Source organism: Littorina saxatilis, linkage group LG4 (genome assembly GCF_037325665.1).
Source record: "Littorina saxatilis isolate snail1 linkage group LG4, US_GU_Lsax_2.0, whole genome shotgun sequence".
Lineage (NCBI taxonomy): Eukaryota > Metazoa > Mollusca > Gastropoda > Littorinimorpha > Littorinidae > Littorina > Littorina saxatilis.
The window spans coordinates 63,434,271-63,567,071 of record NC_090248.1 but is presented as its reverse complement, the minus strand read 5'-3'; the positions used below and the strand labels follow the sequence as shown (position 1 = coordinate 63,567,071).

General features: G+C 41.2%; 5 protein-coding genes, 2 long non-coding RNA genes and 1 other non-coding gene across 13 annotated transcripts; 3 read left to right on the top strand and 5 right to left on the bottom strand.

The window, feature by feature from the left end:
* Positions 1 to 20,447: 20,447 nt before the first annotated feature.
* Positions 20,448 to 26,029, bottom strand: LOC138965349 (uncharacterized). Of its 2 annotated transcripts, XR_011455422.1 has the most exons (3): positions 25,843 to 26,029; positions 21,976 to 23,387; positions 20,448 to 21,055 (listed from the first exon to the last, which is right to left on the bottom strand). XR_011455422.1 is itself a non-coding variant. In XM_070337488.1 (2 exons), exons 1-2 carry the CDS (start codon positions 25,927 to 25,929, stop codon positions 22,455 to 22,457), a joined length of 1,020 nt encoding a protein of 339 aa, XP_070193589.1. In that variant the 5' UTR covers positions 25,930 to 26,029; the 3' UTR covers positions 20,448 to 22,454. The 2 variants fall into 2 exon arrangements, 1 of the variants encoding a protein (XP_070193589.1); XM_070337488.1 differs by having other exon boundaries at positions 20,448 to 23,387.
* On the top strand, positions 25,134 to 25,224 carry Trnay-gua (transfer RNA tyrosine (anticodon GUA)). The gene is given in 2 exon segments: positions 25,134 to 25,170; positions 25,189 to 25,224. It is a non-coding gene; the product is annotated as a tRNA-Tyr (tRNA).
* A 2,251-nt stretch (positions 26,030 to 28,280) lies between the features above and the next one.
* LOC138965348 (uncharacterized) lies at positions 28,281 to 29,519 on the bottom strand. Its single transcript, XR_011455421.1, has 2 exons — positions 28,454 to 29,519; positions 28,281 to 28,395 (listed from the first exon to the last, which is right to left on the bottom strand). It is a non-coding gene; the product is annotated as an uncharacterized lncRNA (long non-coding RNA).
* A 9,915-nt stretch (positions 29,520 to 39,434) lies between these two features.
* On the top strand, positions 39,435 to 45,867 carry LOC138965347 (uncharacterized). Its single transcript, XR_011455420.1, has 4 exons — positions 39,435 to 41,126; positions 41,928 to 42,157; positions 43,072 to 43,236; positions 45,011 to 45,867. It is a non-coding gene; the product is annotated as an uncharacterized lncRNA (long non-coding RNA).
* Positions 45,868 to 49,833: 3,966 nt separating this feature from the next.
* LOC138965351 (uncharacterized) lies at positions 49,834 to 72,223 on the bottom strand. The gene is made up of 5 exons (XM_070337491.1): positions 71,954 to 72,223; positions 55,664 to 55,793; positions 54,561 to 54,706; positions 53,501 to 53,630; positions 49,834 to 52,026 (listed from the first exon to the last, which is right to left on the bottom strand). Exons 1-5 carry the CDS (start codon positions 72,003 to 72,005, stop codon positions 51,699 to 51,701), a joined length of 786 nt encoding a protein of 261 aa, XP_070193592.1. The 5' UTR covers positions 72,006 to 72,223; the 3' UTR covers positions 49,834 to 51,698.
* LOC138965346 (uncharacterized) lies at positions 65,552 to 70,550 on the bottom strand. Its single transcript, XM_070337487.1, has 2 exons — positions 69,070 to 70,550; positions 65,552 to 68,093 (listed from the first exon to the last, which is right to left on the bottom strand). Exons 1-2 carry the CDS (start codon positions 70,058 to 70,060, stop codon positions 67,147 to 67,149), a joined length of 1,938 nt encoding a protein of 645 aa, XP_070193588.1. The 5' UTR covers positions 70,061 to 70,550; the 3' UTR covers positions 65,552 to 67,146.
* A 7,430-nt stretch (positions 72,224 to 79,653) lies between the features above and the next one.
* Positions 79,654 to 117,347, bottom strand: LOC138965344 (DCC-interacting protein 13-alpha-like). Of its 5 annotated transcripts, none has more exons than XM_070337484.1 (24): positions 117,166 to 117,347; positions 115,912 to 116,010; positions 115,201 to 115,260; positions 114,107 to 114,178; positions 112,404 to 112,491; positions 111,901 to 111,942; positions 111,340 to 111,449; positions 109,661 to 109,839; positions 109,138 to 109,302; positions 107,772 to 107,856; positions 101,454 to 101,563; positions 100,138 to 100,158; positions 98,732 to 98,774; positions 96,917 to 96,988; positions 95,934 to 95,992; positions 92,927 to 93,061; positions 90,798 to 90,919; positions 90,054 to 90,162; positions 88,672 to 88,758; positions 87,973 to 88,093; positions 87,453 to 87,503; positions 86,685 to 86,706; positions 80,960 to 81,028; positions 79,850 to 79,987 (listed from the first exon to the last, which is right to left on the bottom strand). In XM_070337484.1, exons 1-23 carry the CDS (start codon positions 117,217 to 117,219, stop codon positions 80,964 to 80,966), a joined length of 1,971 nt encoding a protein of 656 aa, XP_070193585.1. In that variant the 5' UTR covers positions 117,220 to 117,347; the 3' UTR covers positions 79,850 to 79,987; positions 80,960 to 80,963. The 5 variants fall into 5 exon arrangements, with proteins under 5 accessions (XP_070193582.1, XP_070193584.1, XP_070193583.1 ...); XM_070337485.1 differs by having other exon boundaries at positions 86,685 to 86,703; XM_070337481.1 differs by lacking the exon at positions 86,685 to 86,706 and having other exon boundaries at positions 79,654 to 79,987.
* Positions 117,348 to 125,206: 7,859 nt separating this feature from the next.
* Positions 125,207 to 130,834, top strand: LOC138965684 (very low-density lipoprotein receptor-like). Its single transcript, XM_070337860.1, has 4 exons — positions 125,207 to 125,349; positions 129,399 to 129,521; positions 130,530 to 130,656; positions 130,831 to 130,834. The coding sequence occupies exons 1-4, from the start codon at positions 125,256 to 125,258 to the stop codon at positions 130,832 to 130,834; spliced, it is 348 nt and encodes a 115-aa protein (XP_070193961.1). The 5' UTR covers positions 125,207 to 125,255.
* The last annotated feature ends 1,967 nt before the right edge of the window (positions 130,835 to 132,801 follow it).

The following is a 132,801-nucleotide window of genomic DNA, read 5'->3' as shown; positions in this document are numbered from 1 at the left end:
CAGGTACAAAGGAATAGTTATCCTACATACGTGAGAGAGACACCCGTGAGATAATAATCGTTCAAATCACACGTGTGTATAACAAGTAAATGAGGTCATGTCAAGCAAGTCTGGCAGGGACCTGTTTTTCCACTGCTTATGATGCCAAAATCACCGAGACAAACGTCATTATAGAAACAGAAATTGCGCTCGCTAATTACCCTCGATTAATCTTTAGAACTAACACGTCACGCCACACTTTCAGAGTGACGTTTCTTTGCTTTGACGTAATAGATTGCACGAGGCTTTAGAAGAGATCGAGGTTCTAAAACAAGCGTCTTCAATGTAGCTGCCTCGAATGCAGGACATTTTCAGTAAAATACACGTAAGTACAGTATGTAGGATAAACATAATACTACATGGCTTGCTGTTCCGTACCAGATTTACACTCGTTGCTTTTTCAAATAGTGAACAGCTCGCTTTCGCTCGCAGTTCAATATTTAAAAAAACAACTCGTGTAAATCTGGTACGACACAGCAAGCCATGTAGTATTCTCTATTTACAGGATATCAGCGGGTAGATCGCGCTGTCTTACTTTTCAAAAGCCTGCGAATCTTGCTTTTGAGATGAAGAGACACCTGTGGTTTTGAATTTATATCGGCGCATTTTTTTTTACAAAAAACACACACACCAAAAAAAGCATTTTGAAAGAAGGCAAAGACTGCAGGCGTTCCGCACGAAATGCGACACACAGAACAATAAAATACCCCTACAAAACATGATTAATCCTATCTGGCGAAGCATCGACAGTCATAACAGGCCGATCAGCGGGGACTCTATTCATCTTCTTCAGACAGGTTGAATGTCTTGGGTGCTGATAACAAGTTGTCGTCTGCTTCTTGTGAGTTGTTTCCCACGTTGGGAGAGAACGGGGGAAGGGGGTGTGAGGGGAGGGAGGGTGAAGGTAAAAAGGTTATAAGGACACTGACGGTCTTTGTTAACAAAGCCATTTCTATTTCGGCGACAAATTACCTTAACCGGTCTTTTCATTCGTGCACCTGTAACCACTTTTTGGCTCACGTAAGTGTAGCCTATGCGATCGTAACTTTGTCTGTCTGTGCGTGCGTGCGTATGTGCGTGCGTGCGTGCGTGCGTGCGTGCGTGCGTGCGTGTGTATGTCTGTGGTAGAAACTCTAACATTTGAAGACGTCACATTACATTGACGTCACATTATGACGTAAGAGGGTTAGACGTCACGCGAAGGAAGTACTGAAAGTCTCGGTCATTATTATTTTGAGCGGGCCGAGACTAGTTGGCAGTCGTGTCCCTGTAAGTAGGCTACATGCAGACAGACAGATCTGGATCTAGTGTCTCGCTTTCTTGCACAGTTTCACCTATGCTCTTTATGTGTGTGTGTGTGTGTGTGTGTGTGTGTGTGTGTGTGTGTGTGTGTGTGTGTGTGTGTGTGTGTGTGTGTGTGTGTGTTACTGTTTGTCGATTTCTTACGTGAGCCTTGATGGCTTCGCCTCTTGTTGGCTCACGTAAGTGTAGCCTATGCGATGCTAACTTTTGTCTGTCTGTGCGTGCGTGTGTGTGTGTGTGTGTGATAGAAACTTTAACATTTCCGAGTCTATGGATGACGTCATGATGCATTAATTGACGTCAAACACTTTTGACCGAGACGTAATCTTCTTATGCGAGCTTTATCCATAGGTGTTTGACGTCAATTAATGCATCATGACGTCCTGCCTCCCTGTAGTCTTTCTCTCGCGCGCGGTGTGTGTGTGTGTGTTCATTTTGTGCACATGTGTTATTGTTACTGTTTGTGTATGTGTACTCGCGTGTGTGTAAGAGACAGAGAGTGTGTGTGTATATGTGTTTGTGGGTGTGTGTGTGTGTGTGCATGAGTTTGTGTGTATGTTTTGTGTGTGTGTGTGTGTCCGTCTGTCTATGTGCGTATGAGTGTGTGTTTTGTATGTATGACGGAGTGATTGAGTTTGTGTTACTGTTTGTCGATTTCTGACGGGAGCCTTGAAGGCTTCGCCTCTTGTTTATATTTAGTCAAGTTTTGACTAAATATTTTAACATCGAGGGGGAATCGAAACGAGGGTCGTGGTGTATGTGCGTGTGTCTGTCTGTCTGTCTGTCTGTCTGTGTGTGTGTGTGTAGAGCGATTCAGACTAAACTACTGGACCGATCTTTATGAAATTTGACATGAGAGTTCCTGGGTATGAAATCCCCGAACGTTTTTTTCATTTTTATGATAAATGTCTTTGATGACGTCATATCCGGCTTTTCGTGAAAGTTGAGGCGGCACTGTCACGCCCTCATTTTTCAACCAAATTGGTTGAAATTTTGGTCAAGTAATCTTCGACGAAGCCCGGACTTCGGTATTGCATTTCAGCTTGGTGGCTTAAAAATTAATTAATGACTTTGGTCATTAAAAATCTGAAAATTGTAAAAAAAAAATTTTTTTTATAAAACGATCCAAATTTACGTTCATCTTATTCTCCATCATTTTCTGATTCCAAAAACATATAAATATGTTATATTTGGATTAAAAACAAGCTCTGAAAATTAAATATATAAAAATTATTATCAAAATTAAATTGTCGAAATCAATTTAAAAATACTTTCATCTTATTCCTTGTCGGTTCCTGATTCCAAAAACATATAGATATGATATGTTTGGATTAAAAACACGCTCAGAAAGTTAAAACAAAGAGAGGTTCAGAAACGCGTGCTATCCTTCTTAGCGCAACTACTACCCCGCTCTTCTTGTCAATTTCACTGCCTTTGCCATGAGCGGTGGACTGACGATGCTACGAGTATACGGTCTTGCTGAAAAATGGCATTGCGTTCAGTTTCATTCTGTGAGTTCGACAGCTACTTGACTAAATATTGTATTTTCGCCTTACGCGACTTGTTTTATATTTAGTCAAGTTTTGACTAAATATTTTAACATCGAGGGGGAATCGAAACGTGGTGTATGTGTGTGCGTGTGTGTGTCTGTGTGTGTGTGTAGAGCGATTCAGACTAAACTACTGGACCGATCTTTATGAAATTTGACATGCGAGTTCCTGGGTATGAAATCCCCATATGTTTTTTTCATTTTTTTGATAAATGTCTTTGATGACGTCATATCCGGCTTTTCGTGAAAGTTGAGGCGGCACTGTCACGCCCTCATTTTTCAACCAAATTGGTTGAAATTTTGGTCAAGTAATCTTCGACGAAGCCCGGACTTCGGTATTGCATTTCAGCTTGGCGGCTTAAAAATTAATTAATGACTTTGGTCATTAAAAATCGGAAAATTGTAAAAAAAAAATAAAAATGTATAAAACGATCCAAATTTACGTTTATTTTATTCTCCATCATTTGCTGATTCCAAAAACATATAAATATGTTATATTTGGATTAAAAACAAGCTCTCAAAATTAAATATATACAAATTATTATCAAAATTAAATTGTCCAAATCAATTTAAAAACACTTTCATCTTATTCCTTGTCGGTTCCTGATTCCAAAAACATATAGATATGATATGTTTGGATTAAAAACACGCTCAGAACGTTAAAACAAAGAGAGGTACAGAAACGCGTGCTATCCTTCTTAGCGCAACTACTACCCCGCTCTTCTTGTCAATTTCACTGCCTTTGCCATGAGCGGTGGACTGACGATGCTACGAGTATACGGTCTTGCTGAAAAATGGCATTGCGTTCAGTTTCATTCTGTGAGTTCGACAGCTACTTGACTAAATATTGTATTTACGCCTTACGCGACTTGTTAATAATTTTTTTTTTTAAATGTTACCTATAAAAGCCTTTTCAACAGCGATCTTTAAATTGAATGGCCCTATTATTTACTCGTGGTGTGGAATGTAGAAAGGGAGTCATGTTTCGAGAAAGTCAGACGGGGACGGGGACGGGCGTAAGGTGAATAGAAGGTCGTAAGAACGAATTCCTCTCCATAATCACAGTATGAAAGCCATGCAGATCGCGTTCGGTCGCTGTCTACAATGACAAAGCTTGGAAGATCCGGCTTCTGTTATGAAGTCAGGTGTTACTATACTGTTGAATCTTTTTTTTACAGCACGGGACTCTCTCTCTCTCTCTCTCTCTCTCTCTCTCTCTCTCTCTCTCTCTCTCTCTCTCTCTCTCTCTCTCTCTGTCTCTCTCTCTCTCTCTTTAACGATTATTTTTTGTCCGTTGCTGAATCACTGGTAGATTCTCACTCAAAATCTCCAGGTACAGAACCACATTCCTGTTGTGAACGCTTGCAGATGTTCTGTGATGAAAAATTAGGAAACACGGATGCGTTTGTTATTCCGATAATGGCCATCCATGAAGTTGGCCAGTACATAGCAAGGTTAGAAAATAAAAAATCTTCCGGACTTGATGAAATAAGTAATAAATTATTAAAATTGTCTACTCCTTATATAGTAGAGTCTCTGACTTATGTTTATAATTTATGTATTCAACACAATGTTTTTCCAAAAGAATTTAAAAAAGCGAAAGTCATACCTTTGCCAAAGAAAAAAGGTTCTCAAGACTTAAATGATTTTAGACCTATATCTTTGTTATCTGTATTATCTAAGCCTCTTGAAAGGCATGTTCAAAAACATCTGGTTACTTATTTGGAGGACCACAATCTCTTGCATCAACTTCAGTCTGGTTTTCGCTCTCAACATTCATGTAACACTGCCCTTGCCAGATTAACTGATTCATGGTACTCATCCATTAATAGGTTAGACATTTCTGGTGATGTTTTCTTGGACCTAAAAAAAGCTTTTGACCTCGTGGATCATGAGATCCTTCTACAGAAATTAAAATGTTATTTGAAAAGTTCTAGCACTGTCGCTTTTTTTTAACTCTTATCTTAGAGAGAGGGTTCAATCTGTATACGTACACGATACGTACTCTTCTCAGGGCACTGTGAAATGTGGAGTGCCACAGGGGTCTGTTTTGGGACCTGTATTATTTTGCATGTATATAAATGATTTGCCCTTGTACCTACAGTCTGAATCTGTTGAGTGTCATATGTTAGCAGATGATACTACCTTACATGCAACAGGGAAAAGCCCTGCACAAATTCAAGACAAATTACAACAGAGCCTAAACGATGTTTCTGAGTGGTGTTCTGCAAATCGTATGCTTATTAATCCAGATAAAACAAAGTCTATGATAATCAGCACTCGCCAAAAACATCAACTTTCAGAAATGACTCTGAGTCTGTCCCTAAATGAGCACTCCATTGAGCAAGTAGCTGAGCACCGTTTACTGGGACTTACTGTTGATAATAATCTCAAATGGCAGACTCACATCAATGGAACCTGCAAAAAAATTGCTAAAAACCTGTTTCTTTTGTCAAAGTTACAAAGCATTATTAATCTAGACACAAGAAAACTATTTTACAATGCCCACATAAAACCCCATATTGATTATGCTTCCATAGTATGGGACGGGTGTAGTGAAGTTCACTTGAAGAAGCTGAACTCGCTCCAGCGTAGAGCTGCTAAACTAGTTCTGCCCAGTCCATCTCTTTCTACAAAGGAAAAGATGAAAAGTATTGGGATGTTAAGCTTAAAAAAGCAACTTTTGTATAATAAATGTTCATTTATGTATAAAGTCGTCTATAAGGACGCCCCAACATATCTTATACAACTCTTCAAATCATCTCCGTCATATTATTCAAACACTCGAAATAATCTTGCCTTGTCAAGGCCCCGCATCGATTTGTTTAAAACGAGTTTTTCTTATTCTGGTGCGTTCCTTTGGAATTCACTACCTGTAAATATCAAGTCATGTCTGTCATTATCTTCTTTTAAAAGACAGCTCCGAAAGCACCTCTCTAACGACTAAGTCGGTGTACAGTTTGTGCGAATGTGTGTGAGGATGTGTGAAAGAGAAAGTGTATAGTATGCTTCCATTAACAAGCACACTTTTGAATTTTTTTTAATATTTTTACTTTGTTATACTTTTCCCTACATAATTTTGTTTTATTTGATTTTTTGTGTGTGATTTATTTTTTATTTTTTATTCTTCAATGTGTTCTTTGTTTCATGTGTGTATCATAGTAGGGACTAGCTGTAAGAAAGGACCATATGGACCTAATGCTATCATCCCTCGGTAATAAAGTTTTCGAGTTCGAGTTCGAGTTCTGTCTCTCTCTGTCTCTCTGTCTCTCTCTCTCTCTCTCTGTCTCTCTCTCTCTCTCTCTCTCTCTCTCTCTCTCTCTGTCTCCTCTCTCTGTCTCCTCTCTCTCTCTCTCTCCTCTCTCTCTCTGTCTCTCTGTCTCTGTCTCTGTCTGTCTCTCTCTCTCTCTCTCTCTCTCTCTCTCTCTCTCTCTCTCTCTCTCTCTCTCTCCTAGGGCGGGACGTAGCTCAGTTGGTAGCGCGTTGGCTTTGTAGCCAGTTGGTCGCTATCAGCGTGGGTTCGATCCCCACGTTCGGTGAGAGATTTATTTCTCGGAGTCAACTTTGTGCAGACTCTCTTCGGTGTCCGAACACCCCCGTGTGCACACATGCGCACGAAAAAGATCCCACGTTCACAGCGAAAGTCTCAGGGCTTGGAAAACACGAAGACACGCATGCATCATCTCTCGTCTCCAATTATCATGATCGTATTTCGATACTTTGACGAGACAAACCCAATGCTGGTGTGTCGAAGAAGACAGCCACAGCGGGCTTGTTCGAATCAAAGTATCACACCATATCTTCAACGTATTACCAATACCTGTCCCAATATAGACCAGTTGGTCTAAGAGGACGTTAAACCCTAATAGTCAGTCTCTCTCCTCTCTCTCTCTCTCTCTCTCTCTCTCTCTCTCTCTCTCTCTCTCTCTCTCTGTCAGTCAGTCAGTCAGTCAGTCAGTCAGTCAGTCAGTCAGTCAGTCAGTCAATCAGTCAGTTTCTTTCTTTCTTTATTTGGTGTTTAACGTCGTTTTCAACCACGAAGGTTATATCGCGACGAGGAAAAGGGGGGAGATGGGATTGGGGAAAGGGGGGAGATGGGATAGAGCCACTTGTTAAGTGTTTCTTGATCACAAAAGCACTAATCAACAAATTGCTCCAGGGGCTTGCAACGTAGTACAATATATGACTTTACTGGGAGAATGCAAGTTTCCAGTACAAAGGACTAAACATTTCTTACATACTGCTTGACTAAAATCTGTACAAACATTGACTATATTCTATACAAGAACCACTCAACAAGGGTAAAAAGTGAAGAATTTTATGGGTGAGCAAAGGAAAGTAAAAGGACTTTGGGGAGGCAGAAATAGAGAAGAAACAAGAAAAAGATCCTAATTAGGTTCACGGCATCGAGAGTGATGCGACCTTCTCTCAGAAGTTAGTAGAGAAGGCTCCCCCATCCACCACCCGGGGGACGCGCCTCTACGGCAATTAGGGGGCGCGAGGAGTCAGTCAGTCAGTCAGTCAGTCTGTCTGTCTGTCTGTCTGTCTGTCTGTCTCTCTCTCAGTCTCTCTCACTGTCGCTCTCCGTCTCTCTCTCTCTCTCTCTCTCTCTCTCTCTCTCTCTCTCTCTCTCTTGTAATTGATGAACAAACGTGTTTGGATATGGTCTTGTTTGACTAACCTATCTTGTGCCAGATTTTTTTTGTGGTACTTGATAGTTTTCAAGTTGATTGCTTGAACTTGCATTATTCTTTGAAACTTTTTCAAATTTTTTCTCTAAACTTGGGTATTTTTTGGGTGTGATTTTGAGAGTTAAAAACTTGCACAATGGAGAACGAAGATGATTATGATGCGTTGTTTGACAAGTTTGTTAAACAGGCAGAGACTTTGGGTCTTGCTGCAGATAAACGTGAGAAATACGTGAAAGAAAGTTTTGATCGTTTGGAGAGAAAACGAGAAAAAGATGAAAGGCAAAAAGAAAAAGAAATGGAAGAAAGTCGAAGACAAAAAGAATTGGAAGAGAAACAAAAAGATAGGGAAGAAAGACAAAAAGAATCAGATAGACAAAAAGAAAGGGAAGAAAGACAAATGCAAAAAGAAAGGGAAGATGCACAAATTGAAGAGAGACGAAGAGAAAGAGAAATGGAACACCAGTTGAAACAAAGAGAACTTGATCTAAAACAGGCTGAAATTAATGCTGGGCCGCGTACACCGCAAAATGGTAGGGACTCATACCCAAATGTTGGTGCTCGTCCTGTTTATCCCAGGCTCCCTGCATTCAGAGAACAACAAAATGATATAGATTCATACTTGTTCAGGTTTGAAACTCATGCAAAATCTCTGGGATGGGAAGAGACAAGGTGGATCACGTACTTGTCTGCTCTCTTAGAGGGTAATGCATTAAACCTATACCATAGCCTTGCTGCTGCTGGTGAACTAACATACCAATGTTTGAAAGAAAACTTGCTGAAGAAATTTCAGTGCACGTCTGAAACATTCAGACAAAAACTCCGAAATATCCGTCCAAGTGAAAAGGAACCGTTCCAAACTTTTGGAATTGAGTTGCGACGATTGTTTGATCGTTGGGTTGCGCTATCTGAGATAACCACAGATGTTGATGGGTTAATAAACTTGATTCTGGGAGAACAATTCCTTGAAAGTGTATCAGCCGACTTAGCAACTTTCATTCGAGAACGAGGTCTAGTTACTCTGGATGAAATGGTCAAAGCTGCCGAAAGCTACCGCTTAGCGAGACCGGGAAAAAACTTGTCACGAAAGTCTGGACCCACCATTTTTTCTGCAGGTTCTTGTAGTCACGAAGAGTACGCTGCAGCTGCTTTTTCACAGAGCAATAATCGTAGAGGTGGTCCGCAGTCGCGGAGGTTTGGTTCTAGTTTTGCTGGTCGTGGACAAGGTAACTGGAGCTATGGAAGAGGATCTTCTGACGCTCAGGCACATTCACAAGGTGATACATACTATCCTCGTGGAAGTAGACGCAGTCGTACTGGTGGTCGTAGAGGTGGTTTGTCCCGGAGCGGAGATATTTGTCTGTTATGTCATGGGAAAGGACATTGGTCAGTTCAGTGTCCCCTACGGACACACCCTCAGAACCCTTGTCTGATTTGTGGTGTTGGAGGCCATGACAGGAGGTCTTGTCCGTTCTATCTGATTGAATCAGGTATAGGAAACAAGCAGAACGAGTCAGGAAATGCTGTTGTTCCAGACATTGGTTGTTCGGGAAATTCAGCTGTTGCAGAAGTCGTTTCACCAATTACGCAGGTAGTTGGGTGTTTGAAGTTGGAACATGGTAGTGTCAACGAGAGTGAATGTACAGTACTTCGAGACACGGGTTCTACGATTTCTGGAGTGCGTAGTGGATTGGTGTCAAAAGACCAGTTGGTCAGTGGTAACGTCACTTGTAAGACATTTGGTGGGGAGGTCCTTACTTATCCTCAGGCGAAAGTTATGGTAGAGACACCTTATATTTCGGGTGAAATGGTTTGTTGCGTCCTGAATGATCCTGTGGCTGATTTGATCATAGGCAACATTCCGGGGATTTCAGGGAGTGCAGAATGTTTTCCTGATGTTGAGGGGGTTACGACTATGGCTAATCGTGCGCAGGCAAAGAGAAGAAACCCTCCTGATAGACCTTTGGTTCTGACTCCAGATCAGAAGGTTGCGTGTTCGAATGAGGACTTGGAAGTTGTACGAAAACAACTCAGTCAGTTGCAGGCAGATATGAACAGATTAAAGTCCAGGTTAATTGAGACTACTGCTGCTGTAAGCCATGGTGGCACTCGCAGAAAGAGGTCAAGAAAATGGTTTGCATGATTTTGACTACTTGTCGGTTTAGCATCAGAAACATGAGTCGTAGTACTATGTTGGAAGAGTCGTGGACTCAAGATAAGAAAACTGATGATGCTAAAGAAAGACTTTGTAGGGTTGAGCTAGAAAGCAACATGACTGGAAATTGTGAGTTAAATGAAAACTCAGTGGAATCTTCCTAGAGAAGGAAGAAGTACTTTATCAGATATAAAGTAGTGTTGTTACACATATGGGATCAGTGGATCAGAAAGTTAGTCTCTTATGTCAGCTACGACAGTTTTGTTCCGTAGTGGAATGCGATATTGAAATTGTATGGCAGTGAAGTAGTTACCCTCTTTTACCTGTTATCCTAAAGAAAAAATAACCTCGGTCGGTCATTTTTTTCTGGGAGGAGGGGGTAATGTGACAAATGGATTTGTACATAATTTTGTATTGGAGTTATGTGACGCAGGTGTATAAAATTTCATGGGCCACAAACTTTGAGTAGGCACCGCACAGTAAAATATCACTCGTGCAGTGCAGTGCTGTCATGTGTGAGATGTGACCAATCAGAGAAGAGTATTAACTGAGGTCGCGTTTTATAGACCGTAGACAAGCAGAGCTTTACAGACCGTTGAAGGGAGAAGACGGGTCTCTTTTTGGTAAAGTTTCTCACCGGGCGCTGGAGGTCGGTTGGTACGACTCGTGCCGCGGAATTGAATCGTAGGATTCAACTGCTGTGTTTACAGGTATTTATTGAATTGTATTTTGCTCGGAGATATTATTTTGCTCGGAAATATTGACTTGAGAAATGACCGGGAGAGTCATGTGTGAATTGGCTGAAAAGCGTGCGCTGATGTCAGCCATTGTTGAAAAGAGAATGTTTACATGTTTTTCGGAAATGAAGTCGCTTATGAGTAAGCGGGTGTATATACTGTAACCGCATAAGTTAGTTGACGGTAGTGATAAAGAATGTCCGTATTATTGAGTAGAAAAGTTTATTCAGGTATGGAGACTTATGGTAGTTTAAACTTTTGTATTTTAGCATCCCGGGCCGAGTGGGTCGCGGAAGTGGGGAGACGAGACGGGAGGTTCCGCCTTTGCGTCCTGAGCCGTGAGTTTCGGGGGCGCAGGAGGGAGTCAGCGTGAAGCGCTGAAGAACGGGGACCCCGTCCCATTCCACCACGCGAAGACAGTTTGCGTGGGTGGTGTGGACCAGGGCGTATCACTGTATTTGTGTGAGTACGACTGGAAAGACGTAACCGGCGAGAGAGCTGTGTGGAGATAAGTTCCCCAAGTTAACAAACACGAGACGTAGAGCGTTCGTGACTTTTTATCTGTGTGTAACAGAAATGACAACTGACAGAAGTATTGCCTGAGACAATGACTTCGTGTGTAGTGAGACAGACAGGCTCCCACGGAACAAAGCTTGAAGTGTTCTACGTGTGTGCACGTGATTTATAGACTGCATGAGAAAGTAACATGTGTGTATTTCTGTGCAGCTAGATTTCTGTATATTGACAGAAATAGAAACTTTTATGTTGAGCGAGAGTGATTTGTAGAATGCATGGGAAATAATATGTTGATGTTGTGTTGATTGAATATTTCAATAGAGGTGCAGGGGCAAAGGGCCGTAACCGTGTTCTTGTCTTTGTGCCTGGTTGGAGTGTTGTGTGTGTGTGGGAAGGCTAGGTAGTAAACAGAGAGAAGCACGCACAATTTCTGATAGGAGTAAATATACATACATACAGACATACACACGAAAATTCCAGCCGTAACAACGACCCTCGCTTCGATTCCCCCTCGATGTTAAAATATTTAGTCAAAACTTGACTAAATATAACAAGTCGCGTAAGGCGAAAATACAACATTTAGTCAAGTAGCTGTCGAACTCACAGAATGAAACTGAATGCAATGCCATTTTTCAGCAAGACCGTATACTCGTAGCATCGTCAGTCCACCGCTCATGGCAAAGGCAGTGAAATTGACAAGAAGAGCGGGGTAGTAGTTGTGCTAAGAAGGATAGCACGCTTTTCTGTACCTCTCTTTGTTTTAACTTTCTGAGCGTGTTTTTAATCCAAACATATCATATCTATATGTTTTTGGAATCAGGAACCGACAAGGAATAAGATGAAAGTGTTTTTAAATTGATTTGGACAATTTAATTTTGATAATAATTTTTATATATTTAATTTTCAGAGCTTGTTTTTAATCCAAATATAACATATTTATATGTTTTTGGAATCAGCAAATGATGGAGAATAAGATGAACGTAAATTTGGATCGTTTTATAAATTTTTTTTAATTTTTTTTTTTACAATTTTCCGATTTTTAATGACCAAAGTCATTAATTAATTTTTAAGCCACCAAGCTGAAATGCAATACCGAAGTCCGGGCTTTGTCGAAGATTACTTGACCAAAATTTCAACCAATTTGGTTGAAAAATGAGAGCGTGACAGTGCCGCCTCAACTTTCACGAAAAGCCGGATATGACGTCATCAAAGACATTTATCAAAAAAATGAAAAAAATGTTCGGGGATATCAATCCCAGGAACTCTCATGTAAAATTTCATAAAGATCGGTCCAGTAGTTTGGTCTGAATCGCTCTACACACACACACAGACAGACAGACACACACACACATACCTAAAGTGTGGATGGTTACCTAAGAGGCGGCACTGGGTGTAGTGCCTTTCTAGTGCACTTGCACTACAACAGCACTGGGTGCAGTACTCGCTCCGGCATCGAAGAATTTTGCACTAAAAAATGCACAAAATTTGACCTATTTCGTCGCCTATAGAGGACGGAAAGAATGTCATTTTGAACATTGTTATGACATTCTTTCCGTCAAAAAAGTCAATTTAACGGTGTTAAATGAAGCGACCATCCACACAATTAGGTTGCCATCCAGAGTTTAGGTTGCCATCCACGTGTGGATGGTTGCCTTATGGTGATTTAGGCAACCAAACCTGTGGAAACATGGGTACACACACACACACACACACACACACACACACACACACACACACACACACACACACATACACCACGACCCTCGTCTCGATTCCCCCCTCTACGTTAAAATATTTAGTCAAAACTTGACTAAATATAAAAATGGAAGAAAAAGAATGTACATTGTAGAGTATTAAGTAAACAACAGATTGGTGGTCTGTTCCCATAATATTCTTAATGATTTAGGTTTTAATGATGTGTTTGATGCTTTTTTTAATTTTTTTACGAGTTTATATGATGATTATGCAACTGGGAGGAATAATCCGTGTGTGAGCGCGAGTGCGGGGGCGCTTCAATGCGTGTGCGTGTGTGTGTGTGTGGCAGAAAGAGAGAGAGAGAGAGAGAGAGAGTGAGAAAGAGAGAGAGAGTGTGTGTGTGTGTGTGTGTGTGTGTACGGTTGTGTTTGCAGAAATGGTTATGTTTATTTCTTCTGCAAATTATATTCCCTTGTCTAAAGGGCTTTAAAAGCTGAGGACAATAAACTCTCAAAGCATCAAAGCAAAGTGTCTCTTTCTCTGTCCCTCTCTCTCTCTCTCTCTCTCTCCCCCTCTCTGTCCCCCTCTCTCTCTCCCTCTGTCCCTCTCTCTGTCCCTCTCTCTGCATCTGCGCCTCTCTCTCTCTCTCTCTCTCTCTCTCTCTCTCTCTCTCTCTCTCTCCGTACATGTGTACCTACTCGAATACAGTTGTGTTGTGTTGTAAAGTTTTTTTGGTCTTGGACGATAGCCTATAGGAGTGGAGGGGGTAAAGTTGGTTCGAAGGTCATTGGATTTTGTTGGTCTCCATTCAGGTTATTTGAATGCCTAAAATGTGACATATGATCTTCTTACGGAGCTGGCGTCACGATGTCTGTAACAACAAAGGATGTAACACACAGCTTTTGACATTAATACGCGTGTGATTTCACAGTTAAAATGACATAAAAGCGCTTGTGTGTGTGTGTGTCTCTCTCTCTCTCTCTCTCTCTCTCTCTCTCTCTCTCTCTCTCTCTCTCTCTCTCTCTCTCTCTCTCTCTCTCTCTCTCTCTCTCTCTCTCTCTCTCTCTCTCTCTCTCTCTCTCTCTCACTAACTTAAATACAAAGGGAAAGAAAGAAACAAAACAGATTTACAAGGAAATGAAATATGTTCAAGGTTTGCTGTCGTTCTTGTTTTTTTTAATAAAAAGCACACTGATACCATGATATAGGATACGTTAAATGTAAATGATAATTATAATGCTCAATATTTTAACGTCGACCAAAAAAGATGCTTTTTTTTAACAGCGCCGTTAAAAATCTTAAACTTTTCTTGGTTACAAAATCAAATGAACCTTAGAAGTCGATTGTTTAATACATGTGTCACTTTATTAGAGGTTGTTTGACTCAGTTGCTGACTTCTCCGCTTTATTTCAGTTTTCTCTTCACACTCTTCGTTTTCATGTGTTACACTTTTCCCGGCCTCGCACATGAGGGAGAGCATTCATTGGAGCGATACGTTTTAAACAAAATTGTTTTTTATGCTTCGCTATTATCGACCCTTGCGTGACCCTGCTTCCGGGCTTTTCTTTTTTCAAACTTTCACAACTTCGAATTGTACTGATCTTGTCTTGATGAAAAAAGAATTCTGTTATGATTAAAGAATGTTTGTGTAACAACCCAGTCAGCACATCAACATTGCCCCAATATTGAGGCAACATTGCCGGTCACAGTGGCTCAATATTGAAAGTCAATATTGGATCAACATTGGAAGTGCAAATTTTTTCAATATTGAGGCAATGTTGGATTTCAATGTTGGATCAATGTTGGATTTCAATGTTGGATCAATGTTGGATTTCAATGTTGGATCAATGTTGGATTTCAATGTTGGAACAATGTTGGATTTCAATGTTGAGACAATGTTGGGGCAATATGGTGATAGCGTTGACAGTATTTGTTTTCATTGACATGCTCACAATTAAGCCTGTGAAAAAAGTTCATTCTATTTTGTTCTTTCAAAAATGAACTTTTTTCACAGGATTAATTGTGAGCATGTTAATGAAAACAAATACTATCAGCACTATCACAACATTGCACCAATATTACCCCTAGCATTTTATATAACTTTTAAAACCTATTCACATACTCTTTAAGATTAAAACTATTTCAAATGTGTTGCATTTGCATCCGGCATTTGAAAAGTTGAATGTGTGTGTCAAGAATTCATTCATACTATGGACAACACGTGGTGAAAAATATAACAAATAATTGACAGGGAAGGCGTCAGTACTTTAGCGACGTTCACACACACACACACACCAACACACAAACCCGTACATACTCACGAGGCCTCACACATGCACGCATATAACCACAAGCATGTAACATTTCAAATACACATACAATATTCTAGAAAACACACCTTCAAATATACTATCAAGCACACACGCAAGTCTCACTCAATTTTTAAGAACCGTATTCAGATCAATGAGCAGTATAATTTTAATAGCCTTCTTAAATTTATATAATTTCGTGTATGTAGAAAGAGTCGATTTTGAAGGTTCAATTTAATTCAGGAATGGGAAAGCTACAGACACCCCCGACCCAATCACACACACACACTGTGTGTTCAGAAAAATTGTAGGATCCAGGTCTACACGGCCTCCGTCCAGCGGCGTCGCGGCGCCCGTGCCGGTCGTTGACCTCTGCAATAACTCGTCGAGGGACGTTGCTGCCGTAGTCGCTGTCGTCGCCGGTGATGTCGCCGCTGCCTGCTCTCTTGACAGTGGCCCATCGTCGCCCTGAAGTTCACGTATCAGAGCCAAAGTAGCAACATGGTGGCCCGGCTTTAGTTTGAGTTCAGTCACACTGGCCCTCGTGGCATTTACCAGTGCGATGTGCGTGTCACTTTGAAAACCGGCCTCCACCAAAACTTCTGCCACCGTAGAAGGGAGCTGTTTTACCCACTTGTCAAACTTGAATTTGGAACTGTCTCTGTCAGTCATTTTGCACTGCTGCGTATACAATTTTTGAAGTAAAAAGAACTGAGTAAAAATGTCCAAGTCAGCTTTGCTGGCAAAAAAACTTTGCTGCTGCTGCGCCGGTGTACAAAAGCTGACTGACTACACTGAATGCAAAAGCTAACAATCACATATCTAGGCGTAGGAATATTTTACTCAATAGGCCCTACACACACAACTGCCACACGATACAGGACCCCTCTCACGTGCAGCCCGACCCATCCGCCGAACACGCTACTCCAAGGTGTAACCCATCCCGCAGAAGGGACCGACTGCACGAGAGATTGGCGATTTCCTTGGTTGGCGCATGCGTCAAAAGTCGTCTGACATCACAATCTTGCGCGAGCCCGCAATTCGCTGTGAGCCAACGTTTACTATCTCGATCGAGCAACACTCGGTGACAGCTGCGCCCGCGGCGCAGCAAGAGATTGCCGATCGCGGTGTGGCGATGGAAGAAACACCGTTTGTGAGAGTGACCTTGATATCCAACAATAAACCAATGTTGAGACAACATTGCCTCAATACTCCGTGCTGACTGGGAAGCTGTCAATTTGTTATTTAGATTTTAAAAGTTAGGTCTAGCGCAAAAACGCACCACGGTCCAAAAACATTCTGATAATCATCGATCCACGGCAATCGCCAGTTTACATCGATAGAATGAGACCCGAAGGGAAGTAACTCATTTTTGACCTGAGTTCGAGACAATCTGCAAAATTAATTCTTTAAAAATTGCTCGCTCTTTACGTAGGGCACCTAGGATGTTCCCGTTTGGTGAGCGTTCAAATGGAAGGGTGTTTGTACTGTGTGTAAAAGCCTGTGATGGTTTACGGGAGGCTTACTGTCCGGGCGTGATTTCCGGTATTGAATATTCATAACAGCCGTCCAGCACCAAAACGAGGCGCCATTGTTGTAGAGGACCAAGTCCACGAAAATAAATTCTTTGAAAATTTCTCACGCTCGACAGAAAGACACTTTTGCCAACAACCCCTAAGACCAGGGACCTACCTGAAACTCCAAGAGACTGCCGACGCTCCTGCAAAAACTGGGTAATGGAGCCGAGCAGGTCGAAGGTTTTCACAAATTCAAGCATGGCTGCACCGCGATGCAACTCTGTAAAGATCCTCACAATCTCATCTGTGAAAGATTTCGAGTTCGAATCCGGCAGACGACTTGTTTTGGTCGAGTGTGCAGTCACGTGCCTTGTAACGTTTTGGAGTGGTGTCCCTTGAACTGGCACAGGCACCCGATATTGGTGTGCGTTTCGATGCGTAGAGATACCGTTAGACAAAACAGACACACGCACGGACCAGGGCCGGACCCAGGGGGGGGGGGGGGTTCCATGGGTTCCGAAACCCCACCCCTGGAAAAAGCATGTACCTTGCTTTGAGTGTTTTTGTTTTTTTTACTAGTTTTAGCACCAAAACAATGCTGCTCTTAACCCTCAAAACAAGGCCCAGAATGCACCAGATTGCACAGATTTTAACCGTTTTTCAAAAATTTTCCGGGGGAACATGCCCCCGGACCCCCCTAGTTCAGCAGGCGCGCGCTTGTGGCTTCGCCACTTCGCTGATTTGCCCCCCCAAAAAAGGAGGAACCCCCCCCCCCTTACAACTCATTTGGTCCGGCCCTGCGGACCAGTGTGCAGGGGGCCCCGGTAGCTCAGTTGGTAGAGCACTGGACTTGTGATCGAAAGGTCGCAGGTTCGAATTCGGGCCGGGACGGACACGGGTCAACTTTATGTGCAGACCCAGAGACGGAAGCCATGTCCAACCCCCGTGTCATCACAATGGCACGTAAAAGACCTTGGTCATTCTGCCATAAGTGCAGGTGGCTGAATACACCTAAACACGCAGACACTTGGGTAGCGCGACTCCGTTGCTGCTAGCTTTCCACTGGGAGGAAGCGACCCGAATTTCCCAGCGATGGGACAATAAAGTAATGAAAATGAAATGAAATGAAAAATATATTCTATTGCTTTTGTAAAGAAGAACTACTTTCGTAAGTCATCAAAGGCAAGTCTTCCATCGATGTCAATTTATGTAAAGTTGAGTCAGTGGTCGGTTGAGAAGAACTCAAGGTAATCTACATCTTTATGTTTATGCACAATGGATGCTAGTCCTGGGATTTCGGCTAAACGTAATTGTTGTTGTTGTAGCTGTTGTTTTTATAATCGTTGTTGTTGTTATAATCGTTGTTGTTGTTGTTGTTGTTGTTGGTGGTGGTGGTGGTGTTGCTGTTGTTGTTGTAGTTGTTATTGTTGTCGTCATCTGTTTAGGGGTATTCGTTTTAGACCTATTTGTTATTTTTCTTCATGTTTGAATATTTAATGTGTTGTTTTGTTTGTTTGTTTATCGGTTGTTATATTTAGTCAAGTTTTGACTAAATATTTTAACATCGAGGGGGAATCGAAACGAGGGTATGGTGTATGTGTGTGCGTGTGTGTGTGTGTGTGTGTGTGTGTGTGTGTGTGTAGAGCGATTCAGACTAAACTACTGGACCGATCTTTATGAAATTTGACATGAGAGTTCCTGGGTATGAAATCCCCGAACGTTTTTTTCATTTTTTTGATAAATGTCTTTGATGACGTCATATCCGGCTTTTCGTGAAAGTTGAGGCGGCACTGTCACGCCCTCATTTTTCAACCAAATTGGTTGAAATTTTGGTCAAGTAATCTTCGACGAAGCCCGGGGTTCGGTATTGCATTTCAGCTTGGTGGCTTAAAAATTAATTAATGACTTTGGTCATTAAAAATCGGAAAATTGTAAAAAAAATTAAAAATTTATAAAACGATCCAAATTTACGTTTATCTTATTCTCCATCATTTGCTGATTCCAAAAACATATAAATATGTTATATTCGGATTAAAAACAAGCTCTGAAAATTAAATATATAAAAATTATTATCAAATTTTTTTTTTCGAAATCGTTTTAAAAACACTTTCATCTTATTCCTTGTCGGTTCCTGATTCCAAAAACATATAGATATGATATGTTTGGATTAAAAACACGCTCAGAAAGTTAAAACGAAGAGAGGTACAGAAAAGCGTGCTATCCTTCTCAGCGCAACGAATATCCCGCTCTTCTTGTCAATTCCACGGGCACTGCCTTTGCCACGGGCGGTGGAGTGACGATGCTACGAGTATACGGTCTTGCTGCGTTGCGTTGCGTTCAGTTTCATTCTGTGAGTTCGACAGCTACTTGACTAAATATTGTATTTTCGCCTTACGCGACTTGTTTTTTCTTGCGGGGGTTGGTTGGGGGGGGGGGTATTTTTTTTTTTTTAAGTTTTTCTCCTTTTTATATTTAGTCAAGTTTTGACTAAATATTTTAACATCGAGGGGGAATCGAAACGAGGGTCGTGGTGTATGTGCGTGTGTGTGTCTGTGTGTCTGTGTGTCTGTGTGTCTGTGTGTGTGTGTGTGTAGAGCGATTCAGACTAAACTACTGGACCGATCTTTATGAAATTTGACATGAGAGTTCCTGGGTATGAAATCCCCGAACGTTTTTTTCATTTTTTTGATAAATGTCTTTGATGACGTCATATCCGGCTTTTCTTGAAAGTTGAGGCGGCACTGTCACGCCCTCATTTTTCAACCAAATTGGTTGAAATTTTGGTCAAGTAATCTTCGACGAAGCCCGGACTTCGGTATTGCATTTCAGCTTGGTGGCTTAAAAAATAATTAATGACTTTGGTCATTAAAAATCTAAAAATTGTAAAAAAAAATAAAAATTTATAAAACGATCCAAATTTACGTTTATCTTATTCTCCATCATTTGCTGATTCCAAAAACATATAAATATGTTATATTCGGATTAAAAACAAGCTCTGAAAATTAAATATATAAAAATTATTATCAAAATTAAATTTTCCAAATCAATTTATAAACACTTTCATCTTATTCCTTTTCGGTTCCTGATTCCAAAAACATATACATATGATATGTTTGGATTAAAAACACGCTCAGAAAGTTAAAACAAAGAGAGGTACAGAAAAGCGTGCTATCCTTCTTAGCGCAACTACTACCCCGCTCTTCTTGTCAATTTCACTGCCTTTGCCATGAGTGGTGGACTGACGATGCTACGAGTATACGGTCTTGCTGAAAAATGGCATTGCGTTCAGTTTCATTCTGTGAGTTCGACAGCTTCTTGACTAAATATTGTATTTTCGCCTTACGCGACTTGTTTTTGTTTCCTCTTCATTTGAATTTGCTGCTTTTATATGTTTTGTATTTGTTTGTTTGTTTGTTTGTTTGTTTGAACCGCAGTGGCTCTCAGGCTGTCCGGGTAACTGATGTATTTGGATGAAGGACAGCAAGAACACACACGTCATGCATTTGAACACACACACACACACACACGCCGCACGCACGCAGGCACGCACGCACGCACACACACGCACACCCACGCACACCGTTCCGGTATTGTATGTTTATCACTTGTCCCAAACTGATTCTTGGCCAGCGAGAACTGAGACTGATTTGTTTTGTACTTCTTCGTTTTGTTTTAATGATTTATAAGTTGAAGAAGAATGACAGTGGAAGACAGACAGAAGGAGACAGACAGACAGACAGGAGACAGACTGATACCATTGTGGGCAAAGTAACTGATGGATCCACAGACATGAAGACAGTCAGACAGACATACTGACAGCTGGCCAGCCAGCCAGCCAGCCAGCCAGACAAACAGACAGATAGGGAGACGGAGGGACACACACGCAGTCAGACTCACACGCAGACAGGGGCCAGAAATGCAAGACAATACGTTTTGTGAATTGCATTTAACGTTGTGGATTTTTATTAAAACTGATCAACACGAAAACTTTGTGCCAAAGCAACATTAACGAGTTGCATAAACAAGTCAAAACTATGATCGGACAGAGATAAACTCGAAACTGACAAACACACGATAAACTGACTAACTCAGTAGGCCCTACTCGAAGGTGTACATGAAAGAAGCCAGGGGTCAAACGAAAGATCGAGAAGAAAAAGACTTACAGAAAGGAAGGAGGAAAAGAAGGGAAAATACAACATTTCTCGGACATGTTGTCCGTGAACTGCGTTGGAACAAGTTCACAATAACACAATGATTGTCACAGAACTTATTTGTTATTAACACAACGATTGCTGAACTTATTTATAATAACACAGCGACTGTAAAACGTAATTGTAATAGCACAACGATTCTAGAATGTCTTTGTAATAACACAACGATTGCACAACTTATTTGTACTGAACACAACGATTGTAGAACATATTTATAATAACACAACGATGGGGAAACTTGTTTTTAATAATACAGCCGTGAATTGCAACTTGGAATCCCCAAAAAGAACTAGCAGACTACGACTCAGGTTTACCCACGCCGTGGATGGTGGCACGCCTAGTTTTTTCCACCGCAGGAACAACACCCAATTCGTTCCCCCGCAAGACGAACAACATGGTAGGTGTCTCCAAATTAATGCCTTAAAATAGTAGATAACCAGACTTTCTAGTATTGAAGTTTATATCATACTGTTCGGTACTTTATTTTGCATTGGATCAGCTAGTTGTCTTTCCATTTACACTCTCGTGTACTACATAAGAGAAGAAATGTCATCAAGACAAGTCAGAAATACTGTCTCCCACGTTAAAAATGATGAAATAACACAAAGCACGGTCAACAGAAGGGCTTAAATCTTTTTGCTGGTCAAAGTCAAACTACTTGTGGATACTGCTCTTCATTTTTAAGTTTAAGCTTACCTTAGTTTAGACTCACGATCGGTTCAAAGATCAACAGTAAAATTTGACGGGGTAAGATCCCCCGCAGCTTGGTCAAAAATGCGGGGGACCTTATCTGGTGTCTGCGGGGGACCTTACCCACTGAGAATCGAGTACCACAAAATAACGCTAGATTAGAGCAGCTTATCCACGATGCTGGTGCCCAAAAACGCGCATACAAGGCTGCAAGGTATCGAAGATTAAATTGTGAGTATTAAAATAGTGCTTTAAATGGTAGTTCTAGGTTAATTTGTACGAAATTGAGACCTCTCTGTATAATTTCACGGACTTCGGCAGAAAATCGAACGCCACTGTTCACGAGTACACAACAAGACATAAATTACATATTATACACATAGCCTAGGCAATTCTGCTTTAGAATATCTATACTTAATAATGTGATTTGCCACAACGTACCTTCACAGGGCAATTCCTTTGCGAGATAACAATTTTGCTTCCGCGTGCGGGGGAACGAATTGGGTGTTGTTCCTGCGGTGGACAAAACTAGGCGTGCCACCATCCACGGCGTGTTACCGTGCACACGACAGAATTTTTTTTTTTTAATACACACAAAGAGGCGAACATTGAGTGAATTTACTGAGTATCTCTTATCAAGAGCATTACGAAAGAAATCTGACAATGTGGTTGTTTTTTTACCCATTGTGCCTAGTTTAATTCGTCCCATTTATGTTTCAAATGAAGTGACGTGCCTCCTTCTCAGATTGCTGTTGTTCAAATTTCATTGTAAATCATTCTCTATCTCGTGTAAGCCTTCAGCGGTTTTAGAAATACACGTTGCCTTGTCTTAGGGCGCCTTTACTGTAGAACTTGAAAGTCTCGTGCGCTGGTTTTGTGCTCTCGGCCTCGCGGCGCGGCCGTGCCGTTGAAGCCATACATCAGTGTTCTCTGTTTCTGTGGACTGATGAAATGCCTCATTGCCTTATCAGTGTTCTCTGTTTCTGTAGATGAAATTATTGCCATTTTGAATGCAACGGGGGATTCCAAGAAACAACCATAGCAGACTACTCATTATATTCTCTATGCACACGATGGGTTTGAGCGGGGGACATTTCATCGCCAGTTTCGCGTCGGTATCTCTCGGCGAATCCAGTGGTGCGGTCACTGTGACGAAGTGCTTGATGCCTGGACATGTGATCGCCAGTTCCGCCCTGCTCGGCTTCAGCCACGGCGTGTTCAGCATCAGGTCCGCCATGCTCGGCTTCAGCCACGGCGTAGTCAGTGGTGCGGTCACTGTGACGAAGTGATTGATGCCTGGACATGTGATCGCCAGTTCCGCCCTGCTCGGCTTCAGCCACGGCGTGTTCAGCATCAGGTCCGCCATGCTCGGCTTCAGCCACGGCGTAGTCAGTGGTGCGGTCACTGTGACGAAGTGATTGATGCCTGGACATGTGATCGCCAGTTCCGCCATGCTCGGCTTCAGCCACGGCGTGTTCAGCATTAGTTCCACCATGCTCGGCTTCAGCCACGGCATGTTCAGCATTAGCTCCACCATGCTCGGCTTCAGCCACGGCGTGTCCAGCATTAGCTCCACCATGCTCGGCTTCAGCCACGGCGTGGTCATCGCCAGTTCCGCCATGCTCGGCTTCAGCCACGGCGTAGTCAGCACCAGCTCCACCATGCTCGGCTTCAGCCACGGCGAGATCTTCGCCAGGATCGCCATACGGCCGCTCGGCTTCAGCACTGACATTAGCGGGTGCCGCAGTGGCGTCTTTATAGAACTCGCGGATTTCCTCCAGTGTGCCTTGCTGGAGAATATCCTCCCCAGAGGCTTTCTCGTCGCCGTCGTCGTCCTTGTGGTATAAAACGGGAGCAGCATCCGGAGACGTCTTTCCACCTTCCTCTTTCTTGCCGCCTTCCTCTTTCTTGCCGCCTTTGTGATTCGGCCCGTGTTTGTGGACTTTCGGCTTCGTGGTGGCAGCTTTCTCTTTCCCATTCTGTTAGAGACAAGCGGATGGTCAAAGGGCTTTTCGGGACAAATATTAGGAGACATAAATTAAAAGATCAAACAATACTGTACTCACGTGTTTGATCACTGTACTGATCATGTTCGTGGTAGTAAGGACGGTACGTACTTTTCACAAACAAACGCACGCATTAACATAGAGTATTTTGGGGAAAGTGACATTTTATAGCTACGATGTAAAACAATTATAAAAAAAATACTTATAACAAAAATTTAAAAAAGGAATAATACAAAATAAATAAATACATAATAAGGGAATACAAAATAAATGAATACAATTTTTTTTAAAGACATAATACAAAAATAAATGAATACAAAATAAATTAATACAAAATCCAAAAAAATGAATAACAAATCAAATTTTAAAAACAAGTCGCGTAAGGCGAAAATACAATATTTAGTCAAGTAGCTGTCGAACTCACAGAATGAAACTGAACGCAACGCAACGCAGCAAGACCGTATACTCGTAGCATCGTCACTCCACCGCCCGTGGCAAAGGCAGTGCCCGTGGAATTGACAAGAAGAGCGGGGTATTCGTTGCGCTAAGAAGGATAGCACGCTTTTCTGTACCTCTCTTCGTTTTAACTTTCTGAGCGTGTTTTTAATCCAAACATATCATATCTATATATTTTTGGAATCAGGAACCGACAAGGAATAAGATGAAAGTGTTTTTGAATTGATTTCGAAAAAAAAAATTTGATAATAATTTTTATATATTTAATTTTCAGAGGTTGTTTTTAATCCGAATATAACATATTTATATGTTTTTGGAATCAGCAAATGATGGAGAATAAGATAAACGTAAATTTGGATCGTTTTATAAAATTTTTATTTTTTTTTACAATTTTCAGATTTTTAATGACCAAAGTCATTAATTAATTTTTAAGCCACCAAGCTGAAATGCAATACCGAACCCCGGGCTTCGTCGAAGATTACTTGACCAAAATTTCAACCAATTTGGTTGAAAAATGAGGGCGTGACAGTGCCGCCTCAACTTTCACGAAAAGCCGGATATGACGTCATCAAAGACATTTATCAAAAAAATGAAAAAAACGTTCGGGGATTTCATACCCAGGAACTCTCATGTCAAATTTCATAAAGATCGGTCCAGTAGTTTAGTCTGAATCGCTCTACACACACACACACACGCACAGACACACATACACCATACCCTCGTTTCGATTCCCCCTCGATGTTAAAATATTTAGTCAAAACTTGACTAAATATAATGAATACAAAATTTAAAAAAAAAGGAATACTAAAAAATAAATGAATATAGAATGAATGAATACAAAATAAATGAATAAAAAATGTAGACAAATAAAATATATAAAAGAAATAATACAAAATGAATACAAAATAAATAATACAAAATAAATGAATTGAAAATTCCAAAAAAATATATATAAAAGGAATAATACAAAATAAATAAATTCAAAATAGATTAATTCAAAATAAATTATTTCAACATGAATGAATACAAAATAAATTAATACAAATTTTTTTTAAATCAAAATATATAAAAGGAAAGAACGATCGCCAGAGGCGTGTTCGCACGGATGGATGCTCTTCCCAGGTAAAGACCTGGACAAGTGTCAGGTTGTGAGCTGAAATGTTTACACGGGAAGAATTGCGCCTTCAAAGGATACGTTATAAAGTTTAAATGACTTGGTGTCCTTCTCGCGTCATATTCACAAGAGTAACTAATTCCCCCTATCCCGTGATAGCTCAGTTGGTAGAGCGGAGGACTGTAGAGGAAATGAAATACGGTGATCCTTAGGTCACTGGTTCGAATCCGGTTCGCGGGAATGTTTTTGTCTTCTTCTCAAAATTGTTCTTAAAATTGTTGCGACAAAGTCAAAGTGACTTCAATCAATCAATCAATATGAGGCTTATATCGCGCGTATTCCGTGGGTACAGTTCTAAGCGCAGGGATTTTTATTTCTTATTTATTTTTTATTTTTATGCAATTTATATCGCGCACATATTCAAGGCGCAGGGATTTATTTATGCCGTGTGAGATGGAATTTTTTTACACAATACATCACGCATTCACATCGGCCAGCAGATCGCAGCCATTTCGGCGCATATTCTACTTTTCGCGGCCTATTATTCCAAGTCACACGGGTATTTTGGTGGACATTTTTATCTATGCCTATACAGGAAAGACCCTTTTGTCAATCGTGGGATCTTTAACGTGCACACCAGAAGGTAGTGTACACGAAGGGACCTCGGTTTTTCGTCTCATTCGAAAGACTAGCACTTGAACCAACAGTTTTCATCTGAGAGACTGTGCCTTTACAAGTAAAAACGGGAAACATTTTCAGTTAAAAAAAAAAAATTAAAAAAAAGAACCTAGTGGGCCAAATCATTTGCACGGGAAAAATGTCAGAAAAATCACACAAATATGAAAAGAAAGAACTTACATGCTTTGATGTGTGGTGTGAGAAAGCGACTACCAGAATCACGGCCAACACCAGGAGTGTTAGTAGCGAAGTCCTTAGTACTGCCATTGCACTGCAGTTGTCGATCACTTCGATCCAGCTGAATTTGCGTGTTCAGTGGTGCGACTTCGAACGAAGATCTTGCAGAAATGATTCCTTCAATTCAAACTTCGATGTAGTAGAGCTTTTAAAAAGCGCGAGAACGTAAGATAAGTGACGTGTATAACAGATAAAAATTGCTAAAAGAGAATACAGTTTTGGGGTTCAGAAAAACTGGGGAGCATTGAGTCTTCCTGGTAAACGTACCAGTTTCACCTTTAGTGGCAAAGTGTGTGTGTGTGTGTGTGTGTGTGTGTGTGTGTGTGTGTGTGTGTGTGTGTGTGTGTGTGTACGCGTGTGTAATTGCGCGCGTGAGTGTGTGTGTGTGTGTGTGTGTACTGATAAGCGTGTGTGTGTGTGTATGTGCCGGTGTGAGTGCGTGAGTGTGTGTGTGTGTGTGTGTGTGTGTGTGTGTGCGTGTGAGCTCTCTCTCTCTCTCTTGCCTGTCTGTCGTCTGTCTGTCTGTCTGTCTGTCTGTCTCTCTCTGTCTCTCTCTCTCTCTGTCTCTCTCTGTCTCTCTCTCTATTTCTCTCTCTCTTCATCATCATGATCATCATCATTATCATCATCATTATCATCATCATCGTCATCTTTATCATCACAAATTTAGGTTTTACGACCTTTTGTTATTAACTTTTTACATTTAGTCAAGTTTTGACTAAATGTTTTAACGTAGAGGGGGGAATCGAGACGAGGGTCGTGGTGTATGTGCGTGTGTCTGTCTGTGTGTGTGTGTGTGTAGAGCGATTGAGACTAAACTACTGGACCGATCTTTATGAAATTTGACATGAGAGTTCCTGGGTATGAAATCCCCGAACGTTTTTTTCATTTTTTTGATAAATGTCTTTGATGACGTCATATCCGGCTTTTCGTGAAAGTTGAGGCGGCACTGTCACGCCCTCATTTTTCAACCAAATTGGTTGAAATTTTGGTCAAGTAATCTTCGACAAAGCCCGGACTTCGGTATTGCATTTCAGCTTGGTGGCTTAAAAATTAATTAATGACTTTGGTCATTAAAAATCTGAAAATTGTAAAAAAAAATAAAAATTTATAAAACGATCCAAATTTACGTTTATCTTATTCTCCATCATTTGCTGATTCCAAAAACATATAAATATGTTATATTCGGATTAAAAACAAGCTCTGAAAATTAAATATATAAAAACTTTTATCAAAATCAAATTTTTGAGAAATCAATTTAAAAACACTTTCATCTTATTCCTTGTCGGTTCCTGATTCCAAAAACATATAGATATGCTATGTTTGGATTAAAAACACGCTCAGAAATTTAAAACAAAGAGAGGTACAGAAAAGCGTGCTATCCTTCTCAGCGCAACTACTACCCCGCTCTTCTTGTCAATTTCACTGCCTTTGCCATGAGCGCACTGAGCGGTGGACTGACGATGCTACGAGTATAGGCCCATTGCAGAAACTCAAGTTATCAACAGCATTTCTTATTGCACTTAAGGGAATGCGAAGTAATTCTGCTCCAGGATTGGATGGAATAACAACCAATTTCATAAAGTTCTTTTGGAGTAATATAAACAAAATGTTATTATCCTCTTTTTGGTCAGCCTTTGAAAAAGGGGAACTATCTGTATCCCAGAAGCGAGCAGCAATCACACTGATACATAAAGGAAAGGGGTTGAAACGAGAGCACCTAAATAACTGGCGTCCTATATCTGTAACGAACACCGACTATAAACTATTAGCGAAATGCCTTGCAAACAGATTAAATCAAGTCGTCAATTACTTAATAAGTGAAGATCAAGTTGGGTTTTTAAAAAAAAGAAATTCCAGCACTGTTATTAGAATGATTGATGACGTCATTGAATATATGAATAACAGTAATCAACCAGGTATTTTAATGGCGCTAGACTACAGAGCTGCTTTTGACACGATATCTAAAGAATATATGCTCTGGGCGTTCCAAAAGTTCGGATTTGGTGAACATTTTATTAGGTGGGTCGATACTTTAACAAAAAATACAGAGAGTAGTATTAATTACATGGGATGGATATCGAGTCCATTCCCATGTGATGCTGGAATAAGACAAGGATGTCCATTTTCACCATTAGCCTTTGTTCTGGCCCTCGAAGTGTTAGCAATCAAAATCCGTGCAGATCAAGATGTTAAAGGGATTAAACTGCCAAGGAATTCTGATAGACATGGTGAAATTCTTAAACTACTTATGTATGCTGACGACATTAGTTTCTTCCTACAAGATGAGAAAGACCTAAGAAACGTATTACATCTAATAACTCAGTTTTCAAAATTTTCAGGGTTAGCAATGAATGATCAAAAGACAGAAGCAATGTGGCTTGGTATAAATAAATTTTCTGCTGACCGACCATGTAATATTATTTGGAAAAAACAAATCAAAATCTTAGGTATTCATTTCAACAACTCTGTCTCAGCCTCCAACATAGAAGAAAACTGGGAACCTAAACTACATAAAGTAAATTCATTAATAGCAACATGGTCGAAAAGAAACCTAAGTATAATGGGGAAAATTTGTATAGTCAAAACATTAATGTTGTCACAGTTTACTTACGCACTGCAATCTCTATGTGCCACAGAAAACTTCCTCAATAAGCTAAATTCATCTCTATTCCGATTTATCTGGAAGAAAAAATATTCAAACAAAAGAGCTTATGAAAAAGTTAATAGAAAAGTAATGTGCCAAGAGACAAATCTTGGAGGTCTGAAAATGATTAATGTCAAAGATGTACAAACATCATTTCTAATTTCATGGATTATGAGGCTGCTGGACGGAAGTAACGCAAAGTGGCAACAGATTCCATTGGCATCCTTTTTAAATCTGGGCGAACGCTTATGCTGTCTGCGCTCAAATGTGAGTGCAGACAATTTTAAAGGACTAGGTGCCATAAAGCAATATTTCTGGAAACAAGCTTTTATCACCTGGCTAAACAATAAACACAAGATCAAAGAAATAAGCAGTAATGAACAGCAGATAAGTGTACGCAATCAAACCTTATGGAATAATACAAATATAAGGTACAGGAAGCAAACGCTATACATGAATGACTGGATAAAGGCTAAAATATGCGTTGTTAAAGATGTTTTTAACGATAACGACATGTGCTCTTTTGAGGAAATATGTGAACTAACTGGATATAAACAGTCTCGCCTATTTGAATATAATGCAATACAGACTGCCATTAAAGCTCTATTATTGCGTGATACGGGTCAGGCCCGTTCTGATCATATGCCATTTATACAATTATCTCCACGCCAAATTCGCCTAAAGATGTTAAATTATGAGATAAAGGAGCCAAGCTCAGCTGGATTTTGGTCGAACAAATTAAATATTACATTAGAAGATAAACACTGGAAATTAGCTAACGAATGCTCGACAGAAACCCGTCTTCGTCTATTGCATTGGAAAATTTTACACAATATATATCCCACCAATATTTTGCTACATAAGATGGGAATTCGTCAAACAAATCTTTGTCAGTATTGTAACGAAACCGACTTCATCGAGCACTTTTTTTGGCAGTGTAGAGCAGTGCAACCCATATGGCAGGAATGTCAAGGGTACATATTTAAATGTACAGGCAAAAATATAAAGTTAAGCTGCGAAGAGGCTCTTTTTGGGTATTTCACACGTGATATCCCCAGAGAGAAAACCTTCATAATTAATCACCTTATATTGATATCGAAAATGTGCATAAGCCAGTTTAAGTACGGAAATCCAAAAACTAACATGAAGATCTTATTTCAGAACCAAGCTCGAGTTCGAAATTTCTAGTAAAATTGAACTGTGTATAAGAATATAGATAACTAGTAGTATTGTGCTGTTAATGTAAAGTTATTTATATATGCGCTGTATGATGCTGTGCTGAAAACTGGTACTGTAATTGGTAATTTGTAAATTCTCGCCTTTGTCTATCGAGCGTTGGATTAATTAACTTGTTATGTATTGTCCCGCTGAAAATGTATTATATAACAGAATTATGGGAACAGCAACAACAACACACGCACACACACACACACACACACACACACACACACACACACACACACACACACACACACACACACACACACACACACACACACGCACATACACGCAGACATTAGTTAAATTGTAATGTAAAAGAAAACAAAATTAAAACTTCAAAGAAAAAAAGAGAAAAAAAAAAAAAAAAAAAAAAAAAAAAAACCAGCATTTCTACTCGGCGCGCGCGGTATGAGAATCACGGGTCGGAACTCTCTGGAATTGGTCATCCGCCGCCATGTTGGATGCCTTGCACGATCTCTGACAGTGCTTGAGCGTTGGGTGGCGACTCGACAAAAGTGAAAATGACACGTTGTGTGGCATAGGGGGTAAAAATCAAGGGTCTGCCAAACCCGGCAAATGCAGTAGGCAGCCCAGAGATCCCTAAGTACCTCTCCCAATTGTAGTACTTTTCGGCAATATTTACAGTTTCAAATTGCTAGGATAGCTTCTTTTTGGTTTTAGAGAGGTGTTCTGGGGAAGAAAGGTAGCCTCGTCAGGGGACAAAGGTAGCCTTGTCAGGGGACAACTATTCAAACCCATATCCTCATTATTTTGATTCTCAATTGAGAATAATCATTTATAGATGACTATTATTCATTTCCCTTTTTAGGATGTACTTGCACGTACTGGTGGTTTATTACCCAAATGTCCTCACAGTGACTGAGGCTTATATAAGGCTCGGTGATTCGTGTATTTGTTTGTTCAGCCCATTTCTTTCTTGTGTTTATTCACAAGAAGAAAAACAATAAAGATAATCATTTATGTATGATTTATCATGGTGGGATTTTTCCTCCATGGTGTGTAGGCCCTACTAGGATGTATTGTACTAAATGTACTGTGGTCGTATATTAACGGGTTATATTCCCCGTATGTGTACTATGCGGACAGGTTCATTGGAGGGAGGGTGTAATAGTTGTTTGTTTGGTTTAGCAAGGAGACAATTCATCCCTTTTTAGAAGATGAGGGTGGTCCGCCCGAGGGCAGACCGGGTTGTAGGTTCGGGACAATAGATTGACTATTGTCGTTTAGGCAGCTTAGGGATTCTGTTTCGGTTCGCTGAGTGGTCGTGTGGCCGTTTTCGCTGTTGGTTACGGCGCTCGCGCCTTTCCCTGTCTGCATACACAGTGAAATACGCAAAAAGAACAAGAGTGCAATGAAGAAAACTAACAAAAAAAGACGGCATCCAATATGGCGGCGCGAAGAGAGTATGAGCGGAGTTGTGCCCCTTAGGGCTAAAGCTAGCCGATCCATTTGATAACGTCACGCCGAGTAAGAAGAATGAATTGGACCTATAGCCGATGTCGCTTCAGTGAGAATTTGTCATGATATTGATTTGTTTAATAATCATGATTGGCGTGTCCGCAAACATGGTAGGACATTTGAGTGAAAATATCACAGTAGTATTAGGAATTTCGCAGAAATGTATTTTAAACTACTAGGGTTTAACGTCGCCTGTATATAGGCCTTTAGCTCCCACGGCTGTCGCTACGCTGAGTGAATCAGCAAGTTCACGTGCGCGTGTCGCTGTATACTCAGGCCTGTGTCCACTGCGTCAGTTCGCTGCCAAACTCACGCGAGTGCGCACACAACATTTTTATGGTAGACACTCGTCTGCCCTTCGGCGCGCGGCGATCCCCCGAGGTATTCCACGAACTTTCGCAAGCCATCCGCCACATGATGCATGCTCAAGGCCACAAGGGTGTGGTCGCCTACATGGACGATTTCCTGCTGACTGCTGAGACCTCCGAGCTGTGTCAAGCCGCGCTGAACGCCCTCATGCGTTTAGTGAGGCAGCTTGGCTTCGCCATCAACTACTCCAAGGTGGAGGGCCCTACCCAGCGTCTAACCTTCCTGGGCATCACGCTGGACACCGTCGCTATGACCATGGAGCTGCCCGACGCCAAGGTGAAGGACCTCACGCAAGTCCTGCAGGGCGTCTTCTCCAGCACCAAGGTCTCCAAACGCCAGCTCCAGAGCCTAGCTGGGAAACTAAACTGGGCTTCTCAGTGCATCTACGGGGGCCGCTTTCACCTTCGGCGGCTCCTCGATCGCATCGCTACGCTGCGATGCCCGTGGCATCGCTCCAGAGTCACCAAAGAGATGCGCCTCGACATCGACTGGTGGCTTAGGTTCTTGCGAACCTTCAACGGTACCATGCCACTAGTCGACTGCCGACCAGCCACGCCCATCAGCATCGACGCTTGCACGGAGGCGGCGGGGGCGTTCAACCAGGGCGATTGGGTCTACACGCACTGGCAGACCCACTGGCCTCGCGCCGCCTCTTTGCACATCAACTACAAGGAGGTGCTCGCCCTCGAACCGGCGGTCACTCGCTGGTCTCACCTGTGGGCGGGCAAGAAGGTGTTCGTCCACTCCGACAACCAGGCGGCGGTGGCCATCATCAACAAGGGCTCGTGCAGAGACAGCTTCGTCATGCAGTCCTTGCGCAGGGTCTTCTGGGCGTCGGCCACTTACAACTTCCGGCTGAAGGCGGTATACTACCCCGGCGCCAGGAACGTCGTTGCAGACGCAGTCTCCCGCCTTCACGAGTCGAGAGGTCACGAACGCTTACGGAAATTGCTCGTGTCTGGTAACTGAAACTGCTAGTCACCCCCCCTTTTGACAGTCATGTTTTTTACCTTGTTTTTATTTTATTTGTAGATTATTAAGTGATGTCTAGGGACTGTCTGTATGGATTGGTTGGTAGATTATTAACAGACTTTGTGTTTTTATTACAGACTCTGTGGACAACTTACTCCAAGTTTTAGATAAGGAGGTTCGGGACTATAAATCCATGACCTTTGCGCCTTCAACCAAAAAGACGTATCAGACTCATTATAGAGCGTACATTACGTTTTGTGAACATATCGGGGTCTCCCCTGTGCCTGCGTCACCGGCAACGTTGTGCCGTTATGTAGTATTCCTGGCACGCTCCCTAAAGTACACTTCCGTGCGTCAGTATCTGAACATTGTGAGACTGCTTCATTTAGAGTGGGGCCTTGACAACCCCCTAGAGAACAACTTTTCACTGGACTGTGTGTTGAAAGGCATTAGAAGAGGCCTAGGTTATTGTCCTGCTCGAAAACTGCCTATTACGCCAGAGCTGTTACAGACTATCAGATCTCAGCTGGACCTTAGCTCCCCTTTTTGACTGTTCAGTGTGGGCCGCATGCCTGGTGATGTTTTTCGGCATGCTTAGACGGTCCAATGTACTCGCGCCGTCAGCGAGCAAGTTTGACAAAACCAAACACTTGAGAAGACAAGACTGTGTGTTCTACCCAGACGCTGTGCGCATCACCATTAGTTGGTCCAAGGTTATTCAGTTCAAAAATCGCACTTTGACACTGACTTTCAGGAGGATGCCCTCTGCTCTGCTCTGCCCGGTCGCTGCGATTTTCCAAGCTTTCAGGTTTCCCCCCCTAGCCCCGCCCGACGGCCCCGCCTTCGTGGCCTCGTCCGGCAACCCCCCCTTCTCCCCCCTGACCCCCTCGTCCTTTGTGTCAAAAGTTAATCAGTGCCTGCAGCAGGCAGGTGTTGATCCCAAGCAGTACGCCGGGCAAAGTTTCCGCAGAGGGGGTGCTTCCTGGGCTTATCAAGTCGGTCTTCCGATAGAGACAATTCGCCAGATTGGAGACTGGCGCTCATACGCTTGCCTAGCTTACATTGCCATCCCTGGTAATCAGATCGCTTCCGCAATCGCACAGATGCAGTGCGCTGTCAAAACGTAAAAGGGACATTTAATCTGTGACAGCGCACTAAAGGGACTTTAAAGGTAGAGTGAGTGAAGTGGATTTGGACAATTGGGCCAAGACAGGATTATCCATCCTGCTGTTGTGAAGTATACTATGTTTTGATATTTATGCGCCACTGTGGGATGTTTATTATGCGCGCAGCAAATCCCCAGGAAAATATGTACATGTCTTTTTAATCTCATTTCAAGCGCGACATTTTGCATTATCTTATTATAGTATTTTATTGAAGCATGAATAAAGCTTCCAGTCACCCCCTCATCTGTGAGTGGTCTCCTTTTTTGTTTAATAGGAATTTCGCAGAAATGTATTTTAAACTACTAGGGTTTAACGTCGCCTGTATTTAGGCCTTTAGCTCCCACGGCTGTCGCTTCGCTGAGTGAATCAGCAAGTTCACGTGCGCGTGTCGCTGTATACTCAGGCCTGTGTCCACTGCGTCAGTTCGCTGCCAAACTCACGCGAGTGCGCACACAAAAATTGTTTCCCTCCCTCCCACCCTTTTGAGCTTAGTGTGACTGGAATGCCTTATCCATTTTAATAATTATGAAGAATTAACAGCCTCTGCACGTATTTTTTTATATGCTTATTTGTTGTATGGTGTTGGTTATGCTTATGTTACAAGAAAGAAATAATTATGTGCGTGTGTCTGAGTATTAATTGGTTGTGTGTAGTTGTTTTCTTTCCTTTGTGTGTTTTTTTTTTAGCGCGTATGTTTGTGTGGGCCAAGACAGGATTATCCATCCTGCTGTTGTGGAGTATACTATGTTTTGATATTTATGCGCCACTGTGGGATGTTTATTATGCGCGCAGCAAATCCCCAGGAAAATATGTACATGTCTTTTTAATCTCATTTCAAGCGCGACATTTTGCATTATCTTATTATAGTATTTTATTGAAGCATGAATAAAGCTTCCAGTCACCCCCTCATCTGTGAGTGGTCTCCTTTTTTGTTTGCAGCAGGGGAAGACCGCAGTCGGCAAAACATCGTCCTCCTCACTGACTCCCTGTCCGCCCTCCAGTCCCTTCTGTCTGGCCCCACTGACCTCCCCACCAGGCAACTCGACAACTGCCTCAGCACCCTGTCTCAACACAACAAGGTGGTGCTCCAGTGGATACCGGCTCATGTCGGCATTGCCGGCAATGAAGAAGCGGACAGGCTGGCAAAAGGAGGTGCGAGACTTCCCCAACCACACAACTCCACCTCGTACAAAGAAGCCAAGACTCTTCTACAACGGAAGAAGAAAGAAAACTGGAAAAAGAGAAACGGAGACTACAACCCACAGGAAGACCCCATCAACAAACTAGACCGGAGAAGCCAAACCACCATTTTCCGTCTAAGGACAGGGCACTGTGGACTGAAGAAACACCTCAAGAGACTGGGCCTTGCGGATGACGCACACTGTGAATGTGGCTCGGAAGAGCAAACTCCGGAGCACATTCTCCAGAACTGCCCCCATCTAGAGACAATACGCCAGAAGTTCTGGCAAGAAGAGACCAGTGTTGGAGCCAAACTCTGGGGTCCTGCCGACGAACTGCGCAAGACTGCGGACTTCCTGGCAGCCACTGGTCTGAGGATCTAGCACGGCCACCAACATCGAACGCAGAAGAAGAAGAAGTTTAAAATATCTTTGGAAATATTCAAAACAAGAATAATAATTATCAACACGACCACTTAGTGATGGGGAATTGTTGGCTTGTTTGTCTCTATTTGTTTGTGTTTTCTTTTATTTTTTTCATCAGCAAAAAAACCCTCATGACCACTCAGTGATTGGGATTTGTTCGCTTGTTTGTTTCTATGTCTATTTGATTGTGTTTTATTCCCTTTTTACATTTAGTCAAGTTTTGACTAAATGTTTTAACGTAGAGGGGGGAATCGAGACGAGGGTCGTGGTGTATGTGCGTGCGTGTGTGTGTGTGTGTGTGTGTGTGTGTGTGTGTGTCTGTCTGTCTGTCTGTGTGTGTGTGTAGAGCGATTCAGACTAAACTACTGGACCGATCTTTTTTGAAATTTGACATGAGAGTTCCTGGGTATGAAATCCCCGAACGTTTTTTTCATTTTTTGGATAAATGTCTTTGATGACGTCATATCCGGCTTTTTGTGAAAGTTCAGGCGGCACTGTCACGCCCTCATTTTTCAACCAAATAGGTTGAAATTTTGGTCAAGTAATCTTCGACGAAGCCCGGACTTCGGTGTTGCGTTGCATTGCGTTCAGTTTTCATTCTGTGAGTTCGACAGCTACTTGACTAAATGTTGTATTTTCGCCTTACGCGACTTGTTACATTTAGTCAAGTTTTGACTAAATGTTTTAACGTAGAGGGGGGAATCGAGACGAGGGTCGTGGTGTATGTGCGTGTGTCTGTCTGTGTGTGTGTGTGTGTGTGTAGAGCGATTCAGACTAAACTACTGGACCGATCTTTATGAAATTTGACATGAGAGTTCCTGGGTATGAAATCCCCATACGGGTTGAAATTTTGGTCAAGTAATCTTCGACGAAGCCCGGACTTCGGTGTTGCATTTCAGCTTGGTGGCTTAAAAATTAATTAATGACTGGTCATTAAAAATCTGAAAATTGTAAAAAAAAATAAAAATTTATAAAACGATCCAAATTTACGTTCATCTTATTCTCCATCATTTTCTAATTCCAAAAACATATAAATATGTTATATTTGGATTAAAAACAAGCTCTGAAAATTAAATATATAAAAATTATTTTCAAAATTAAATTTTCCAAATCAAAATCACTTTCATCTTATTTCTTGTCGGTTCCTGATTCCAAAAACATATAGATATGATATGTTTGGATTAAAAACACGCTCAGAAAGTTAAAACAAAGAGAGGTACAGAAAAGCGTGCTATCCTTCTTAGCGCAACTACTACCCCGCTCTTCTTGTCAATTTCACTGCCTTTGCCATGAGCGGTGGACTGACGATGCTACGAGTATACTCTCTCTCTCTCTCTCTCTCTCTCTCTCTCTCTCTCTCTCTCTCTCTCTCTCTCTCTCTCTCTCTTTCCCCCTGACTTCGAGGTTATCAAAAGTGTGTCCTTGTATATTTTGCCTTTCCCAACCCCGTCACAGCAACAAAGTTTACGCCAAATTCAGGAAATGAAAGTTTGCTTTTTCTTGTTCCTATTTTGATTATCTTCAAGGTGATAAATAACGCAAGTTCATCTTAAACCGTTACGTATCATTGAAAGTTGCAAATAAACGCAAAACGTTTGTTCAGCTTTTATTGTCAAAATAACATTTTGTGAAGTTTTAACTAAATGGATGAGGGATAGAGGGAGTTTGGGGTTCTTGGGATAGGTGGGCTTTAGTTTTCGAACAGCTGGAACCTGGACCCACGAGAATCATATTGAAGCAGTTATCTGGAAGCCACCAAGCTGAAATGCAATACCAAAGTCCGGCCAAACCAAGCAACAGAAATGAACAAGTCGCGTAAGGCGAAATTACTACATCTAGTCAAGCTGTGGAACTCACAGAATGAAACTGAACGCACTGCATTTTTTCACAATGACCGTAGTCCGCCGCTTGTGCAAAACGGAGTGAAACTGACGAGCCTGTTCAGCGCGGTAGTGGTTTCGCTGTGCTGCATAGCACGCTTTTCTGTACCTCTCTTCGTTTTAACTTTCTGAGCGTGTTTTTAATCCAAACATATCATATCTATATGTTTTTGGAATCAGGAACCGACAAGGAATAAGATGAAATTGTTTTTAAATCGATTTCGGAAATTTAATTTTGATCATAATTTTTATATTTTTAATTGCTCCCATGGGGTCGCCTTCACGCGGCGGGTGCGTTTAAACAGAGCTACCCCACCCCTTTACTTCTCTTCTTTTGTCTTATTTCTGCCTTACCAATCCTTTCACCTATATTTCCTTCCAAGAAAACTCTCCCTATTATTCCCTGCAGTTTTCCAATTCTTTTCTTGTTGTCTTATTTCTACCTGACTGCTGGATCCATCACCTTTATTTCACTTACCAAAAGTCTTCTTTTCCACATCCTTATTTCTCTGCACCCCGCATGTCGTTGGAGGCGACTAACGGATTCTGTTTCTCCTTTTGCCCTTGTTAAGTGGTTCTTGTATAGAGTGTGGTCAATGTTTGTGGAGATTTTGGTCAAGCGGTATGTGAGAAATGTTTGGTCCTTTGTGCTGGAAACTTGCATTCTCCCTGTAGGGTCGTATATTGTACTACGTTGCGGGCCCCTGGAGCAATTTTTTGATTGGTGCTTTTGTGAACAAGAAACACTTAACAAGTGGCTCTATCCCATCTCCCCCCTTTCCCCTATCCCATCTCCCCCCTTTCCCTCGTCGCGATATAACCTTCGTGGTTGAAAACGACGTTAAACACCAAATAAAGTTAAAGTTAAAGTTAAATATTTTTAATTTTCAGAGCTTGTTTTTAATCCAAATATAACATATTTTTTATGTTTTTGGAATTAGGAAATGATGTAGAATAAGATGAATGTAAATTTGGATCGTTTTATATATATATATATATCCCATGACCTCCCTTCTTTGTCTCTGTTACTTCAGTATGGGTATATATGTTGTATTTTTATAGCTCAATAAATACATCATGGACTCAAAAAAATATATGATAGTGCAGCTTCCGATTTGGGCGAAGAACTACTTTGCTCCCGACCTTTGACCTCGCGCCGAACAATGTGACACATTTGTATGAAGTTCCAAAATCGTATTGCACGGCTCAGAAAACCATATCAGTTGCACGCAAAAATGAATCTCAGAACTGATCTGATGTATGAGATGCAATAAGCAAACGTTTCTTTCATTATGAAAGCAATGCAGGTCGAAAAAAACGAACATTCAACTTACAAGATAACCAGATGTTAGCGAACCAAAACAAAAACACGAGTACTCTCCCTTGCTTCGTTAGCAGACGACTTTTGAGACCGTCCTTACCCAGCCAGCATGATTCTGCGTGACGCATGCGTTATTTCTGCGTTTTTCATGCGGGGATGCGTACGGCCTCGTGACACCTTCGCTTCGCGCGCGTTACTTTTCGCCAACTTTTATGCAGATTGTCGCATTCGAAACGACTTCACCACGCAGTGTTTAGCACACATGGATTCAATGAAAAGGTGATTGCAATTTTTGTTTTTCCTAATTTTATACCGTGGGTTTATGCATTTACTTCATGAAATAATTTATTATATTTTATGTTATTAAAAAATATTTACTTTTAAATTTTGGTTATGAATAGTTATTCTTCTTCAAAAACTTCTTTTTTTTTTTTTTTAGAAAAAAAATTGCATAAAAACTTTCAATCCGTTATTTTTCAGTTTATCTTAAAGGCATATGTACGCGCTCCCGTGTTTACAAAGTGTAGTTTGCCCATAATCGATGTCAAACGCACCATAAGACCATATAATGACGATATGTCACCATGCGCGGACCATAATACATGCATTACAGCTTGTTCTAGCCTCTGAAAAAGTGAGGATGTCAACAAAGCCGCGGTGTTAGCTCCCTTGCATCAACGTTACATGTGTTGCCAAATCTATAAATAGGACGATCCAGATCAAAATGAAAATTAACATATCTCAACATTGAAGGGGTCCTAGACCACAATATTTTGCAGGGAACTTAATTTAGCATGTCTCCAGCTGTTGGTAAAGCAATTAGCGTGTATAGTCATCGAGTACATATGCCTTTAAGACAGTTTCGGTTAAAAAAAAAATGCATTTAAAAGTTTAATAAAAATATTTTTATTTTATGTAATGGTTTTCCCATTTAATTTTTATTTAATCATTTTGTTATTACCAACATTTATTTGCTTAATTGTTATCCTGATTATTTTTATCTTAAAATAAATATGATTATTTTAATTTGTATTATCATTATAATTGTTTTAGCATGTAATATAATTATTGTAATGGGGATTTGGTATTGTTGTAGGAATCAGCTTTCCACAAAATAATGTCGTGGAAAAATCTAGGCAAAGCATAATAAAAATATTATATGAACAGAAAAGATAACTGAAATCTATATGAACACCCATAACCAAACGATAAAAACATTTAAAAAATTCAGATTAAACAAAAAAATGTAAACTAAAGTAACTTTGAAACTAATTATCTACTCAAAATAAAGGCTGATGTTAATGGTTACATAAAATTTGTTCTCAGCATATTTTCATTTTATTTTATTTTGCTTTGGAAGAAAATCTCTATGAAAGTTCAATTTCAGGGGAGACAGTTACCTTGACTGAAAAGAGCAATTTATTGAAGTTATTTCCCTTGTCTGTCAGACAATCTCCAACTTCCTGTTGGCAAGAAGTCTGTCAAATCCACATTGTATCGGCGTTTTTTTGCTTTTTCTTCATATTGACTTGTATTTTTGACTTGCTTATTGGATGCAAGGTAATCTTATCCTTCTCTCTGAAATGAAGATTGACTTCTTTCAAGAATAGGTAAGTTGATCAACTGAAGGAAAGATTTGGGAATTTGAATTTTTGATAGCTCGCGGCTTCGGCTTCCGAGTTTGATGGCAGAGAGAATTTCTCACACTTTCGATTTTTTTTTCGCCTAGAAGAACACTGTTCTATTCATTCATGTTTGTTTTGTCTGAAAGATGGATGAATGAACTAACTTTTCCAAAAACATAAAGTTGATTGATGCAGTGGTTTGTTTTTAAGGAGTTGTGGAAGAGTGAAAATACCATCCGAATCCCGATTCGCGGGTCGCTCACGGCACCATAAAAACTGAATTTTCGTTTATCATTTTATGTCTCATTGTCTGTTTCTTGGTGAACTTTGGTTGGTTCCTAATCTGGTCGAGTCATTGCGGCAGCAGTTGTCAGGAGCTTTAGTAGTAATACTAATAGGCTCTTCATATATCTGGTTTTTTTTTTATTTGTATCTTTTTATTTTTCCACAGATGTTCAACTTTCAGTTCCGCATACTGACATAGACTCAAAGTCATAGTGGAATATTCTGTGTCTGAGTCTCGGAAAAGAGAAAAATTACCCTTGTTCCCGAGGCATGCATAGACTAGAGAGGCAGGCAGAGGCTGTGTCAGCGTGTGCAGTGATAAAGTTGAAAAACAGATTTTTTTGAAATAAAAATAAAAAATACATCACAGAGAAAATAAATATACTAATTTAGTGAAATTGAGATGCTTATATTTAATAATTAATATTCCAGTTTTGATGTTTGTGTGTTACTGTTACTGTTAGGTTTGGGAATCAATGTGATCCTATTTAACTTCCAAGTATTTATTTTTTCAGAAAGCTTTGACTTGAGTATGACGGTGCTCACTGCTTGTTTGAACTGAAGGTGAAGAAAGCTGAGATGGACAGTGACCTTAACACCGCCACCGATGCCAGTAACGCAGACTGTCGTTCCGTCCCGGCAAGGTGAAGATGAACAGGTATGGCTCAATAGCAATGAGTGTCTCATTCAGAGTCATTGATAGTGACACTGACAGCGTCTTTTTGTTCTGTGACTTTGGCTTATTTTGTGTTTTATTCTTTTAGTTATAACCAGATGTGTCAAACAAATTCAGCTGATCTCTTTTACTGTTTTAGTGAAACAAATGTATTGTTTCCAGCAAAGGGAAAAAAAATCGGGTGGGGGCGGTTGGTCGATTTTATTTTTATATTTAAATTTTTATTTTATTTTAATAGTTTTATTGATGTTTTTTTTTAATTAACACAGGCATCTCATTGATGAGAAAGTGTGAACTGTGTCCGCGGGATGCCAGAGAAGAGTAACTTTTCATCCAAAGTCTGCAAAATTGAATTTAAAATTTAACCTTTTTGATGAATATTTTTGAATGAATACAAAAAGTTCTAGTGTTTGGAGGAAAAGTTAAGGTCAGTTCAACTTTAAACAAGGATTTTTAGTGTGTGTTTGTTCTTCTGTCTAAAAAATAAAAATAAAAAAATCTGCTTGAAGTAAATTACACACACAAATTTTCATCTCCAACTGCTGAGTCCCTACATCTTTTTACCCCATCAAATGCCACTCTGTATGCCCCTTTAAAAATTGATTGCAATATATATATTCCTCATCTTCTCCTGAATTCAAAAATATAGAGATGTCACGTTTACTTTGAACATTTGCTCAGATTGTTTTTTAGTGCTGATGGTTTCTTTTCAGGCCGACAGATTGTCTAAAATATGTATTGCTTCATGTAAATGACTTTTTGTTCTTCTTTTCTTCCATTCAGCGGACACAAGACTACGAGCAGAGCAGAGCGGCAAGATAAACATCAGTTCTTGCTGCTGGAGAAGGTTCTACAGGAGCAGATGGACCTGATGCAACTAATTTAGTAATTGGTCGCCAAAGAATCATGGTGGAGCCAGAGCCTGTGCTACTGTTCGATGGAGTCATCTTTTTACTGTTGAGTGTGGAAGATGTTGAAGGCACATGATGGATCTGTCGAAGGAGTGATCACTGGTAGGTGGCTTTGAATGCTATTGTTGAAGCAGACCAGTCATGCCTGTGCTATTTTCCCCAGATAACTGTAGCAAGATCTTGTGAGAGTGACATGTTATTGTTAGACGCTCTTTAGGCTTTAAATGTTACCTTGAGTGTGTGCTTTTTGGAGGATGCCAGATGTCATCACGGTTCACGGGTGTATCTTAACTGTTCATCAGTTCTCAGTCATGACCAGTTTCCCATTATCCTGGGAATTCATGCAAGGTTTATGCGTATTGGTCACATTTGTGAATTTAACCAACACATTTTGATCATAAAACTATGCTTATGGGTACGCACAATGATGGGCCTCTTTTTCTCATGTGGGGTGCGGAAAATGCATGCACCACTTTGTTTTCTGTGATCATTGCATCTGTGAGAAATAATGCAAATATTGCTCTGTGGCCAGAGCTGCCATCTGCTAGGTTTTCAGGGATGTAACAGAAATTGCTATGCTGTTTCCTCAAGTTCAAAATTGCAAGTGCTACACTCAAGCAAATAATCACAAACATGCAACAGTGCCTTCTTGTGAGTTCTGATTCTCACTTTGTGTAGGCATCGGATTATGGGTCAGAAAAAAATTGTCCACACTGAATAGTATCACGGTTGACGCTCTCTTCTAACTATGTTTGTGCTTTCCAAATGAAGATTTGTGAGATAGTATTGAATGATTGATGCAGGTCACCTGAGGTGTGTGATTACATTTTATGACAATGCTACACTCAATCACCATTTGCTCTTCTGAAAACTTTTTATTTTAAAGCAAGTGCGATTATTGATTTTTTGTTCCAGGTGACAGTATGATGCTTCCAGATTGAATTGTTTGTATGTGAAGAAGAGCTGTCTGAATATTTGATTTTTGGAATTCAGTTGGCTTGTTTTGTTTGTTTCAGATCCATGACCATGAGCTCGGTGTGGTTGGTGGACATGAACTAAAGACGACTACTGATGCTGTGATGACGAAGGTGTTCCATAGGCTACACGGTTGCTGACAGGGGGCTCTGGGGGAGGGCAGGGAAAGAGACCATGGTGTACGCTGCGACTAAAAGCCATCGACAGTGAGTTGTTTTTCATAATTTGTAAAATCATCCTGGTCCTTTTAGGAAGAAGATAAAATCCATGTCTACAAAACAACAAGTTATTTCTGTCTCAAATTTTGTTCTTTGGAATCAATTTTAAATTTGCCATGTTTCACATGTGAATGATAGTTGTCAAAGCTTTTACGCTTAACATTAAATTGCTAGAAGCCAAGTTCCTGAGCTCATTTGTCAGTGTCATGGATTTTCGACTACATACGAAATAAGGATGTTAGCAAACGGTATGATGTCGTCACATATGCGTCTGCACGTCACAGTACATGTATTATGAATTTCCGAAGGCCCCCAAAGAAAAAGTCATAGTAAAGGTAACTTTAACCACTTGACTGCCTTATGACGGGTATACCAGTCATGCGCTTGTGCAGCCGCAGCGCCTTAGGACGGGTAAACCCGTCTTCTCCGTTCCGGGATTTTCCAGAAATGCTACGTCACTGCTGACACACAAATAGCAGCCAATGGCTTGGTAGGATACCTCATTCTCATGAATAAACATAAATGGTGACGCGGTTTTGCGTTTGAAGGCTATTTTCGGCCTTGTCGACAGGGTATGGGAGAGAAATCTCGACTCGTCAAAATGGCTAACGGTGACTGTCGACCGGGCCCTAGTAGGGAAAAACAAAGCCGGACTGACGCTACAGGCGGTGCAAATGATTATGGATACTGACAGGGGAAGGGGGAGATCTTCTTTCGGACAATTCGTTGGAAACAGGTAGATGACAGTGATTATAATCCTTTCTTGGAGCGAGCAAAACAGCCACCTGTGTTTGATCCACAGGCACCGGAAGATGCGCCTGGCTGATTTTTGGCTCACGTAAGTGTAGCCTATGCGATCGTAACTTTGTCTGTCTGTGCGTGCGTGCGTGCGTGCGTGCGTGCGTGCGTGCGTGCGTGCGTCTGTGCGTGTGTATGTCTGTGGTAGAAACTCTAACATTTGAAGACGTCACATTACATTGACGTCACATTATGACGTAAGAGGGTTAGACGTCACGCGAAGGAAGTACTGACAGTCTCGGTCATTATTATTTTGAGCGCGCCGAGACTAGTTGGCAGTCGTGTCCTTGTAAGTAGGCTACATGCAGACAGACAGATCTAGATCTAGTGTCTCGCTTTCTTGCACAGTTTCACCTATGCTCTTTCTGTGTGTGTGTGTGTGTGTGTGTGTGTGTGTGTGTGTGTGTGTGTGTGTGTGACGGAGTGATTGAGTTTGTGTTACTGCTTGTCGATTTCTTACGTGAGCCTTGATGGCTTCGCCTCTTGTTCAAAAGTTCATATTTAAACATCATTATAAGCCAAACTAATTATCATTTCCATGATTAGACACTAAAAACAGATTCTTGGTTCAATTTCCTTTAAAAACAACATAGGTTTTACTTACCTACCTACTGCCAGTTTGAAGCTAGATTTTTTTGTGAATTATTACACCCTAAACTCCAATATTCCCTGGCAGTCAGGAATGCACATACCCAAGTTTTGATTGGCAGCGAAAGGGTTAAAACAAATATTAGGGTAGGTATTTTTTGTTACTTCTCTTCTACAAGGATTACAATGTGTTGTAATTTCCTAACTCAAGTATAGTTGGTGTGTTGTAAAAGCGTATGGTGTGTATGCAAGTTTGTGTGTCTGTATGATTTTTAGCAAGTTTACAGGCGTCAGGAAATAAACTTGAGACTTTTCTCAAATCAGTGATAGTTGTTTGATGATCTAAGTTCATGTTATTTTTTGTTTTGTCATGCAGAGGCTGTTCCGTGAAGCTGTACGGGTGCCACAGGTCAAGACCTTGAAGACGGCCGTTCAAGACTGGTTTTTGGAAGCCTGTGATAAAAGAAAGAGACAACAGGCCATGGAAGAGCCTTCATGATTTGGTTTGCAGTAATTGAACTTTGTAATCTCTGTAGGCTTATTTACAATGCTAGTTGCAAAAATTTGATGAATGTAAGATTTGACTCGCCTGAGAAATTGCTAGTGAGTAATTGTATTTCACAGTTCAGGTCTGTGTGGCTGATGGGTAATGTACAGAAGAGTCTGGGGTTTTGTTGGACATTATTTAAGCTAAGCTTTAAACTTCACACTCTTCTACAGATGATGTTCAGACATGATGTACCCTTTTAGGTTGTGTCAGAACGACAGAAGACTAAACTGGAAGTGCTCAACTACCATTACTATCAGTGGAGACGCATGGATGCATTTGAACTTTTCTTGTGGGTATCCCATACTTATGATACTAAAAATATAGAATACATGATTCTGGAAAAGCTGTTCAAGGGCACTTACACACTATATTCGATTTTTAATACACGACTCAAACCTTCAGGCTAAATTAAAATGAATAAAATACAAGTATAAAGAGTTCAGAAAAGAAGAAAACAAAAAGTGAACAAATAGAAAGAAAATGTTTTAACAATTCCTTGTCATTTATGGGAGTCGAACGCAAACAACCTAGGCAGCTTGAAGGAGACAATGCATGATGCGGGTTTTTGTTGTTCTTTATTATTTTTTGGAGTTGAGTTGAGAATTTAGAAGCGAGACTAGAAATATACTTCTTTTTTTTTTTGCTGTTAAAACCGTTATGATTGGATTTCTATAGATGTAAGTCTTGGTGCACCTGATAAAAATTTAGCCCTTGAATGCAGGCAGTGTAAGGTAAATGAAGCAAAGTTCTCTCCGAAACAGCAAAAAAAATGCATTTCAATTATATTGATCCTCACCACCTTATTTTGTTTGCTGAGCAGCTGGCCGCTGGAGACTTGTCTATCATTTTGTGAGTAAGCTGCGTGTTTTACATCCATTTTGAGATGGCAAACCTATGTTTTACGCAGTCTGATAAGTTTTTTTTAATTTATGAGTTTTATGTCATGTTTTTTTTTTAAATTTATGAGTTTGTCATGTTGGTGTGCTTATACATATCAGTGGAGAAGGGGCATTGAATAAGTGTTTCTTTTTGATATCATTGTTCTGAATTTTGACTATTAGCTGGCATTTTACCTTTTGTTTCATTATTGTAGTTGTTACTTTTTTGTAGTGAAACTTGATAACTCACTGCTGCCCATGTCTAGGTTGTGTCAATTGTTTTTTCTTCACTGAACGTACCACTGATTATCAATGATGACGTCAGGGTTTTGTTCTGTTTTTTCTCTGGCATTTGAATTTGCTTCAAATCATTGTGAACTTTTTTTTTCCATGCAAAGTTACTGGTATATGTGAATATGTTAACACACTTCAAATCAAAACCTGAAATGTCTCCTTTTTAAAAGTAATTTTTTCAATTTCTTTTATTTAAATGGTACACATTCATATGATTGTCTCCCTTTTTTTTCCTTTTTTTTTTTTTTCCTTTTTTTTTTTCTCTCTCCTTCTCTTATTTTGTTTTTTTCTTTCTTATTCTTCGGTTTGTTCTTCCTTTTATCTTCTTATCCTCTTTCTCTTGCTTGTTCCTTGTCCCAGTATGCTTTCACGCCGCCCCATCTAATTATTTTGTGCTCCATCCACATCTGAATTTCGTTCAGCTGCCTTGTCCGAAATGTGTGTGGGGCACATATGTATGTTTAATGTCAATGTTCATGTTTCAAGTTCCTTGCTTTGTGAATTGCATACCAATGTTTTATGCAGTCGTGATAGATTCTAAATGTATGTGTTATCCTAGTTTGGTGTACATTGACTAAGTGTTTGTTTGTGATATCATTAGTAATCTGAAGTTCAACTATTAGCTGGCTTGTAGAACTTTTTTTCTCTTTTTGTTGCTGTTCTGTATTCAAACATGTTGATACAACTCACTGCTGCCTATGCCTAGGCTGTGCCAATTATTTATTTATTTGTTTACATCAATGTGATATAGTGACGAGTGTACATCAAAATTCTCTCTTATAAGTTATACTGGATTCTTCACTGCATGTACTACGGCGTATCGATGATGACTATCAGGGGTTTGTTCTATTTATTCTTTGTTCTGCCAATTTGAATTCTGCTTTGAATAGTATTTTGATCATTGTTTCCGTGCTGCTGGTATGTCAAAATGCAGTGAAATTAAAACCTGGAAGTCACAATGGCAATAAGCGAGATTCAAATCTCTCCTTTGTTTTAATCAATTTATTTGACTGCATTTTTGTTTTAGAACTTGTACATAATTATGATCATCTCCGTTATCGAACCTGCACGCTTGACCTTTGTCTTTCTGGATCAATACAATGTTGTGCACTGCCCATTATTTGTTTGTGAGTGCGTAAAGCGGTTGTGTGGTCTGCGTAAAATTGTGTAGGTCAATCGTGACATATGCGTGGAGAGTGCGTCAAATGCGTGAGAATGCGTAAAGCAATTGAGACATCTGCGTGGAGAGTGCGTCAAATGCGTGAGAATGCGTACAGCAATTGTGACATCTGCGTCAAGAGAGCGTAAAAAGCGCGTAATGCCTGAGAATGCGTCAATAATTCGTGACATCTGCGTGGAGAGTGCGTAAGATGATCAGGACATCTGCGTCAAGAGCGCGTTAAATGCGTAAAGCAATCGTGTCGTCTGCGTGGAGAGCGCGTTAATAGCGTGAGAATGCGTAAAGCAATCGTGACGTCTGCGTGGAGAGTGCGAATTTGTCTTGGTGTCAAATAAGTGTGCGCTGGAGGTGCGTATGGTCTGCGTAATCTGAGGGAAAACGAGTGTGTCACGCATGTATTTCGCTTTGCAAAATCGCGCGCGTTACGCATGCGTCCAGTGCAGTTGTTACGCAGAGTTTGGCGACTGCAACACGCATTCGCTGCGCAAAATTTTGCTGGCTGGGTACCTGGCACGGTTGGGCTTCGCTATCAATCTATCGGCTGTTTCACGTGTTTCGCGAGCAAGTCTACTCTTTTGCCTGGCTCTGCAGTAAGTCCACATTGGCGATGAAGGTATCCGAGAACTTAAAGGCCAACATCCGCGGGAATTTTTCTCCTGGAGCGACCTAAACTTGAACCCGTCGCTATTCTTGCATGTCCGTTTACTTCGTGTTGCACGCAAAAATTGAGCGACTTCCTTGCCGCGTGGATTGACGAAGCTGTTTTATACTCGTGACTGAAAACACTGCAGTGCGTGCAGTTTTATTCTGTGGGTTCGACAGATTGACTAAATGTAATTTCGCTTTCACGAATCAGGAACCGACAAGGAATAAGATGAAAGTGTTTTTAAATTGATTTCGACAATTTAATTTTGATAATAATTTTTATATTTTTAATTTTCAGAGCTTGTTTTTAATCCAAATATAACATATTTATATGTTTTTGGAATCAGAAAATGATGGAGAATAAGATGAACGTAAATTTGAATCGTTTTATACTTTTTTTGTTTTTTACAATTTTCAGATTTTTAATGACCAAAGTCATTAATTAATTTTTAAGCCACCAAGCTGAAATGCAATACCGAAGTCCGGGCTTCGTCGAAGATTACTTGACCAAAATTTCAACCAATTTGGTTGAAAAATGAGAGCGTGACAGTGCTGCCTCAACTTTCACGAAAAGCCGGATATGACGTCATCAAAGACATTTCTCCAAAAAAAGAAAAAACCGTTCGGGGATATCAATCCCAGGAACTCTCATGGAAAATTTCATAAAGATCGGTCCAGTAGTTTGGTCTCAATCGCTCTACACACCATATATCCGGCTTTTCGTGAAAGTTGAGGCGGCACTGTCACGCTCTCATTTTTCAATCAAATTGGTTGAAATTTTGGTCAAGTAAAAAAAAAATTTTTTTATAAAACGATTCAAATTTACGTTCATCTTATTCTCCATCATTTTCTGATTCCAAAAACATATAATTTATATGTTATATTTGGATTAAAAACAAGCTCTGAAAATTAAATATATAAAAATTATTATCAAAATTAAATTGTCGAAATCAATTTAAAAACACTTTCATCTTATTCCTTGTCGGTTCCGGATTCCAAAAACATATAGATATGATATGTTTCGATTAAAAACACGCTCAGAAAGTTAAAACAAAGAGAGGTACAGAAAAGCGTGCTATCCTTCTCAGCGCAAGTACTACCCCGCTCTTCTTGTCAATTTCACTGCCTTTGCCGTGCGCGGTGGACTGGCGATGCTACGAGTATACGGTCTTGCTGCGTTGCATTGCGTTCAGTTTCATTCTGTGAGTTCGACAGCTACTTGACTAAATGTTGTATTTTTGCCTTACGCGACTTGTTCTTTTGTACATTCTCAGCAGAATTCTTTTAGTTCAACCCAATGTACTGCCCAGATAACATCTTGTTTACTGTCGGCGTTGTTTTCATGCATTGTACCACGTTCTATGATGTTTTGGATACATAAATAACAAGTCGCGTGAAGCGAAATTATAAAAAAAAACGCTGGCGCTGGACCCGAGTACTCTTCAGACTGGCTCGCTCCCCCAGTATAAAAGTTTTTGTCTTGTGCACGTGGATTAAAAAAAAAATTTTTAAAAAAATATTTATTTATTTTACACAATTAAAAAAATTATTAGAGTAAAATAAAACATTAAAACGTTCATAATAAACAATAGCAAACAAGAATTAAAAAAACAAACACAAAAAAACATAGACCACACATGCCGGGAATCGAACCCGGATCACTTTGGCCATAGGCGGACGGTCGTGCTACGACAACTTTACTAGAGTTGTGCGTTTGAATCACTGTGTCCCTGTCGCTCTCTCTCGTGCTCTCTGTCTCTCTTTCAGTCTCACCGAGACAAAACACTGCATTGTAGTTTCTTTTCCGAGACCAAATCCCCACCCGCTGCATGCTTTTCTCGTGATCGGCGGTTCTTTTTGGCGAACTGCCTCGGGTTCAAGTTTAGGTCGCTCCAGGAGAAAAATTCCTGTGGATGTTGGCCTTTAACATGTGTGTATTTTTCCGTAATCCAGTCATATTCCTTCAAAATGCAATCAATCGGCGGTGACAGACGTGTCGGTCGCGTTTTCCTCTCACCCATACCAGTTTAAGTTCATCCATGCAAACACACTCGCAAAACAGTTTATCACGTAGATACATTTCAAATAGGGAGCAAATGGTTAAATCTAAACCTACATATTTGTTCCCTAAAATTTGCTTCTCTGTCAATAAGCCTAATTACACACGTTCGAGATAAACAACGTGGAATCGATTCTGAATCGAGTAAGCCAAATGGGTCCCAAACCCGTTTCGCCCGTTCTGCCGACCTGAAACGCAAAACAAAAGAATTGTGCGCTTTAACTAAATTAATTTCTATACGACTTCATTACTTTCTTGCAACTTATGAACCTTTACTTAAAGCTTTTAAATGGTCTGAAAGTAGTGTTACCGCGTACTTATCGATGCACTCATTCGTTTTATTTTTTCAGCGACGGTCACTTAGTTTAAGGTTGCAAAAGGGCTAAGTCTCGCTGGCAACAATGTTTTACACTGCACAGATCGCAACAGTGCCGCTAGTAGTCTACACTTTGTGTTTGATGGTAGAATGGGATATACAGATTACAACACTCGTGGTTTTTTATATGGCTTGTATTTCAGTCAAGACCCAGCGGGAATATCAATCGAGAGCCACTCGCCAGAGGCTCGTGTCTCCCGATGATATTCATCCGCTGGGTCTTGACTGAAATACAAGCCATATAAAAAACCACTCGTGTTGTAACCTATACATATATATAAACAATTATTACAATTTTCAGATTTGAAGCCACCAAGCTGAAATGCAATACCGAAGTCCGGCCTTTGTCGAAGATTGCTTTACAAAAATGTCAATCAATTTGATTGAAAAATGAGGGTGTGACAGTGCCGCCTCAACTTTTACAAAAAGCCGGATATGACGTCATCAAAAGTATTTATCGAAAAAAAGAAAAATAAGTCCGGGGATATCATTCCCAGGAACTCTCATGTCAAATTTCATAAAGATCGGTCCAGTAGTTTGGTCTGAATCGCTCTACACACACACACACACACACACACGCACAGACAGACAGACACACATACACCACGACCCTCGTCTCGATTCCCCCTCTATGTTAAAACATTTAGTCAAAACTTGACTATATGTAAAAAGAAATAAAAGAAAAAAACAACTTTACGCCTGGCTGGGTTGAATTTTGAGCCTGGTTTCAAGAACAACCTTCAGCTTTAAATTCAAACGATAGTTTTAATGCAAACAATGTCATCAGGCACATCGTGAAGTGAAAAAGAAATTATGATAAACTACACCCAAGTACACAACACACACTCACACACACACGCACACACACACACACACACACACACAAACACACACACACACACACACACTGACACACACACACACACACACACACACACACACACACTCTCTCTCTCTCCGTCTCTCTCTCCGTCTCTCTCTCTCTCTCTCTCTCTCTCTCTCTCTCTCTCTCTCTCTCTCTCTCTCTCTCTCTTTCAAACGAAAACGTTCTTCTTTCTCTTGTTTGAAGGGCTTCTTCTCTCTCAAGAAGTCCCGTCCATCAAATCCCAAAGCACAATAGACATTATCAACATCACGACAGACACAAACAGACAACATCCCCTTCCAATAACCAGACTGGCTGAACCGCTTCCAGGGGAGTCGCCATTAGTGTTGGAGGCCCCGGAACCTGTATTCGAGCCATCCTGAGATTTGCTGAGTGCGTCATGCAATCGCACGTGCTGTTTGAGAGGGTCAAGGTCACAATATGGAAATCGCATGGCAGTCGTCAGGTGGACGTAGAGCTGCCGCGTTCCGTTACAACGGTCTTCCAGCGATCCCGTAAAGCATTGCAGCAGGTCGTCATTGTAGCTGGAACATGACGTCATATATGGATACCGAAGCGGTGACAAAAACTGAATTATAGTTCAGTGGTACATAATAGGTCCTAATTGAGATTTATTTTATTGAATGTTTAAGCTAAAGTTTAGCCAGCACAATCGATCCGACCGAAAGAAAATGGTTTACTACTTTCTAAACAAGTAATTTCTAAACAAGTAAGCAATAGGTCGGTTAATAATGTCCTCAATAGCTTTAGATGGCATTGAGCCAAGTTCAACACAGATGGTACAGAATACAGAATACAGTATTTATTGAGCCAAGTGACATTAAAAAAACATTTAAAGCACAAGGAATTTAGCGTAGTGTTGGTAAAATCACGCACACACACACACCCACACACACACTGACACACACACACACACGCCCACACATTTACTGACATACACACCAACACGCACACGCCCACACTAAAGCAGTCACGATCACACCATCACACGCAGGGCAGACATGAGGTAAAACAAATGACAATCATCTATTAAAAGAAAAAGTACAAAGAGTGGTCTAAGATGCTGGTGGAAGGGTCTATACAATCAGAGCTAAGAATACCTGGCGTCAGGCTCTTCAGAAGGTCCACCCAGACAAGATTTTTTTTAAATTTTAAGAGCCTTTCAAAAACGATTTGTTGGTTTCTGATTTCTTTTAATGTCTCTTCAACTTATTTGGCTCTTCGGGACACTTGTAGAAAGAGATTACGATTTTTAACAAGATTTAAAGTACCGACTGACAAAGAATGTGAGCTTTAAGGAACCTTCTACATGTTACCGTGATACGCCTTAAGTGTGACGTTTTAAAGAGCAGACCAAGAACAAAACAGAGAATATGACTGAAGCTGACTTGGTCTCGCATGGCACCCCACTTATTTGGGAACAGTACACGACAAGGATATTTGAATGTGAGGACAAAAACACCCAGCCCAACTGCTTTTTCAATTACTCGTACAGAGTCGACACAGAAGACACATAAACACACAACCAGGAACACCCTCTTTACATTATCAGATACACTACCCCCCCCTCTCTCTCTCTCTCTCTCTCTCTCTCTCTCTCTGAGAGATAACAACCAGGGGCGGATCAGTTAGTTTGTAAGGGGGGTGCACTTCGAACTAAAAATCCCCCCTCCCCCCCCCCCCCCCCTCCCCGAACAAAAATTGTCAGAAGAAGCAAAATGGTAAGTACTATCTGATGCCATCTGCGCTTAGACATTGCCAAGGAATCATCTAAACAAATTCCAAAGTAAAAAAAAATCTCTCTCTCTTATTTACCATTGAGGTGGCACCCTGTGCACCCACACCCACCACCACCCACCCTGGGTCCATCCCTGACAACGCCGACAGACAGGCAAACAGACAGACACAGAGGATACTTACAGACACTGCCTCTCTCTCTCTCACTGAGAGATAGCAACGGACAGACAGGCAAACAGACAGACACAGAGGGTCACTTACAGACATTGCGTGTCCAGAACAGGTTTGAACTCCGTGGTTAGCATGAGAGTGTCCTTCAACTTGCTGGCAGCGCGTTGCGTGCACGTGCTCACCTCGTCAAACCTCGTGCAGTTGGACTCTCCCTTTAACACTGTTGACACACACACACACCTTTAACACTGTTGACACACAAGGCCCAAGACAATTGAGACGTTCAGGATAATTATATTTCACTGAGACGCAAGTTATTATCACTTTATTATTTTATACTATTTATAACTATAATATTTTCATAATAACATCCTGAAAAAGGCAGCTTGCCGAAATATTGAAAAATAAAAATGTAACCTGGTTACTGCAGATGTGTCCACTTTTGTTTGACTATCATTATAAAGCTTGTATCTTTGAAGGCCAATATCAACGCGCGGCAGATGCAGCTCTAATTTATCGAGCTGGCAACGCCAAATTTAGCTCTGTGGCCGTTTACTATACCAAGGCTCGGTCTCCTGGGCTGAGTTGCACGAATCGAAACTGGGTGCCACCCAACTTGGTGGGAACAAGCGGCGGGGTCTGATTGGTTGAAATCACACGAAAACTCAATGTCAACCAATCAGATCCCGCTGCTGCGTACCGCCCATTTGGGTGGCACCCAGTTTCGTGCGTGCACCTCAGCCCTGGAGACGGGCGTTTGCCTATCAACCAAATTTATGATTATGCTGCACCTCAGTCTCAGTCACCGGTCTGGCTGTCTGTTGATTAGCAAGGAGTATTGCACAGGGCATCGCAGAGAGTTTGCACGAGTGAATGCCCTTGGTACTCTCTAGCGCGCAAAAACAAGGGAGTCGCATTCGGTGTGACTGGTGAGTTCCGGTGCACACTTTTCCAACGCTTTGAAGCAGCCACAACCTTTGCGATCGGTCTCAATGTACAAGAAAAGCTCATACCGTTTGTAAAAATGCATCGCTGTTTCAATCTGTTCAGTAAGCCAGAATATTTACGTTTTACAACATTAACAAGGCTCTTCAGAAAAAACTTATTTCAATTAAATAAAGGCGTGAATGGATCACACAAATATGCTTACCGTGACGATGCTTGCAGAAGTAGCGTAGGTTGTCATGACTACGCTGCGGGTCAACCTGTAGCTTCAAGAGGGCTAGGCGCAGCGGATTATCAGCGCAAAGGTCAAGGTTATCTTGGAGACAATCCAAGGTCGAGTTGTTTGAAAGTCTGAAGAAAATATGTTTTGACATCAAGAGGTCATGTGCGACGGGGGAATGGTTGAAAAATATTGCAGGGTATGTCATGAATATTTCTTGTGCAATAAATCGTACACACCTTTAAAGATCTATACAACCCCCCCCCCCCCCCCCCCCCATTTCAAGCCGTGCCTTAGGTAGAGTTGCCAGATGACTATATATGTAATAAACTTGACGCAATCCCTTGAACTGCAACAAGGTTGACAGGCAATTCCATCTTGTCGATAAGAAATATATCGTGTCTACATTTCATCCGTGTCTTGTCGATAAGAAATATATCGTGTATACATTTCATCCGTGTCTTGTCGATAAGAAATATATCGTGTATACATTTCATCCGTGTCTTGAGAAAAAGAAAAACAATCATAACATTTTCATGCGACACAGAAATCGTAACTTTAAAACCTCGAAAATCTTATCTGGGTCACACGGAAAAGTCACAACCAGAGTGCCTGGACCTAGCTAGATAGGTATATAAGCTTGCTCAAGTAGCTCAGTAACCAGTGGCATCATCAAAGAAAGTCCCTGTGATTTTACCGGCGAAGTAGAGATTTCTATCCACAGATCAAACACACAGCAAGACAATGACTTTGCCCTTTCCAACGAAATGGAGATCTCTATCCAGGAATCAATGACACCAACAGAAATTCGCTGGCGCTTTATACTGGCCGGGCCTGTATATATATCCATTAAATCGTTTTTAATTTAAAAAAAAATCATGTTCGTAACTTTCTATGCTGGGATATTCGGGTCGTTTCTACCCAGTTGAAAAATAGCGGTAACAGAATTATGTATTGTGTTGAAAATGGGTGACAAAAAAGGTGTTCAAAAAGTGGAGCAATTCAGTTTAGAGTGTAGCAACAGAACGAGATTCCTACATCCAGTTCATAAGTGATATCGAGAGAAAAGTGAACGCCAATGACCTTACCCACAGAACGGAGGTATGAAGCCAGGATTGACGATGGACTGAAGAGCGGCCGAAATGACCCCAGTCTCCTTCAGACATCCATGCACTCTCTTGAACACGTCTCCAGGACATGTTGCGCTGGACAAGGGCTCTGCAAACCCACAACGATACTGGTATCCATGGTTACCAATCACTTAAAATGGTCATTTGGTGATCATGTGATAATTAGAAACGGATTAAGAGACTAACCAGAAAAATGGACACTAAAAACGATTTTTGTATTTTATTCAAATGTTAAAACATATTTTGAACACTCTTTTTGTAACCAGTGCAGTCGTGTCACAGGATCTAACCTAACTGTGTGTTTGTGTGTGTGTGTGTGTGTGTGTGTGTGTGTGTGTGTGTGTGTGTGTGTGTGTGTATTTGTGTGTGTATTTGTGTGTGTGTGTATTTGTGTGTGTGTGTGTGTGTGTGTGTGTGTGTGTGTTTGTGTGTGTGTGCCACGGCGTGTGTGCGTACGAGCGTGCGTGCATGCGAGCGTGCGTGCGCGCGGAAGATGGGTACAGAGGCGAGAAGAAGTAGGGCAGTAACAAACAACTACAAGAAGCAGCGAGGACAACACAATACTACACCCAGTCACTTTAATATTCGTCGCATGTATATGAAAATTAACAAAAATATGCCGAGTCAAAAGAACCCAAAGGTGAATATGAACAAACTATTAACTGCAATTTAAATTACCAGTTTATTGCCAAAACAATCTTCCTAAGCCTGGTATTGTTGTGTTTCTAACGACTTAGCTAAATCTCAGCTTAATACCATGCTGGATACATACGGTTTCTCCAAAAGCAAGATATATAATTGGGTGCCTATATAATTTGTCATTGAATTATAGGTTCGTTAGCTCGCAAATGCTGCCAACCTGAACATTTTCTTTACAAAAGTTTTATAGTGGGCCTGTCTGACTGCATGCCTTTGACTGTCTGCTCAGAGACTGGCTCCTGATTATTCAAATTACATACCTAATTATTGTATTTCCTGACAGGATGCCTTGGTTTTCCTTCTCTGGAGAGGAAATCGATTTTTTTTACATATTTAGATCTTTTCGTAATGTGTTATGGATACATGATAAGCAGATTCGCGATCGTCGATAATGATTTTTCATGGTGTTGTGTAATTTTTAAATTACAAAGGAATTGATATGTAAGACAGTTTCAAGCGAGCTATCTTTCGCGGATGTATATACTGTGCAAACAACTCTTAAGTGTCACGTGATAATTAACTTTTGCTTCGGTGCGCGCCGGTGCAGACATTTTTTCTGTAACCAGTTGAGAGTGATGCAACCATATATCACGGTCTCCTTCCGACAGCAGTCTCAAAATGTCCAATAGTTTTGACCTTAGAACGATGTCTTTATCATAACTGTGAAGAACAGAAGGGAGATCACTGTCGTTATCATAACTGTGAAGAACAGAAGGGAGATCACTGTCCAAGTCGGCCAATCCGTGCAATCATTTTCGTCTCGCGAACACTGATCTCAAATTTAGATCAGTGCTCGCGAAAAACATTTTAGTTATTTATTTATATGGGAGATTTATATAGCGCTTGACGTTCTCTAAGCGCTTTACATATTAATTTCTGCCGTGTGAGATGGAATTTTTTTACACGGCAATATATCACGCATTCACATCGGCCAGTAAATCTCAAGCCATTACGGCGAATATTTACTTTTTACGGCCTATTATTCCAAGTCACACGGGTATTTGGTGGACTTTTTTTTTTTTTTTATCTATGCCTATACAATTTTGCCAGGAAAGACCCTTTTGTCACTCATGGGATCCTTAACGTGCACACCCCAATGTAGTGTACACGAAAGGACCTCGGTTTTTCGTCTCATCCGGAAGACTAGCACTTGAACCCACCACCTGGGCTAGGAAAGGGGGAAGAAAATTGCTTACGCCCCAACCCGGGGTCGAACTCGCAACCTCTCGCTTCCGAGGCAAGTGCACTTTACCACTCGGCCACCCTTTCCATATGGGAGATAACTCTGTATTCTTGTTTTGATAGATTCGCGCAATAATTTAGCATGCTGTCAGAGAGAAACTGGCGATAGCCGTGGAGCGATGATTATCAGAATGGATTTAGGTCGCTATCAAGTATTCGGTAAAAGCCTAATATCAATGTGGCGAAGTCTCCTTCATAAAGCTCGCTGCACAAAACTTTGGCACTGAATTTTCTGTAAATACAACTTCGCGAAGTCAACTTCGGGTTTAATTAAGGATGTCCTTACAGCAATCGTTTTCAAATAGTCAGTTAACATGACCCTTAATTTAAAGAACGCTCGCGCCGCGCCTTGGTCCATACGTCACGTCACAGCAACGTTAAGGTGACAGCTGGGACCACCGTGGCTGTCACGCCAACGAGGTCACGAGATGTTCATGTCACTCCTTCCCTTACACTCTGTGTTGTTTGTTGTGGGCTGTGTGTTAGATCATGCAATTTAATGCCGGAGCCTAATCTGTGAAAATAGGCAGCTAGGCTTTCTAAAACGTGTTCTTACTTCGTATGTTTTTGGTTGTTGTCATATGTTGCTTGGTCGTTTAAGAGCAGATGAACCACAAGTTTCCATCCGTTGTTTAATTGTATGGACAATAAATTGTTTTATGTCTTATGTCTTATACCAGCAGTGAAACATTCTGTCATAGTGTATACAGAAAAGTTCTGAGCCGCAACTGACTTAAAGACAGGCTATCCCGCTTGCTACTGTTGTAATACATTAATAAATACTCGTCTAATTTAGTCATTATTATTGAATTGTTCCTGGATGTTTGTAAGATTAGTACATTTTCCATGGCAGTAAGGTTTTCATGGACCTGTGCCAGCTTTATTTGAGCTTGAATGACGAAGTTCGTGTCCCAAGATAGACTAGCATTTTAAAATAAAGTATTCGTGAAATCTTAAAACAAATAAATTGCCAACGTTCAAAAATTCTGAGAAAAAAAACCCAAGAAAGGTATGTTATTAGAACGTGTAATTTATGACAAAACATAAAGTTACAAACACTTATAATACATACAGAACATAAATGAATAAGATAAGCTAATATTCTTTTATTTTATTTTATTCTATTTTTGTATGTTTACCTGTCTGTCCACTTAAAATAGCGATTGGTCAAAGATCAGTGAACGTTACGTTTTGTTTTGTGATAAATTAAGCGTTCCAATACCATACCTTCCTTGTTTTTACATTTAGTCAAGTTTTGACTAAATGTTTTAACGTAGAGGGGGTGTTACACGACACTTGAGATTGCCACAAGTTTTCAAACGTCGTATAGTTGTGTTCTTTTATTCTACGTCGCCCGTCTTCGCAGCAACAGAAAACAACTCGTCAAATTGAGTTCGAGGATTTATTCAGCATTCAATACATACAACTGCACAACGTAGCAGAACTCAAATAGAAGCTTTTTTACATACAAATCGCGCTGGCATATATAGTAAATACTCAATCTCGAGAATATTCCAGACCGAACATGATACAACTACATTATACGAGCCGTGCATGGACTAAACTAGCGACATTCTCTATGACGTACATCAAAAGCGCGACGCACTTAATCCGAACGAACGCCACGAACTCACGACTCACGTGGTAAACAACTTGTTTTGACAGGACTAGAAAGTTCACCTGCATTCTCGTCCAAGCATAAATATTGTGTTTACAAAATATAATATCGGTACTTTCCCACAAAGTACAAATAAGTCAACTACATGCAACACACAAAACTGAACCAAAGCTCAGCAACGGTAGCGTTTCCTAACATTACCCCCAACACCAGAAGAAATTTACCTAATTTCTTTCAATCATTGAAACGCTACCTGTACACATATTATGTATACATAACAGATTGAAATCCAGGTATGTACATTAGTCTGTTGGAGAATGAACACAGTTTTACTCACATACTCGGCTGAGAAAATCTGCTCCAACATTGTCTGAACCTTTGATCGATTCCACTCGCATATATCAAAGTTCTGCAAGTACATCACCCACCTCATGATACGATTATTCACAAACTTCGCAGAGTTCAGGTAGGTGAGGGGTTTGTGATCAGTCTGAAGCACGAATTTCACCCCTTGGAGGTAGAGTTCAAATTTCTTGATTCTCCACACGATGGCTAAACACTCTTTCTCCATGGTCGAGTAGTTCTTCTCGGCTCCTGACAGCTTCTTGCTGGCATAGCTGACCGGAAACGGTTTACCTCCATGCTCTTGCATCAGCATGGCGCCGATCCCTTCGTCCGATGCGTCTGTACGCAAGATGAACTCTTTGGCGGTATCAGGAAGGCGTAGCACCGGGTCTCGTGACATCAGGTCGCCCACGGTCTGGTATGCCTTCTCCTGAGCTGGTCCCCAGAGTATTCGGTTGGGGCATCCTTTTCGGGTCATGTCCGACAAAGGCGCCGTTATGGCGGCGAAGTTTGGAATGAACTCTCTGTAGTACCCAGCCAATCCAAGGAAGGATCGCACCTGCTTCTTGGTTTCAGGACGTGGCGCATTGAGGATCTTGGTGACGTTTTCCAACAAAAGCCCCTTTTGACCTTCCTTCAGTGAATGACCTATGAAGTCAACGTTGTTGGTCCCCAAAATGCACTTGCTGGGCCTCACGGTCAGATTAGCTTTTGTCAGGCGGGAAAACAGTTCCCTCAAAGTCTCCAGATGCTCCGCAAAGGTCTCCGTGTGGACTAGCAGATCATCCCAGTAGTACACAACATTCTTCATTCCTTTGAGCATTTTTCGCATTCCCCTCTTCAGGGTAGCACCACTGTTCACCATGCCAAAAGGCATCCGCAGGCACTCATACGTTCCGTCTGGAGTTGCAAAGGCGGTCTTTGGTATGTCCTCTTCGCGCACAGGAATCTGCCGATATCCCTTGCTGAGATCGGTCTTTGAGAAGATCTTACTGCCAGTCAACCGTCGGAACATATCAGCCGCTGTCGGCATTGGTTCAGGGTCAAACACGGTGATCTTATTCACTTTCCTGAAGTCAATGCATACCCTGTTTGTACCGTCTTTCTTCTTGACAACAACAACGGGAGATGAGTAAGGGGATGATGACTCACGGATGACCCCCATCTTCAACATGTTGTCGATGTCCTTCTTCAAGGATTCCCGAGCCTGAAACGGGATAGGGTATGGTTTTGACCGAACAGGAACGTCAGATGTGAGGTGGACTTCATGTTCGACCAAGGACGTAGAGCCTGGAACATCAGAGAACCTATGGGTGAAGTCGCCCATAAAATCATGCAGCTCCTTCTGCTGGTCTTCCGTCAGGTCAGGTCCTAACTTGACGTCATCCACTCCTTCTTTCTTGTGGAGGTCTCCCAACTCCAGTAGTTCCTCGCCGTCGAACTCGTCTAGTTCGGCTGGTTCTTCCACACTTGCTGCGACCTGTACTGCTTCCGGAGGTCTCTCCACATACAGTTTCAGGAGGTTAGCGTGGAGGATCTTGGACTTCTTGCCGACATTTACCTTGTAGTCGTTGATCCCTACCACGGCCTCAACCTCGTATGGGCCTTTCCACTGCATCAGTAGTTTGTTGTGATCAGTGGGAAGCAGTATCAGCACTTTGTTACCTGGTGTAAACTTCCTGTTTACGGCTTTGCGGTCGTAGTAGTGCTTTCCACTATCCTGAGACTTTCTCAAGTTTTCTCTAGCAATCTCGAGAGTCTCCTCCAGTTTCTCTCGCAACTCAAACACGTACTGGTAACTGTTCTTCACTTCAGGTGTGTCCACGTCTTTCGTCCACAATTCCTTTAGTATTTGCATCGGGCCTCTCACGGTCCGCCCGTACATCAGCTCGAACGGGGAGAATCCAGTGGACTCTTGTGGCACCTCCCTGTATGCAAATAGCAAGGCATTGATGTAGCGATGCCGCTGCCTTGGCTGCTCACTGCATAGTTTCTTCAGCGTGGACTTCAGCGTCGCATTGAATTTTTCGACCAGCCCATTGCACATCGGGTGATAGGGTGTCGTAGTCAAGTGACGAATGCTCAGCAGCCTGTTGACCTCTTCCATGCATTCAGAGACAAACTGTGTCCCCAGGTCTGTGAGGATCTCTTCAGGAACCCCAATTCTGCTGAAAATGTCCACAAGTGCCTCGGCAACAGTCTCGGTGTCAATTTTCTTCAGAGGCACGGCTTCTGGGTACCTGGTTGCATAGTCTACCAGGGTCAGTACCCAACGATGACCCGCTTCACTTGGCGGTTTGATCTCGCCGATGAGGTCAATGGCCACCCTCTTGAAAGGTCGGTCGATCAAAGGCATCTTCTGCAACGGCACTTTCGGGACCCTTCCTCGAGGTATGGTTTTCTGGCAAATATCGAACGATCGGCAGAATCGAGTCACATCTGCATGCAGACCTGGCCAGTAAAACGCAGCCTGGATTCTGTCCGATGTCTTCTTGACCCCCAGGTGACTTCCCATAATAGAGTCGTGGGCCACCTCCATCACCTGGCGCCTAAGTGGTTGAGGCACCAGAACTTGACGTAATGGCTTCCCACCGTTGACTCTCGCGTGCTGGAACACTCTGTACAGAATCTTGGCCTTCACTTCAAATTGCACAGTGCCTTCGCCCTTAGTCATCTCCTTGACAGGACGACTCCTGTACTTTGTTAAGGTCGAATCAGCTTCCTGTAGCTGAATCAGCTGATCCCTGTCCACGACAGCAGTTGCAGAACTGTTGGTGACCCTGAGTGGCGTAGTTGTTTTGTCCTTCTTCGCCTGGGCTCTGGTCGTCACAGCGCTTACAACCTGCGGCTGGTCGCGGCGATGCACAGTTGCTCTGTCATCTCGTAACAGTTCGCTGATATCTTCATTCGCGAATGGCAGTGGGTCTTCCTCCTCAACAGCAGGCTGAGCTGCGCCCATTCTCCACTCGACATCAGGGTCATCAGGACGTCTCGCACCCCCAATGTTCCCAATTAATACATCGTACAAGGGCTTCTTCAGGCAGACGGCCTCAACTTCTCCGGTGAAGTATGGAGTATCGATCTGGATTTTTACCACTGGGGCCTTCACGCATTTGCTGTCAGCCATGAGCGTCCACTTGAAGTCACCAGTGAACTTCTCTGTCGGCACCAGATCCTCTTTGACGATGACCCCATTGCAGCCCGAATCTCTGAGAACAGTCACTTCCTGCTTCTCAACAAATCCCTTCGACACGGGCATGTTCGACACTGACACAGCTGCGCTGGCGACGACAGAGATTGACCTGCCATTGGCGAGTAGAAGCTGGCCATCAGATATACATTCTTCCACGTCCGATGGTGTAGCCACTTGCTCGGCAGCCCTTGGAAGTATGACGCTGCTCGCACATACTTGTTGGTTCGAGCCACTCGTTTGCCTCTTGTTGTCGTAATATCTCCGTCGATGTTCTTGTGCTTTGTCATTGACATGTCCGTTATTTTTCTTTTGGGGACAGTTGGCGACTCGGTGACCCTTGGCATTGCAATGGAAACACGTTATGTTCTGCCCTTCATTGGATGATGGTGCGGACTCAGTTTGTCCCTTGGCAGGTTGGTTTGCCTGGTTTCCGCTCTTCTGGAAAGGTTTCGTTGACTTTGACGTCCCCAGGGTCCTTCCATGAGCAATGAGATAACGCTCAGCAGCATCAGTAATGTCCTTCAAACCCCGCAGTTTTTGCTCTTCCAAGCGGGTCGCCAGGTCCTTCGGGCAGGCATTAAGGAACTGCTCCTTCACGATCAAGTCCCGCAGACTCTCGTATGACTGCTCTTCACCTGATAACTCCACCCACTTCTGCAGGTATGACGACAGGCGCTCCACAAACTGGCTCGGTGTCTCTCCAGACAATGGCTGGCATTCGCGGAAGCGTTGACGGTAGCCCCTTTCAGTGAAGTTGTAGCAACGCAATAGAGCTTCCTTCAGTACATCATAGTCTCTGGCGTCATCATTTGAGAGTCTAGTGTAGACCTCAAGTGCTGCCCCAGTCAAATGTGCGCTGAGTTGAATCGCCCAGTCGTCGCGCTGCCATCTAGCACTCTCAGCGAACCTCTCGAATCTTGCAAGGTAGCAGTCGATCTGGTCCTTCCCGTCAGCGAATGCTGGAAGTTTCGGTGCCCTGTGTAGCATTTGCTGCTGGTTATCTCTTTGGCGTGGTGCCTCGTGCTCATTTTGAACACGCACCATTTCTGTCTGAAGCTCTAAGCGCTTGGTCTCCATTTCTATCTGGAGCTCTAAGCGTTTCAGCTCCATTTGCTTTTCTTCACGCTGCGCTTGTCTTTCTTCACGCTGTGCTTCTCTTTCTTCACGCTCACGCTGCGCTTGTCTTTCTTTATCTTCACGCTGCGCTTGTCTTTCTTCACGCTCACGCTGCGCTTGTCTTTCTTTTTCTTCTCGCTCACGCTGCGCTTGTCTTTCTTCACGCTGCGCCAGCAGTCGTGTCTGGGACTCGACGAACTCCGTCAACTGCTTGCCTTTTAGTCCCAGTTCAATTCCTTTTCCCCAGAACTCAGCCATTCTGGTCTTTTCCGGTGCGTTCGTCTGTATTCTTTCACAGCCCCGAACGTAGACGAATGTAGTCTTCTAAAAGAACACAGTCTCTACCGCACCTCCGATGCTTCTCTCGTCGCTGGTCACCTTCGTAGACGCAGGCTGCCACCCTCCTCGTCTAACGTGACGGCGCACTCTGCTCACGATACGTACACGACGTACCCCAGTCGTATTTCGTAGTATTAATGCACTAGCCCCGCGACGAAGTCCGTCTCGTCCGAACGGCAGCCAACCTCTGTAATCCCGATACACTCCGGCGTCGCTCACCGTACCGAGCTGCGGCGATTACCAAACTCTTCACCAGTCACACCGAATCCACGGTTCCGTAGTCTCAATACTGATCCCTCAGGATACACCCGATTGATGGCTACCTCCTGTGACTGTCTTGACTGTCTTTGTTGCTGGAAAACCCTTGGCGTTAAACGTAGATCCTTGGCTTGGCCCCCAATTGTTACACGACACTTGAGATTGCCACAAGTTCTCAAACGTCGTATAGTTGTGTTCTTTTATTCTACGTCGCCCGTCTTCGCAGCAACAGAAAACAACTCGTCAAATTGAGTTCGAGGAGTTATTCAGCATTCAATACATACAACTGCACAACGTAGCAGAACTCAAATAGAAGCTTTTTTACATACAAATCGCGCTGGCATATATAGTAAATACTCAATCTCGAGAATATTCCAGACCGAACATGATACAACTACATTATACGAGCCGTGCATGGACTAAACTAGCGACATTCTCTATGACGTACATCAAAAGCGCCGACGCACTTAATCCGAACGAACGCCACGAACTCACGACTCACGTGGTAAACAACTTGTTTTGACAGGACTAGAAAGTTCACCTGCATTCTCGTCCAAGCATAAATATTGTGTTTACAAAATATAATATCGGTACTTTCCCACAAAGTACAAATAAGTCAACTACATGCAACACACAAAACGGAACCAAAGCTCAGCAACGGTAGCGTTTCCTAACAGGGGGGAATCGAGACGAGGGTCGTGGTGTATGTGTGTGTGTGTGTGTGTGTGTGTGTGTGTGTGTGTGTGTGTGTGTGTGTGTGTGTGTGTCTGTCTGTCTGTCTGTGCGTGTGTGTGTGTAGAGCGATTCAGACCAAACTACTGGACCGATCTTTATGAAATTTGACATGAGAGTTCCTGGGAATGATATCCCCGGACGTTTTTTCTTTTTTTCGATAAATACCTTTGATGACGTCATATCCGGCTTTTTGTAAAAGTTGAGGCGGCACTGTCACACCCTGATTTTTCAATCAAATTGATTGAAATTTTGGCCAAGCAATCTTCGACGAAGGCCGGACTTCGGTATTGCATTTCAGCTTGGTGGCTTAAGGCCATGTGAGGGCCAAATCGCTATTTTCCATATCTGATGATCAGCACTGTTTGTGTCGCTTTTGTTATAATACTGATGGTCTCTGAATTAAAAAATGTTAATGTGTTTGTTTATTGTGTATGTCGTTGCTATAGAAACAGAAAAGTAAACAGCAGCCATATTGGATTTTAGGAACCGTTTTTTCCATATCCAAATGCTCGATTTCTGTCCAATATTTTGCATAAATATAGATTTAGATCATATCTACAGATTTACCATTTATTTTTTCTGTGAGTATTACAGTTATTTAAAAAAAAATTTTTTTATCATAATGTTGAAATTTTGCGTAAAATTTAATATTAAAAAAATCGTAAAGCCAACATTTCTTTTCCGATTCATTATTCAAATGGTAACTCTGTAGATAGTATGTAAAAGTACAAGTATGCAGAATTTCACAGAAATCTAACCAGTAGATTTGAAATCATTTCGTTCCCAAATGTCAAAACATGCAAACTGAGGAAAAGGCAAAAACGCACACAATTTGTTTTGAAACCATTGATAGTTGTAATTAAACTCAAAATACATACATGTATCTCCAAATTCCACACTGAGGAATGTCTTTCACACCTTAGAGACACAGTTTAAAAGTTAGGGAAGACATAAAACATAAGTTATTTCAAACATGTGCAGTACACTATGAAAATTGTTTGTCCCGAGTTACAAACAATGCATACACACACTCCCAATTACAGCATGCACACCAAAAAAAGCTCGCTCACTCGAGTCGTTCACGTTCACATTCACACACACACACACACACACACACACACACACACAAGCTAGCTCCAAATTACGAAACGTACCCAAGTCATTAATTGCACATATGCGTACAATAACCACAATATATATGAGAATAATGTTAACCACAATAACAATGACAAGTCGCGTGAAGCAATATAAAAACATTTAGTCAATCAGTATGAAACTTAAATATCAACACCACAAACCAGTCATCGCCAAGACTACGAGATACATTAAGATAGTCTCGGCTAACAATACCGAGACGGATCACGCTCGTCTCCGCAAAGCATGAGACCGTATAGTACTTACTAAACCTATTTTCTGTAATTCTGAGCACATTGTTAGAGTGAACATGACATATCTATATATTTTTGAATTCAGGAAAAAATGAGGAATGCAATGCAGTCAAAGTTTATTTTGTTACTAAAAATTAGATTTTAATGACAAACTTAACAAGCAAACTCATTACTTTATTTTTAAAATTTTGAGCTGAAATGCAATACCATAGTCCGGACTTCGTCGAAGATTGCTTTACCAAAATTGCAATCAATTTGGTTGAAAAATTAGGGTGTTAGAGCGCTGCCTCAACTGCCTAAAAAAATCCGGATATGACGTCATCAAAGACATCTTTCCAAAAAATGGAAAAAAGACATCTGGGGATATCGCACTCAGGAACTCTCATGTTAAGTTTTATCAAGATTGGTCCAGTAGTTTCCTCGGAATCACTTTATACACAAACACACCATGAGTCATGACCCTCGTCTCGATTCCCCGTCTATGTTAAAACATTTACATAGTCAAAACTTAGAACATGCCTGCTGCATATGCAGGGCCACCTTCCAGCTGAACAAGTTCTTCCAGTCTCTTTGACTTGGCTGCCCGCACTTTGTCTCTCCTTTTACTTTGCTTGTCTCTCACAGCCTTCAGACTGTTCCGCACCCTCTTGTGCATCCTGGCTGCTCCAAGCCTCTTCATGTGATGTCCAGTCTGGAATCCGAAGAACTGGGCAGAGTCGGCAGCAGCAGCAGGTCCAAAGTTGAACTCTCTAATAGCAGTCAAGACTGCAAACTCAACACGACTGCGGGAAGCAAAGTGGTCCTTAGCACATCTTGACCAAATGAGGCTGTGGAGACACTCATTGGCATTTTGTGTCTTGCCAGAAACACATCTGCTGAGTAGGTGTTCTTCAGAAAGTCTCTCATAAATGGGCAACAGGTGTGCAGCTAACTTCTCCTCATTGAGGGGTGTGTGGATGAGGTGTTTGTGTGGACCTGGAACTTGGTGCTTCGCCAGCGCTTCCTGAAAGAAACACCACGAGCTCTCTCCAGCAGGACAAAGTTCATGTTGTGGATTTTCGTCAGTGGAAAAACAATGGTACAGTGATGCCATGATTGCTTTTTTCATGCTACACACATCCTTGTTGCTACGAATTGCCCGGTTGTAGTAAATCTGTAGCTTGCGTATGGCATTGCCTGTCAGCTGACCCCTTCCACGTCCACCAAGAGTCACCCCTCGCTTTCGGCAGTCTGTCACCATGTTGCGAAGAGCTGTACCAAGTCGTTTACTCACATGGTTCACACACTCTTCCTTGTCAATGTGAATATCCTCACCATAGGGCTTGATGTCGTTGAGCTCTGTAAAAGTCTTGGAGTCACCGTCCGACAGAAGTGTTGTGTAGCGAAGCTTGTTGGTGTTCACCGATCGACGCCATATGACACGGGCTGCTTCCACCTCCATCATCCCTGATGAGCCTGCAAACAAGAACAAAATAAGAAATGTAATTTGCAAACAGAGTATTTTTTAAGTGTGTGTGTGTGTGTGTGCACGCATGTGTTATTCACAGTCATTGTACAGCTAATACTTCAACTATAATTAATACAGAAAAGAATTGAAATAAACATGGAATTACCAAATTACTGTATATTAAATTTCTAGCAGCAGGTATTTTTTTATTTATTTATTTATTTACTTTTATTTATTTACGAGGATTTATATCGCGCACGTATCTCACCCCACAAGGCGACTCAAGGCGCATGTTACCTATTAATAGTGGTGAGAACATGTTATATTGTGGCACTGAACATGTTAGATTGTAAACGTTAAGCATAATATTCATCAATTGATACTATTTGAACATTTTTAAATACACTTGTATTGTGCCACACATACATACGGTACATGTATGTATGTGGCCACACATGTATACATGTATGTATGTGTAAACTATTTGCCACCCCCTGACCACTACTAGCTCCCTCTGTTCTAAGCCCGTTGATTCTGAAGACTTGTGAATCTCACTTCATGCTGTAAATACAGCTCTCTCTCTCTCTCTCTCTCTCTCTCTCTCTCTCTCTCTCTCTCTCTCTCTCTCTCTCTCTCTCTCTCTCTCTCTCTCTCTCTCTCTCTATCTGTGTGTGTTTTCTTATTATTTTCATCACACACATCCACTCCCCCATGCCCTGAACTATTCTTAAAAATTGGATTTATATATGCATGTGTTACAACTTTCATTATTATTATCATAAATTGATGATCTGTCTTTATGACGCTTTTTTGTAATCCATCATCCATGCCTTTAGTTTTGGTTTTCAGTTTCACTGGAATGCATGGAAAATAATATCCACTCATCACTATTACATTTACTTGTAATTTGCTATATTTGAGTAAGTTGCTTAAATTTGAAATAAACTCTATTCAAATATTTCTGTGCAAACAAATATAATTTACCTTTATAGTTCACCTCACACTTGTCCAAGTGGTCCACGAGCCAGGCCGCATACTCCTCTGGTTTTTCCTGAAACAGCTTCTGCCCCGTAGACTCGCACACCTGGCAGTAGGTACACATGACATGGGCATCAACACAGAGTCCAGTAAGTAAGTCCACAGCACACCCAACTCCAATGTGCGAAGAGTGTCCACGAGTAAGCCAGGTGCCATCATAGCTCACAATAATGTTCAGGGTGTCATCGACACCAAGAGTAGTGCCACAGTATCTTGCATGAACTTCTCGAACATATGCAACAGTCTCACTGAACACATGCTTCCGGAATCCCTCTAGTTGTGTGAATAGTTGGCTGGCATGAGTATGAAAGGTCTTGTGGTGAAGTCCAGCTAAATCCATGTTTTCACAGAAATTTCTGAATGTGGTGGCTCCCAGTCCACAAGCAAGCGAGGAATACACTGCCTGTCTGTTCATGTCGAACACTTTTGTCTTGGATTTAAATTTTGTCGCCAGATACTGTTCATACACAGGCTCTTCGCACGAAGAACAGTTCACCTGGGCAAATACTGCCAAGCCACTTGTTGGTCTGGAGTCTGTGCAAAGAGACAAGCACTTGTTTTTGCACTGTGGACAGCACAAACTTGCAACCATACTGTCTACTTCGGCAAAGTCTACAACACCCCTCTGGGTTTTTACCAGGGTTTCAGTAGCAGCAGATGACTTAGTGTCAACTCCACCGGAAACAAACCTCTCATACGATTCTTTTTTGAACTCACTTCTTGTCTTCGTGCCGAGAATGTTTTCAGTTGAAGGAATCGACGCGGAAAATGTAGCACTAGCAGACGACCCCAAAACCGGCACAAATTCTGTCACGTCAGTCAGCACAGAAGCTGATTGCGCTGATTTCTTCGCCTTCCATTGACTCTTCACTTGATCTGTCCTCTTTTTCGTAGATTTTGGGGCTCCTCTGGTTGTTGATGGCTTGGTGCGAACCATTTTTGCACAGGAGCGTGTACTTTCACTGCTTGTAAACAAGCGCCATTGTTGTACCACGTGACCCCGGTTGAACGAATCAAGATCGCATCGTACGTCATACTCTCCGTATAAGGAAGTTGGCGTAGATTGAACTACATTGACAATGTTCCGTTAGAGCCGAAGTAGTCCGGAAAATAACGAAACAACGGTCACATGCAAACAGGGGAGGCTATGTAGCATGCAACGTCATGCAGTGTTCGCCCTGTCGTCTGCTCAAATTTGCTGATCAAGGTGTTGAAAATCGGCAATAATAAGGCAAGTTCAGGACAAATGAACGCAATCAGGCGAGGGTTGGTTTATTGAATTTATTTTTATTACACAAAAAAACCATGTATATGCAACATCAACGGCAGAAATTGAAAGAAAAATGACCACAGTTTTCCAAACAGTCAAAATGTCTAAATGCCCAAATCTGCCCAAAAGCTCAAAAATCACCCCCGCACATCCCCTTAAAAATTAATTCATGACTTTGATCATTAAAAATCTGAAAATTGTAAAAAAACAATTGTTTTTAAAACGACCCAAATTTGCGTTCATCTTATTCTTCATTATTTTCTGATTCCAAAAACATATAGATATGTTATATTCAGATTAAAAACAAGCTCTAAAAATTAAAAATATAAAAATTATTATTAAAATAAAATTTCCGAAATCGATTTAAAAACAATTTTATTTTATTCCTTGTGGGTTCAGGGCCGGACCCAGGAGGGGGTTCCAGGGGTTCCGGAACCCCACCCCAGGAAAAAGCATGTACCTTGCTTTGACTTTTACTAGTTTTAGCACCAAAACAATGCTGCTCTTAACCCTCAAAACAAGGCCCAGAATGCACCAGATTGCACAGATTTTAACCGTTTTTCAAAAAATTTCCGGGGGAGCATGCCCCCGGACCCCCCTAGTTCGCGCGCCTGCTTTGCAGGCGCGCGCTTGTGGCTTCGCCACTTCGCTGATTTGCCCCCCCCAAAAAAGGAGGAACCCCCCCCCCCCTTACAACTCATTTGGTCCGGCCCTGTGGGTTCCCGATTCCAAAAACATATAGATGTGATATGTTTGGATTAAAAACACGCTCAGAAAGTTAAAAAGAATAGAGATAAAGAAAAGCGTGCTATCCTTCTCAGCGCAACTACTACCCCGCTCTTCTTGTCAATTTCACTGCCTTTGCTTAGTTTGACAGCTTGACTAAATGTTGTAATTTCGCCTTACGCGACTTGTTTGATAATGTATTCGTGAATGTTCACTCGCTGGGCCTCGACCTTGTGTTAACACGTCGCTGTTGTCATTTGTGTTATTGTTGTCGATGTTGTTATTGCTGCTGCTGCTCTTATTTAGTGTTGTTGTTCTGCGTAACTCCCCACCCCTATACGTGCAACTGTGTGTGTGTTGCTTTAATAAAACTAGTAAAAAGTTTAAATGTACCCCTACTGCGCAATATCAGAGTGAGGATTACCTGTCATCATGGCCCCGCCCAACATATTCCTGCTACGCAAAAAAAAGATGATCTTAAAAATGTAACTGATATTAAAGAACATAAATCACCAAACGGTAAAAGGAATGCACAGAAGACTGAGCCGGATGAATAACTAAGACCATGCAGCAGTAAAAAACTAAGACCATGCAGCAGTAAATAACGGATGAACGGGAAGAATATCAGAAAGTAGAGAAAGAAAGAAAAAAAAACATAACAGAAAGGAAGATACCTTCTGCACACCCAGAAAGGGAGAAGAGTATTAAGTGCAGTAACATGAACAAAGGAGAAAAGGGGTGGAGAGAGTGAGAGAAAGGTAGAGAGAGAGAGAGAGAGAGAGAGAGACTGAGAGAGAGAGACTGAGAGGGCGGAGAGAGAGCGCAAAACTGTACCTGTTGTACTAACACCCGCAATAGACACACACAACAAAACCTGCAGCAGCATAGTTAAACGGGTATCAATACAATGTATTACACAACACTTTTCGTCGATTTCACAGATTCCAACCTCGCAACTTCTACACAACTTCGCACTGAAAAGCCGTTAGATTCTCACTCAGTAAAAATGAAACAAGTCATTTGGAGATGATGAGACAGAGACACACATAATTTAAGCCGCGCAGAAGGTGTGGCAAGGCCAAGGGTAGTTTTCAATTTGTCTTCACACACGGCGACTCTTCGGACAGCAGCGGTAGGTATAGGGGGGGGGGGGGGGGTGAGGGAGGCGTGAGAAAGAGAGAGCGCAAGAGGTGAGACAAAGTGTGTGTGTGTAAGAAAGAGAGAGAGGGGAGGAGAGAGAGAGGAGTTTAAAATAGGGAGAGAAGGGGAGGTTAGAGAACGAGAACGGAAAGAGGGGGGGGGGGGGGGGGGGTAGAGCGAGACTATGATAAGAGATGGAGAGAGGGGAAAAGTTAAAGAGGGAGATAAGAGAGGGGTTAGAGAACAAACAAGGAAGAAAGGAGGACAGGAATGAGAGAGAAAGAGGAGGAGAGAGAGAGAATACAGGGTTGAAAAAGAAAGACTTACAGGGGGAGGAAGAAAGGGAGAGGAGGGGGGTGTCGGCCCGGGCGGCAATAATAAGACAGGTAAGTATATAGCCGGCGACCCTGTGTCATACCTGTGCCCATACATAGCCTATACATACGTGCTTCAGTGTAATACAAAGTGACGTAAAGAATGTGTGTAGGTATATCCGTGGTGACAACACAACACGGGAAACACTCCATCTTACTCTCAGCGTATTCTGTCTCCCCAATTTAAGATCCCCCCCCCCCCCCCTCCCTTTTAAGACCTTACTTTCCAAGTTTTTATGTTCAAAGTCGCCGTAAATTACCTCCAATTTAAGAGAGAGAGAGGGAGAGAGAGAGGAGGGAGAGAGAGGCGACATTGAGAAAGAGGGGGGGGGGGGGGTGCTAATCGGATGGAGAGATTGGGGATGGAGGAGGCCGAGGGAATAGCGAACGAGGAGGTGAGAAACGGAGGGAGAGAGCGATGGGGAATCAAAGAGAAAAGAAAGTTTGCGAAGTTGAAGGTTGGTAATGCTGGTGGGGTGGGGGTGCCAGTGTGTGTTTTAACAACAGGACATGTGAAATGTTGACATGACATGCCCAAACCCACATGATTGATTCACGGAATCACACATTCTTGTTCATGTTGATAGTGACATAAGAGAGAGAGAGAGAGAGAGAGAGAGAGAGAGAGAGAGAGAGAGAGAGAGAGAGAGAGAGAGAGAGAGAGAGAGAGAGTAGCATGATATCCCATATCACCACATAGGTGTCCCTAATAGGTAAGCTTCCTGTGAGGTCGTTTAGCTCTTGTTGGCGGCCTATGCCCGAACGGGGTCAAAGGCATAAATGAATGAAATGATATCTGCCCATGTTGGCCGTCAAGCGCTGGTAGCTTATAATGACATCTCTCTCGCAATTGACCAAAAAACAAAACGAGAAGATCGAGTACACAGAAAAAAAGCTGTTTTATTCAGGGAAACGACAACATTGCGTAGTGGACATACACCAAGCAACACACTCTCAAATCCCTCGTCAGCGGAAAGAATACAATACTAGCACAGGGGTTTGAAATCATAAATTATTTTGACTAATCATCCACTTTTTACACAAAATACACTGTGCATCATGTGCTGTCATTCCGTACTTTCAACATACCATCCTGAAGCAGGCAGTTTGTCGCTGCCAAGATATTGATAAAGAAAGTGTTAATCTGGTTACTGCTGTGTCGTCTTTTTGTTTAAAAATACCATGTTGATTTAAGTGTGGTTTCGTTCTGAAAATTAATTACAAAGGTTAAAAATTCAAGCCAAACTCAAGGCTAATTATAATCATCCACGCAAGATCACAGCAAAATTAATTTACCATTTTAAACACCTGTGAACAGCACCTACATTAAAAAAGGCAAACCAAAAAAGAAGCAAAACTGGGGCACACACTCACACACTGAATTCTACATGATAGGCAGGGGTGAAGGTTTAATCTTAGCAGTTTACAGTAGCAACAAAAAATTTGTATCTAATTCAGCTGCTACATAATTGATAAAACTGTGTACAATATCTCTTCATCACACAACAGATTTCTGGCATCTTGGAAAGAACATTTCCTTTCCTTTATTTGGTGTTTAATGTCGTTTTCAACCGTTCAAGGTTATATCGCGACGGGGAAAGGGGGGGGATGGGATAGAGCCACTTGTTAATTGTTTCTTGTTCACAAAAGCACTAATCAAAAAATTGCTCCAGGGGCTTGCAACGTAGTACAATATATGACCTTACTGGGAGAATGCAAGTTTCCAGTACAAAGGACTTAACATTTCTTACATACTGCTTGACTAAAATCTTTACAAACATTGACTATATTCTATACAAGAAACACTTAACAAGGGTAAAAGGAGAAACAGAATCCGTTAGTCGCCTCTTCCGACATGCTGGGGAGCATCGGGTAAATTCTTCCCCCTAACCCGCGGGGGGATTGGAAAGAACAAAAATTGACCTTTTTTCGCACAACTTATAAACTGACTCTGCATTTAAAGGGAGACAAAAATACAGCACTCAAAACATAGGTTACTATCTATTACTGGTAAAGCACTGGCACATTAACACCAAAACTTAATGTTCAGCCATGCAAACATTTTAAACACACACCAAAATGAAGTACCACACTGTTAAAACAATGGTTTATGTTGGGGAAAAAAAAAATAAAAGCAAAACTCTGCAAAATTCAATGACACAAAACGGCATGACAGACATCTACATAACGAGAGCCACAACATAAACAGGAATTTGGCTATGTACAAGCACATGATTGACGAATACAGGTGCACATACACACCCCAAAACAAGTGGTGAAATAAAATTCATGCAACATACTGATGTACATTTCAATACATGTACAACCAAACCAGCTGGTAAAAAGAAATAACACATCGCACGGCTGTACATTGAAAGAAAATGCACATCCGAAACAGCCGACACAAAATTCAACGAAGATATCTCCATGTTTGATGGACAGGAACATACATGTCAATTTTGCTGTTATTAAGTCAATACTGGCAAGACAGAATGGACTTTCTGTGTATACACATGCATAGATGTTTTAAAATCCCCAACAAAAACAATGCTGATTAGGTTGAAATGCCACACTTCACCCTAGAAAAGCCAACCAAGATAAGGGGACTCCAGAATAACCAGTTATGTAAAAGTGTTTTTTTTTATTAAATTTTTTTTTTTTAAATTGTGTTCAGGTTCTCATTACTTCCCAAATCAGAAAATTAACACCTCCACCTACTTAGCATATATGTGACCCTCCACCACGGAATGAGTCGCATGTCACCTTTGCATGATTTTCATATTTTTACATTTCCCTAAAGAGTTTTTTATGCTCTATCCAGTGATGAAAACCGTTTTAGAAAACAGCGAAAACTGTTTTGAGTTATAAGCCTGTGATTAAGGTGACCCTCACACTGTTACCAGACACTCTCCGGACTTATATCAAGCCTAGCGCAGAACCGCGCGAGGTGACATGCGACTCATTCCGTGGTGGAGGGTCACATATTTGAAAGAATAGGAACAAGAGGCTGCAGGTGAGAAGAACAAGAAGATAATGAAAATGTGCTCACCACAAACATGGACAATATTTTTATTGTCCGTTTCTTGCGAGTATTTGTTTGTTTGTTTATTTGTTGCTTAACGTCCAGCCGACTACGCAGAGCCATATCAGGACGAGGAAGGGGGGGATGAAGGGGGCCACTTGTCAAGCGATTCCTGTTTACAAATGCACTAACCCATTACTTGTGTCCCAGCAGGCTTTAGTAAAACTAAATTAATACCTACTGGAAGATTACCAGTTTCCAGTATGTTAAAATAGGCTTAACCTATCTACTGCTGGACTTACATCAGAACACTAACAGATTAAACTATACATGAATCGCGAGACAAGCGGCAAGAGAAGAGATTTTTGGAAAAAATACAGGTGAATGAGCAAGAAGGCAGAAAAAAGAAAAGAATTCATGAAGAAAAAGAGAGCATGACAGGAAAGAGGAACCAAAAATCTACCTAACAGCAAACTAGAAAGCTCCTGCGGTTCCAAAAACAGGAGGGGCCTTTAATTTCATAACCGCAGTGCCCCACTGCGGGAAATCGGTGAATAGTTTCTTGCCAGTACATTGTCATTGTTATCTTGTCATTTTTTGAAAAGCAAACGTGCTTCTTGCTGAGAGGAGCATAAATACAATCCTCTTCTTCTTCAAGTTGCTGGTCAGATGAATTCGTACAGTGGAACCTGCCTAGGCAACCACCTCTCCACCATCACCACAATTAAAGATCCTCAAACAAAAGTTTTTCTATATCATTCTTTCTTTCTTTATTTGGTGTTTAACGTCGTTTTCAACCGTTCAAGGTTATATCACGACGGAGAGAAGGGGGGTGATGGAATAGAGCCACTTGTCAATTGTTTCTTGTTCACAAAAGCACTAATCAAAAATTTTCTCCAGGGGCTTGCAACGTAGTACAATATATGACCTTACTGGGAGAAGGCAAGTTTCCAGTACAAAGGACTTAACATTTCTTACATACTGCTTGACTAAAATCTTTACAAACATTGACTATATTCTATACAAGAAACACTTAACAAGGGTAAAAGGAGAAACAGAATCCGTTAGTCGCCTCTTACGACATGCTGGGGAGCATCGGGTAAATTCTTTCTCGTCCCAACCAATATGGGTTTCCCCCTAACCCACGGGGGGCTTCTATATCATTGAAACCTTCCTTGTGTTATAGTCGTTCTCTTAGGTGGTCGTTCTAGTCACGTTCAGCTGAATGATTTTCAGTCTTACCATGACCATGTTTTGAGATCTGTAAAGTGAAGTGATAGTTTAATTTGCAGTGTCCCCTTTTTCTCAGATTCCCTCACCTTTTCTGCGGTTGGTTCCCTTACTTATAAAGTGTGGAATATTCACCCCATCAGCGTAAATAATGTCCTGATTCAATAACATTCCAGGTAAATAACTATCAAAGGCACAGTCCTTTCTATTAGAACCATATCCTTTCACTTTCTCTTCTCCTGTCTATCCAACTTTCTGAAACTGTAATATTCAGCAAGTCAATGAAACATGTGGACAAATTTCAAGTTTAAACTTACTGTCAAAATTTCCATTTCTTCTTCTATGCTGATTTTGCATTCCTCAGTCCTATTTCACTTACAAATTTTCAAAATTTCAAGTTTAAACTTACTGTCAAAATTTCCATTTCTTCTTCTATGCTGATTTTGCATTCCTCAGTCCTATTTCACTTACAAATTTTCAAAATTTAAAGTTTAAACTTACTGTCAAAATTTCCATTTCTTCTTCTATGCTGATTTTGCATTCCTCAGTCCTATTTCACTTTTTCAAAATTTAAAGTTTAAACTTACAGTGTGATCTGACATCATTTACAGTCAAAATTGCCATTTCTTCTTAAGTCTTTCTATGTTGATTTTCCATTCCTCTGTCCTATTTCACAGACAAATTTTGAACATATTAATGAAGATACTAATTGGCAATGCCAGAAATGCATTATTAATTAGCCCCATGACTGGTGCAACAACAATTTACTCAGGTTGAATATTTACAGACCAACGCTAGCACTTTCTGTATAAGTCTTGTCACATTCCATGCATCCCTTCAATCAACAAATATGACCTGAAATATTCGAAAACAGCTCAACAGCTCATGAAATATATCCATCTGAAACAACATGAAATATATCTACATCTGAAGGTTTCATACATGGAAATAAAAGATGTTTTAAGAAAGTGTATTTTCCTCTTATTTGTTCCATAGGCTTCAAATTCTAAGCATACAATGCAAAACCTTATTATGTACAAAGCGTCACCTAGCAGATAAATAAACAAGCAATTCACATCATGCTCAAATCCTAAGAAAAAGGCGTTTCTCTTGTCTGATGTAACTTGAGTCTAATAAGCCCTCCAAGCATGAGAACCAAATGCAAAGCAGGTTATAGCTTTTACCACAATATGCATCACTTGTGTTCGCAAAAACTGTTATGAAAATTGATACGTACACTAATGTTCATGAGAACATCACTAGAGTTGCATACATTCATAACTGTTCTCTCCCGTCATAGTTTGACTGCATGAATAAATATCAGAAACTTCAACATTGCATAACAAAATATACTACTTGCTATCAAACCTTCACAAAGCCCTTGCATTTCAATCCTATGTCACACAGATACAGACACACTGACAGACACACTGACAGACACACTGACAGACACACTGACAGCCTATTAAATGAGTGCGCGCGCACACACAAACACACCTACACATGCAGGCATGTTTACACACACACACGTACACACACACAAACACGTACACACACACAATTGGGTGAAGAATATAACTCACTCCGTCCATACCATAAATACTCGCCACCATCTCCCAAAAAAGTAACACTTCATTAAAATTTTGAAACACTCTATCTGTACAACGAACAAATAAACAGAGATCACAGTTGCAGTAGAAAAGGTCAAGGTCATGAAGAACAGCTTGAGCTATTAATAGAAAATGACTCAACACTCATGGAGCGCACTGCATTATTACTCTAAATTGAGTGATAGTGGTAAATTAAATAAAAAAAAGTTTGTATTCACTCCAAACATGATGTCGTACTGATATCAACACATTTCTTTTTCACAGAAAAACGAAAGAACAAATAAGGGTACAGTCAAAAATATTTCAACAAAATGCAAAATCAAAATGAATAATCAACAGTCATCCAAAACAAAAGAAACCGAAGACAGAAAGTCCTTCAACAAACAAAATGGCTACACTGAAAATAAAAATATCATACATGTAATAAGAAAGAAGTCTCAACCAAACTCAAAGACAACTATAAGCAACAACGATTTTATTAACAAAATGTCAAACTCAACACTTTAAAAGAATCAAAATGATAAAACTGAAAACTGCAGACACTTAATTCTCAAGTCAGTGTCAAAACAGCTATCAATATGGTTTTAATTCAACTTATTCGTTGCTGAATGCTGAACATCTAAAAATCCCACACGGTACATACATGAAAACCATAGGTATAACAAAAGATATCAAAATGTCCACAAACTTTTCTACAATTTGTAACAAACACCATCACTCAAAATTCATCATAATCCCATTTACAATTTCTCATGTCCAAAACTTTCAACAATCAGCAAAGCCTAAAAAATCTCTTGGACTTTGTATATTCGCCGTCTTCACCTTCTGCCCTGTTAAATATGTCAAAACTTGCAACAACCATAATCTCTTAAAATCTCCCCAACATCAAAACTTCATAACAATCAGTAACCATCTCCATCTCCTCCTCCCCCCCCCCCCACCCCCCTCAATCAATATGTAATTTTACTACTACACTAAAACAAATCCATCAGTCAAAAAACTGTAAACAATAAACATCCAAAACAATCAGCCGCACACCCCAAAAAACTATGAAGCTCCATATTCACTGATTCCACCTCCCCCCCCCCCCCCCCCCTTCATCTCCATACCCCCCCCCCCCACCCCCCCCCCCCCCCACCCCCCCCCCCCCCCCCCCCCCCCCTCACTTCGTTTCTGAATGTGTCTGAACTTAAAACTACAGTTTTGGTAGTACAAAACATTTGACAGCATGATCACTCCAAAGTTTACATCTGATGACAATCAGCCAAAAGTCTCAAGCTTCCGATTCGCTGTCTCCGCCTTCTGCCGTAGCCTCAGCCCCATCGCCCTGATCCCCTAAAGCTATGGCCGCCGGGGAAGTGGGGGTGGTGGGGGAGGGCAGGTCAGACTCTGTGTTGCTTAGCAACAGGAAGCGGCCGTCGGGGCTGATGGGAAGATCCTCCGCCGAGTCGTCCAAATCGTCTAACTGGTTGATGGCTTCCAACAGAGTGGACTGTCACAAACAACTTTGATTATTAATTCAGTAAATAGTTTGGTAGAAATCTACAATGATATTTCACATCACGAGATATTGACTCATTTTGCCTATTAATACGATTAACAAACGGATAATAGCTCGTTTCTGTTCACTATCAACCAACATTTTTTGATTTTCATTTTTTTCTTACATAAAAAAAACAACCTAGAAATAAAAAGAAAGTAAAGAAAAGCAGTTCATCAGAATGACAATATTTTTGGCTCACGTAAGTGTAGCCTATGCGATCGTAACTTTGTCTGTCTGTGCGTGCGTTTGTGCGTGTGTGCGTGTGTGTGTATGTCTGTGGTAGAAACTTTAACATTTCCGAGTCTATGTGTGAGTGGTTATCCAAGACTATGGATAAAGCTCGCATAAGATTACGTCACGGTCAAAAGTGTTTGACGTCAATTAATGCATCATGACGGCATGCCTCCCTGTAGTCTTTCTCTCTCGCGTGGTGTGTGTGGTCTCGGTCATTATTATTTTGAGCGGGCCGAGACTATTTGGCAGTTGTGTCCCTGTAAGTAGGCTACATGCAGACACAGACAGATCTAGATCTAGTGTCTCTCTTTCTTGCACAGTCGTCACCTAAGCTTACTGTGTGTGTGGGTGTGTATGTGTGACGGAGTGATTGAGTTTGTGTTACTGTTTGTCTATTTCTTACGTGAGCCTTGAAGGCTTCGCCTCTTGTTTCTTCTTTAACAAAAAGTCAAATAATAATAAAGGAGTAACATTGTTGCAAATTTTTTGGCTTGTGATTTCATGATTTTTTGGCTTGTGATTTCATGAGTATTGATAGAAGAAAAATGAGATAAATTAGACAGGGATAGATGCAGACCCAAACATGTCCCCCAGCTTGTGAAAACATTACGACAGACACAAACACACAAGATGCATGAGTTATAAAATGAGCAGAGAAAAAAAAGCTTCCACTTTCAAGTCTGGTACCTTATCACTGAGAACTGGAGCTGGCTTGTTTTCCTGTGCACTCTGGGGATTCTGACCCTTCTTCCGGTTCTGCAACACCATAAAAACACAATCATCACCATCTCTCTTTCATTTTTTAAAAACTTAAGCACAAAAAAAACCCAGCAACATTTGATGACATAATGAAGGTGACCCCATTTTTCCTTCCCTCACTGCTTCTTTTTGAGCATGGATAAATAGAGGTAAATAAAGGAGCTAAAATATAAACCAGCAAATGCACGCAAAATGAAAAACACATTCCCGGAAGTGTACGACCCTGGAATAAAAACAGAAAAGGAAAAAGAAAAAAAGAAAAGAATAAATGTATCAAACCTAATGCCAAAAGGATGAACGATACAAGTAAGACAGAGAAAACAAACACACACACAAACATGTAGCCCTTTGTACCTGTTTGTTCTCCAAGTAACAACAAGCAGTACATTAAACCCTAAGCTACCAGTATAACACAGTCAGAAACATGTAGCCCTTTGTACCTGTTTGTTCTCCAAGTAACAACAAGCAGTACATTAAACCCTAAGCTACCAGTATACCACAGTCAGAAACATGCGACATTCAAAAATTATGCTGAACAATTTTCAAGACATTGAGAAAATTCTGCAGAACACTGGAAGCGGAACAACATCATCTTTATCTCTGAAGGATTCTTACATATATGCAATTCATTTTGTATCCCCGAGTACGCAGTACTAGGGTCCAACAGACTTTAATTGTGTGTCTGTGTGTGTATCTGTCTGTCTGTCTGTCTCGACTTAACAGCTTATTGCTGGGAAACTACTGGGCGCAGTTCGTTCAAAAGTTGATACACTAACTTGATAATAGGTCCGATTGATCGTATTAAAACTTCATGTTACCTGGGACCTAAATGCGAAATATTCCACCAAAACGACTCTTAACGGGGGGAGTTTTTGCGGTGGGAGGCTGGTCGCTTTGCGAACAGCCTGAACTAAAGGGGAGACTTGGGCGGCCTCAGCCGAACACCTCACGCAGTGACGAGAAAAGCATGATTTGCAAGCCAGACAACGGGTCGGGATATGGTCTCGGCAAAGAAATTACAATGCAGGGTTTGGTCTCGGTGAAAGAGAGACAGAGAGCACGAGAGAGTCTATGGCCAAAGTGATCCGGGTTCGATTCCCGGCATGGGCGGTCTATTTTTATTTTTTTAATTCTTGTTTACTGTTGTTTATTATGAACGTTTTAATGTTTTATCTTACTCTAATAGTTTTTTTAATTGTGTAAAATAAATAAATTATTTTTTTAATTTTTTTTTAATCCAAGTGATCCGGGTTCGATTCCCGGCATGGGCGGTCAAATTCTTTTTTTTAATTTTTTTTAATTCTTGTTTACTATTGTTTATTATGAACGTTTTAATGTTTTATTTTACTCTAATAGTTTTTTTAATTGTGTAAAATAAATAAATAATTTTTTAAAATTTTTTTTTAATCCAAGTGATCCGGGTTCGATTCCCGGCATGGGCGGTCAAATTTTTTATTTCTATTTTTAATTCTTGTTTACTATAGTTTATTATGAACGTTTTAATGTTTTATTTTACTCTAATAATTTTTTTAATTGTGTAAAATAAATAAATTTTTGTTTTGTTTTTTAAATCCACGTGCACAAGACAAAAACTTTCATACTGGGGGAGCGAGCCAGTCTGAAGAGTACCCGGGTCCAGCGCCAGCGTTTTTTATTCTTAAACTCAGGTTTCATGTTTAACTTCCAACTTCACAATAATTGTTGAATGGAAAAATGTATAGTCATGAGTATATGGGCTCATGTACATATATCTGTAACTAATGTTTGGGTAACATTTATTTCTACTGATTTAAAAACACTGTCTTAATTTAAAAAAGCTATTCTTCCCTTTGTAATGCACATTCATTTGCCCAAAATGATTATGACACAAGAAAGAACCATTATGACATTATGTTACACTTTCATAGTTTTATATCCATTCGTTTGTTTTTATCCTTTTGTCCATCTGTGGTAAAAAGACCACAGCATTACTTTCACAACATCTTGTTGACAATGACGTGGATTACCACAACAAAAAGCTGTGACAACTGTGCTTTTGTGGAAAGATATCAAAACAAAACCTCTGTTGCCAAACAATCGGACTATGAACAATAAGATGGCACACCATGCTATTCGACTCACGGTACACATGTTATCGTTGTCCCGTCGCGTTTCTTTGAAGTGTTGTTTTCTCATTATTACACATCTTTTTAGTCGTGTTTATCGCATTTTTGTTCTTCATTTTTTCTAGAATTCATGTTACCCTAGGTTTAAAAAAAAAAATATTGACTTGACTAGACTTGACTTGACTGCAGTTAGCAAACAAAACATTTATCTCTGTAGGTAAATATTTGCAACTTGGACAGTTATGACACATGCAGGCAAACTCACAGTATTCATGTTATGTTTTCACTATACTTCTTTGAAACACACACTTATGTTCTTGTGAGTAAATTATCTTCAAATGAAATATGTATGGCATACTTACTTTTACACGTTTATTGCAAGCTCTCTCTCTCTCTTTCTCTTTCTTTCTGTTACACAGATACAAACACAGACATATGGGGACACACACTCACACTCTCTCTTTTTTTGTCAGTATTTTAGTACAATACCATGCAAACATGAAATTGGTGCTTTTCCCAAAGCAACAACTATCAAATACTATTAAATAAACCCAGCATATTAGTAATTTTAGAGAATGTAAGTCCAAATGCTCAAATGCAACTTCTCCACAAAAACAATCCTTGCTTCAACCTCACAAAAAGTTACCTGAAAGTGTTCCTAATTAGGAAAAAAATCCACCACGAAGCGATTAATAATATTACTTCAGTGAACCCGATCACCAAATACTGTATAAATATTGAAATACCGTCATAATGCGCAATGTTAATTGGACTGCATTGTATATTTGTTTGTTTGTTTGCTTAACGCCCAGCCGACCACGAAGGGCCATATCAGGGCGGTGCTGCTTTGACATATAACGTGCGCCACACACAAGACAGAAGTCGCAGCACAGGCTTCATGTCTCACCCAGTCACATTATTCTGACACCGGACCAACCAGTCCTAGCACTAACCCCATAATGCCAGACGCCAGGTGGAGCAGCCACTAGATTGCCAATTTTAAAGTCTTAGGTATGACCCGGCCGGGGTTCGAACCCACGACCTCCCGATCACGGGGCGGACGCCTTACCACTAGGCCAACCGTGCCGGTGCATTGTATATCATAGTATTCTGCTTTCATCTGGAGTAAGCGCAGCATGTACATTTTGTATAATGTGTATATTTGGAAAATACACAGAATGTACGATATATCAAGCTATACGTGTGACTACATCTGTTCTGCACATGTTTATATACTTACACTAGCAGACATTAACAGAGACACTAAAATTAATGATTAAACATTCCCAACAATCACCATCAAAGTATGTTTTTGTTTTTTTAATCAATATTAACAAATATTACGGAAGAAAGTGAGGGTGTCACGTTGGCAACAACCCCTCCCCTCCTTCGCAATCTCCTACTCCTCCTTCCGCCTCTTCCCCCACCCACCATGTTCACGTTTTCTGTGCAGTTTGCCATCAAGCATAGGGTACAAACACATAACAGTGGAACCCCCCTTTTAACTAAGACCTTCAAAAACCTGAGAAAATCAGGTCTTAAAAAGGGTGAGTCTTTAAAAGGGGGTACAATTTACAGTCAGGTTATGAACAGAAAATGTACATTTATCTGAACTTACTTATTGCATGTCTCAGCATCGATGTTCTCGTCCCACGCGCTTCATTCATAGTCTCACCTTATTTTTGTCTTTATTTTTTTATTTGATTAATTTTTTTTTTTTTCTGTAAATCCTCCTGTTTTGATTAAGTTCCCCATACCCCCCTCCTACATTTTGTTCTTCTGGTTAATAATTGTGTTGTCCACCATCATGAAAACTTGTGTAACTTAGCATTGTTATGGTCACGTCAAATAAGCATCTGCTTGAGTTCGTGTCCTTGCTGCATTTTTGTCAATTGTTTCATGTCATGTATTTTGAATAAAATTGTGTTTAAACAAAAACAGAAAATCTGAGAAAACGGGGTCTTAAAAGGGAGGGGAGTTTTCCATGGGGGGTGGGGGCGGGCTTCCACTGTACAGACCAAACCAACAGCCAAGATCATTTTCCTTTCATGGTGATCTTCATGTGACTTGTTCAGATAGTATGATCTGATCCATACACAATGAGAAAACCATTCTCCATTCAAGCAGGACACACTCTTTAGTAATCTGCTTTTCAGCCTATTTTCAACTGCTTGCATCTAGTGCTGAATAGGCTGTACGATCTGATTCAGTCTCCCTTAATACACACATATCAAAGAAAGATAAAAAATATGACTGGTCTTGCCATTTTTTGAGTGCAGGTCCTTTGTTACTGCCATACATGGCAACGGGCATAACGGGCAGTAAGTCACTAAGTAAAGGTCTTGCCATTTTACAAGGAAAATATACAAGGAGCAAATTTCCCTGTCTTACAGCCTAGCTGTCCTCCGACAAATGCAGCATGAAATACAAGCAAAAAAAAAGAAAAGAAAAAGAAAAAGAAAGAAACAATCTCTGCGTGTCCTAAATGAAAAAGAAAATAATTCAACTCCCTGAATTCAAACGTCATGCTGTGAGTAACAATACACCCCAAAAATCTTCCAGTCACCTATAGCTAAAGAAAACCAGTCACATTCATGTCCTAAGAAGACAAAACGTTTTACAAAAACATGCAGAATATCAGAAGATGAGTAAAACACAGATGGTATGACACAAGACTCGATGCAAGCACAAGACAAAACGAGACCAGGGTGTGATAGGTGTGATAGGTGTGATAGGAAAAGATATTCAACAGGTCTGACAGGGTGGATACAGAATATAACATCTCACATTCAGGTGGTTTAGGGTTAAGGGGAAAAAGGGAATGCTAGGTGGATGATAGCCAACAATAGATGAATTCCGGAAATAACTCTGTCAGGGTTTTTGATCGGCCGTGGAAGAGTTACTAGGGCCCTTTTGAAACAGCGAGGCAAACACAGGTGACAAGGATAAGGATAAGGACTATTTTAAACAGTCCTGTGACTTGTTACCCTCATGAAACTTGGGGTTGCTTTCTCTCTGGGGAAAGCAAGCTGCCATACAGGAGGGCGTTACACGTTTTTTCTTCTTTTTCTTGCATTTGTGTATTCATGTTTCTCAGAATTTTGCTGTGGGCTATTGATCAGTGCAGGGAAGCAAACACTGTGGCAGTAAATACTTAGCTCCCATGAGCATATGTTTTAAAGACAACAGCATCATATCAAGCCAACACTGTATGGCATGCATATCAAAGCACATTCTTCACTGTGATGCCTTCGTCATTGTCTTCACTGATCTGAGCGGCGTACTATATTATGTGCCTCTTTCTTTCCACAGGAGCCAAACTCTCCAATAAAAAACAGTGACAGAGATATTTCCCAACAAAGTCTATTTATGCAGCAACATGAGACACGAACATAAGATAGTACTAAGCCAAGACATGGTTCGAAAGCATACAATGTCAAGACGTAGAGGAATGCTTATGAAATATGCCAAGACTGGAGAAGGAAGCATACAAAATATTTCAAGACTGGAAATGGAAGCATACAAAATATGTCAAGCAAAAAGCATACTCTGTGGTTCAAGCTGCTGCTGCTGAAATAAAAAACAAAATGAAAGCAATACAAAATGAAACCGATTCAAAATCATGTAGGCAAATTAATTTAAAAATGTCCCACATCAAGTTTTCTCCCCCAAACTTAGCAAACAAAACAACTTGCAGAAATGCTGAAACCAATAAATGTAACTGCAATACTTTTACAGAAAGGGAAAGCCAGTAGACACAAACAGAAATAACAAAAAAGCAAACAAAACATTACACAAGAGAACCACACACCGGTACAAGGAACTAAAGTTATATGACGATACAAGTGTACACATACTGGAAAACGTTGAGGAACACAGAATGTTGAAATATGGTCAACGTAGAAGTGATCATTGATTTTGAGAGGAGCGAAGACATAATAGTGTGGGGCTATTTAGAGGTTTCTGTGTGTGTGTGCAGAGGGGGGGGGGGGGGGGTGTGTATGAGTGAAAGGATGGGAGATTGAGGGTAACAGATAGACAACAAGACTGGCAGTGGAGGTGAGGGGGTCAGGGGTGATGTGGGGGGGTGGGAGGAGACAGAGGGAACCCCCCCCCCCCCCCCTCCATCGTGTATGAAGATGATTCACATTATGACCTGGGTTTGCTACTACACGAACTGTGTTTTCGTTTTCCAGTTCCCGACACAGTCCCCAAAGAATGCAAGGAACTGATCATCACAAAGTGAAAGACTGCATGCTTATGACTTTCTAAGGAAAGTGACTAAAATGGAAAGGTAATATTCGACTTGAACTCACCATAATAGCTTGGAAGGCAATGGTCGTGGCCTGTTTAATGGCTTGGCAGATCTGTTGACAGAGTTTTGAATAATTTCATCACTGCAATGTGTGAAGATAAGATTCTTCCAGCAAAACTTAAGACTGTAAAAGACAAGATGAGAGTGTAATGTAAGTGACTGAGCCTAGTCAGCAATATACCATGATATACATTTGGTAAAACACACACACCCACAACAGCCAGATGTGCTACAGAGACCCCCCCCCCCCCCGACCCCCCCCCCCCCCCCGACCCCCCCCCCCCCCCCCCCCCCCCCCCCCCTAATTTAAGACTTTCCCCTCTTAACACCTTGATTTTTTTACTATAACGTCAGTAAATTTACCCCAATTCAAAGACTCACTCCTTTTTAAGACCTGATTTTCTCAGATTTGGGAAGGTCTTGAAAGGGGGGGTTCTAGTCTGTAGTGTAAATTTGTGCCCACTGTTGACTGTGTTGTGCATACACCAGATTCTTCTCACGCATCCGACAAACACACTCACGTCCTCAGATGTTGAGTTGGTCTCAAACACATGGCAGGCAAAGGAGGGAGTGGGAGAGCCTGACTCCACCTTGGCTCCTACAGAGTTGCTGGTTCGATTCCTTGTGATGAAACCCAACAACCTGCAACAACAGAGGTATAAAATGAAACACGCTTTTGTTCGGCCAAAACAAGAGGGTCCCGATAGACAAAGGGAAGTAAGCGCTCTAAATGCATACAACATGTGTAATAGAGTAAGTGAGAGTTATTCGGAACCATTCTCCTGGCACTGGATGACATCCCTCCACTTGCACACACACCAAAAATCAACAGCTTTCTGTGCAATTGTTGGCTGCAGTCACTTTGTAACTGACACCTAATTCAATCAGCAAATATAATTCAGCAAAAATAATTCAGCAAAAAGATCCCGTTTTGCAAAGGACACAGTTAGGCTGTGTAGTTTTGGAAAGTACATGACGTCTCTTAAATTTCGAAAATAACTCTCGTTGGGTTAGTATGGGTTGTGAAAGAGTGAATACCCTTGATTTTACATGGACAAACATTGGAGGCGCCAATCACTAGCAAGGGGTGTGTCGGAAACATGTGGACAGCAGCACGTGTGACTTTGTCCGAGGAAAATCAAGGGTATTCACTCTTTCACAACCCATACAAACCCAACTGAGTTATCTCCGAAAAATCATCTATTGTGAGAAGTGCTTACCTGTTGTTTTCTGGATGGGCAGCCCAAAAGGAAACATCCTGAAGAGCAAACTCCACTCTCACAGTGTTGGTGGCAGGATCTATCAATCTGCAAATCATTAAGGATAAGGATGAGCATAAGATTTCATATTGTCCTGTGAGGTTACCTTCATGGAAATTCGGGCTGCTTCTCCCTGGGGAAAGCCAGCTGCCATACAGCACGGAGCTACCCATTTTTGTTCTTTTTCCTGCATGCATGTATTCAAGTCTCCAAGAGACTTTCCCTGTGAACTTGGGTTCTCTATCGAGGACATGCATGCACACGGGGGTGTTCGGACACCAAGGAGAGTCTGCACAAATTTGACTCTGGGAATTAAGTCCCCCGTGGGGATCGAACCCATGCCAACAGTGACAACTGGTTTTGAAGCCAGCGCCGCTCCTGACAGCTATTTCTCCATATTGCAATACATCTACATACTGTGCTACTGGGGACAAGAGCCCTACAACAACATTAAAAAAAAAAAATAGCAGTCAAAGTCAAATGTGTCTGTCAAATGGACATAGACATGCGCAGACACCCCCCTCAATGTTTTCTTTATAGGAAATGGGATATCCTTCAAACCTGAATCTATGGGCGCATATATATATGATTAAAACAAATATATATATTTACGTGCTGCCAGACTTTCAGACAGACAGACAGACAGACATAAAGACAGATTTCTTCTTCTACGTTCATGGGATGAAACTCCCACGTAGACTCATGTTTTTCTTGCACGAGTGGAGTTGTACGTGTATGAAAGTTTTTACCCTGCCATCTAGGCAACCATACGCCGACTTCGGGGCATGCATGATTGGTATTTTCGTTTTTCTATAACGCACTGAACTTGGACATGGATTACAAGATCTTTTCCGTGTGCACTTGGTCTTGTGCGCGCGTGTACACACAAATGGGGATAAAGCAGTAGCTGGTCTGCACACAAGTTGACCCAATTATCGGACAAATCTCAACCCTTAACCTGCGGCCGGGATTTGAACACGCAACCTTCCACACAGGAGGCTGGCGTCTTATCCACTGGGCCATTGCGCTGTCACAGACATACACAGAGCTAGACCAACATGCAGACAGACAGACAGACAGACAGACAGATAGATAGACAGACAGACAGACAGACAGACAGACCAACATGCAGACAGACAAACAGACCAACATGCAGACAGACAGACAGACAGACAGAAAGACAGACAGGCAGACAGAAAGACAGACAGACAGATAGACAGACAGACAGACAGACAGACAGACAGACAGACAGACAGACCAACATGCAGACAGACAACAGACAGACAAACAGACAGACAGACAGACAGACAGAAAGACAGACAGACAGACACAGATAGACAGACCTGATCCCCTCGCTGGTGACACTCATGGTTGACTCTGTCATCTTAAACACATTGTGGATGGCTCGAGCTGCCATGATCTGTCGTATCGTTGCGTGCACCATCTGTTCCCCTGCGCACGAGCAAAGCGGGGTCTTGCTATCAAGTTTTGCACAAGAAGGTTCTCTTAAGTCAAAATGTGGTGGCTAATCAATGGTGACAAAATTGAAAATGTACTGAAATTAAACAACAAATGCATAAAGCTGCTTTGCAACATATTCCAAGCGACCCTTATGGAATGTCCAGCTGCAGATTGCCAAGAACAGCAACAACAAACGTCAAATACAAACTGCAACACTGTCTCACTTGCCTTTCAAGCATTGTTCTGAATATTTGAAGACATGTAAGTTGATCCCAAAGGCATACATAAAGACAAGGTGCCACAACCCCTGCAACCCACCGACAACCACACACAAACACTCACACACATGTGTGCGAGCACACACACACATTTGAGATGATACATGACACGTCTCAAACATTATCATTATCATTCACACACACACACACACACACACACACACACACACACACACACACACACACACACACACACACACACAGATGTGTGCGAGCACACACACACACTTGAGTTGATATATGACCCGTCTCAAACATTATCATTATCATTGACACACACACACACACACACACACCAGCCAACCCGTCTCAATCATGGCCATTGACATCAACTGATCATCGTCATACCTCTGTCTTTCTTGACCTCCATGGACCCCAAGAAGCGCACAGTAAACTTCTGAGAGAATGCTGCGTTATCAAAGGCTGTATCCACCAAGTCCGTCCCTGACTGGTCAAAAGGGTTGATACGTCTGAAACACACATGCATGCTGATAATCAATTGAGAAGATCATCTAATTTGATTGCAAAACTACCAGAGGAGAAGTAAGCCACTAAGTTAAAAAACAAAAGAGTTCTGTAGTCACCAATACCAGGACAGCATTCTTTAGTTTTTTTAAACTTTGTTCATCTCCCCACAGTCACTTTGTTGTTTATATTAAGTCACTAAGTGTTAATAGTTAATGTTGTAGCAGGAGGGGGGTGGAGGGGAGGGCAAGGGGGCGGAGGAGGGGGGGGGGGGGGGGGGGGTGTGTGGGTGAGTTTGAGAGACTCAGTACAGCCTAAATGATAGGGTGCTAAGGTGCATGCAGAACATTTGCATGCAACCAAAGAGGTAGTGATACAACACATCAATACAACTAAACCGATAACACTACAGCTTTATTCTTCTTAATTCATTTATATTCTTTCTTTTTTTAACAGAGACCCTAAACTTTTCTATCAGATGTAAAGATACAAAAAGCATAACAGATTTTTTGGAAATGTTCTTATGCATTTCCTCTGTTTTTCTACTTTTTTTTTCTTCATTGAAATGCTACACACACAAAAATTACCACATAAATTGATAAGTGACATACACAAAAAGAATCAAAACAACAAAACATGAGAAAGAAAGTTTGACCAACGTCTCACAAAAATGCCAACTGTTCCATTCTATTTGATTGTGGCACACACTGAAGCGCTACTTGAAAATATGGAATCTTATCTGCCTCTACTTTCATCTAAGACAGTTATTTGAAATGAAAATGTGCATTAATTTCTTACATACTAAAAAACTCAGGCCTGCTTCTGATACTGCCACACAATTCAAAGAAATTCATCATTTTTGGACTAAAACCAGCAAAATATTCAGGCAAATTGTGTTGGCATGTTAGGGTCTGATTAGCATTCACAAATTTCTAATCAAATCAATTGCAAAAAGAGCAATACAATGGCCTGGTTTTCTGCAGGTGACAGGCTATAAATCTAACTATGTGTGGATGCAAGAACACAAACACACACAATAAAATACCAACACACACACAATAAAATACCAACACACACACAATAAAATATGAACACACACATACAATAAAATACCAACACACACACAATAAAATACCAACACACACACAATAAAATACCAACACACACACAATAAAATACCAACACACACACAATAAAATCTATCACACGATGTACAGTGGTACCTGTCATGCAAGGACATTTCCAAATAAGGGAAACCCTTTACAATACAATACAATACAATAACTTTATTAATCTCTAAAGTCTTTGCTGGCATTAATAACAGCTTTTTACTCAAAATACATTTTTAACAAAAAGGACAACTGGAATGTATAAGGGACACTTTTGGCTGGTCCAAAAACACACCACAGATACCACTGTACTGTCCTCAAAAACAAACAAATACAGAAAGCAGAAACTAAACAAAATACACTGTTGACACACAAAAAAAGTTTTTATCAGTGCTCTGACAAAACAGAAACATCCACAAACAGAGAACAACGACAGTTGTATTTTACTAATGCAGAAGGGGTCTATGTCGACCAAAAGTGAGTGTATTCCTTGTAGGTGGATTTCCTGTAGGCATTTTTCCTGTATAAGCGTTTCAGGATGTTTCTTTAACTAAATCCGTTCGGATTATCCCTCATCCTCGCCGAAGCATGTTTGCTTGGCTGAATACCGCACACAAGTTCAGGATTTCCAACCGATTCTCCTGTTAAACCGCCATTTTGGAATGGGAAGTAACACTAGGGTAATTCAAATTGGTTTGACGGCAGTCACGTGCTTGGCGCAAGATTGAGCGGTTCGTACTTTCCTATAGGAAATCCAGCCTGGTGTATTCCCTGCATACAGGGAAAACGCCTACAGGAAATCCACCCATTTTTGGTCCAAATAGACCCCTTCAGCATTACTAAAAGTGCAGAGACAAAACTAAACCTAAAGACAAAGAAAGGGGACAGGTGTACGTTACTGACTTGGGCGGAGCAGTGAGGGGGGTTAGAGACGGCCCCCCCTCCCCGTGTGAAACCATATCAAACTGGATGGGGGTATCAAGGTTCAGTCCCTCCACGGGGGTGGTGGTGGTGGAGGGGACAACAGACCGACTCTCCCTACACACGTCACAGACAGAAAACACACACAACTCAGGAAATAAAATCCATTCCTGTTGCTTTCAACTTTGATTTTTTTTTTTAAGGGGAGCTTTTTCTTCTTCAGCCAATTGTAGAACATGTCCGTACTCCAATTTCATAACAAATGAAGAAAATGCACAGCAAAAACCAAAAGCCATTCCTGTTGCTTTGAAGTTTGAATTTTTGTTTTTCAAGGAGAGTTTTTTCTTCTTCAGCAAACTGTAGAACACGTACACTCCATTGTCAAAACAAAGTGTAGAACACGTACACTCCATTGTCAAAACAAAGTGTAGAACACGTACACTCCATTGTCAAAACAAACTGTAGAACACGTACACTCCATTGTCAAAACAAACTGTAGAACACGTACACTCCATTGTCAAAACAAACGAAGAACATGCACAGCAAAAACCAAAAGCATTCCTGGTTTTCTGCAATGTGAAAACACTTAGTACATGACATTTTTTCTCGAGGCAGCAAACATTTAGTTCAAACACACGTCCACAAAACTCTCTCTGCTCATGTTTGATTTTCTTCAACAAGCCTACAACGTTCACAAAATGTACAAACCATGTCACAAACATACAGGGGTGGGCACTTCATTGTTCATGTTTGATTTTCTTCAACAAGCCTACAACGTTCACTAAATGTACAAATCATGTCACAAACATACAGGGGTGGGCACTTCATTGTTCATGTTTGATTTTCTTCAACAAGCCGACAACGTTCACAAAATGTACAAACCATGTCACAAACATACAGGGGTGGGCACTTCATGGTCACGCTGTGAAATTTTGAGTATTTAGTGTATGTGTGTGTATGACTGGCCTAGATTATTTTGTCGCAGAGCAGTCAGTGATTCTTCTTCTTCGCCGATTTCCTTGTGATAAAAAGTGCATGTGATTTTAAGCCAATTTTTTTCCCGTTAGAGCCTAACTGATGGCACCACATTTGCGGAAAGCTTCTCTTTGCTCTATCTAGTGTATGGCCAAAAGCATTTCACACTATCATGTTAATCTTGGCGATTTACAAGAATGTAAAAGAAGAAGGTTCTTGGCGATTTGAATGAGACGTGAAAGATCATGTATCAATTAATAATTGTTATCTATTTGCATAAACTGTTACTTTTTTTATGTCAATTAGCTTGGGCTCGTTGAGACTACCTCAAATGTGGCATATCCAGGAAGCTAAGCAGAGAACTTTCCCAACACTATCGCACAAGATCTCAAGCTAACTAAACTAAGCATGCTTAGCTAACTTGAGTCCAGTCTGACTGTTCAGTCATATAGTGCCCATCCCTGACACAGTACAAATCCACACGGGATTGCTCGTCTGCAAGGCACTAGTACATGTTAAAATCACAACACACCATCAAATCACATCTCCCACCCAACTAAAAGGATACAGAACATTCCCATTCCTTTTCTAAACGAATCCTGGAATGAACTCTGTGGAGATTTACACCTGTAGTATAAGAGTTGCGCCCCTTCCAAACAGTGAGGCAAAAAAACACAAGGTCTCTGATACGTGCAGGAAAGTGATCATGCTGGCAATCAAAGATGAGCTGCCATGAGTATATCTAAACAAGAGGACATCATATGAAGTGGACTCTGCATAACATGCACACTGAAGCTATTATTGACCACGGCGCCATGATTCTTGCCTTCTTTGATCAGTACGTCAGGATTGCTTCACTGTTTCCAAGGGGTGCAACTCATCCATAGCCAATAAAAAATATTTAAAAAATTGAGTTACTTCTGGGATCATCTATTACAATCACAAACATGAAACTCACAACACAAAACTATGTTTATATCCCTATCTTATTTAATGCTGTGAGTTAATAAACAGACATTTCATTATAACTCACTTCTATCTTTAGATAAGTAAAGCATTATAGTAATATATTCAGCAACATTAAAATTGAGATAGACAGCCAGACATTGTAAAATAAGACAAGAAGGGCAAAGCCCATACAACTCACATGCTTGACCTTGACCTTTACATGACCTTGACCTTCAGGGTCAAGGTCAAATAACTAAACCTAGCAATGACATCATACACTAAGAACTGCTTTACACATTTTTCCTACCAAAATACATGTGACCTTGACCCAAGGTCATCCAAGGTCATGCAACACAAAGCTGTTAATTCAAGACATAGGAAGTACAATGGTGCTTATTGGCTCTTTCTACCATGAGATATGGTCACTTTTAGTGGTTCACTACCTTATTTTGGTCACATTTCATAAGGGTCAAAGTGACCTTGACCTTGATCATATGTGACCAAATGTGTCTCATGATGAAAGCATAACTTGTGCCCCACATAATTTTTAAGTTTGAAACAGTTATCTTCCATAGTTCAGGGTCAAGGTCACTTCAAAATATGTATACAATCCAACTTTAAAGGACCCTTGCGACCTTGACCTTGAAGCAAGGTCAACCAAACTGGTGTCCAAAGATAGGGCTTACATTGCCCTGTAAAGCATACATAGCTAAGGTTGCCATTCTCGATAACTTCAGAAAAAAATGCGAAAATGTGAAAAATGGTCGTTTTTAAGACAACAATTACGGCCCCTGTGACCTTGAACTTGAAGTGAGGTCAAGTTGCCGCACATGTTTTTTGAGATATTGTAACCATACACCATCAGGCCACATCAGGTGTTGATAGACTTAATAGTGTCCAAGAAATATCCAACGTTAAAGTTTTCCGGACTGACGGACGGACGACTCGGGTGAGTACATAGACTCACTTTTGCTTCGCATGTGAGTCAAAAAGAGGGAGCGCTGTACAGAATAAGAAATGCACAACTATTATAAGAAAAGAGAGGGGAAAGAGAATGGGTACACACGATGTTGGACTCTGGAGCCCTGGTGATGCAGAACTGTTGGAAGCACCACCCACACTCTCCTGTAGACAGAGCAATGGAACATGTTAATTTTGCAATCATGATCTGAGGAATGAAGAGACGCAGGCGCTGTAAATACATACAACATGTGCAACAAGGGTAAGTGAGAGATATGCCGAACCAACATCATGGCATCTGAGAGAATAACAAGTATTGTAATTCAATCAAGTTTGCGTTTATATGAAACAGATCCTGTGATTGGTCAGAATGCCCCAACTCATTAAAAATTACCGGTCATTAATTGTCGATAACCACTCACTAAAAACTCCATTAACAACCTGCTGGCGAGGCGCATTGATACAGCCTCAACTAGTCTCGGTTAGCTTTGAGGGTTATTTTACAAGTGGGAAATATGAAGGCCAATGAAATACCGAGACCATAAGGTATGCGAAGTGATGACGTCGAATACGTGACGTAAGTTGATGCATGAATTCTTCCGGACTACGTCAGTCAATTCCAAAGATTGCTTTTGTGATGAAAGAATTTGTTTTAAAGTTTGCTGTCCAGAAACCCGTCAAAAAAGAAGGGAAAATGTGTGTGAAAGAAAACAAAACAGGAGCAGAGTGATACGATAGGAATACAGAGACATATTTCTTGGGATTTGACCCTTGCAGGTAGGTGGACTGAAAGTAGTGTGTGAACAGAACAGAACCAATTCTGTCTGTTTACAACCGCATGAAAGCAGGAAAGAGATCGTCGTCAGATTGAATTACAATAACATCAACATGCTTCCATTTGAAACTTCTCGGTCTTCATCCAAACACCTAAAACATAAGACATTTGCTTGTTGTCTTCTATGAAAAAAACACCATGATATTACATGATTAAAGTAACTAGCATCCCACCATACATACAGCCCACCAGCCTTGCCAGCTAAGTGTAACATAGCAACAGGTGGAATGACAGAGCTCCAAACTGACCATTACCTTTTTCTTCGCCTGCGGTTTGTCTTTGACGTAGCCTCCATCTCGCACTATGTTGTTGATGCTCGCAATCCACTGGTCAAAATCAAACAGACAAAAGAAGAAACATTAAGCCTCATGCAGGTGTACACTACTAGGGAGCAATGTTGCAAGTATACACATACAGTCCTGAATCTTTCAGAGAATAAAGTGGACCCCCCCCCCCCCCCCCCCCCCCCCCCCGCTATTTAAAACCTAAACAAATCTGTAAAAATCATACAGGTCTAAAAAGTAGAGAGTCTTCAAGAGTTTTAAAATGGGGGTAAATTTACAGAGGCTATAATGAACAGAAAATCTGAGAAGATAGGGTTTTAGAACTAAGGCAGTCCTAAATTGAGGGATCTTAAAAGGGGGGTCTAAAAAGGGGGGTCTTAAAAGGGGGGTCTAAAAAGGGGGGTCTTAAAAGGGGTCTTAAAAGGGGGATCTAAAAGGGGGGTCTTAAGAGGGGGGTCTTAAAAGGGGGTCTTAAAAAGGGGGTCTTCAGAGGAGGGTCTAAAAAGGGGTTATGTTAAAATTAATATTAAAAGTCCTACGGTTTTGAGCCATTAAGGACTTGAGTGTTTGTCCGCTTTCCTAAAAAGGGGTCTTAAAAGGGGGGTCTTAAAAAGGGGGTCTAAAAAGGGTCTTAAAAGGGGGTCTAAAAAGGGGGTCTTAAAGGGGGGTCTAAAAAGGGGGGTTTAAAAAGGGGGGTTCAACTGTAAATGTAAGTCTCAAAGTCCATGAGTGTTTGGATCCAAAGATTTGCTGTTATGAAAACTAACATCACGAAAATGTTTTTTCTCACATCACAGTAGGGAAAGTATATAGTAAACAACTCGATTTCAAGAGTTCTAACATCAGACTTGGGTTTTCAACAGTTGAAAAATCCGGATCCCACCATATGAATTATTGGTAAATGTTTGTTTTTAAAGGTACAATCCCACTTGTGAAAGCAATCATGCTGACCTCTACAGAGATGGCCAGATTGTTACGTGAGATAACAGGCTTTTGAGTTTTTGTATGTACATGTATCCCAGTGATAGGCAGGCATGAAAACTGAAAAAAAAAAAAATACTGAAAACAAAATTCGAAGGCGCATAGCGCCAAGTTTCGCAGGCGCGAAGCGCCAAGACTTTTTTTTCAAGGGTGCAATTTGGTGCAATCTGGGGCTATCTGAGCCTTAAAATTGGATTCAAACATGGCCCCAAAACTATTTTACTATAACTATGACTAGGGGAAAAAAAAAAAAAAAAAAAAAAAAATTATAAAAAAAAAAAAAAAAAAAAGGAAAAATACTGAAAATAAAACAAAATACGGTTTATTTTTTTCAAAAATACGGAAAATACGGAAAATACGGAGAATTTTCATGCCTGATAGGGACTGCTCTCATTCCATGCAAAAGCCTGGCCAGATGAGTGGTAGCACACACCACTATCTGCACAGATAGCAGCCAGGCTTGATTTTCTGTACATGTCCCAGGGATCCCTAGGGTGCTCTTATTTATGTAATCCTAGACAGGCGAGTTGTAGAACACATCACTATCTGCACAGATAGCAGCCAGGCTTGATTTTCTGTACATGTCCCAGGGATCCCTAGGGTGCTCTTATTTCTGTAATCCTAGACAGGTGAGTTGTAGCACACACCACTATCTGCACAGATAGCAGCCAGGCTTTTGATTTTCTGTACATGTCCCAGTGATAGGGTGCTCTTATTTCTGTCAGCCTGGCCAGGTGAGTGGTAGCACACACCACTATTTACACAAGCAGGACTGTATCTTTCAATTGCTGGTGCAGTTCTTACCTCATCCCTTTCTCTGAGGTTTTCAGCTTGAAGAACCACCGTCCTGGAACGCAGATCAAAACCATTTCATTAGTGCGTGTATTCCATTTCACAGGATTCACAATGCACCAGTCAAGATCCATGTCTACATTTGTTTAAAGAATGACCACAAAAGAGTGTAACAAACGTAACAGAGTTGCAGAAGAAAAGGTTTTGTATGTACATGTCAGATAACAACAATTCTAATTCCTTTCGTGGTTTATTCACTTATTCGGAACTACGCCACTTATTCACAGTATAACAACAAAATAATTGTATGCATGCACAAATTGAAATTCCCTTCCCACCAAACATTACAACATAAAACTTGCAGTTCTTTCCATTTTATTTCGTGATCATTGATGATCAATGGATGATCGGTACGCGGTGGCAATGTTCATTTACTAACAAATATAAGAATTGCTTTTTTGACAAGATAATGAACAAGTTGCGTGAAGCGATATAAAAACATTTAGTCAATCTGTTGGCATCAAACTAAAAAGATCAACATCAAAAACCAGTAATCGGCGAGACTATCTTCATGTAAAGAATTTGACTAAATGTAATATAATGAACACCACTGAACACAGTCTGACACTAAAGAATGTCATAATGTCACTAAAAAAAACCACACGGTAAATATGTCAATTGTAAGATAAAAACCACACAGTAAATATGTCACAGCAGAATTGTAAGATAAAAACCACACGGCAAATATGTCACAGCAGAATTGTAAAATAAAAACCAGAGGAAAGAAATAAAGACTTAGGGTCAAACGCCGAGCCTGTTGCAACTAGATGTGTTGTAAAGCAGACGAAAAGCTGTTTTGGTTAACTTTCAGAATGGGAATAAAAAAACAAGAAAGGTAAATTATTGGAACGTTTAATTATTGACAAAACAAAACGTTACGTCAATTTGTTTTTGGATATCAAAACGTGACATTTTTAATACAGCTCTTTTGGTTAGCTTTCAAAATGGGAATAAAAAACCCAAGAAAAGTAAATTATTGGAACGTTTAATTATTGACAAAACAAAACGTTACGTCAATTTGTTTTTGGATATCAAAACGGGACATTTTTAATACAGCTCTTTTGGTTAGCTTTCAAAATGGGAATAAAAAACCCAAGAAAAGTAAATTATTGGAACGTTATAATTATTGACGAAACAAAACGTTACGTCAATTTGTTTTTGGATATCAAAACGGGACATTCTTAATACAGTTATAGTTCAATAGAAGATACGAGTATGAGTTGGAATATATGGGTGTGGATTGGGGATGGGTACTGGCAGAAAAATGTGAAGAGACATTTCAATAAGAAGAATAGATAAACGTGTGTAATGTTGATAAGTATGGGATAGCTCTAAGCGCGTCTTTTGTGTCATTTTACCTCTGTGGCTTTATGTGTGATCTGTGGTGAAAAAAGAACACAATATTTTGTGAAGCCCTGTCTTTTTGTTTAAAACTAAAAGGCATAAATGCATTTGTTTATGACACCTAAGACTACAACTGGCCCTAAATGACTGATAACAGTTTTGAGTTTCCAAATAACTTAGTGGGTTTAAAAAAAAATCAGATCACAACTAATTTTGCAATTTTTTTCTTCTGTATCAATGTGGAGTGAATGAAAAATGTGAGTAAAATCTATTTTTAGTTCTAATGTCAAAATGTCATTTGTCTCTACAGGCTAAAGTACATGTATATATATATGCTAATACAATGGATAGACCATACTAACATTTTTTTAAGTTCCAAACCATAAGATATACAACACAAGCACCCGTGACCAGAACTGCATTCTCAATGGATATTAACTTCCCAAACATTATGTTAAGTATGCAATTAATTTTGTTTAATTGCAGAACTTTTGAGAGATTAAACACACCTCAATCCTTCCTCACCTAGTCAGGCAGAGTTCAACACACAATTAAGGCATTAAACCTACACCTCTCATCTCGGTCAACACACAATTAAGCCATTAAAACCTACACCTCTCATCTCGGTCAACACACAATTAAGCCATTAAACCTACACCTCTCATCTCCACAAACCCCTACACCCCTTTTCCTCCCACTATGGCATCCCTGTCTCATATCTCAACACACACACACCCTTTCCACCCACTATAGCAACCCTGTCTCATATCTCAACACACACACACACACACACACACACACCCTTTCCACCCACTATGGCATCCCTGTCTCATATCTCAACACACACACACACACACACACACCCTTTCCACCCACTATAGCAACCCTGTCTCATATCTCAACACACACACACACACACACACACACACACACACACACACACACACACACACACACCCTTTCCACCCACTATAGCAACCCTGTCTCATATCTGAATACTACACACACACACACACGCACTCACACATATCCCCTTTCCATCCACTATAGCAACCCTGTCTCATATCTGAACACACACCACACACATACACAGACACACATGTGCGCACAGGAACAGACAACCACACAGACAGACACACACACACACGCACATACTCTTTCTCACCATCATTCAAAAGCACTATAGCACTTCTGAGTGAGATTGGGCCCAACAAAAATCATACATCCGCTTCAAGCACACACACGAACAGCTTTCAAATGCAATCAAGAGGTGGTGTAAGAGGGAGTTGCTGCCGCTGCAAAAAAAACCATGAAACCAGAAGAATCTTACTTTTTGCCCGCTGTTGACGAGATCTGAAAGGTGAAGCGTCTGTCCTCAGAGTCTGCAGGCTCAGCGAGTACACCATCTTCGTTAAGATCCAACACCAGCTTTCCTGCCACCTGAACACACAGCAAACAATCAATCAATCAATCAACATTGACTTGATAACATATCCACAGCTCAACATGCAAATCTTTGCAGATCAGAAATACAAAAACAATTAGACTGCCAACTGTATCGTATTATTGTGTCACAAATAGACTGCCAACTGTATCGTATTATTTTGTCACAAATAGACTGCCAACTGTATCGTATTATTGTGTCACAAATAGACAGCCAACTGTATCGTATTATTGTGTCACAAATAGACTGCCAACTGTATCGTATTATTGTGTCACAAATAGACTGCCAACTGTATCGTATTATTTTGTCACAAATAGACTGCCAACTGTATCGTATTATTTTGTCACAATTAGACTGCCAACTGTATCGTATTATTTTGTCACAAATAGACTGCCAACTGTATCGTATTATTTTGTCACAAATAGACTGCCAACTGTATCGTATTATTTTGTCACAATTAGACTGCCAACTGTATCGTATTATTTTGTCACAATTTGACTGCCAACTGTATCGTATTATTTTGTCACAATTAGACTGCCAACTGTATCGTATTATTTTGTCACAATTAGACTGCCAACTGTATCGTATTATTTTGTCACAATTAGACTGCCAACTGTATCGTATTATTTTGTCACAAATAGACTGCCAACTGTATCGTATTATTTTGTCACAAATAGACTGCCAACTGTATCGTATTATTTTGTCACAATTAAATGTTCCTATAACATACCTTGCTTATTTTTTCTTTGCATATCAGTCAACACTCTGTTATTCACTCATTAAAACCAACATGGCTGAATCAACTTCAATTTTTTAATTTCATTTAAACGCAAACAAATGGGTTACTGCAATATCTTGTCATAGCACAAAATAAATCAGCAACAGAACTGTAAGATGAATTGTCAGCACTATGAATACCCAAGGGTTCAGACAACAGGTTTGGCATGTAACTTATACCAAGACTTCATAAGAGAGTTATTGTGTTTATTTGCCCTTAATAGACAATTCAGAAAATATCTCTGTCGGGTTTGTATAAGTTGTGGAAGAGTGAATACCCTTGCCAAAACCTCTGGCAAACATTGGAGGGGCCATGAATCACTAGCACGTGGACAGGAAATATTTGTCACAGGTTTTGGTAGGGATATTCACTCTTCCACAACCAATACAAACCTAACGGAGTTATTTCCGAAAATCATTAATTCTATCAGACATTTTGTGGATTCACTGGTCTCAGTCTGAAAACCTATACACATGTGAAACAATATTGTAAATTTAATGTTTATATCGTCACGAAAAGCAACATTTGTTCTGTTCTGTTAAGTATGGATTGTGCTACTAAAGCCCGAAAGCAAGGGAATGAGGGGTAGGAAGAAATAATTGTCAGATAAGAGAAATGAGGGTCTAGGGTAATGTGCACACACTGACTGGTGCACACAAACACTCTCTCTCTCTCTCTCTCTCTCTCTCTCTCTCTCTCTCTCTCTCTCTCTCTCTCTCTCTCTCTCTCTCTCTCTCTCTCTCTCTCTCTCTCTCTCTCTCTCTCTCTCTCTCTCTCTCTCTCTCTCTCTCTCTCTCTCTCTCTCTCTCTCTCTCTCTCTCTCTCTCTCTCTCTCTCTCTCTCTCTCTCTCTCTCTCTCTCTCGCTGAGTGTATAGTCAAAAGGAATGACCACACTCTGCATCTCATCCTCAAACAACACATTAAGCCAGTTCTTAATATACACGGTGCGCAGCGTAAAAAAAGTACTGTGTGCAGCAGCGTGAAGCAGCACCCACAAATTTCGCTGCACAAGTTTTGCTTTGAGCATAGAACGCTGCGTCTCCTGGAGTCAACGCTGATGGCTGGCTGGCATTGAGGCCTTTAAATGACACGTTTGACTTTATGACGGCATCAAAAGACTGACGATAAGACTGTGCATAATACTTGAAGGAACAAAACGGGTCCCATGTCACCAGGATTTCCTTTGCAGGTACAGGGGTGGTGTGCATACATTGTGCAGGGTTGAGGACGTCAGTGTAGGGGTGGGATGGGGGGGGAGTCTGGAGGCATGACAATGATTGGTTTTAACTATAGCTGTGGAATGGTCTCGAGAGTTGAAAACAGTTGATTTCAGAAGCGGTAAGCACATATGACATAAGATGGGGTGAGTCTGGAGGCATGACAATTACTGTTTTTTATAATCCGTGGAATGATCTCGTGAGTTGAAAACAGTTGATTTCAGAATGGATAAGCAGATATGACACGAGGTTGTTTTGAGACAGCTTCAATAACAAGGTCAATCCAAGACAACCCATGGCCACATTTTGAACATCTTAAATTCTCTACAGAATGTTCCTCACCTCAAACACTAAGCTCGCTGCAATCATTTTGTGGATTTTATTTTTTCCAGCTGCACTTTATGGTCACATTTCCACTGTAACAACATGTAGCACTTTGGCAAGTTTGATTCTTATCAACACAAGAGAGTTTGTCTGCTCAACGCCAGAGTGTGTCGGTGATTTCCTCACTGTAAGACTGAATTGTTTTGCGATTACCTGTTGTAAAGATGAAGTAATATACACTGTGGTACAATTTCACAGCTAGTTTTAAATAACATTTTCAAGTAGTTTTCTTTCGTTTTTTTTATTGTAAGGATGAAAGATGAAAGGACAGCCTTGGGACCAGCCAACATGTCCCTACATTGCAGGTGGCCTGTCATCACAGGTTTACTTTGGTTGAGATAATATACTGTTCAAAAAAAGAAACGCATAGCTTGTAATATTTGGTTAATTTAGTTATATGGCTACAAGGATATCCACCAAACTGCAGAAAATGTTTATCTGGTCGTCGACCTTTCGTCCATTGCCACAAGTGAGCTCTGCACGTGACGCATGCGTTATCAGTGGCTACAATGTCAAAATTGCTCATTTGGCATGACCACTCGTCATGCTTCAGTGTAATCTCGTGAAACTCGGGGAATATTGAGCTCTCACCATGTCTTCCAAAACCCATAAAAGCGGATTGTTCGCCACAAAGAAATCAGACGACAATTCAGCGACGAAAGATGGCCCGATTGAGCAGAGAAGACCGCCAAATTGCATTGGGTCGTTTACAAGCAGGCCAAAGTCAAAGTGCAATCGCCAGGCACTTCCACGTGTCCCAGAGCACCATCAGTAGACTGTGGGTCAGGTTTCAAGCCACTGGCTCCGTTGCTGACTTGCCACGAGCGGGAAGACCAAGGGCGACAACTGCTGCTCACGACCGCTTCATACGGCTCCGCCACCTCCGGAATCGTTTCCTGTCGGCCTCATCTTCTGTCCAGGCTCTCCCCGGGCCACACCGATTATCGGACCAGACCGTGCGGAACCGCCTGCATGAAGCTGGTTTGAGAGCTCGCAGACCTCACAGAGGAGCTGTCCTCACCCGCCGCCATCGCCAGAACCGAGTGCAGTGGGGCAACCAGCACCTTCGCTGGACCGTCCGGAATCACTGGAGACACGTGTGGTTCAGCGACGAGTCCTACTTCCTGCTCCAGCGACATGATGGTCGGAGGAGGGTCTACCGGAGAGTAAACGAACGTTACGCGCCCAATTGTGTGGATGAGGCACCCGTTCATGGTGGTGGAGGCGTCATGGTGTGGGGGGCGATCAATACCGCTGGAAGGAGCACCCTGGTGCACGTCCAAGGGCGCATAACTGCCCAGCGATACGTGGAGGAAATTCTGCGCCCACACGCCCTTCCTCTTCTGGCTGACCAGGATGCCATATTCCAGCAGGACAACGCTCGCCCGCACACAGCAAGACTCACCACCCAGTTCCTCACCGACCACCATGTCCAGGTGCTTCCCTGGCCATCCATGTCGCCAGACATGAACCCGATAGAACACCTCTGGGATGAATTGGACAGACGTGTGCGCAGGCGAGAAGAAGCGCCGGCAAATCACCGCGATCTATTGCAGGCACTTCAGGAGGAGTGGGACACCATCCCACAGCAAGATATCCGGCATCTGATCCAGTCCATGCCCAGAAGGTGCCGGGCAGTTGTTGCTGCTCAAGGCAGTCACACCCCCTACTGACTTGACAGCCTCGGCACCCAATCGTATTGATTGACTGATTGATTTGAAGATGCAAATGAACTGTGTGTGCATTCAACTGTGTCCATACCAAATTTCAAACAAATAATCTAAATATTGGATTTTCTGTTAATTTTTTCGAAAAATAAAACAAATTTGGCAAGTAGCAACTATGCGTTTCTTTTTTTGAACAGTATATAAAAAGGGACAACAGAAGGTGTCCTTTAAAGGGAGGTGTCCTCTCATCAGAGGGTCCACCGATTACAGGTACCGCTGTACTGCATTCTGATCAACGTGGTATTCTCCGGTGCGTTTGAGTAAATTTCACACAAAGAGGGAGTGTGCGGTACATGTTGGTGTTTGCAATGGATGAAATGATTGTACTTACATCAGAGGCCGGACCATTTTTCATTACCTACACACGATTTCCTTGTGCATTATCTATCAGCGTAATGGAGCTTTACATTCATACAAGAGGAACAGTATTCTCTGCAATAGCTTAGCATATACAGTGGAACCCTTCTTGTAAGACCCCCCGATTTGACTCCCTCCCTTTCAAGACCTGATTTTGTCAGATTTTCTGTTCATAACCTTTATAAATGTACCTCCATTTTCTGTTCATAACCTTTATAAATTTACCTCCATTTTCTGTTCATAACCTTTATAAATGTACCTCCATTTTCTGTTCATAACCTTTATAAATGTACCTCCATTTTCTGTTCATAACCTTTATAAATGTACCTCCATTTTCTGTTCATAACCTTTATAAATGTACCTCCATTTTCTGTTCATAACCTTTATAAATTTACCTCCATTTTCTGTTCATAACCTTTATAATTTACCTCCATTTTCTGTTCATAACCTTTATAAATTTACCTCCATTTTCTGTTCATAACCTTTATAAATTTACCTCCATTTTCTGTTCATAACCTTTATAAATTTACCTCCATTTTCTGTTCATAACCTTTATAAATTTACCTCCATTTTCTGTTCATAACCTTTATAAATTTACCTCCATTTTCTGTTCATAACCTTTATAATTTACCTCCATTTTCTGTTCATAACCTTTATAAATTTACCTCCATTTTCTGTTCATAACCTTTATAAATGTACCTCCATTTTCTGTTCATAACCTTTATAAATGTACCTCCATTTTCTGTTCATAACCTTTATAAATTTACCTCCATTTTCTGTTCATAACCTTTATAATTTACCTCCATTTTCTGTTCATAACCTTTATAAATTTACCTCCATTTTCTGTTCATAACCTTTATAATTTACCTCCATTTTCTGTTCATAACCTTTATAAATTTACCTCTATTTTCTGTTCATAACCTTTATAAATTTACCTCCATTTTAAGATATCCTCCTTTTTAGGACCTGATTTTGTCAGATTTTCTGTTCATAACCTTTATAAATTTACCTCCATTTTAAGATATCCTCCTTTTTAGGACCTGATTTTGTCAGATTTTCTGTTCATAACCTTTATAAATTTACCTCCATTTTAAGATATCCTCCTTTTTAGGACCTGATTTTGTCAGATTTTCTGTTCATAACCTTTATAAATTTACCTCCATTTTAAGATATCCTCCTTGTTAGGACCTGATTTTGTCTTGTGGAGGTGGTAAAAAGCGGAGTTCCACTGTAAAGCCATGCAGTAACTCTACAGCAATTCATTATGCCTGACTCACACAATAATAACAGTTGCCTTTTCTATCACAGATGCATGAAACTTGTGTCTGCATCGATCAGCCTGGAACACTACAGTTGTACAAGTGCAATATATAAATCAGATAATTCTGCAGTAAAACACCTGCTTCTAATAGTAAAGTAAACAATTTTGGTTCATCAACAATTTTTTATCATTCTACCCACAACCCCTAAGTCAATCACACACACCAATATAAAAGAAAACTATACAACATGCATGCAATGTTATGTTATATGAAGTCTTATATTGCGCGCGTATCTCCAGACTCGGACTGAAACAAGTGTTAAAGGTAAAACACATGCAACAACAACGAAAGAGTGAAATGAATGTGTCAAATTATTCACATGCTACACATACTTTCAAGCAAGATGGACACAAAAAGATCTAGAAGTGGTCAGACATCTCCAAATGGACAAACACTCACAGCAAAGTTTGAAACTGACCTCATCCTTAGACTGACTCATAAGGTTGCCGCCCTGCGTGAAGAAATAGAGACGCTCCCACTTGGTGGCTAGCAACGCCTGCCGACTGCAACACACACAACACTCTTTGCTCACATCAACACTTCCAAGGGATACAGTGGAACCCCCCAATTTAAGACCCCCTCCCTTTAAGACTTCCTCCCTTTTAAGACCTTGTTTTCTCAGACTTTCTGTTCATAATCTCTGTAAATTTACCCCCATTTTAAGACCAGGTTTTCTCAGATTTTTGGAGGTCTTAAAAGGGGGGTTCCACTGTACAAGCCTTACAATGCATGGCACAATCACTGCAACAGACACAACACTGTTTGCTGACATCAAGATTTGAAGGGATTCATGCCTTGCAATGCATGGCACAATCACTGCAACAGACACAACACTGTTTGCTGACATCAAGATTTAAAGGGATTCATGCCTTACAATGCATGGCACAATCACTGCAACAGACACAACACTGTTTGCTGACATCAAGATTTAAAGGGATTCATGCCTTACAATGCATGGCACAATCACTGCAACAGACACAACACTGTTTGCTGACATCAAGATTTAAAGGGATTCATGCCTTACAATGCATGGCACAATCACTGCAACAGACACAACACTGTTTGCTGACATCAAGATTTAAAGGGATTCATGTCTTACAATGCATGGCACAATCACTGCAACAGACACAACACTGTTTGCTGACATCAAGATTTAAAGGGATTCATGCCATGCAATGCATAGCACAACAATCACTACAACCTACCTGCAACACATAAAGTCTCCAGTCTTCTAAATAAAAAAACCAATATGGTGATGTAATGTGATATTTATAACAAAGCAAAACGCTACTTTCAATGATATTTGACCCAGTGGTCTTTTAAGTGGTCAAACAGACAAACACTTGTTTTATACAGAAAATAAACATATCTGACACATTGCCCAGAAGCTCGCTCGGAAGACACAAGCGAGATAATCTCGCTTATCTCTATTATTGATTATCTTGCTTTTGTCTTCCCAGTGGATTCCACTGTATCTGCATTTTTGTCAAAGCCATTCCTCAGACGTTTCAGGTAATACCAGCTTACAAAATACTTAGCTCAATGTGATCCTCCACCACGGAATGAGTTGGATGTTACCTAGCGCGGTTCTGCGCTAGGCCTAATATACGTCCGGAGGGTGTCAGGTATCAGTGTGAGGGCCACCTTAGTCACATGACTCGAAAAGTTTTCGCTCTTTTTTTACCACTGGATAGAGCATAAACAACTCTGAAAAAATATAAAAATCATGCAAAGGTGACATGCAACTCATTCCGTGGTTTAGGGTGACAATGACTACAACCTACCTGCGACACATGAGGTAGCCAGCCTTCTGGGCAAGACTGGTGTTGGGAGGGATGAAGGGCATATCTATGGGGGGCTCGGCATGGTACAGGTGAGAACTCTGCTGCTCGATGTTGTCAATCAGCTCCACCGTCTTCTGTGTTTCCGTGGCCAGCTCCGAGTGAACGCTAAAACAAATATTTTTTTTACATTTCATCCAAATTGAACTGAAAATGTACCCTGATAGAAGAATCTGAAAAACACAGACAGCAAGATTTGCAACTTGTGCAAGAAGACTACAATGTGGTAAGTTGAGAAAGGATAACTGGACTTAAAACTTTAACCTAAACAGTTACTTTCACTTTACTTCACTGAGATGTAAGTGGAAGTTTGCTTTCCAAAAACATAAGCTCATTTTAAAGCGCCGCTGTCTACATGCCATTCAGGGATGCATGCTTGGTATTTTCATGCTTTTATAACTGACCGAACTCCACACACACAGTTCAGCCTTCAAGCACACCAACACCCTCTCTACAACATTCCTACCCCTGTACGCTGGCGGCGATGTTGGCCAGGAAATCCTCCACCTCGGGCTTGCAGACGGCGTCCTGGCCCATGGGATAGAAGGCGCGCTGAGCGTGCAGAAAGCCCAGCACCGGCTCCAGCAGCTGACACTTACGCTTGTACTGCAGTGAGTTCAGGGCCGAGTAGTAGTGAAGTGCCGTCTGTTGTCACCAAGAAAAGAACAAGATATGCAGTGAGTTCAGGGCCGAGTAGTAGTGAAGTGCCGTCTGTTGTCACCAAGAAAAGAACAAGATATGCAGTGAGTTCAGGGCCGAGTAGTAGTGAAGTGCCGTCTGTTGTCACCAAGAAAAGAACAAGATATGCAGTGAGTTCAGGGCCGAGTAGTAGTGAAGTGCCGTCTGTTGTCACCAAGAAAAGAACAAGATATGCAGTGAGTTCAGGGCCGAGTAGTAGTGAAGTGCCGTCTGTTGTCACCAAGAAAAGAACAAGATATGCAGTGAGTTCAGGGCCGAGTAGTAGTGAAGTGCCGTCTGTTGTCACCAAGAAAAGAACAAGATATGCAGTGAGTTCAGGGCCGAGTAGTAGTGAAGCGCCGTCTGTTGTCACCAAGAAAAGACAAAATTAAGAATGAGGATTTCATTCATTTCATATTCATAACTTTATTGTCCCGTTGCTGGGAAATTGCGGTCACTTCCTCCAAGTAGAAAGCTAGCAGCAACAGAGTAGCGCTACCCAGGTGTGTGCGTGTTATGGTATATTCAGCCACCTGCACTTATGGCAGAATGACCCAGGTCTTTTACGTGCCACTGTGGTGACACGGAGGTGGAACATGAATACCGTCGGTGAGTCTGAACATAAAGTTGACCCGTGTCCGTCCCGGCCCGGATTAGAAACTTGTGGCCTTAGGATCACATGTCCAGTGCTCTACCCACTGAGCTATCGGGCCCATTATTTCGACATAGACAACTTTAATATCTCAAATGAGAAATGAATGCGCGATGTATGCATATATCACAACATCAAAAAACATACAACATAAATAGTAACAACATAAAACAATTTTTTTTTACTGTAGTGCCTGTGTTGTGAAACAGCTGGGTGTAGTTTTTATCCATATTTTTCATGGCCTTAAAAGATTTTTCTGTTGTGAGGAATAAAAAAAAAAAAAACAATAACAAAGCAATAAACAAAACAATAACAAAGCAATAAACAAAACAATAACAAAAGGTTTTTAATAAGTAAAAACGCACGACATGGCCCCGACTGAAAGGAGCTGCCCAGAACCGGGTGCGTTGGCGAGGAGTTGTTGCGGCCCTATGCTCCACAGGGAGTCTACAGGAATAAGTCAAGTAAGTCAATAAGTAAAAACATGTATCCGTTTTCAGATCTGATTCTGCTTGGCCCTTGAACTTTAAAAAACTGCTTCACAGATCTGTCCGTATCTCAGGCTTTAAGTCATCTAAAATGACAATGCCGTTAATAAAAGAGATTGTGGATGCATACGTGTATGCTTGTGCATGTCTGTCTGAGTTCCTGGTTGTGATTTATGGAGTCAAAGAGAGAGAGAGAAAGAGAGAGAGAGAGAGAGAGAGAGAGAGAGAGAGAGAGAGAGAGAGAGAGAGAGAGAGAGAGAGAGAGAGATGATAACAAAAACACAAAAAAAAGGATGTTTCAAACAGTGCTGAAAAGCATATGCGAACCTGGTGAAATTTTTTGCGCATGTTGGCAAGTTCCTCATTTGCTTCCATCTTTGTTTTATCCTCTTTCTTTCTGGGCATCTTCATGTACCGCATCAAGGCTTGTTCGTGTTCTGCTCCCACATGGAAAGGAGAACATTAAAGTTTGGTCTTGTTCTCAAATCACAAAAGCAATTGCTCTTGCTTAGCATCAGATCACACTCACACCCACTCAAACCACTTTGGCTAAAATGCAAACTCTCACAGTCGCGCACACATGTGTACACACCCTTTCTCTCCCTTCTTTTTCATGTTCTGTTGACGCATTAAGTAATAAATCAAAGCTTGTTCCTGCACTGAAAAGATGCAACCACAATCTCAATGCTTTACACACTCACAGCCAAAACACATTTGCACGATTGAACAAAACTCTCACGCATGTGCGCACACACTCTCTATCTCAATTCTTGTTCACACTCTTCAGACCTACACACACACACCCCTCTCAAGCAAAGTGTGAACATGTTACGCAAACATTACAGAAAACTGTCTATCATAAGACCATACACTTGAACAACTACTCACCTTGAGTTGCCATTTGAAACATCTCGTGCATAGTGGAGATTTCTGAAACAGATGAATAAATATGTTTTATTTTTTTACCAACACGCGAAAAGTAAAATGCAGCGTCTTGCTGCAGTAGTTTTATATGTAGATGTACATGTATGCCTGCTAAACATGTAACATACACGACAGACGCAAAGGTCTAGTGGATAAGACGCCAGCCACCAAAGCGGAAGGTTGTAGGTTTAAACCCAGCCGCGTCTGGTGGGTTAAGAGTGGAGATTTTTCGGATCACCCAGGTCAACAAGTGCCTTATTCCCCTTCGTGTGTTCACACAAGCACAAGAACAAGTGCAAACGTATTGCTGACTAAATGGTGGGGTAAAAACGGCCATTCACGTAAATACCGTGGGAGTTTCAGCCCATGAACGAAGAAGAAACACACACACTCATCAGTACATCCAGACATATCCTCAAATGCACACATACAAAGAGAGGGTACTGTATGGATAACATTTTACATACCTTCCAGGTCGGCCTGCAGAAACTTATTGAGCGGATACATCATGCTCTCTGAGTACTGTTGAGCCAGCACTTGCTGAATGGAGCTGATCTGTTTGAGCAAAACAAAACACATAGAAATTGATTGAGTGGATACATCATGCTCTCTGAGTACTGTTGAGCCAGCACTTGCTGAATGGAGCTGATTTGTTTGAGCAAAACAAAACACATAGAAATTGATTGAGTGGATACATCATGCTCTCTGAGTACTGTTGAGCCAACACTTGCTGAATGGAGCTGATCTGGTTGAGTAAACAGCACACATCATCACATATCTTGGCATTACATATCTTGGCGTCGCATATCTTGGCATCACATATCTTGGCATCACATATCTTGGCATCACATATCTTGGCATCACATATCTTGGCATCACATATCGTTTCAACAAAACAGCTGGGACAGCATTTTACTTTGGAGTCTCATCACCATCTTGATGTAGAGATCAAATTCAACTCAGCTAAGTTCCTATTTTAGTCTCATAATTATTTGTATGTCTGTCTACTACAAAGACCATTAGGTTGACCTACTTGTGAATGTTTCATTTTGTCTCTAATCAACCATTCCATAAACTAATTTACCCTTCTTGATTTTTACATCTTGGCAGGGACAGTAATTAGGAATGCTGGTTCAAGTGTGAAAGAGGATGCACAGATGAGTCCTTTTTCAACAGAACTGAGAGAAGATTGTAAGTACATGTATAACATTATCATGTTATAATACAATGTTAATTACACATTAACATGCTTCCATTTGAAACTTTGAGGTCGTTATCGTGGATTGACGCCCGACCAAAGCTAATTGAAGCCCGACGGAGCGAAGCGACGGAGGGCTTCGATTAGACTTTTGGAGGGTGTCAATCCACAATGATGACCTCGAAGTTTCAAATGGAAGTATGTTAATGTTATTGTAATTCAATTTGACGACGATCTCTTTCTTGCTTTCATGCGGTTGTAAACAGACAGAATTGGTTCTGTTCTGTTCACACACTACTTTCAGTCCACCTACCTGCAAGGGTCAAGTCTCAAGAAATATGTCTCTGTATTCCTATCGTATCACTCTGCTCCTGTTTTGTTTTCTTTCTTTTTTGACGGGTTTCTGGACAGCAAACTCTAAAACAAATTCTTTTTATCACAAAAGCGATCTTTGGAATTGACTGACGTAGTCCAGAAGAATTCATGCATCAACTTACGTCACGTATTTCGTTGGCCTTCATATTTCCTACTTGTAAAATGATCCTCAAGGCTAACCGAGCCTAATTGAGGTTGTATCAATGCGCCTCGCCAGCAGGTTGTTAATGGATTTTTTAGCGGGTTGTTATCGACAATTAATGACCGGTAATTTTTAATGAGTTGGGGCATGCTGACCAATCACAGGATCTGTTTCATTAAAACGCCAACTTGATTGAATTACAATAATAATTAATAACCACAAGTATAATCTTGATCACTGTTTTTCACCAAACCTTTTTATGCACTCCAATGTTTTCCAAATGAAAATATGAGTTTTTTTTAATTCAAACCAATATCACTAGTGATTGATATAACCAAGTTGTGACAGATCTGCCAAAAAAGCATGCCACACCCACAGCATAAATCAATGCTGACTTAATTAATTATTCAATGAACACTTGTACCACAGATGACATTGTTATATCATTAACTTACATCATCCAGATAGCTGGAGAACTGTTTCAGTGTAGATGTCAGAATGCTGTCCTCAGACTCAAGTGGGAATTTCTGTAACAGAACAGACAGAAAATATATGTAGCTCATAAAAATCTGAATCAATAATGTACACAAAAACTAGCATACAAAAATTACAATATGCAGCCAAATCGTCATTCAAAGACAAAGTTATGCCTTTTCAGAATGTTTTCTATCTTACATTCAAACTCACATTGAGAAGAATCAAGATGCGATCTGAGCTGAAATAATCTTCATTCAAACCCTGTTTCACTCAGTATTTGAACTGAACAGCACTTCTAGTACACTATTTCACATGACTGTATTCACACTCACAGAGACCACTGAAGACCGCAACACGGTGGCCTAGTAGTAAGGCGTCCGCCCAGTGAGCGGGAGGTCGTGGGTTCGAACCCCGGCCGGGTCATACCTAAGACTTTAAAATTGGCAATCTAGTGGCTGCTCCGCCTGGCGTCTGGCATTATGGGGTTAGTGCTAGGACTGGTTGGTCTGGTGTCAGAATAATGTGACTGGGTGAGACATGAAGCCTGTGCTGCGACTTCTGTCAAAGCAGCACCGCCCTGATATCACCCTTCGTGGTGGACTGGGCGTTAAGCAAACAAACAAACAAAGACCACTGAAGTCTGTATGTATAACAAGAAGATTCCATAATGATACAGCAGTATTGTCCTCAGGTCTCAAACTTCCGTCACTAACACATATTCTTTTGATCTGGCGAATTGCTCCGACCCTTGGCTGGTCGACCGTCAGAGAGTTTTGACTTGAAGGAGGTATTCTGACCACAATTTTTCCTACTAAATGGACAAAGCAAGGGAATTTGGACCTATCCATAGTTTTAATCCAGGTCCAACTGACCTATTTAATTGTCATCTGAGTCTGGGAACAACACTGATGCATAAATATATATAAGTTGTTCACAACAATTCTCATTTTACACAAGGCACCCATTGCCAAAGAGTTGGTGGGAGGAGTAGGGGAGGGGCTGGCAATCGATCCAAAGAAAGACTGGACAATAAAGTTGGTTTTCTCTTCAAACTGTATTATTTCCTACTTACCTGGATCTCATACGCTCGTAGCTGCTGTGCAAGGGACTGCGTTGCAGCACATAACTCATTCTGCAATGTTGAAAATAACACTTAAGTCAAAAGTTTCACAACGCCTTACAAACCTATGTTAATAACAACCGTTTTTCAAGCACTGTTCTTTCTCAACTCTGAAAACCTAGCTGTAGGCAACAGCAAACAATATCAACAACCTGTCGTCCAATCTAAAAACAAAATGTAATGAAAGTCACACTCCACTGGTGACTAAATTCAAATAAAATTCAACAATTCTCTGGCTGTACCACCTACGTTTCCATTCTGTGAGGTTGTTTTATTTTTTTTCTTCTCACAGATTCATTTTGATCAAATGAGACAATCTATTAAGAAAAACTGACCTAATCTTTTTGTTTAAAGGTTGCCAAGCACATGCATCATTGTGGGGCATTTAGTCAATTACAGGTATGCATCTGCACTGTCCACACACAATGTATAACATATATGTATCCATCCTTCAATATTAGCCATTAACTGACCTTATCTTAAGAAAAATAAAGAAACAAAGGAGCACACTCCACTCTTAACTCTGAATATTAATTATACTCCCCAACTGAGCCACAAAGTGGAAAGAAAAAAACACCCACAAAAATAGGAGAAAAAACCCCAACCAGAACTGAGAAAGTGAAGAAAAAACCCACCCACAAAGTCGAGAGAAAAATGATTGACCTGTGCAGACATGATGCGCTGACAGCAGTTGTGCATGTTGGTGGTGAACTTCTTCAGCTGCATAGCATCTTTCTCAAACACCATAAGCAGGTGACGAGTCTGTTTACACACACACACAGGTTCAAAGGGATTTAATTACTGCACAAATACCATTACCACCAACTGCTTAAAAATAGAATTGCAGGTGAGGATTGCAATACACTGTGTTTCCTCACATTAAATATATATATGTATCTCTATTTACAGGCAGACAGGGTGTGCCGAAGAAAATGTTCCATTTTTATGTAATATTTTAATTGACAATAAAGTGCTGTTATTGTTATTGTTATTACATGTATGTTCTTTTCCTATCTGATTTTTTTTTTTTAGGCATTTCTTTCTTTTCCAATTATACATGTATACAATTATTTATTTAATTCGAAGCAGATCATTCATAATGTAATTGTGAGTGTTCATTTTACATGAACGCTAATCAATCCATCAGTTACATTACAAACTACAAAGTGAACTTCACATTCAGCACAATGGCTTCAATGTACTCAGGTGCAAGTTAGTGTATGTATGTATGTAAAAGGTCAAACTGTATGCTTTAAAATTAAAAGCTCCTCAAGCTGTACACTCTTGTGCGAACGTACACACACTTCAAGTGACAGTTCAATGTCTTCCTTCATTCATGTGCTCTGATTTTGCTTCAGTGCAAATATACAGCTACTACATGTATTATTGGAAAAAGACCCACTCCTGTTTATGTTTTTTTTATTTTTTTTATTACTTAATAACGTGTGCGTCAACTGTCACATTTAACAGTTGCCAGTGCATGCATGCACACATTCCTAAGACATGACATCATGGTTCGAGGAGCAAATTTGCTGTTCCAGCTGGTGTCTAGGCAGCTATTCTCTTACTGCTTATAAAGTGTACTCCAGTTGCTGCACATACATCAATATATAATAGGTGTCAACCATTGCTCAATCTACACCGCCTGAGGCTTGCCTAAAGGGGTGGGACGCTGCACTCAGAGGCAGTGACATACTGAAAATCGATTCCAGTGCTTTGATTCCAAAAGAAAACTTTCTCACCCACCTGCGTGGGATGAGCCGAACATTCTACAACGTGCACAAACCACGAATGGAAGACGTCAAGTGTTTCAAATATTTGGCAAGCAAACATGGGTTTTGACTCTGTTTGGGTGAATCAAGGCCAACCCAGCTCTGATTTCTGCCATTTGTCGTCTGCAAAAGCTCGAAAACTTACCTGGGGGCTGTCCTCCAGTGCATCTTCAAGATGCAGCCTTTCCAAATCCGGCATGATGAACGAAGCCTGCACACAAAATACCACGTAACAACCGAAGCACAGAAGGGGCGCAAATTCTACACAAACATCAAGAAGTTACGGCCGATGTCGCAGGTGATCGGCCATCGACCCGCAGCTGATGCACACAGATTAGCCCCGCAGTGTTGTGCCGATCAAGCTTTTATTTGATTGGATAAAAATATGAATTTATTGCCAGATTTAAAAAGAAAGAAACATATTTCCTTTTTATCACTGAAGTATTTTGCTGTTTAGATCTTTTTCTAATAAAAAGTTTCGATTATCTTCTAAAAAAACCCGAATAAAAACACACCAAAGGCAAAAAGACAGTGCTGCAAGGGAAACAACTGTTAACACACACCAACAGACAGCAACCGACATTGTCCTGAAGAATACACTCCCCTACTCAGCGCACTTGTTCGGTTCGGCTCTGCTAGCACTGCAAGACTGTCGCAAACGAAAGAACCCTTATGCACACGCAAACAAACTAACGAACACCAACAAAAAACACAAACAAACAAACATAACCTGAATGGGTTAATTTGTGGAACATTCAATTAAATACAGTAAAATGAAAATAACGTAATCCAGTTTCTAACTGAAGAAACAAACAGATAGCCCATATTATTTTCCAGATATAGCCCTACCAGGTCAGTGTTCCCAAGTATGTTAGGCTTTTACGATTGGAATAATAGAAGACCGAAAAGATTACAATGGGTCGTACAGAAACAGAACATCATAAATATATCCTCGGCGAGATTGACTCAGTGATTGATTAACAGATTCGGGCGGGGATGTAGCTCAGTCGGTAGCCGCCTCGCGGCGCTGGATTTGTATCCAGTTGGCCGCTGTCAGCGTGAGTTCGTCCCCACGTTCGGAGAGAGATTTATTTCTCAGAGTCAACTTTGTGTGCAGACTCTCCTCGGTGTCCGAACACCCCCGTGTCAGTGTACACGCAAGCACAAGACCAAGTGCGCACGAAAAAAGATCCTGTAATCCATGTCAGAGTTCGGTGGGTTATAGAAACTGAACACGAAAATACCCAGCATGCTTCCTCCGAAAACGGCGTATGGCTGCCTAAATGGCGGGGTAAAAAACGGTCAGACACGTAAAATTCTACTCGTGCAAAAAACACGAGTGTACGTGGGAGTTTCAGCCCACGAACGCAGAAGAAGAAGATTAACAGATTGATTGGCTGATAGATTGATTGTTGGTTGACTGGTCGATCATATTGTACTTACCATTTAAACCATGATTTTATTCTGAGATGTAGAATTTCTCAGTGCTTTCTTGAAGTTTATCATGTCTGAACTTTGGACATTTAATGATGCAGTTCAGTTTCAGTAACACACACACGCACACCACACGCACGCACACATTCACAGGGCTGCACACACTGACGTACTACATGACACACTGTGACACACACCGGCACACACACACACACACACAATGCACACACACACACACACACACACACACTAATACACACATACACACACACACACACACACACACACACACACACTGAGGCTCTCACACACGTGACACACACACAGGCTCACACACACACAGACACACACACACGTGACACACACACATACACACACACACTGTGACACACACACACTGTGACACACACACACGGCTTATATTTCTTATCAGCCGCTGGCGTGTGTTCTATAACAGAACAAAAGGTATTATATTCGCGTTTTTCTGTGCCACATGATGATTGTGCAGAGATCGTGACCATTTCTTGTACTTTTTATATACTGTCCAAGATAGTCTAGGACCGACTTACACTTATTTTGTAAACTAGCATTTAGGGCCCGGCTTCGCCCGGGGTGGCCTCAAAGGCATTGAAAGGCAAGTGCTGGCCACTGAGAGTGTCAATATATTAAATTCCTACTTGTGTGTTGGTATGATAAGAGTTACCTCACCTCCCTTAGCTTCTAGACATTTCTGGAAGTGGAACTGTCCGGTTGATTTTTCCTTCTTCATTTTTTCTCCTCACAGGAGCCATACAGAGTCTCTCAATATGCCTGACATAGTGTGCTTGCTACAGGTGAACACTATATATATAGGCTGTATTCAATAAAGGGGAGGTCCATAATCTGAGAAAGGAAATACTGAATCAAGAAACTAAAACCCAGGTGCACATCTGCGGCCCCTAGGGAGTGTGCATGCACAATATCTTGTTCCTGCCTCTTGCCATCTCGGAGGTATGACGACCACAGACAGACAGACAGACAGGCAGACAGACAGACACACTCACGTCCATTTTTATATATAGTACAAGTGCGTATAATTCTTTTTTTCTTTTTGGGGGTAAGGAAGGGGTTGGTGTGGTGGTGATGGGGAATGATGGGGGTGCTGGGGATGGTGGTTGGGTTGGTGTTGATGATGTAGGGCTAGTGGGAGTGGTAGTTGTGGAGTCGGCGGTGGTGGTGGGAATGGTGGTGGTGGTGGTGGGGGGGGTCGGATCTGGGGATTGAAAGGGGGGGGGGGGGGCAAGTTTACTTTTTTTTTTTAGAAGAGCCAAGCCACAACTAAAAGTTTCTCTCTTCGGGGGGGGTTAGGGGGGGCGGAGGAGGTTTGGAGGGCTGGCAGCGCAGCGGCAGCGGCGGTGGTGGTCAGGTGCACATCTTCACAGTCACAGGAGTGCACATGCACGACATCGTCTTCCTGCCCCCTCCCTTCTCGGAGCTTTGGCGATCACAGACAGACAGACAGACACACACACACACAGACAGACAGACACTCTCTTTTATTTCAGGGCCGGACCCAGGGGATGGGGGGTTCCAGGGGTTCCGGAACCCCACCCCTGGAAAAAGCATGTACCTTGCTTTGAGTGTTTGTTTTTTATTTTTATTTTTATTTTTATTTAAATAAATTTTGTGTGTGTCTCTATTGGGGGGGGGGGGGAGGGAGGGGAGGGGGCTAGGACTTTTACTAGTTTTAGCACCAAAACAATGCTGCTCTTAACCCTCAAAACAAGGCCCAGAATGCACCAGATTGCACAGATTTTAACAGTTTTTCAAACATTTTCCGGGGGAGCATGCCCCCGGACCCCCCTAGTTCGCGCGCCTGCTTGTGGCTTCGCCACTTCGCTGATTTGCCCCCCCCAAAAAGGAGGAACCCCCCCCTTACAACTCATTTGGTCCGGCCCTGTATTTATATGTATAGATGCAACCAGTTGCTATAAAAAAAAATTCATTACAAAAATTCACACTGTGCACTGACCAAGATCATTCCCGGCGGCGGCTGTTCATTTATGGTATGAGACCAAGTCATGCAGAGGAGGGATGTTCTTATGCCATGTCAAAGCCAGGCCAGATCTGAGATGGTTATCCGAATTTCAAAACTAAAACGATCAGTTTTAAGAGAAAGTATTGTGAGCTGCAAATGTCTTTGACTTTGAGCCTTCTTTGCGGCCCGCCCCGTAAAAACATGATGGCCATGCATGGCTGTTCTTGGTCACATAGTAGGACACACACTTCTTTCACATTACTACCACGATGTTAAACACACCCTGGCGTCCTTCTCTTGTATGGAAAGCCGTTTGGCTCATAACCATTACACGTGTAATAAAACATAAATACACGCGTAATAAATGATTAATACACGTGTATTTATTTCTTATTGCACGTGTAATTTATCTTTTTTCTTATGCTATGGAATAGCATAATGATTAAATACACGTGTAATAAATATTTCATACTCGTGTAAGAAATGATTAAATACACGTGTAATTAACATTTCATGCGCGTGTAAGAAATGTTTAAATACACGTGTAATTATTTATTACACGTGTATTTAATCATTTCTTACACGTGTATGAATTATTTATTACACGTGTATGAATCAATCATTACGCGCGTATTAATTATTTAGTACGCGCGTATGAATCATTTCTTACGCGCTTATGAATTATTTATTACGCGCGTATGAATTATTTATTACGCGCGTATGAATTATTTATTACGCGCGTATTTAATCATTTCTTACACGTGTATGAACAATGTTTTACACGTGTATTTAATCATTTCTTACACGTGCATGAAATATTTATTACACGTATATTTAATCATTTCTTACACGCGCATGAAATATTTATTACACGTGTATTTAATCATTTCTTACACGCGCATGAAATATTTATTACACGTGTATTTAATCATTTCTTACACGTGTATGAATTATTTATTACACGTGTATGAATCAATCATTACGCGCGTATTAATTATTTAGTACGCGCGTATGAATCATTTCTTACGCGCGTATGAATTATTTATTACGCGCGTATGAATTATTTATTACGCGCGTATAGGTTATGAGCCAAACGGCTTTCCATACTCTTGATCGTGTTACCCGGCCACCTATTTAGACTTTTACCCGGGTTAAAAGCATCCGGGCCACTCACTTAAACACCGTGACACGTGACATGTTCAAAATCAACAGTCTGGCTGCTTTCTGTAAAGAGCGGGCATTTTTTGGAATTGTTGTCGTAAATGACACCTATATCAATCTGCTAAATTAATTCTAAAAAATATTCTCACTCCGCACAGAATGCATCCACGCGGCTAATGACTGTGTGTATGCGTGCAAGTGGACCGTATGCTCTTACTCCCCGAACAAATACGTGGCGGTGAATATAATCGTCTATACGGGAAGGACGGGGTAGCTTTAAAGGTACTGATTTTATGCAACATCTTTTATTCCTTCAGCTCCAGATCACTTGCTGGATTTAAAATGTCGGATGCAAGAGTGAAAGGCAAACTGAATAGCGTCACGCCGTTTGAGAATTATGCGTTTGCTTAAGCCCTTTCTCAAACGGTCCATTGCAGTGGTTGTTCCTTCTTTGTCATACACTCATTTATGGCTAAAGCCGAAATGTAGGCTATTTGTCTCACTTGTGCGTGTAGACTGCTGGTCGGATGGTGTAGTACAGTCGTACTTTAAGTAATTCTAAAAATAAATAGTAAAACATGAAATATAATTCCTATTTGGATGTAACTATACTGTTCAAAAAAAGAAACGCATAGTTGCTACTTGCCAAATTTGTTTTATTTTTCGAAAAAATTAACAGAAAATCGAATATTTAGATTATTTGTTTGAAATTTGGTATGGACACAGTTGAATGCACACACAGTTCATTTGCATCTTCAAATCAATCAGTCAATCAATACGATTGGGTGCCGAGGCTGTCAAGTCAGTAGGGGGTGTGACTGTCTTGAGCAGCAACAACTGCCCGGCACCTTCTGGGCATGGACTGGATCAGATGCCGGATATCTTGCTGTGGGATGGTGTCCCACTCCTCCTGAAGTGCCTGCAATAGATCGCGGTGATTTGCCGGCGCTTCTTCTCGCCTGCGCGCACGTCTGTCCAATTCATCCCAGAGGTGTTCTATCGGGTTCATGTCTGGCGACATGGATGGCCAGGGAAGCACCTGGACATGGTGGTCGGTGAGGAACTGGGTGGTGAGTCGTGCTGTGTGCGGGCGAGCGTTGTCCTGCTGGAATATGGCATCCTGGTCAGCCAGAAGAGGAAGGGCGTGTGGGCGCAGAATTTCCTCCACGTATCGCTGGGCAGTTATGCGCCCTTGGACGTGCACCAGGGTGCTCCTTCCAGCGGTATTGATCGCATATCGCCCCCCACACCATGACGCCTCCACCACCATGAACGGGTGTCTCATCCACACAGTTGGGCGCGTAACGTTCGTTTACTCTCCGGTAGACCCTCCTCCGACCATCATGTCGCTGGAGCAGGAAGTAGGACTCGTCGCTGAACCACACGTGTCTCCAGTGATTCCGGACGGTCCAGCGAAGGTGCTGGTTGCCCCACTGCACTCGGTTCTGGCGATGGCGGCGGGTGAGGACAGCTCCTCTGTGAGGTCTGCGAGCTCTCAAACCAGCTTCATGCAGGCGGTTCCGCACGGTCTGGTCCGATAATCGGTGTGGCCCGGGGAGAGCCTGGACAGAAGATGAGGCCGACAGGAAACGATTCCGGAGGTGGCGGAGCCGTATGAAGCGGTCGTGAGCAGCAGTTGTCGCCCTTGGTCTTCCCGCTCGTGGCAAGTCAGCAACGGAGCCAGTGGCTTGAAACCTGACCCACAGTCTACTGATGGTGCTCTGGGACACGTGGAAGTGCCTGGCGATTGCACTTTGACTTTGGCCTGCTTGTAAACGACCCAATGCAATTTCGCGGTCTTCTCTGCTCAATCGGGCCATCTTTCGTCGCTGAATTGTCGTCTGATTTCTTTGTGGCGAACAATCCGCTTTTATGGGTTTTGGAAGACATGGTGAGAGCTCAATATTCCCCGAGTTTCACGAGATTACACTGAAGCATGACGAGTGGTCATGCCAAATGAGCAATTTTGACATTGTAGCCACTGATAACGCATGCGTCACGTGCAGAGCTCACTTGTGGCAATGGACGAAAGGTCGACGACCAGATAAACATTTTCTGCAGTTTGGTGGATATCCTTGTAGCCATATAACTAAATTAACCAAATATTACAAGCTATGCGTTTCTTTTTTTGAACAGTATATGTAAACACACTTAGTATAAGCTTAGATTGTTGTGTTGTCTCAATTGTCCCTGCTGTACTATATATGCAACCCCATGTTCTCGGAATAAAATCTTGTTTAAACCAAAATATAAAGGGAGAATGGAGGGAGGGAGGCGGTAAAAGAGAGAGACAAAGAGAGAGACAAAGACAGAGGAAGACAGAGAGACAGGCAGAGACAAATAAGGGGGGAGACAGTCGTGAGAAACTTATACTGATTTTGAACTACAGGTTTTACCTCTCATTTTCTCAAAAGACTCTCAACCAGAAACAACTCACCCATTGGTTCCGTACGGCATATATAATATATCGTACTTTGCAATTGGTCTCAGTGCCATATCACATGTGACTGCCGTAAACCGTTCAACATTGGCACAATATGCACTAGTTTCCGGACAGAACTTGGACGGAATCAAACAGTGCACAAAAGCCATTGTTTTAATCACACAATGTCCAATCAAAGAGTGTATCCTTTTTGGTCCAATGCTTTGACAGACATACATACGTACATTTCGGTTTGACCCATTGAGAACCAGGAACAAGGTGATAGCAGCAATGCCACTAAGTAGGCCTACATGATGCCTAGCAAAAACTCAGTGTTGATATCAAAGACAAAGGTGGAGCTGCACTTTGTAGGCCTTATGTACGAAGAACGAACTAAGAATAAGAATTATTCACATCGCTCTCACGCGTATGCACCATTGTTCTTCTGATTAAGGATAAGAACTTGAGATCAGTGATTCAGTACGTCTCACACACTGGCCTTATCACAGACATTTTCACAAAAACAAACTTAAAAGAGGTCAGAAGTCAAGAGACTGTGCAAAGCTGGACAATTAAAGGTCACGGCCCGGTGTGTGTGTGTGTGTGTGTGTGTGTGTGTGTGTGTGTGTGGTGTGTGTGTGTTTGTGGTGTGTGTGTGTATGTGTGTCAGTGTATGTGTGTGTGTGTGAATGTGTGTGTGTGTGTGTGTGTGTGCGTGTGTGTGTGTGTGTGTGAATGTGTGTGTGTATGTCAGTGTGTGTGTGTGTGTTTGTGTATGTTTGTGTGTGTGTGTGTGTGTGTGTGTCAGTGTGTGTGTGTATCACTGACGTTCCTCGGTGAGATTCACGTGACACCATGATGAGGTTTTCATGGCAAAAGGATACACGTTATAATGTCAGAATGTGTCCCCAACAAAGAAACGAAAATGTAAATTAAAGGTAAAGTTTGTCCCGTGTATATGGATCATGTGAACCTCCACAGACAGTAGGGTGATTTACATAATGGTTTGCAGGAGAAGGGCTGAAGGTTCCTTTTATAGTTCAAACAGCTGCCAGTTCTGAGGCCAAAACAAGTGGAGCAAAAAAGATAAGCGCTGAGACTTTTTTTTAAGTCCTTTTTCTTTTGTGTCCAAACAAGATAAAAGGGCCAGAAAAATAAAACGAGGATTCTATTTCAGAAAGCAGATTGTAGAAGTCACATCATGCTGCGTTTTGTTATTCTCACTGTCCTGTGCATGGGACTGGTCGCTGCCGGGGCCAGCAAACGAAAGTCGAAACACCTCAACAAACGAGCAGGTAGGTCGTGAGCTAATGGTTTTCTTTTCAGAAAAACATAATTAAAACACTCATGAGTAAATACCTATATTGAACAATAGTAAAGCGGATTTTTGCTTAAATTTCCACCGGGTAAAATTGCCGATTTAAAAATTCATATTTTTTTTATAAATCAATTTCAAAAGTTGAAAGTGTCTCATTGGTCCCCGGTCCATTCTACCCACCGTGAACAAGTTCAGCAACTCTGTCGAAATGACGGCATGGTTTTCGGCGATCTGAAATAAGTTTTGGCGTTTTACCCTCAACTGCCGACGTCAAACGACATCACTGAGTAGATAAAAAAAAAACTAAAAAAGGCTACCGTGAAAAGTTTCACAAAGATATTTAAGATCGGTCCGGGTCAGTCGAGGGCCCCAAAGGGTTTAAAATCGTGATCGTGATTGGCGTTTTTACATTTAGTCAAGTTTTGACTAAATGTTTTAACATAGAGGGGGAATCGAGACGAGGGTCGTGGTGTATGTGTGTGTGTGTGTGTGTGTGTGTGTGTGTGTATGTGTGTGTGTGTGTGTGTGTGTGTGTGTGTGTGTGTGTGTGTGTGCGTGTGTCTGTGTGTGTGTGTGTAGAGAGATTCAGACTAAACTACTGGACCGATGTTTATGAAATTTGACATGAGAGTTCCTGGGAATGATATCCCCGGACGTTTTTCTTTTTTTCGATAAATGTCTTCGATGACGTCATATCCGGCTTTTTGTAAAAGTTGAGGCGGCACTGTCACACCCTCATTTTTCAGGCCGGACTTCGGTATTGCATTTCAGTTTGGTGGCTTAAAAATTAATTAATGACTTTGGTCATTAAAAATCTGAAAATTGTAAAAAAAACACTTTTTTATAAAACGATCCAAATTTACGTTCATCTTATTCTTCATCATTTTTTTATTCCAAAAACATATAAATACGTTATATTTGGATTAAAAACAAGCTCTGAAAATTAAAAATATAAAAATTATGATTAAAATTAAATTTCCGAAATCGTTTCAAAAACTATTTCATCGTATTCCTTGTCGGTTCCTGATTCCAAAAACATATAGATATGATATGTTTGGATTAAAAATACGCTCAGAAAGTTAAAACGAAGAGAGGTACAGTAAAGTGTGCTATGAAACACAGCGCAACCGCTGCCGCGCCAAACAGGCTCGTCACTTTCACTGCCTTTTGCACTAGCGGCGGACTACGTTCAGTTTCATTCTGTGAGTTCCACAGCGTGCCTAAATGTAGTAATTTCGCCTTACGCGACTTATTTGACCTTTCTGTGACCGTGATTGCCGAAATTTCCATTTCTGTGATCGTGATGGGACTTTGCCCGTGATCCGTGATGACAAAAAAATCAAGTCTCGTGATCGTGATCGTCATTTGTTTTCGTGATCGTGATGGGCATTATTGCAAAGCATTTTATTTTCAACGTACATTTTTCACAGCTGTATCACTCTATGATCCTCTATTCGTCAAGGTGTTTGTGATCGTGAAAACAAAAATCAAGGTAACTGTGATCGTGAAAGCTAAAATTTCCCTTCCCGTGATCGTGATGATACCCCCCCTTTGGGGCCCTCTCAGTCGGTCGAAGGTACTTTTTACATTTAGTCAAGTTATGACTAAATGTTTTAACATAGAGGGGGGAATCGAGACGAGGGTCGTGGTGTGTGTGTGTGTGTGTGTGTGTGTGTGTGTGTGTATGTGTATGTGTGTGCGTGTGTGTGTGTCTGTGCGTGTGTGTGTGTAGAGCGATTCAGAGTAAACTACTGGACCGATCTTTATGAAATTTTACATGAGAGTTCCTGGGTATGATATCCCCAGACGTTTTTTTCTTTTTTTCGATAAATGTCTTTTATGACGTCATATCCGGCTTTTTGTAAAAGTTGAGGCGGCACTGTCACACCTTCATTTTTCAATCAAATTGATTGAAGTTTTGGCCAAGAAATCTTCGCCAAAGGCCGGACTTCGGTATTGCATTTGAGCATGTAGGCTTAAACATTAATTAATGACTTTGGTCATTAAAAATCTGAAAATTGTAATTAAAATTATTTTTTTATAAAACGATCCAAAATTACTTTTATTTTATTCTTCATCATTTTCTGGTTCCAAAAACATATATATATGTTATATTTGGATTAAAAACAAGCTCTGAAAATTAAAAATATAAAAATTATGATTAAAATTAAATATCCGAAATCGTTTTAAAAACAATTTCCTCTTATTCCTTGTCCGTTCCTGATTCCAAAAACATATAAATATGATATGTTTGGATTAAAAACACGCTCAGAAAGTTAAAACGAAGAGAGGTACAGTAAAGCGTGCTATGCAGCACAGCGCAACCGCTACCGCGCTAAACATGTACAGGCTCGTCACTTTCACTGCCTTTTGCACAAGCGGCGGACTACGGTCATTGTGAAAAAATGCAGTGCGTTCAGTTTCATTCTGTGAGTTCCACAGCTTGACTAAATGTAGTAATTTCGCCTTACGCGACTTGTTCATGCTTACCTTTGAGCGGCGATGTTGAATGAATCACCAGTAAAACACAAGATGCTGTATAATTGCTTTAGGTTTACTTCTTTGGTGTATTTTTCTTACCATCGAAATAACAGCTTTTCAGCTCAGTCATCCTGATTTTATTTGTTTTAATCCAATCTCTTTTAGAGGGGAATTCGCAAATAACTTGACTGTAAGCAATCGCCAAAATTGACGTCACCTGAAAGTTGCACGCTAGCGTCGCCCATTCTAGAGTAACCCATAGCGGGGTCGTCCATTATGGTGGGTATAAGTGGTAATACGATAAAGCTGCTGTTGTCAGACCTAAAAAAAAAATCTGAGAACATTAGATCTTATAATGAAGAGAGTCTTACAATAGAGGTAAATTTACAGACTTTATGAAAAAACAATCTGGGAAAATTAGGTCTGAAAACAGGTCAGTTTTAACTTCAGAAGAGGCCTTAAAAACGGATGATCCTTACACACAGGTTTCACTGTAGGCTATTTGGTGGGCGGGGATGTAGCTCAGTCGGTAGCGCGCTGGATTTGTATCCAGTTGGCCGCTGTCAGCGTGAGTTCGTCCCCACGGTTCGGCTTGAGATTTATTTCTCAGAGTCAACTTTGTGTGCAGACTCTCCTCGGTGTCCGAACACCCCCGTGTGTACACGCAAGCACAAGACCAAGTGCGCACGAAAAAGATCCTGTAATCCATGTAGTCAGAGTTCGGTGGGTTATAGAAACACGAAAATACCCAGCATGCTTCCTCCAAAAGCGGCGCATGGCTGCCTAAATGGCGGGGTAAAAACGGTCATACACGTAAAAGCCGTGGGAGTTTCAGCACATGAACGCGGAACAAACAAACAAACTGTATTTGGTCCCATCAGCCTAACTGAGACTCTGAGCCTTGCGAGGAAGTATTCTTGTCAATAGGAAAGAAATAAACTTGCAGCGGTCTCGTATAGATGTATCAGCTGAAGAGACGCTAAACACTGAAACAAAAATCAAAACAATCCACCCATCCTTCTTGTCCTTCTTGTGCTGTTCACATGGCAGACTTGTGGCTAATTGTAACCAATCATTAAGCGCGATAAGAAAAGCCTGGGGCCAGTCGCTGGCGAGTCACGGCTGAGTTGGGCAGTGCTCAACTAGGTTTTAGAGTCTGGCGCGAGTCGCTGGGGCTGTTCACATGGCAGACTTTTCGCCGATTCGGCCTCAACGACTCAGGAGCGATTTTCAAACGACTAAAGTTGGTCACAAGTTGGCTGCAAGTCAGCCATGTGAACAGCACTTGACGAGAAGGGTTCAGCAATTGGTTTAAGCGTGTTTTTACTAATTTTCTTGTATACACGTTTTAAACAGTAACAACATTAAGAAGGTTAACAAGCGGACTGCTTATGGACACGTTCTAAAACTGATAATCAATACACATTCTGATAGCAAGACATGGCGAACAAGTGATAACTTCAACCCTTTTCTTTCAAAATATTTAATAATATTTTATACAAATGTTCAGCAATTCTAATGGACTCACTAACTGTTTTTCTGCAGCGGCATGCGCAGAAAACGAGTTCCAGTGTAAGAATGGGGTGTGTATTCAGGAGGAGTGGACCTGCGATTCGGACGCCGACTGCGGTCATGGTGACAACTCTGACGAAACTCTACCCGAGTGCCGTAAGTAGCCTTCCATACTTATTCCACAAAAACTTTGCAAGAGTGTCGTAAGTAGCCTTCCATACTTATTCTACAGAAACTTTGCAAGAGCCTGTGTCGTGAGTAGCCTTCCAGACTTATTCTACCAAAGCTTTGCAAGAGTGTAGTGAGTAGCCTTCCATACTTATTCTACTGAAACTTTGCAAGTGTCGTAAGTAGCCTTCCATACTTATTCTACTGAAACTTTGCAAGTGTAGTGAGTAACCTTCCATTCTTGTTATCAGTGTTGAAACTGTGTCGTTAGTTGCCTTCCATACTTATGCTACTGAAACTTTGTCAGCGTGAGTGTCAAGGGAAGCCTTTCATACAGGCTTATTCTGATGACTCGAAACTGCACGAATGTCGTGAGTCGCCTTCCATACCTATTATAATAAAACGTTGTGCGAGTGTCAAGAGTAGTCTTTCATTCCTATTCTGATGAAACTGCACGAATGTCGCGAATTGCCTTCCATACTTATTCTGATAAAACTGCACGAGTGTAGTAAGTCGCCTTCCATACTTATTAAACTGAAACTTTGCGCGAGTGTCGCGAGAAGCCTTTCATACTTATTCTGATGAAATAGTTGCACGAATTTGGGTGAGTTTCCTTCCATACTTATTCTAATGAAACTTTGTGCAAGTGTCAAGGGTAGCCTTTCATTCTTATTAACTGTAATGTCACACGGTTAACCTTAATGTATTGTCAAACCGGTGAACCTCACTGCAATGTCACATGAAGAACCTCACGGTAATGTCACGTGAACCTTACTATAATGTCAAACATGAACATTACTATAATGTCACTAGGTGAACCTCACTATAATGTCACTAGGTGAACCTCACTATAATGTCAACCATGAACATTACTATAATTAATGTCACTAGGTGAACCTCACTATAATGTCACAAAGTGAGCCCCACAATAATGTCACAAAGTGAACCTCACTATAATGTCACAAAGTGAGCCTCACTATAATGTCACTGTTACAGCCCCACCCGGAGACTGCACTGGGACACACGAAGTGAAGTGTGACAACAACGTCTGCGTTCCGCTCGAGTTCCGCTGTGACGGAGACGATGACTGTGGCGACGGCACGGATGAGCGCGGATGCCGTGAGTTGATAATGATCATATTTTTTGTTCTGAAATGGTTTTTACTCCGGCAAATCGTTTACATTTTGTCAAGAAATGCGTAGATTGTATTGAGTTTCTGCTCTCGATTTAGTCAGTTTGTCTTTAATGTTAAAGGCACAGTGCAGCTCACAGCCTTCGTTTTGCGTTTTTGTTGCAGCTGAGTGCATTTACAGTTCAAAAATCCTCCTATGGTAGTAAAACAAACCCAAAACTACCCAACGACGACATCTGTGAATCTCGACAGTTTCTTGTTCACGCGAGTGCATAAATTAACCTAGTTATTCCAGCGTCGCGGACGACGCTGGTATCTGCGGTCGCCGAAGACTTTCCACGAATTTGCCTGCAGGGCGCCGCCATGTTTTCTGTGCTCGACTGCGAGGACCACAGGCACATTACACCCAAAATTCTTGTAGGCATACACAGACGCAACATAGCATATACAGACAATAACACCCACAACACTTCAACTGCATATGAAAGGAATAAAAATAAATCCGCAAATCAGTCGCGCACAAAACACCAGAAAGAAAAACAAGGAGTACCAAAGCGGCGTGCAGAAACTAAACTGACTCGGAGACTGAGAAGAAACATTTATCACACGATGTGGATAGCAAACATTAAAATAAAACAGATAAGTCAAGCAAAAAATAAACACAAATATCGAAAACACAATAAACAAAGGTAAAGAAAACAAAAAGAGATGCTTGCCGACAGTCAGTGTGTGTGTGCGTGGTTTGCCGTGTGCGTCAGCGGGGTGTGTGTGTGTGTGTGTGTGTGTGTGTGTGTGCGTGCGCGTGCATGCGTGCGTAGGCTACGTTCTTGCGTGTGTGCGTTCGAATGAGAAAGAAGAGAGAGAGAGGATTGAACAATGAGGTCACGTTCTCTGTCACATGAATACATATACACACACTGAAGGCTACTTCGGACACGAACACTTGCCAACAACTGTGGTTGGACATGCTTTTGAAATGTAATATTTTTTCGACATGATTTCTGGACATACGAATCCCGCTGTGTTGCCTACTGATGTTGCGAATGATGAAGGTTTTGAGTTGACTGACCTTGAGGAGGGATTGCATCAGGCGTTTATCGTCTCAAATTATATCCTTGCTACTTTTCAGGAGTCAACTATTGCCATTCATGGTAACTTGGATAGTCAATGTTTTTATTTGTTTGATTCCCATAAAAGAAACAGAAATGGTAACCATTCTTCAAATGGCGCTGCAGTTTTGATGTCATCAAGTTAATTCCTTTGCAGAATTGATTGATTTTCTCAAAAGCCATTATCAATGTGTTTATCAATTAACACCTGTTCATTTCTGTCCAACTGCAATGCAAACTCAATGTGGAGGAAACAAGGATTCATTACAAACAAGTCATCCCTGTACATCAACAGATTTATGTACCTCAATCAATACTGCTAGTATGAGTGACAGGAATCTAAAAGAAAAAACAACCAAACGCAAATGTACTACTACTTCTACGACTCGTTTGAATGTAAAACAGAAATGTAACACTATCTGTGACAATGACGGTTCTACGACTCGTTTGAAGGACAGTATAGATCGAACCTTAACCCACAACTACGACAATTTGTGTCAGACTTTTTTGAACAGGAAAATATGCCTCTGTTCAACAGTAACCAAAACATGGAAGATGTTTTTGAAACTTTACAGAAATGTAACACTAGCCTATCTGTGACAATGTTGCTTTTGAATTGAACCCACATTTGTTGAACAGGAGAGAATGTTCCTGTTCAACAGTGCCCAAAACACTGAATCTGACGTTTTTGAATCTTTTCTGTCATCTAACTGAATCTGACGTTTTTGAATCTTTTCTGTCATCTAACCCAATTGCTCATGACTTCATCGATCTTGAACATGCCTACTTTTCAAAGAAAGACAGACAAAAGCGAAATCTGCATGTTAGCCATCTGCCTGAAATGGTCAATGCACTTTTGTAAAATTGTCACAGCTGTAATGCACTTTTGTGAAATGGTCAGTGCTGTTGTGCACTTATGCAAAACTTGGTGCTGTGCTGTTAACATTTGAACAAAATGCATTTTGTTCAAATGTTTAGTGCAACTTGCTACTATATAATCGCTGTATGCGCTTTGTGGTAATAAGCA

Bases quoted from the DNA above. Each gene is read 5' to 3' on its own strand.
- LOC138965351 (XM_070337491.1), bottom strand. From the start codon at position 72,005: ATGCTGCTGCAGGTTTTGTTGTGTGTGTCTATTGCGGGTGTTAGTACA. The intron at 55,794-71,953 runs GTACAGTTTTGC...GTGGGTTTGCAG, and splicing joins TGCGGGTGTTAGTACAACAG to AGCCCTTGTCCAGCGCAACA. The intron at 52,027-53,500 runs GTAAGTGACCCT...GTCATGTTCCAG, and splicing joins GTTCTGGACACGCAATGTCT to CTACAATGACGACCTGCTGC.
- LOC138965349 (XM_070337488.1), bottom strand. From the start codon at position 25,929: ATGGCAGTACTAAGGACTTCGCTACTAACACTCCTGGTGTTGGCCGTG. The intron at 23,388-25,842 runs GTAAGTTCTTTC...TGTCTCTAACAG, and splicing joins CACACCACACATCAAAGCAT to AATGGGAAAGAGAAAGCTGC.
- LOC138965684 (XM_070337860.1), top strand. From the start codon at position 125,256: ATGCTGCGTTTTGTTATTCTCACTGTCCTGTGCATGGGACTGGTCGCT. The intron at 125,350-129,398 runs GTAGGTCGTGAG...GTTTTTCTGCAG, and splicing joins ACACCTCAACAAACGAGCAG to CGGCATGCGCAGAAAACGAG. The intron at 129,522-130,529 runs GTAAGTAGCCTT...TCACTGTTACAG, and splicing joins CGAAACTCTACCCGAGTGCC to CCCCACCCGGAGACTGCACT.
- LOC138965344 (XM_070337481.1), bottom strand. From the start codon at position 117,219: ATGCCGGATTTGGAAAGGCTGCATCTTGAAGATGCACTGGAGGACAGC. The intron at 116,011-117,165 runs GTAAGTTTTCGA...GTGTGTAAACAG, and splicing joins CACTGGAGGACAGCCCCCAG to ACTCGTCACCTGCTTATGGT. The intron at 109,840-111,339 runs GTTCGCATATGC...TGGTGACAACAG, and splicing joins TGCGCAAAAAATTTCACCAG to ACGGCACTTCACTACTACTC.
- LOC138965346 (XM_070337487.1), bottom strand. From the start codon at position 70,060: ATGGTTCGCACCAAGCCATCAACAACCAGAGGAGCCCCAAAATCTACG. The intron at 68,094-69,069 runs GTAAATTATATT...TCTTGTTTGCAG, and splicing joins GTGTGAGGTGAACTATAAAG to GCTCATCAGGGATGATGGAG.